Source organism: Paroedura picta, chromosome 11 (genome assembly GCF_049243985.1).
Source record: "Paroedura picta isolate Pp20150507F chromosome 11, Ppicta_v3.0, whole genome shotgun sequence".
Classification (NCBI taxonomy): Eukaryota; Metazoa; Chordata; class Lepidosauria; order Squamata; family Gekkonidae; genus Paroedura; species Paroedura picta.
The window spans coordinates 6,990,286-7,118,956 of NC_135379.1; the positions used below are offsets into that span (position 1 = coordinate 6,990,286).

Here is a 128,671-nt window from a genome sequence, read left to right on the forward strand (position 1 = left end):
GTGTGCATGTGCATAAAACACATCACCTCCAGCTTCAAGGTACTGAGCATTGCTTTTGCAAACCTATGCTCATTGAACCAGCACAAGGAGAGGGATTTTTCCTAAGGAGTCTGGAATGTGATTTTTAGTATTGTGTTATCTGTATATAATGTGTTCCCATGGCTTATCGCCGCAATATTTTTTAAAAAACTGTTTATTTATGGGTCAACACCAGCTGGCCCACAACATTAACACCAACAATGTCATCCATTAAATAAAACTAGCCTATTAAACAGAAGACCGCAGAGGAAGATGGAAAAAGGGGATGTGTCTAGCCAGTTGCTGAGGCAGCTGCCTCCAATTTCCATGTGCGCCTTCCACAGAGTAATCAACTAATCAGAGCTGATTAGTCTCTCTGATCTAGTGGGAGTCCAGCCAAGTACTTGTAGCTATCAGCGCAATCATGAAAACACATTCATTAGAAGCATAAGCCCGTTGTGTCAGCCATGCAAATGAACTCCACGCTGGCCAGTAAACTGTCATTTATCACAAAATAACCACACACAAAAACCCTTCCCACCTTAAGTAATCAATCTCATTATCTGTAAAAAGAAATAGACGAAGCAAACTGGGTACGGTTCCACGGGGCCTGGGAGATGGAACTTTTTCTCCTGGGCTTTGGTTGAGGCCAGGGATGTTCGATCTAGGCCCATCCCCGACGGGCAAGAGCAGGGGTAGTCAAACTGCGGCCCTCAAGACGTCCATGGACTACAATCCCCATGAGCCCCTGCCAGCAAATGCTGGCAGGGGCTCATGGGAATTGTAGTCCATGGAAATCTGGAGGGCCACAGTTTGACTACCCCTGGGCAAGAACATTCAGCCTAGCCCTCCATCTCTCCCCTGACGCATGGGCAATGAGGGGAGAGGTCAGTTTTTCACCACCGGGGAAGGATAAATTTGTGTAGTTTTACGGGGTTTTATTGTGGGGATCTTTTTACTAAATTACCCGCCACAAGCCAGCTTGTCTGGGAGTGGTGGGCTATACATCGGATAATAAATAAATTAATAAAATAAAAATAAAAAATATATAAGGGCAGAAGAAGAGTTGCTATTTATACCCTGCTTTTCACTACCCAAAGGAGTCTCAAAGTGGCCTACAGTCGCCCGACCTTCCTCTCCTCATAACGGACACCCTATGAGGTAGGCGGGGCCGGGAGAGCTCTGACAGGACTACTCTGTGAAAAACACTCTAACAGGACTGTGATGAGTCCGAGGTCACCCAGTGGGCTGCATGTGGAGGAGGAGTGGAGGAGGACAGTTTTACATATACCGTGGACCACCACAAAAAAAAAAGTGGATTCTAGATCAAATCTGAAGTCTCCCTAGAATTCAGATTCATAGTTACAGTTCAGCAGTCCGAAACAATTGTCACATCCAGAAAAGCACAATTGACAAGTTCTAAGACAGGCCTTCTCAACAGGGGTTTGTATGTATGTATGCATGTGTATGTGTTTGTGTATGTGTGTGTATGTGTGTGTATGTGTATGTGTATGTGTATATATGTATATGTATATGTATTTGCTTTCGAATTATGGTGTTGGAGACGAATGCTGCAGATACCATGGACAGCCAAAGTTACCAACAAGATAGTTTTAGAGAGGAGCAAACCAACTATGTCATTAGAAGGGAAGATATTACGGCTGAACCTCACTTACTTTGGACACATCCTGCGATCGAACTCGCTAGAAAAATCATTAATGCTCGGCATGGTCAGCAGCAAAAGGAAACGTGGTCGCCAAAGGATCCTCTGGCTCAACACGATCAAAGCCGATAGAGGGATGACCATGAACCAACTGAAAGAAGCGGTCAGTGACAGAAACGTATGGTGAAAACTTTCCTATAGATTCGTCGAGAGTCGGATATGACTGAACGGATATAAACCTATCAAGTGACATGATCATATATGATTATGTTGACCCACCCACCAATGGCCAGGGATGGGCCTGGAAGGGGTGGAAAGGGGAGGGGTCCTGATCATAAAAATCCTTGCTGGCCAAGGCCCATCACATGTGGTGACGACTGGAGCCTAGAGAGGTAAATGCTCTCATTTTGACTTAACTGTGTTGGGGGGGGGGCAATGGAGTGGCAGATGCCTGCCCAAGTCCTCTCCCCACCACAACACAGTTGGCCACTGGGCTCTTTTTGGCGTTGGAGGGGAGGGCACGATGGAGGGTGATGCCACATCTGGTGGGAGTGTCTGGGTGATGCCACTTTAATGTTTATTTATTTATTTTTTGGATTTACATTTTTGGATTTATATAACCGCTGCTGTCAGCCAACTTCTAATGACATGTGGCAGGGAGGGGTGACCTGCTGACATAACTTACGGCGTTTCTAGAAGCCAGAAGGATGTTTCCGGGGGTTTCTCAATGGTAAAAAGGTTAAGAAAGGCTGGTCTAAGATATCTCTCAAAGCATAGTGATTATATTGAATAAAAAGGCTTAAAATACAATATGAAAAGAGCAGGAAAGGGAAGACCAAGTATGATTTTAGGACTCAATCCCCACCCTCCCTCTCATTTGGAATAATTCATGTGGAAACGGTACACGTGGGCATAAAAGTTGGCCACCGGTCTCACTGGGCAAGGGCAGTGAGACAAGACTCACTGGAAAAGACAACAATGCAAGGAAAAGTGGGAGAGGAAGAGCCAGCATGAGATGGACAGATCCCATCAAGGAAGCCGCAGCGCTCGGTTTGCAAGACCTGAACAAGGGGGTGTTTTGGAGGCCATAAAATCATAAGGTCTCCATAAACCAAAAGCGACTAGCACACATACACAGATACGTAGTAATGGGTTTAAACTACAAATACAATGATATAGGCTAGATATCAGGAAAGAAATTTTCACAGTCAGGGTAGTTCAGCAGTGGAATAGGCTGCCTAAGGAGGTGGTGAGCTCCCCCTCACTGGCAGTCTTCAAGCAAAGGGTGGATACACACTTTTCTTGGATGCTTTAGGATGCTTAGGGCTAATTGTGCGTTGAGCAGGGGGTTGGACTAGATGGCCTGTATGGCCCCTACCTGCCCCGGGTGAAACATCTGCAACAAAATCAAATTTGGACTGTAAGCAAGATTCAATTTTCGAAAACCGTCAGCCAGGGCACCTCATTGCAGCCTGGCCCATCACCCGCTCCACCCGTGTCTCACCAGCAGACCTGAAAAGTACTTGTTAATCCCACTAACTGTGGCGTTTGAGCACCCGCTCAAGGCGTTTGAGCACCCGCACGGTTAGAGTTTTGCACCAATTTAAGAACAGCTATTTAAATGTTAAATGAACGTGAACTAATCAATAAAAACACACACTGGCTCTCGGGAGGAGCAAACAGGCTTAATCGGCAATTAACATGCAAATAAAGGCACAGCAGGAAGCAAGGCGGAAATCGGCTTCTTGGTGGTCTTTTGGGAAGGGAAGGGCTTGTCGTTCTTGTCTTTGCCTTGATGCGGGTTGGAATAAATCTGATAGTGCCAGTTTGGTGTAGTGGCTAGGAGTGTGGACTTCTAATCTGGAGAGCCGGGTTTGATTCCCCGCTCCTCCTCCACATGCAACCAGCTGGGTGACCTTGGGCTCGCCACAGCCCTGATAAAGCTGTTCTGACCGGTAGTTGTGAATTTCCTGCATTCTGCAGGGGTTTGAACTAGATGACCCTGGAGGTCCCCTTCCAACTCCACGATTCTATGATTCTAACGGTAGTGCAGAGGTCTTGCTGGGATCTGCCGGAAGCACTTCTAATTCCCATAAACCCTCTCCACATGCCCTCAACCAAACCTGCCTGGGTAGATCCTCCAGCTATGCTCCAAGTTCCACGTTCAAACAGATTTCCACAGTAACCCTAAACCCGCCTGTCTTCAGTCTCCACGCCATTTTTGTTACAGAAACGTCCAAGTTCTTTGCAAAGCTAAATCTGGGAAGCGGTATATACGGAACCAAGATGAGCTACGCTAACTTGCTCAGTTTATTCAGGTAGCAAAAACTCCTATAGCGACCCATGCTTACTCTCTACAAACCAGCACAGCTGATGCCCAAAAGGTCAGCTGCTAGAGAATCCGTCCTTGCTGGTTTATTTCTATCATATTTATTTCTTGAATTCTTATCCCGCCCTTCACTCGTGGGCTCAGGGTGGCTTGCAACACATATAACATAACACAGTCCCAATCCTGAAAACAGTACATTGCACTTGTTAAGATCATTACAATGACTATAGTTCTCAAATCCTGTGTCATAATATAAGCGAGGTTTACATTCCTTCGGAGAGATGACCTAGTCAATGAGGTTTCTATTTATAAACTCTCTCTTTTCTATTTTTTTTTTAGCCATGCTGATAAAAATCACCTGATGAATCAGATAAAAGAAACATTGGCACAAGCTCACATTCTGATCTCATCCGCAGCCAGCCAACGGCTGATAAATGAGCTCTGATATCATAGTCTGCGAGGGCGCATGCTTAATTGGCAAGAGAGTCCAAGACGGTCTGATGCTTATTTTCTAAAATGAAAGCTACAGCTTAAAAGCAAGTCTTTTGCTTTGTGTGACGTGCTATTTACAGTGCAATTCTCTGCATTTTTACTCAGGAGTAAGCCCCACTGTGTAGAGGAGGGCTTACACCCAACTATGTGTATGCTTATGTTACGTATACACATTACAGAGATTTTAATGATTATAGGGTAGTCTTATTACCACTGGAATTATACCCAAGGGGATTTGACCAACCCCTCAGAAACCGTGCCTCTGAAGACAACTAGAGTGAAATGATGTGTTCATATGGGAGAAGGCGACCCTTGTGGCATTTCGGTTACAGGCCATGTAGGACTTTAAAGGTCAATAACAGCACCTTGAATTGAGCCCAGGTGCAAACTGGAAGCGAGTGTAAATGGAACAAAACAGAACCGATTGGATATGACCCAGTCCCGTCAATACTCTGGCAGAAGCATTCTGTACCAACTACAGATTCTAGACAGTCTTCAAGGGTAGACCCACGTAGAGTTCACTGCAGTGATCCAATTTAGTTCCTACCAGGGTATGCACCACAGTGGCAAGATCAAATGGGACAAGTGGTTAATTTGACAAAGGTATTGAGAAAGAGGGTGATGGGAAAGTACAAGAGGAGGAAAAGCAGGAGTAGAAGCAGGCTCCTAATCAAAGACCCCACTGGCTTCTCCTGAGCAATCAGAATTGGTTTAAACTCTTCCACCTGGCCAGTGCCCTTCCATGGTAGCATATGGCTGAAAGCACACACCGTCAGCGATTATCTAGCTGACAGCCCTGCACAACATAAAGCCAGGATACTAGCAGAGGGAAGAAGGAAATCTTCCTCTTCCATGATTTTTGACAGGTCTCCCTGTTGTGTGTAGGTACACCACATGAGCACCATGAACTCTGCATCTCAGCTACATAGTCCAAATCTAAAGTACACAAATGGGTTGGTCGTCAAAAAACAAACCAGAAAAATCCCCGGGGTCTTGTAACTTAGTGTAAGAAAATGTGTGGTTACATGCCATTCACAAATTGATTAAACGGAACATCGCCCAGGTAAATTATGCGCACAGGCTGAAATTAGCACGCATAATGAATTTTTCTTTAAATCCAACAAGTTAGCAGATTGATTTTTACCTCCACGGTTCCAGTTTATAGCACCATTTCTCTAAGTGATGTTCTTCACCAGGGTCTAATTTAAATGATGGATCCCTTTCAATTACTGTCCATTAGAAGACAGGACAACATTAAGATCAACAGGGTATGGCGAGAATTATGAGTTAGTCTTTAAGTGAGGAGATTGTAAGTGAGAATTAATCTAACGTGTTCATTTCTGAACTGGATACTCAAAAAAAAGGGTGCAGCAGAAGGGATGAAACAACCATTGTCCTTAGATCAAGAACAAAACATGTTTTGCATGGGGGGGAGAAGATTAAGGCAACTGCAAATCGGAAATGGATGCTTGTGTCTATCCCTTCCTAGGTACATCTCTTGGTCAAAGTGAATGGGGATGTTCCTATAGGCAAGGGAATACCATTTTGGAGTCTTTGATGACAAGGAGTCATTCAATACATCGATGCTAGAGGTGAGGAAGTTATCCCTGGTTAACATCCGATCGCATTATCAATGTGTCCGTGTGAAGTGCCATCAGATCATGCTGGATCCATGGTGACCCTATTGGCTAATATCCTCCGAAACATTCTATCGTTATCAACTCATTGTGGCAGCGGCTTCCTTGATTGAGTCCATCCATCTCGTCTTGGCTCTTCCTCTTTTCCTGCTGCCTTCAAATTTCCTAGCATTATTGCCTTTTCCACTGATTCTTGCCTTCTCATGGCATGATCAAAGTATGATAGCCTCAGTTTCGTCATAGAACCATAGAGTTGGAAAGGGCCACACAGGCCATCTAGTCCAACCCCCTGCGGAATGCAGGATCAGCCTAAATCAGGGGTAGTCAAACTGCGTCCCTCCAGATGTCCATGGACTACAATTCCCAGAAGCCCCTGCCAGCATTCGCTGGCAGGGGCTCCTGGTAATTGTAGTCCATGGACATCTGGAGGGCCGCAGTTTGACTACCCCTGGCCTAAATTATCCAGATTAAGAATCCTAGAATCCCAGAGTGGGAAGGGGCCACACAGGCCATCTAGTCCAACCCCCTGCACAATGCAGGATCATTCTAGGGAGAATTCAGGCTTGGTTTGATCCAGAACACACTGATGCATCCTTTTGGCAGGCTGTGGTTTCTGTAAAACTCTTCCCCCAATGTTCCCTCTATAGCCTCGCTGCTGCCAACTTCCATGTAGGGTGCAGCAAGGTGCAGTTTTGTCCCCAACATTATTTATGCACCCTCTTGCCCAGTGGTCCAGGGGTTTGGGTAAGGATACGAATGTTGCAAATTCCTTGGCCTCTTATCTTTTTGTAATCCAGCATGAAATAAAAAGCAAAAAGCTTTTATAGTTAGGGTGGACTCAAAAGGGAGATTTTTTTAAAAAGGAAGGAAGGAAGGAAGGAAGGAAGGAAGGAAGGAAGGAAGGAAGGAAGGAAGGAAGGAAGGAAGGAAGGAAGGAAGGAAGGAAGGAAGGAAGGAAGGAAGGAAGGAAGGAAGGAAGGGCTGGTTCTTACATGCTGCTTTTTTCTACCAGAAGGGGTCTCAAAGTGGCTTACATTCCCTCTCCCCACAACAGACACCTGTGAGGGAGGTGAAGCTGAGAGAATCCTGATATTACAGCTCGGTCAGAACAGCTTTATCAGTGCTGTGGTGAGCCCAAGGTCACCCAGCTGGCTGCATGTACAGGAAGAGCAGAGAATCAAACCCAGCTAAACAATTAGAAGTCCACAGTCCTAACCATTACACCAAGGGAGGGAAACAGTTTTAACCCAGGCTCCTTAAAAAAAGGCAAAATCAGATGCCCAAAATAAGAACGCCTAGTATGGGCAGCTTTTTCTAACTATTGAAAACTGGCAATCATTTCCCACCCCCACGACTAAAATATGGCAGAGAAAAGTTTTCAGAAATGATACGGGAAGCATGGACCGCAACAAAATTTTGCTCTATAAATACATTGGGATCTATTTGCATCCCAGTGCCAGAAATGCAAAGATTCATTTTCTCTACTGACTTATCAACCAGCATGACATCCCCCTACAATTTCTTCAGCATATGTGTATCTGTCTTATATTCTAATTCCCTAAACTGAGAAACTGAAAGCAAGTTGCATTCCCCCCCCCAAAAGGGAGGGGGATATTATAATTAGCCGGATTTCATCAGTCAGAGAATTTCATGTAACTGAAGCTGAAACTATGAATGAACGGCCCACCCTCCAAAACCTTCACCACTCCCCACTCCTCGTGGAATTAATACTGCAGAGACCCATAAAAGATTAATCAAGGTAAGCAATCAATAACTTCTCAAGTGCTAATAAGCACTGCCATGTCCCGTGATATGTTGAGCATTTTATCATGTTGAACCATATGAAGATTTATGGAAAATCCATTGTTAAAACTAAACAATGAGGTAATGCACCACTTAGTAAATGAAGCGCAAATGCAATTTATGCTTGATATTACACATTCCAACGATCTGTAAAAAAAAAAAACAGTTTTCATTTCTTCCTTTTTAAAGACAAAAACGGGGGTGTTATCACACTTTCTGAGCACACAACGCTCGGCAAACAACCAAGATGTCGCTAGGGTTCTTCAAATACACACCTTTTAGGAAAAGCAAATCTAAAACACTGGGTTTTAAAAAAACAAAACAAAACACTGTTCTTTTATTCAGTTATTTACTTTAATCAAGCAACCCTGAAAAGATTGACTAGAACACCTATTAGAATTGCAAACACCCTGTTACACATCATTCTGAAAGATTTGTGGGTCAGACCAATGGAGGGCTTAATGGCTTATTAATCCTCCATAAAATAAAGGTCCTGAACCCTTTGGGTCACTGACAGGGAACCCGTTGGGGCCTACATCCTATTGTATATTACTAATTAAAATTTTCTAACAATGCATTTAGTAAAACTATGCGCCTCACAGTAGGAGCATTCTTCCAAACACACCCATGAATTTGTTAATTACTTACAATCAAGCAAGCAACAGGTGTGTTCTTTCGTGACCACAAGTCTCAAATATGTATTTATTTTGCCACTGCAGGATTTAATCGATTAATCAGCGGTCTTCATCAATTTTAATCAATCAAGCATTACGTGGCAGGAGCTGGCAATGTACTCTGGCCAGGAGCCAAATAGCCATGCTAGTTCCGTGTGAGCACTGAAGCATTGGACAAGTTTGCAAACAACCAGTCTGTCCATCTCATTGTTACCCGGCCTAAATTCTAGCAAAAGGACATGGAAGGGCACAGGAAGAGAGGTACTGATTTGCAGACTAAGGATGGTAAAGAGTCCAACTAGAAAAGATAAATGGAATGAGCTTCTCCACCAAATCATTACAGGGTGGCTCCAAGCATGGAGACACCTCTCCTGCCCCCTTTGACTACCCCATAATCAATGCTGAGGATCATGGGAGTCGTGTAAACAAAAAAAATCACACATGACAGCCGTTGCAATGAGGAGCAGAATTAGGCAAGCTCAAGTGCAAACACCAGCAGGACTCAGACCGATGTAAGGAAAAACTGTCAAAGTAGCCTCCTGACCAAAATTCTGAGCTGGCCTAGAGAAGTAAGCAGTGACTCATGAGAGGTCCTACCTTGCGACCAATTTTGTTCGTCTTTAAGGTGCTACCGGACTCCTGTTCTTTTCCACATCTACAGGCAGCTAGTCATCTCGATCTAGCAAAATAAATAATGGACAGAGAGAAAGGGAAAGAAACTGTTGTAATCATGGGTGACCAACTACCTTCACAAGGGCTGCATCAATGCATGTACTGATCATGACCAAAAAAAGAGGGGGGGGGTTTATCAAGCTACCAGGGTAGTCTATGGATATCTAGAGAGCACAGTTTGATGACCCATTTTGTGGGCCGTCCCAGAAGGTCATTGACAGGGAAGGAGCTGCTAAGTGCATAGAGATGAAATTTAAAAATGTGATCGTCATCCAGGCAGGATGTCTTTTTGCTGGCAGTTAGGTCTGTGCCATTAAATAGTCTTGCAAAAACCCACCACTGAAATTCTTGTGACAAGAAGCAGTTCTGGACTCTTTCTTTATGAGGTTCCAGCGACGCCGTTAAACCTGGCTGCACAAAACCAGCTATTCAAATGACTCAAGGTTTCAGGAAGGATCCCTGTTCAAAACAAGAAGAAATGGGAGCCAGCCCACTTCCCAACGGCAGGAAAAAGACACAAGAGATTTCTTTTTTAATTGCCATGTGCTAGACATCAGTCGTTGAAGTCCGTGATCAGGTCAATTGTTCTATTCCCTTCTGTGGTCAACTCTTGTAAATTCTCCCAAACAGATAAATTAGACTTGGCAAGCCAAATATGTGCCCTTTAGTGTGCCTCACAAAACCCACCCAAACTCATAGAAAAGTTCGGGGGCCTGTACCGATCACAAAAGGGTGTCTATAAATTTGCAGAACTTCCTGGATGTGAAGAATCAATGCCATTCTGAACGTTACCTGGGCTACAAACAAAACAGCCCTGCAGTGGTCATGAGAAATAGGCGCGTGTCACGAGGTACAGAATAGTGAGAGCAGATGAAGGTTAGATCAAATGCAAAACGGGCACTGGAGAAATCACTCTTCTCTTGCATTCCAGAGGGGCAGCTGGGTGTGGGTGTCTGTAAATTTCCAAACAACATTTGAGTCCAATGGCACCTCTAAACCCACAAAAGCGCACACCTTGAACTTCATTGGTCTTAAAGGTGTCACTGGACTCTAGTTTTGTTCTGCTACTTCAGACCAGCATGGCGACCCACCTGAATGTAAATCCAAATGTTGACATTTTCCCATCTACCTGGGGAAAAGTACGGATGAACTTCCCCCCTCCCCACATGAAGCAAGTTTCAAGAGTTGAAAGGGACATTTCAATTCTCCCCTCCCCCCATCCTGTTAATAGATGAGAGTCTTACAAAGTCATTAATTCTAAATTCTGTTCCGTCGTGGCCTGGCATTTTATCTTATCGAGATAGTAGCAATTATCCACAGCACTGTTGATACTATCTTGATATTTTTATAGGGAGCAATGTTCACTTTTTAGAAATGTCTTGTTGCTGTTAAACTACTGGTGATGCTCCAGGGGTCAGGAAGTTTGGCCCTTTTCCATTAGCTTTGGCTCCTGCGAAGCCTTGGTGCTCAATTTTAACATCTAGCCAAAGAATCCCTGTGAGGAAAGGCTAAAGTACATGAAACTTTTAAACTTAGACCCCTCCCAACAAGGGCAAGAGCGTGGTCAAGATAGATGTTGATTAAACCATTACGGGTAGAGGGACTGTTTTGTCTTTGCTCAATAGTCTAGAACCCAGACTCATCCATCTTGAACAAAAGCAAAATTTAGCTTATTCTTGTCAGCGGGAGGTTGAGGACAGATAGAAGATATTTTTTTACTCAATGCATAATTAAGATATCAAGTTAGCTGCCGGGAGAAGCAGTGGCAAATGACCTAAAGGTGCCAAGGATCTGTACAAATGTAGCCCAATCTGTAGCATAACCTAAGGGTTCAACAGAGAATTCCCTTATTAATTCCCAAAGCTTTCACTGGAATCCGGGTCTGACAAAGGTCTGTGATCATGCCAAGCTTTGTAAATGAACTTCCTCGATCCAATTTTGCCCAACCTCGTATCATTTACATGTCATCACATATTCTTACTGACCTACTGTTTTAACGTTTGAAAGAAATCTTCGGGGTGAACAAGACTCCACATTTGAACCAGTCTGTATGCACTTCTCTCGATAGGATGAAATTGCAAGGAGAGTCATGGTTTTGCTGAGAAAGTTTGCCCAAGGCCCAGATGACAGGTTCTGCCAAGAGAGCCATGCCTGGTTTCCTGGCTTCTCTTTTTAAATGAAATGGGGCTGAATCTGGGGATGCTGCGAATATCCCCAGGGAAGCAACTATGGGGCTGGGAACTGTCCCCTTTCCCACACCCAAACCTTGCTTGCTCTGTGGATGAAAATATTGCAGGGAACTGTAACATGGTTGTGCATTCCCTTCTGCAGGGAAGAAATAGGAAGAGTGGAATCTTTATACCCTGCTCTGCACTATTCCAGGTTTTCTTGACAATTTCCCAAATAGATGGTAGTTAATTGTTTGTGTATGCATGTGTGCTAAATATTTATTGGTTGATATGACCATATATGATCATGTCAACCTACCCCCCCCCAAAAAAATGGCCAATGATGGGCCTGGATGGGGAGGGGCCCTGGGTGAGCATGTCCACAGCTCTGCTTCCCAACCATATTCTGCACAATCCCAGCACTTCTGGGGTTTCTCATAACAAGAAGAATGTTTTAGGGCAGGGGTAGTCAAACTGCGGCCCTCCAGATGTCCATGGACTACAATTCCCACGAGCCCCTGCCAGCATTCGCTGGCAGGGGCTCGTGGGAATTGTAGTCCATGGACATCTGGAGGGCCGCAGTTTGACTACCCCTGTTTTAGGGGTTTCTCAATGGTCAAAAAGTTGGGAAAGGCTGTTTTAGAGAGAGATGTTCATGACGTGGAATTCCAAGAATCTTGCGTGCTTGAATTCTGACATACTGGCCATGAATAAGTCTTACGTGTTCTTTCTCTGGAACAGACATCCAGACAGACAGGGAAAAGGTGGCATGTTTTTAATACTCACCTACTTTAAACATTCCCTTCATATTTCAAGCTGGCGTGTTACAGACAAATGTCTGAGCCTTCCTTTATTCGTTTTCAATATGCGGGGGGATTTTGATACGGGAGGGGCATGCAATCAGGCAGTCACTCACCCACCATCATTCTGTAAAGTCACAGACCCTGGAAGATTATATCATATGCCCAGCCCCCCCCCCAACCCACCGAATGTTAGAATTAGCTCATTTTGTAAGAAGTCAAAAGCAGGTGTCAGAGAGAACGTATCTGATGTAATGTCATAAAAGGTTTTAGACAGGAAGGCTATTCTAATAATTTGGGACAAAATGTGAAGAACAATTCATCTAAATAATGAAACTGCAGAGCGGCAGAGCCGAATTATCCAGCTGGCTCAGAGCCAGGTGACCAAGTGTAGGCACCTTTGATCTTCAATCAGCAGCCCTTTCACAGAGAGAGGGGGCTCTTTATCATTTCGGGATCAGCAGGGCCAATGAGAAGGCAGTGGAGGGGAAAGCATAGATTCCCATCTCTCTTTCTCTTTTTTCCCCCTCCGTCGTTAGTTTACCAACACTGCATATTTTTGGAAGACGGTGGAACTTCCTAAATTCTGATTCCCCTGCAGCCTTTGCATCTTAGAAAGCGCGCTTAGATTGTCATACCGCACCCTGGCAAAGAAAATGTTTTTCTAGGCCAGCTGCTGACATAGGCGAGCAAGCAAAAAGAGGCTTTCTGTCCTGGCAAGGGGATTGCCTCGGATTCCAGCCCACAAAGATAGCCAGGCTGGGGAGTAGGGCTGAGCTCTCCCCCTATCCCAAACACTCAAGCGAGCTTGTGCTTTAAAAACAAAATCCCAGAAAAACAAAGAGGCCAAACAGCTATTGCTTAAGTTCCCACGCTTCCAGTTAGCGCGAGAACTAAACAAATGTATTTTCCAGAGAACAGGCGAATGACAAGACATCCCCAACACGGTGCCCACCCAAAGCCTTTTCTGGTGCTTGCCAGTGTTTTTAGAAGCAGAAGCAGAAGCAGAAGCAGAAGCAGAAGAAGAAGAAGAAGCAGCAGAAGCAGAAGCAGAAGCAGAAGCAGAAGCAGAAGCAGAAGAAGAAGAAGAAGAAGAAGAAGAAGAAGAAGAAGAAGCAGAAGCAGAAGCAGAAGCAGAAGAAGAAGCAGCAGAAGCAGAAGAAGAAGCAGCAGAAGCAGAAGAAGAAGAAGAAGAAGAAGAAGAAGAAGAAGAAGCAGAAGCAGAAGCAGAAGCAGAAGCAGAAGCAGAAGCAGAAGAAGAAGAAGAAGAAGAAGAAGAAGAAGAAGAAGAAGAAGAAGAAGTGTTGGGTTTTATACCCTGCTTTTCACTACCTGAAGAAGTCAAAGCGGCTTCCGATTGCCTTCCCTTCCTCTCCCCACAACACCCTGTTGATGTAGGTGGGGCTGAGAGAGCTTCTGACAGGATTGCTCTAGGAGAACAGCTCTAACTGGACTGGGACTAAAGTCACCCAGCTGGTTGCATGTGGAGGAGAGGTGTAACAATTTGTGTGAATCCCCAATTCCCACTAAAAAATATTTTTTTAAAATCCCTAGCACCATTAGGGCATCCCCTAATGGTGCTGTTTAAAAGCCATCCCCATGTAAATAACCCTGTGCGTAGAAGGCAAGGACAGCGAGAAGGCTAAATTGAAACGCTTTTCTTGTTCTGTCCGCTGGTAGGTGTCTCTGTGAGAATTTGTGGTCTCCCACCGGCAGTCTGGAGCAGGACAGTTCAAGAAAGGCTGCAACAGGCCGATCCATAGAATCACAGAATCATGAAGCTGGAAGGGGCCTCCAGGGTCATCTAGTCCAACCCCCAATACACAATGCAGGAAACTCACAACTGCCTGCTCCCCCCAGTGACCCCAATTTCCTGCCCAGATGATGCCTCCCCCACCTGACCTTCGGAAAACGGCTCTGCATCTCCATTGTGTTCCATTTATAAAACATCTCAAGTATTTAAAAGGGTGCCTTATGAAAGATGGAGCAAAATTGTTCTCTCTTGCTCCAGAGGGACAGATCAGAACCTATGGGATGAAATTAATTCAAAAGAAATTCCATTTAAACATTCGGAAGGAGTTCCTGACAGTCAGAGCGGTTTCTCAGTGGAACAGGCTTCTTTGGGAGGTGGTAGGTTCTCCATCTCTGGGAATTTTTAAACAAAGGCTGGATAGCCATGTGACAAAGAGGCTGATTCTGTGAAGGCAAAGGGGTGGCAGGTTACAATAGATGAGTGATTGGGATGTGAGTGTCCTGCATAGTGCAGGGGGTTGGACTAGATGATCTATGAGGTCCTTTCCAACTCTATGATTCTATGATTTTATTTGGGCTGACTATTTCTAGCTCTTCCAAGGCCCAATTCTGAAGCCTGAGTTTTAACTACTCAGATTGCAGAAGGGCTAACAAAGACTGCCATTATAGCAGTCTCTTTTTATGGTCCCATTAAGTTGACAATACCAGTATTTTAATGTAATTTTTATGATTACAATTACAGAGTCACTTGATTTTTATGGGATTGTATGCCGTGTGGTTTTATGGAAGCCTAATGGTAAAGTTCAGCCATTTCCCTAATGCCGTAAAGGGCGTATTGATGCTACTATGATATAAAGCGGAAAGTTGCTTCATTTGCCTGCTGTGGGCTCCCATCTATGGCAGAATCAAGTTTTCCTGGGAGGTGCCTCCCGTGAAATTGTTCCCAGTGTGATTTTTGCCTGGGAGCTCCAAGATACACAACGGGCAAGTACACCATTGATCACTGTTAGTGGACAAGGAACATCAATTAACGCTTCTTTGTCTCGGTTAACCTGTGAACATAAAGTATTTGTCCAAAAGATTTTCAGGTTTCTTTGTCATGGTGCTAATTTACTTAATCAAGGCTGAATCCACTCGCCATTAGGCTGAAACAAATATGGAGCCAGGAACACCTTAAAGACCAACTAGGGGTTTCCTGAGCCTAAGCTTTTGAGGAATTGGTTAAAGGTGAGGCACTGCATCACACAAACACAAACCAGCCCCCATGTTTTCTGCTCTGATCTTGTTTGCTGGAAGGAAAGAAAAGGTTATAGAGCTGCACCCCAACATATCGGAGACTTCACAATCAGTAATAACCTCATGCTTGGATCGTCAATAACCTGGTTTCCCTAATGCAGAACTAAGGGCATGTGTTTTGCATTTGTTGGATCAAACCCTTAAGTCTCTTGTGGCGCAGAGTGGTAAGGCAGCAGACATGCAGTCTGAAAACTCTGACCATGAGGCTGGGAGTTGAGCAGCCAGCTCAAGGTTGACTCAGCCTTCCATCCTTTCAAGGTCGGTAAAATGAGTACCCAGCTTGCTGCTGGGGGGTAAACGGTAATGACTGGGGAAGGCACTGGCAAACCACCCTGTATTGAGTCTGCCATGAAAACCCTAGAGGGCATCACCCCAAGGGTCAGACATGACTCGGTGCTTGCACAGGGGATACCTTTATCTTTACCCTTTCAATGCACTTATGCAGCTGGATTATACAACGATTCTGAGTTATTGGAAGCTGCCCCATATATTTTAGGATATAAAGATAAGGTCTAAATCTCCTAAAACTGCAATGTTTAAGGAGACATTTACATTACATTTAAATATTCAGATAGCAAAGATAGGATAGAAAGGCTATTTGTACTGTAGAAGAGAAAGAAGAGCTTCTTTTTTTGTACTCCTCTTTTTACTATCTGAAGGAATCTCAAACTGGCTTGTAATCGCCTTCCCTTTCTCTTCCCACAACACACACCCTGTGAGGCAGGCGAGGCTGAGAGAGCTCTGAGAGAACTGTGACTGGCCCAAGGTCATCCAGCTGGCTGCAGGTGGAGGAGGAGTGAGGAATCTAGCCCAGTTCTCCAGAGCTTGCTGACGGTCAACATTTAAAGGATTGAAATAAAGGCAAAAACAATATAATCATTATAAGATTTGGTCCTTAATGGACCAAACAAATGTATCTGTTCAGATAGCCAAGAAGAAAGGAAAAAAATGCCACTGGGAAAAATCTCTATAATTTGTATAATTTTTCATAATTTTGTTTTGGCACTCATTTTTAGAAACTAAAAGCATCGCCATGTTAATTCTGCTCATCTCTCCTTCCAGTTGCTTCTAGCACTGCCATCTGAAGAAGAGTTAACAGCCTTCTGAGTCCATCGAAAGACTGGAGATGGCACCATAAGTTTCCAGATGTACAGCATACCTCTTGCTGCAGCTGTAGTAGATAGAATCTTTTTTGAAAAAGAGCATACTGTTTTTCATTATGGTAGCTTCTTTGCCCAATACCACGTCCCTGTTTTTGAGGGACAATCATGGAATGTACACGTGCATATCAAACAGGACTGATGTGGGCTCTGGAGCCCGCCCCCCCGGTCATCCATCACACCTCCCAACGCAAAGATTGTGTCAATATGCAGCACAAATTATAAAAACAAGCAAACGAGGTGCTTTGCTTAAGCAGTGCAATAAACTGGCAGAACAAACTGGAGGAAAATCCGTCTGAAATTGAATTTTCGGAAGGACAAGGAGAACGGATGCGATGCACTTGTAAAACATATTGTAAAAGCAGTAGCACTCTTATCAAGTTACACAGCCCCCCACCCACCCACCCACCCACCCCCAACTCCAGCTTTTCAGCTCAGAGAGGGCCCACGTGAAATCCAAGGCGGCTTGTTAACAAGATACAGGAATGCGAAGCAGTATTTGTGCTGAATCTATTAAGCTGTTTGTCAACATCGCTTCTGTAGCTCTTAATTTAAGGAGGACAAAGGAAGTGCTTTGTTGCCTTTGGCCGGGTCTCATTTGATTCAGATGAGGCAAGCAAGCCAGGCAGTAGCACCTCTTTAAGCTAATGTGTGTGCAGATTAAATCTCGAAAGCTCGGTAAAATGAGATTGTGAAAAAAAATTGCTGAAATTCTTCTCATTTCCTTCGGCTCAAGTGCTTTCTTTCGGCTCCACGGTCTTTCTCTCCTCTGTCTTGTTTTTCTTCTCTTTTTTTCCCCCCATCCTCATCCGGCTTGGAGGGAACTTTGTGTTCAGAGCACCTTTGCATCGAGGCAAATCTTTAAAGCACACACATAAGAATTTCCCTTTGCCGCCGCCTTGTCACTCGGGATGAATAAGCCCTTGTCGGCTAAGTGGCAGGGACTCCTCATTGTGGCAGCTTCGGCGTTTCAGCAGAGAGAGAATTCGTCTTGCTATCGACGTTGCGGGAAGCTCTCTTCTAAAACGGTTCCATAAAGGGGCTTTGTGGAAGGTGGGGAGCCACCATTCAAAATGGCTGTGAGTCGTATACTTCCTGTGACTTAGTAAAAACAGCCCCCTGGCTTCTTAAATGGGCACAGAAAGAAAGCACACAACCTTTGCATTGATCCTGATGTCATCTCAGGGCATAGTCGAAGGGCAGAGAGAGGGAGGCCATGCATCCCGTTGGGATATGGGGTCTTTTCACGCCTGACATACCTGGATCAGGCCAAAAGTAAATCCAGCCCAACATCACTTCTAGAGAGCCAGGTTGGTGAAATAATTAAGAGCAGCGGGCTCTAATCTGGAGAGCAGGGTTTGATTCTCCACAGCTGGGCGAACCTTGGGCTAGTCACAGTCATGTCAAACACTGTTCTCACAGAGCAGTTCTCTCACAGCTCTCTCAGCCACCCCTACCTCACAGGGTGTCTCTTGTGGGGAGAGGAAGGGAAGGCGATTGTAAGCCACTTTGAGGGTCCTTTGGGTAGCGAAACGCAGGGTATAAAAGCCAACTCTTCTTCTGGAATACTCTAAGGCAGAAGTAGTCAACCTGTGGTCCTCCAGATGTTCATGGACTACAATTCCCATGAGCCCCCTGCTCTAAGGAACCTGAACAGTCCAATTGCTCTCTGTCTTTCTACTTCCCCTTTGGCCACTGTGTAATTTCACACTGGGACTTTGATTTGAAATCATCAGCTGTTTTATGACTATATTAGGTAATCGAAAGACGGGGGACCCATTGAAGGGGCCAGGTTGCACCCTTTGGCCCAGCTGTGGAGGTGCCCCCAGAAATCTTACCCCTTTTGATTGCCGATCTCCCTTTGTTGCTCCTCAATATTAATTTATTTGGGTCTTCTTCATCTCCAGCTGGAGAAACACGAACAGTTGCAATGAGTCATGGATGCCAGGGGAACTCCTTCGTCATTGGTTGGATGCCAGATTCTTGGTTTTCTTTTTTCTCCGCAGCTGCCAGCTCCCTTTAGTACATGGTTCTGGGGATGTGGCCAACTGCTTGACAAAAAAACTCATTTCATTTAGAAAGACTCACAGTTGTATACTCAATGAATTAAGGCTGCCGTTTACTTTCGGGGGGAAAATGATCTCTGCCTACATGGCAACCCGTACAAAAATACACATGCATAAAATCCCAAGAAAGACCTTTGGCCGAGTCACTTATGACAAACCACAACATTAAGGGAACTTCATTGTTAATGCACGACAGAAAGCAACACTGCGTATGATGACTGCAAAGATGAAGGCCTAAACTGAGCCGATGGGACACTAGATGGCATTTCCAGCGGGCACCGGAACAACCAGATATTTTACGAATGGCGACTTGTCCCTTCTGTGTTGCAGTGCTGGGTGTCACGTAAACCCACTGGAGCCTCCTGGGTCAAAATTCTTTCCAGCTGGGAAAGGTCACTCCTGCTAAGATAGAAAAGGCAAGTGGATAAATGCACGTATGTGCACACAGACCCAAGAATGGATTAAAAGGGAATGGGCCTTTAAGGGGGTGGGGGAAGGGAGCAATCCAGATTTCTAATGGGAAGATGGGGAAAGAGTGCGGGATTAGAGAAGATAAATCACACTGTCAGAAGCGGAGGGTGCCAGAACAGACTCCCAAACTGGGGACTCTCTCACAACCTTGATAGGAGGAAGTACTTGTGGTCTCAATACAGGGAGAGGACAGGGTCAGACTCATCCCGTATCTGTTGTCTCCCATTGCTGGGTCGCTCCACAGCCTAGTAGTGCAAACCCTAAGCGCCTCTTCCTGCACCCTGTGCTGATTCTCTTTTTAAAGGAGTCACTGGAATTCCACCCATCCAAGAAGTCCCAGGGAAATCCCGTGAAAGTGAGAATTCCTATAAGATTTCAGATAGCAATGCAACTTTACCGGTCACTGTGGAATCCCCCTGTCCATATTCTGGGCCTGCTAGCAACAGTGTTGTTCCTTAAGGGAGCCACATGGCTTTACTGGCATTGTTGACCTTTTGAACACTGTTGCTGTTCCACCCAGTTTCTTTTGGGGGCACACCAAGGGCAGAACCATGTCACTGGACCAGCTAACTGGCAGGCAGTCACCACCACCACCTGTCTCGGTAAATGTGAGGGTGAGGTGCCCAGATCCTGAACATACATCCTTAGATTCCAAAGCTCCCCCTTGCTAGGAATTTGACATCTGCCATGAGGTGTGCAATTCAGCCATTCCAGTTTTCATCACTCAGGACTGGGGGGGGAATCAATGTCCTGTTCTAGACAGGATGCAAGCCCACAAAAAACTGAGCAAAACTTGAATGAGACTGGAACATTCTCCAACTGCAAGAGACTGGCCAAACCCAAGCTCTGCAGGACCAGGGACAGCTCCCATGGAAGGGAGTCGTTGCTCAGGCAAAAGAACAAAGGCCACGGGAACCAGTGAATCCTGGAGTGGCACCATGGTGACCACTGATAATTCTTGATGCTCAAAGCACCAAAGCTTTCCTTCACCTCACTAGAGCAGGAGACACTTCAGAAGGGCCCAGAAGGTCAAACAAGGCTGCACTTACCTGTCACTGATGTTCGAGTGGTCTTCTGTGCAGACGCACAGAACATCTCAAGATCTTGTCATTGGCCCTGTCCCTCCCATACCAGCCATTTTATGATGGCACCCATCATCTATTCTCAGAATTTTATAAGCACTCAGAGGCTCAACAAAGTTTGAGAACCTGTATCCTAAACAGCAGTAAGGCTACTGAACAACCAAGTGAAGTAGGGCTCCTGAACACCCAGGTCATGAACCTTTAGGGTGGAGGGGTTTGTTTGTTGAAATCCCAGATTCAACCTCTGTCGGAAGATCTCAGGTAAAACAGGTGACAGATCCTAGTCCGCCTCTTCTTGCGATCCATACTCAACTAAATTAATCAGTAGTTTGGGTCAGTATAAGACAGTTTGATATATTCATACATATTCCAAATTTATTAAACATTTATCAGGAGATATGACCAAATATGGCCAATGAAGGGCCTGAAGGGGAGGGGAAGGGGAGGAGCCCCAGATGGGCGTGCCCACAGCTCTGCTTCCCAACCGTATTCTGCATGACTGTGCCCCTTCTGGGATTTCTCAAAGCCTGAAGAATGTTTCAGGGGCTTCTCAATAGTACAAAAGTTGAGAAAGGCTGCTTTAAGGTAACGTCCAGAGGAACATTATAGACAAGCAGCGGCTTCACGTTTTCAAGCTTATTTCTACAAGCACAATAGCCAGAAATTCTTTCACCTACAAACACTGGTTTTCTTTATTTCCTTGATGGCTCTCCTTGATCATGCCATCAAAACCATATTCTGCTGCTTATGCCAATAAAGGTATTCTGATTCTGACATATTCTGCAGTCTGGAGAACCAGAGGCCACCAAACAGTGAACTGAAGTCTGAAGCGGACCAAAGTTAAAATGAAAAGGGTTAAAGGGATGCATGAGAGAAAGTGAAGACCAAGGGATGGTCACTGATGCCCGGTCGGTAGCCATCATGCTCTCTCAATTCCGCATCCCCCTGCCCCTGCCTCCCCTTTCTGCTTTCCGTATTATGACAACAATAATATCCGGTAGCTTTCAGTCTAAAGACTTGATGAAAATATGTGACGGGATTCCTTTTTTTAAAAAAACTTTTCTTTTCTTTTTTTGAAATGCGAGAAGAAGCCGCTTATCTTTGGGAAGAAGCTACCTTTGATGCTGGTGTAAAAATGTACAGAATGTGTTTAAACTCAATTAAGAAGCGTCTGGAGGGAGAGGGAAAGAAATCACTTAACCTCTTCAAAACGCTTTCCTTTCTCCCGAACGACAGCTGACGTGGTCTTTGAACAAGAGAAGGAGGGCAGGCGAAAGCCGCTCTAAGGTTTGTTTCTTTGAAGTAAATTACCTACTTCAAACTAACGTCTTCTAAACAAATTCCCTAAGAGAAACCCCCCCAAAAAAAGAAAACAATCAAAACTAACAACGAATTGCAGTTTACAACAAAATAATGCTGCAAATCTTCCCACCCCTGCCCTAGAGACTGGAACTGGCCATGCACAATGGCCTGTCCAAAAACTCCTGCTGCCACTGCAGCAATTAAACCCAACGACAACCTCTTACCTTGGCTTTTGTAGGTCCCCTCAAGGTGAGAACCACTCCAGCCTAGGATCCTGACTTGCCTTTGGAGGGCCAGGATCTTCTTGGTGGGGCAGTCGCACTGAGAGTTTCTTTACCTGAAAAGACCCACCCACTGACAAATGATCACATCTCTCCTTTCACTAAATTCCTGCTCATAGCAGCTGTGTATCTGCATAAACTGGGTCCGGGCCGCAATACTTAGCATCACAGAATCATAGGACATCTAGTCCAACCCCCTGCAGAATGCAGGGAATTCATAACCCTGGCCCCAGCTTGGTGGAATGAGCTCCCGAGTGAGATCAGGGCTCTGCTGGAGCTCCAGCAGTTCTGCAGGGCCTGCAAAATGGAGCTCTTCCACCAAGCCTTAAGCTGAGACCCACACAACTACTAAGTACATTGCAGCCAAAACAGGCAAATATTTCCAGGAACCCCCAAATCTTATTGGTAGTGTCGAACAAGAAGAAGAGTTGGTTCTTATATGCCGGTTATCTCTTTCCTTTTCCTTTCCTCTCCCCACTACAGACACCCTGTGAGGGAGGTGACTCTGAGAGAGCCCTGAGATTCCTGCTCGGTCAGAACAGCTTTATCAGTGCTGTGGCGAGCCCGAGGTCACCCATCTGGCTGCATTTGGGGGAGTGGGGAATCAAACCCAGCTCACCAGATTAGAAGTCCGCACTCCTAACCACTATACCAAGCTGGCTCTTGAAGGTGATGACTGAGTTGTGTCCTGCACATTGGAACAAAGAGAATTACATTAAATTTGTAAGCCGTAAAACATGCTCTGTGATGTGCAATGGATTTTGAAAAGGTAAACAACGTAAGGTTTATTCCAAATGATGAATTTCTAAATTACATATAAATCACATTCATTCAGACAGCTTACTTTTTTAACCATATAATAATGTAATAGTTAAAACTTTGACTTTGACCATAACATTCGATTTTAGAGAGAAAGGCATGTGTTATGTCCATGCAAAACCATGTAAAATGTTAAACTATGAACACGGGGGAATCTGCAGATTGCAGGCAAAAGCAACATTCTTTCCAGGGCTGCTGGAGAGCCAGGTGAAACTAAAAAGATGCCCTCTGTCCTCTTTCCAGAGGCATGCAGCCAAGGTTCACAACCCAAGACTATCTTGCTGAAAATGGTCTCTCTCTTTGAACTCCAATCAATTAAGAAAATGGCGGGCTTTAAAAAAATTACGGCCTGCCTCCCTACACACACATTTAACTCCCACTGAAGCTAGTCGATTCTAATTCAAATTAAATTGAATGATGCATAAACAAAACAGGCCTCTTCAGAGCAAAACATACCCACAGCACCCTCTGCTGATAAAGGGAGAAGAGATTAGTGATCAGAGTCGTACAGAATGCCTAAGTTGAGAACGAGAGAGGGAAAACGTGATGTTTCACTTCGCAACAAAAAATGTGACGTTTCTCTTCACAACAAAAGCCACCTGTACAGGGCAATGGCACCTCGAAGGCTGAGTTGCCACACCTCTTTCTAGGCCGACAAAAAAATTCTGAGCACAGACTTTCAAATCAGAACATTCTGCCATAAGTCGACATTTTCACTTTGTACATCTTGAATTATTCACCTGGATCCTATTGACAGCTTGCGAGAGGGAAATCAAGAAGAGTTGAGCTTTATATCCCACTTTTTACTACCTGAAGTAGTCTGAAAGCGGCTTACAATTGCTTTCCTTTCCTCTCCTCATTACAGGCACCCTGTGTGGTGGATGGGCCTGAGAGAGCTGTCAGATGTCAGATGATGATGTTCTCCATTGTCATGTTTGACCCTCGGCGATTCTATAGGAAAGTTTGCGCCATACGTTTCTGTCAGTGACTGCTTCTTTCAGTTGGTTCATGGTCATCCCTGTATCGGCTTTGATAGTGTTGAGCCAGCGGAGTTCTGTCTGAACTGCTTTAAATTCATGGTTAACAATGATGGCTAACGTGAGCCTCCATGTTCAAAAGCAGTATACATGTCTGAAGACCAGTTGCCAAGAGGGACAACAGCAAGGAGAGACCGTTGTCCTTGTTCCCTCCTGGGAACCTTCCCAGTTGTCCGCTACATGGAAAGGATGCTGGAATAAACAGATCTCTTGCCTTTTTCTTACGTTTATATCTTTTCCTTGGCTCAAATAAGAACAGGTTCCTTGGATTACTGCTTATTTTTTTAAGCACATGAAAGATAATTTTAATTTATTTCAAATAGTGCTGTTTTTTTTTAAGAGAGTCACGCCCTAAGATCCCTTGTGATGACAATCTGAATGAAGCAGCTGCTTCTACACGCTCCCAAGCCCAGCTCAGGCCAGCTTTTAAATGGGATTGTTTGCCTAGAAATGCAAGCAAAGGCCAGTCTCTGGACTCAAAGAGGCACCTTTTGATTGCACAGACGGAGCTGAATCCCAAGCTAATAAATTTCTCCACACCTTTGTCTGAACCGAGGAAGGCAAAGGTCTGCATTTTCTCACAAGCGCACACAAGCCTCCGTCCCGAATCCTGTGGCTTTCTACCTCTACATTTTGCCCGCTGTTGACTTTAAGAGTTTTTCTGAGTGACAACGGACACCACTGGCTTGTTACTTCTGTCATCTTTGCTACCAAAGTGCGCCTTGCCTCAGATCAAAGTTGAAAGCCTCTTCTAAGAAAACATATACAAACCACAGTGACAAATAGTATGCTTTGTTTGACATGACAAAGCAAACAAGAAATTGCTTTCACTAACTGAAAGAAAGAATTCCCACCTTTCAGCCTCCTCTAAAGCCAGAGATGCTAAAAACCAAAGTTTACTTCATGCTCAAAGAATGAACCCTTCAAAAAAAAAATTAAATAACTTGTCGGCAAAACTCAAGCTCTGTCAATACTGATAACACTGTGGGTTGGGTGTTTTAAAACCATGTGTGCTCAGAAAGGGCTCTCGGGAAGAGAAAAAAATAGCCATCTAAAATTAGTTCCCTTTCAGAAGAAGAATAAATCTGCAAATATCTGTAACAATTCCATTACACGTTCTGGAGTAAACAGTATGGAGTTCAGAAGTCTTGTTCCTTGGGACGACAGTTTGCTGGAGATCAAAGACCAAAACTAATGTGATCAGAAAATTCTAATTAAGAAAGCCATACCATTTAAAAGAATACATTTCTTTGCATACTGTGTTGAAGTAACAGTCAGTCATGTAGTCAATATGCTTCTGCATTACTATACATGGCATACAAATAAAAGGTTAAATAGTTTAACCCTAGAACCAGATGGCTATCCTTATTTATAAACAGAAGGATTACATTTTATAGTATTCTGTTTATTTATAAACTGAAGGATTATATTCTATAGTATTCTGGATTGACTGGAAGTTTTTATCAATTTGGTCATGGCATTACATTCATTAAAGAGGTACAGCTTAGAATCCACACAAAATCTGATCATTCCCGAAGCACTGTATAGAATTAAGAGGCAAGACTGTATATACCGCTGTTAGGCATTTCGAAAGTAGCTACAGTATCCTTTCCCCCAATTCAGAGGCAAAAAGCTTCTGTGCGCCAATCCCAACAGGCAACAGCAGAGGAAGTCCTCAGCCTCTATGACCGGTCTGTTGTCCTTCAGAGCAGTGGTCCCCAACCTGCGGGCCGCGGCCCGGCGCCGGGCCGCAAAGGCCATGGCGCCGGGCCGCGGCTCCCCTTCCCCGCCCCCCCCCCCGCAGTAAAAAACTTCCCAGGCCGCAAGCTTGCAGCCCGGGAAGCTACTTACTGCGGGAGGGCGGAGAGAGGGAATCAGGGCCGGGCCGCGCCCGCGCGGCCCGCGGGTGCGGCCCGCGGGTGCGGCCGGGCGCGGCTCGTGGGCGCGGCCCGATCCGCGGGTGCGGACCGCGGGCGCGGCCGGGCGCGGCCCGATCCGCGGGTGCGGCCCGCGGGCGCGGCCGGGCGCGGCTCGCGGGCGCGGCCGGAAGCGTGGGCGTGGCCTGCGCGGTCCCTGCGGGCGCGGCCCAATGCCCTGCCGGTCCCCAGCCTAATAAAGGTTGGGGACCACTGCTTCAGAGCAACTGGCTGGCCTTTGTGTCATAATTGCCGTAATAATTTGGTTTCGCCTAATTAACTTGGGGGGGGGGGGTTTGCAAACCACACAAATGGCTTCCTCTCTCTAGCAACAGTCTCGGGGAGGCTAGCAGCAGTTAGAAGTTCTTAAAAAGGTAAAGGTAAAGGTACCCCCTGTGCAAGCACCGAGTCATGTCTGACCCTTAGGGTGATGCCCTCCAGCGTTTTCATGGCAGACTCAATACGGGGTGGTTTGCCAGTGCCTTCCCCAGTCATTACCGTTTACCCCCCAGCAAGCTGGGTTCGCATTTTACCGACCTCGGAAGGATGGAAGGCTGAGTCAACCTTGAGCCGGCTGCTGGGATTGAACTCCCAGCCTCATGGGCAAAGTTTTCAGACGGCTGCCTTACCACTCTGCGCCACAAGAGGCTCTTTAGAAGTTCTTACATAAGATAAAACCATAAACCTTAAAAACAACAAAGAAAAATATGCTCCGTCACTAAAACCTGGAGCCAGATGGATCAGATTTTCAACCCAAGCCGAGATGGAGAAGAGAGAGGGTGGAAACTTGATCAGATTGTTGTACTTATGCTCTGCTACTTCCAACTGCTCGGTCATCCCTGGCCCCAAAGAAGCCGGCTTGACCTCAACCAGGGCCAGAGCTTTCTCCATCCTGGCCGCTACCTGGTGGAACAATCTCCCGGAGATCAGAGCCCTATTGGAGCCGGAACAGTTCCACAGGGCCTGCAAAAGGGAGCTCCTCCACCAGGCATTTGGTTGAGGTCGACCTGAATCCAATCACCTTCCATTGGCCCCTGAGCCTCCCTCCTGCAAAAGCCCCCTCCGTATGTCATAGTTGAAGGGATGTTTCCACCAAGTTCCTCTGTTCCATTATATTGTTGTATTGTTATGCTTATATTGTGTACTGTTCAATCTACTGTGTTAGCTGCATTGTTTCTCCCTGCTTTAGGTAAACGGCCCTGAGCCTCAGGGGAGGGGGATGCATGGATGGATGGGTAGGTAGGTAGGTTGGTTGGGTGGGTGGGATGGATGGATGGAGGGGTAGGTAGGTGGGTAGGTAGGTAGGGTGGGATGGAGGGGTAGGTAGGTAGGTAGGTTGGGTGGGTGGGATGGATGAGTAGGTAGGTGGGTAGGGTGGGATGGAGGGGTAGGTAGGTAGGTAGGTTGGGTGGGTGGGATGGATGAGTAGGTAGGTGGGTAGGGTGGGATGGAGGGGTAGGTAGGTAGGTAGGTTGGGTGGGTGGGATGGATGAGTAGGTAGGTAGGTAGGTAGGTAGGATGGGTGGGTAGGATGGATGGATCTGATTAAGTTTCCACGTGAGGGGGTGGAAACTTAATCAGATTGCTGGACTGTTGCTTCTTCTGCCTTTCTTCTGCGGGGGGGGGGGGTAGAAACAATATGACTGTGTTTTCTCAGATAACATTTCTGAATGGATTAAAGCAAGGCAACCCGGGAGGACTAAAACATTATTCCTTGCTGAGGAAATACTGGATGAGGATTCACGACGAGACGCAAAAGATACTGAAAGTTAAAGCGCTGTTAGCGCCTGCGCTCTTCCTCTTCCTCCTCTCCGCGCTCGGGCTGCCACGCCCTGCTCTTTGCGTGCCGTGCGCGCGCGCCTCGCGTCCCCTCGGGCTCCGCTAGCGTCTCAACCGCCGGGGAGCCTGGTTGCTAAGCGACCGCGCTGTGCGCGCGCGCGCGCAAGGAGGCGGTCGCGCGAAGCAGGTACCCTGCGTTGGACAGCGAATGGGGGGGGGGCGGGAGTAAAGAGGGGAAGGGCTACACCTGTTGAACTTCTCGGCGTCTCTGGTTAAAGGCGGTGCAGGCAGATGGCGACCCTGAAGGGCAACGCAAGGGGGGGCAGCATAGGCTGAATGTACATTTCGCCAATAGGCAGGAAGTTGGGAAATTTCTGGGGATTTGGGGAAGGGGGTGATGCTGAGGACCAGAATGTGGTAAAAACATGTGAAGGACTTTGAAGGTTGAGAAACAGAATATTAATTTGTTTAATTGATTCTCCATCTTTCACCAAACCTGGACCCAAAGTGACTTGCATTTTTCCCTTGTTCTGCATTTTATCCACGCAACAACCCTGTGAGGTTTTTAAAAAATTGCTAGCAAGTTTTAAGGGCTTTTTAAAAATCACAAACAAAATAAAAGGTTTCAGGGAAATAAATAAATGCAAAATGTGGGACACAGTCACAGGATTAATTTGTCTGTTTGCTTGCTTATTTATTAATTATATATTTGTATGCTGCCCTCCCCAAAGCTCAGGGTGGTTCACATGAAACAGAACAGAAACAGTACAGATAACTTAGATTAATGAAATCAATTAAATGAAACAACAATTTCATTTGTTGTTTAAAATCAAGGATCTCCTTTATTTTAAAATATATTTTAAAAAGAAAACTACAGAGCATTTAGTCATGAGGTTAGAGCTGTAAGTGCAAAATGGAAGGGAAATTCTGATAGGACTTGGAAATAAAAAGGTTGTGGTTTGGTGAGAGTGTGTGGAAACGAGGGGTGGTTACTAGGAAGGCACAATCCACTATTTAATCTGAATTAAAATTGTGCATGTTATTATTTTAACTAATAATTTGGACTTGCTTTCAGAAAGCCTGGAGAGTAGTGGGTTACAAAAGTTACACCGGCCTTTCTCAACCCTTTTACCATTGAGAACCCCCGGAAACACTCTTCAGGCTTTGAGAAACCTCAGAAGTGGTGCGATGATGCAGAATATGGTTGGGAAGCATAGGTGTGTACATGCCCACACAGGGACCTTCCCCTTCCCACCCCCTCCAGGCCCATCATTGGCCATTGGGGGGTCAACATGACCATATATGGTCGTATCACCTCAAAAATGTTTAACAGATATATATGGAGGATACTGATGGTTAAATGTCTACCGTCACTGAGTGCAGTCAAGGTAGCGGCAGATGTTTAGAAGACTGCGCAGAAAAGTTTCACATTTTAGGCTTGTGGGGAATAAAGAACAGTTGCTGGCTGATCTATTCATGCTTTGGTTTTCAGGAGGGGGGGGGAAGTGTTGAGCAAACTTCTATTCTGGGAACTTCATTGACTATGTAATTCAGAGTGTCTCCAGTTGCCTACATTTTCTAAGAACGCCGAGAAGCCTGGGGCTTGATCACATGCCTCCATTTTGTGTGTGAGAACATTAGAAGCTGTACAAGACAGCCAGGAACAAAAAGGTAAAGTATTAAAGCTCTGACATTGTGCTCAGAACAAAAGTGAGGGGTGGATGGATTTTTATTTTAGAATGCATCACAAGTTCCCCTTGAGGTCTGTTCACCCAAGAACCCATCGTGGTGTCTTGATTAAGAGTAGCAGCTTCTAATCTGGCAAGCCAGGTTTGATTCCCCGCTCCTCCATAGGCCTTTATGTCAACGAGACAGGGGTAGTCAAACTGCGGCCCTCCAGATGTCCATGGACTACAATTCCCAGGAGACCCCTGCCAGCGAACGCTGGCAGGGGGCTCCTGGGAATTGTAGTCCATGGACATCTGGAGGGCCGCAGTTTGACTACCCCTGTATGTGACTGTTGTGTTGTGGCAATTGGTAGCACTGGAACCTACATACAGCTTAGGAGGCTGGTCTACCCTATCATGTCTCCATGGCAATATTGGCAATGCTGACAGTGTGTTCCATTTTTCCTACTGGCATGTCACCTAAGTCCTCTTGCATCTTTTATTTGTTGTTTTAGGACTACAAGCATTCAGCTATCAATAGTTCGAATCAGGGGAGCTTCATTGGGTTTTGAACCTCAGGAAATCAACACAACCTCCAGTTCCAATAATGCAGAAGAAATGCTACAAGGTGCATGGATCCTATGGTTGTAAAACGTGCTAAAAGATGTAGGCATTAAAATAAGGCATTGCGAATAAGCTTTCTTAATGTATATATATAAAACATTATCTACGAGCATTATTTTTTTACTGCACGATTTCTTTGGAAGGCAGAAGTAGCCTTAGGTTTTGTTTTTAATTATACAGAAACAAAATCTGTTTAGGCATGCCAAACTTTTATAGTGTTTAATGAGTTTATTGCACATAATAATTATGGGTTCAGTAATTAAAAGTTTAAAAATTGCTGCTATTTTATATTTAATATAAATGATAAATCAAAGATTTCTCGTGCCTTTATAGAAGTTAAAGTTAGGATGCGTCAAGAAACATCAATCTTAAAGTTTTCATATTATGGTAATTGTATATTAGTAGGACTTCAAGCATGGGAGTTGTATGCGCTTTATAAAGCTTCTATCATGTTAAAAAACATTGTTGGCTGAGGGCTGAATTACTTTTGTTGTTTAATATGCCATACATAGCGCACACATACAAGGAGTAATTTATAATAATTATTATGAAACTTTATTTAGGGGAGTTCCTGCAAACAAGAATCTGTAGCTCTTACTGCTGTGGCATTACAAGATCACATTTTATATAATCTTCAGCTAAAGAATCTTTCATTAGCGGATCCCTTTAAATCAAAAGCACAGCATAAAAAGAACACCTACAAACCTGTGAACAAAGAGAACGTTAGAGCGTTAATAGATACTGGACTGAGAAAAACAGGGAGTCGCCAACAAGAAAACGAAGACCCGGAAAAAGAATATGTCCTCGATCCATGTCCTCAGCCTCTTACGTTAGGTAAATATGTCATGCTCCATTATGCCATTTTTTGCTTATTGCAGAGATTAATCAGATAGATGCTGTTTCCCTTTCAGCATATTTTTTTAAATATGCTATTTCCCATGCTGCAGCTTAGCACAAGAACATTATATTATTATATTTATTATATTTGTATATCACCCTCCCCAAAGGCTCAGGGCGGTTCACATTAAACAGAACAGAAACAATAACAAACTTATTATTGTTAACTTAGATTAACAATAATGAATGAAGTGAAAGAACAAGCAACATGGAACCGTAGAAAAATTAAACATTAAGTAACTCATACGGATAGCCCAGTGGCTTGGGCGGAACTGCAGTGGGTGTCATAGGAGGGGGCTCAGGAGGAGGGCCCTTGGGAAGTGATGGTACAGGTCGACCTCAATCAAATGCCTGGTGGAGGAGCTCCCTTTTGCAGGCCCTGCAGAACTGTTCTACCCCTGCTAGATCTTCCAGTCAGTTCCCTGTAGTTTGGTCTCCAGCGTTCTCCTTCCAGCTGTTGGCTGGTCAGATGCTTCTGGGCAGATGGTAAGCAGAGTATGGCAGCAGTAGCACCTGTATTTCCTGGCCTGAGGATTTGCTATAGATCCTTTGGCTGCAGAGGTTCCAAATGCAAGAAACTTAAAAGATGTAGGCGCATTTCATCCGTGCTCCTGCCCTTTATCCACGCACACAGTGTGGTTTGGAGTAATGGAGGCTCATGCTCACATGGGCATACCTAGAGACAGTCACAGGTATGGCCAGCAGCAGTTTTCTGAAATGACCTTTTAGACTTGTATTTGTACTGTTACTGAGATAATAGTATAAGCTTGTGACAGTTGCTGCTTTTACAAAAGACAATTTACTAGTCTGGGCATAGTATTTGTCCTTAAACTTTACCTACTCCTTGCTCAAAATTGCACCAGTTAAATGCAATCCTAACAGTTGTAAGATCAACTGGATGGTGTCTGCAGAATAACGGCCCAGGTCCTAAAGGTGTGAGAGGCCTGATGGGATTTGTTGCTGGCAAGGAGATCAAGTGTTGCAGTGTCTGGAAAAGGAACAGCCATGAATGATGCCCTTTTGTTATTTACGTTCCTCAGGGCATGTTTGTGTGAACCACAACAAACGACGCTGGATGTTTCACATGAACACACAGTTGTAGAAATCCTTAGTAGGATTCTACCGCATGGTAGCTGAATTGAACTGAACAAGTGCCAAGTCCTGTCCAAATTACCAGCACATTCTTTCGCCCCAGACTGTGGATCAAGGTGTCACTATTGGACAGTATCAAAAAAGGAAAGTCCTGCTACTATATAGGATATTGTGATTTGCCAGATCCTCCGCAAATGACAGCACAAGGCCTTCAAAGAACACTCCATTGAATTGTCTAGATGACAGAGTGGCTAGTTGGAAGAATGAATTCTGTTAGGACAGATCAGTCCTGGGTTTACACAGCAGTCTCCATTTAAGAACCATCCCTACGTTTCTCATTCACCTCCCCTTCAAAAAAATGCAGGGGGCTTTCTATGCTGCAGGAGGTATAATTAAATAAAGGGATATGATTAGCAATCTACAGAACTAAATATTCTGACCCGATTGTGATTCTGGGATTTGCTTAACGCCATCCAGCTCTCAGCTTGTAATTTTACTAATGACTTTCAAAGTTACTACTTGGATGGGGGAAATGCCGCTTATCTGCTAAATTCTTCTCTTAAATGGCACATCTGTATTATCTGAACAAGGGGAAATAAAAAATGAGTGAATGCACAGTTATTATGCGGCTGATTATTAATGAGTTTTAACATAATGAATTTAAAACATGAATATCTGATTCAGAGTTTGTTTTTCATATGCTGCTAATTTGAGCGTGTTTGTGTACCTCCGCACAGGCATGCATGTTGTCAATATATTTAAGGGTTATATTGTCTATGACCAAATTTTCTTTTTGGCTTCCAGTTTGGGATGCCAGCCTGTCTTTCTCCCCATAAACTTAGTCTAGCATGAGTCATTATTTGACTGCTCAATAAGACATCTAAACCTGGAACATTTAAGCCTCTAACTTACGGACTGATTATCTATTCTGTTAATCCGGAATTTCTGGACAGATCTCTAATAGCGTATGAGCAACATTAATGATTCTCTCAAAGCTTACTTAACCAAGAATTCCAGTGCGTAGGTAATAAACAGATATGTCATAAGCTTTTAAATTATACTTAATGATGGAGATGTTTATATAGGAGAAAATAACTTTAAAAATGTGCTTCATTACTACATTTTGGACTTCACCTATAGCTCAGAAACTTGGCTTGGTGGAGCCTCCTGCACTCCCACTAACGACAGATGAATGGGAGCATGTGAAGCAGCGATCCATAAAACAAGGCGACTCTGTACACCCTTGTGCTATATGCAGAGAAGAATTTGCACTTCAGCCACAGGTATTCTTTGTTCCATAGTAGATACTTTATTTCAGGGATTCTCAACCAGGGTTTTCTTGAAGTTCAGGGGTTTCTTAACAGCCCTGGAAGGGTTTCCTGAATATTTGGGAGTTCATTGATTTCTTAAATATATTTGTAAAATGTGTTGAACATTTTATGAAGATATACGATATGAAGAAATACAATCATGTCAACCCCCACCCATTCCTCCCAAAAAACCAATGCTGGGCTTGGAGGGGGTGGGGAGGGGCCCCAGGTGGGTGTGTACACACCTATGCTTCCCAACCCTATTCTGCATAATCACGCCGCTTCTGGGGTTTCTCGAAGCCTGAAGAATGTTTCAGGGGTTTCTCAGTGGTGAAGAAGTTGAGAAAGGCTGCTTCATTTACTTACCTGTAGTCACCTTTCTTGTAAAAGTTAAATGTGTTGGACTATCGACCACAAGCAGGATTTCTCCCTATAAGAACTCTTGAAAATAACCAGTTCGTAGAGTTATTAAGAATAGGATAAAAAAATGCCCACAATATATACAAACCAGAGCTAACAAGAAAAGGGGAGAGATTTTTAAGGAAGGGTGATATTTACTGATCCTGAAGAAGTCCATTGAAGTGGTAAGTCAAAGAAAGAAATGGCTGGCATTTCCGGAAGAGAGAGAGAGAGAGGGCCCACATGCAAGTGGAAGTGTGCAGAGGATCCACGAACACACAGGCACGTGCACCAGAGTCAGCCAGATGACATATTCACAGGGAGAAATGTGTCTTGAGACAGAGAAGTCCACCTCCTGTAGGCTGGAAACTAGTCATCCCCGACCACTCCAAAGAGTTCTGCCATAATTATTTTAATTGAAGGCAATATGTTGTGCCTGACTAGAAATCACTTACAATTGTTCAGAATTGTGATAATATACGACTTCGCAACTAACAACAACAACAACAGGAAGAAATTCATGATGCTTAAAAGTGTTTTAGAGATGAGGGAAATTTTGTGGTCCACCGACAATGAATAGAAATCACTTATTCTTTTTCAGCTGCCAGCTTGGTGTAGTGGTTAGGAGTACAGACTTCAAATCTGGCAAGTAGGGTTTGATTCTGCACTCCCCCACGTGCAGCCAGCTGGGTGACCTTGGGCTCTCTCAGCCTCACCTCCCTCACAGGGTGTCTATTGTGGGGAGACGAAAGGGAAGGTGATTGTAAGCTGCTTTGAGACTCCTCCTGGTAGAGAAAAGTGGCATATAAGAACCAACTCTTCTTCTAAAACCTTTTAACTTCTCTGTCCTAAACCTCCGCATAGTCCCTTCTGTCCACAACAGTGGACTGACATTATACTTCTTAGCTGTCCAACCTAAACATTTATTTGTCAGTGGAGCAAGATTTGTTTGAGTTCTTGAACACTGTAGATGTAATGATTGTGCAACTATTTACCTCTGACTGATACAGCTTTTCGATTTACGTTTATTTAGTAACACCCAAGCTACTAAATGTCACAAGTTTCAAAAATAGTTAGGTTGCCTTTGCGAATTCTTTCTCCGATTTCCTGCTACTGTTAGCCAAATTACTCAGTTGGGAAATACTTCTGTAGACATAAAAGCCTATCCGTTGCCATTTTCTGTTTGTGTAAGGACAGGGTCTCCTCCTTTGCCATGCTTTGGGAATTAAGTAGTTGTTAATATGGAATATGTTTTCTGAACATCTGTACTTTCCTCTGAACAGGTGCTGCTCTCGTGTTCCCATGTGTTTCACAGAGTGAGTCAACCCCCTTTTAACCTATTTAAAGTAAAATGTGCGGCACATCAGTCTTTTAACTTGTACTTTGTTGTCCTGGGTGCTAGGAGACACTTACAAGCTTGAAGTTGCAATGCTAGTCATCTCTAAGGCCCCCCTACCCCACTCCACCCTTGAACTGACTCAACTACTGTTGAGATCCCATAAATTGGCAATGAGCAATCTGATTTCTGCACAGCGCCTGACCCTGTTTTGAGGGCACCCAGCTCCCAGAGAATATGGAAGCATCAGGAGCTGGTCAACAATTTTGGAATTTTGGAAAGATATCTTTCTAGACTTTTGTATCATGCACCTTCCCTTTTTCCTGTTGCAGGTTGTACTGCTCGGCACATTCTAAACCCATAAGTTTTACGAATAAAGCTGGGGGGAAAGAAACAAAAAAAACCCATTTCAAACACATTTAAAGTAAAAACCGTGTTGCTTTTCTAGGCATGCCTGAAAGCTTTTGAAAGATTCACAGGTAAAAAGACCTGTCCGATGTGTAGAAAGATCCAGTATCAAACTCGTGTAATTCATGATGGAGCACGCCTATTTAGAATCAAGTGTGCTACAAGGTAAGGATGACTGGCAAATAACAAAACTGTTTTCACTGGGAAACGTTTGTTCAAAAGCCTGCATTCATAGGAGATACTGTGCAATGACGAGTGTTGTGTTAAATCTCGAGAATTGAAGAATGGCTCTTCTGGTTATTTCTTCCACTTTATGTCTGTGTTAAGAGTTATCGAAAACCTTCTGTGCAAACGTTCATGTGGAACTAGAGATTTAGAAGTTGCTTTTGGGGGAGTGTTTGCAAAAGATGGTTACGAATTTGCCAGACTGGGGGAGGAGGTGGGATTCAAAATAATCCGATGCTGGGATTTATGGTTTCCTCCAGCAAGTTGGTGAGTGTCATGCAAAGTCTGGCTCCACATAGGACAAAGATTAGTGCTGTGACATCACTTGAGGCCACCAACATAACTCCTTCTAACCGAATAAAATCAGAGTCCAGGAGCACCTGTAAGACCAACAAAGATTTATTCAAGGCGTGAGCTTTCGAGTGCAAGCACTCGTCAGACTAAGAACAGTAGGAATATATAAGCAAAAGTGAATCTTGTTACATTAGTAAACTGTGTCACAGCATCCAAACACAGCCACATACTACTGTTATGATGGTCAGTTCTTAGTGCTACTGGACTCTGATTTTATTGTGCTACTTCAGACCAACACGGCTACTCATTGGAATCTATCCTTCTAACCCAGCCTTTCTCAGATTTTTTACCATTGAAAATCCCAAAACATTCAAGAAACCCCAGACGTTGGGGAGCATTGCTGTGGACACACCCACCCAGGGCCCCTCCCCTTCCCATCCCCTTCAGCCTCATCATCGACCATTGGCGGGGGTTGACCGATAATTAATTTTAATATATTTTAAAATGTATTAAACATTTAACTCCCACCCATTCGGGAAACCCTTCCAGGCCAACAAGAAACCCCAGGCTTTCATGAAACCCTGGCTGAGAAAGCCTGTTCTTATTGACATTCATGCACTTTTTAAATGTATAATTTTAAAAACTTTTAAAATACTGACAATTCATTTTCTGTACTGCAGCATGGGGTGAATAAAGTAGCACAGCATAAATTACCTCCACAAGAGCAAATTTGAGGCCTTCACCTGAAACCCATATTTCTAGATTTTACAAATCGGGTTAGTCTCTAAGGTGCTCCCGGCCTGGCCTCTAGCTGTTCCAGATTTTACTATAGCTGTTTGAACCCATAAACAACCTGTTAATGTTTTGCCCCTTAGAATCCAAGCTTGCTGGAGAGGGTACATTGTTAGAAAATGGTATAAGGGTCTGAGAAAAACAGTGCCTCCAAAAGATCCCAAATTACGAAAAAAATTCTTTGAAGAAAAGGTATGTGAGACATTTTTAGCTCTTGCTGATGACCCTCGTATCTACCTGTTCTTCCTTCTTCAAATGTTTATGATTTTATAAAAGTAAATCAAAGACCAACAAGGTATTCAAGATAAAGGACACCTTTCTGATTATAACAGGAACCTTTGTATCTTTATGGTGGTGCATTAGCAGTACAGTCCCCCTCTTCTGCATATGACAAAATAGAAGTCAAACCTCAGCCTGAAGTGCTGTTTTGCTTTTGTCCTCAGTAGCACCTAGAAATTCAGAATTTGAACCATTTGATTTGCGATGTGAAGAACTCTCCTTGTAGTCCACTGTACCTTAGATTCTTCTGCGGGAAGAAATTTAAAATCATCATACGGTAGCCATTCCATGTGTACGACAGTGTTCAAACGACAGCATAAGAGATACGGAATAGGCACAGAGAACCCAAATGTCCTTAATATTTATTACTGCGGAGTAATTTTATAACAACTTTAAACCTGTAAATCACTCATACGTGTAGGGGGGCAGGATCAGGCTCCATCACCTTGGCTGAATTTTTCTTCCAATCTGAACTCTTATTTTTCACCTCACATTTGATTTGTTACGTTTTTGATGCACGACTAGACTCAAGACCACTTTATTGGCATAACGTGCACCAGCATTACCATGACTCTGCTGCATCTGTTACAATTCATATGTGGTTCCATCACCAATTAGAGCAGGGGTAGTCAAACTGCGGCCCTCCAGATGTCCATTAGCTGGCAGGGGCTCATGGGAATTGTAGTCCATGGACATCTGGAGGGCCACAGTTTGACTACCCCTGAATTAGAGCATAGTTAATGGGGCCCACCAGTGCTTTGCTCAATTGCAAAAAAATACCAACTCTCACCATGTGAGGGCACATGCAAACAAGGTATTTGTCTAACAAAACTGATTGGATGTAAAACCACCTCGAGCTGACTTTATCACATCAAGAATTATAACATATTAATCAGGGATCAGCTTTTATCCTAAAAGGAAGCTTGTACTCGTTTGGCTGAGGAACTGAAGTTTTCTGGAATACAGAGAGGATGTCTAGTTAAAGCTATTATACACCTGGCCACGATCCAGGGCTCACACACAACTCCTGCACAAGCAGGCTTCGGTGTATGTTAGCATCCCTACACACCCAGAGCACAAAAGAATAGAAAAACTTTAGGAATGGGGAGAACTGTTTTCACTTTTTTCAAATAAATTAAACTTCCTTGTCTGTAACCCAGGCTAAACAACTGAAAATAAATTAGGTCATCATTGCCAAAAAAAAGAAATAATACAATTGCCCTAAAATGGATTACCTATATATATTAACAGTAGAAGGGTGTTTCAGTTTTTCCTCAATGTTTTCTTTTTGACTTAGCGCTTTTTTTGTACTGTGTCATTGGTCGTTTTTTGTATTTCTGTCTTCGCTGTGGACCATCACAGGCCTGCCCCAGTTACAGCTCCCCCCCTTTCCCATTTCCTTACCTTGTGTTTCTTTTCAGGTTAAAACAGAGTCAAGCAGTTGGATTCTTCTATTCCAGTCTGCCCAGTGGGCCATCTTGATTGGCCATCTTCTAGCACATGAACATTTGTGAACAGATGGATAAGAACAAACCTGGTCACCTATTCACTTGCCATTCTGTATCAGCACTGTTAAATGAAAAGCAGCAGGGTTCCTTTCCAAAAGAAGAGCATAACCTCTGTAGCACTGGGACAAACCCTTGTGGTTTACATAAGGGCACACTGACCTCCATGACACATATAAAGTATAGATTTTTAACATGAAGATTGTGGCAGACTCTGCCCACTTCCAGGTCTCGCAGCGTGCTGAGCCTACAGCTAATTTTGCAAGATTCAGGAGCAGCGTGGGCATTGTCACGGAACAGCTGCCGTAAGGGCTGGGCTGATTACAAAATGGCTATTCCCCTTGCCAAATCAGTAACACTGAAGCAAGCTGTATTTCCCTCTCTTTGTCATTCACCACTTTTTCCTTCTCTAGAGCCAGTTTGGTGTAGTGATTAGGAGTGCGGACTTCTAATCTGGCGAGCCAGGTTTGATTCCACGCTCCTCCACAGCTGGGTGACCTTGGGCTCGCCACAGTGCTGCTAAAGCTGTTCTGACCGAGCAGTGATATCAGGGCTCTCTCAGCCTCACTCACCTCACAGGGTGTCTGTTGTGGGGAGAGGAAAGGGAAGGCGACTATATAAGCCGCTTTGAGCCTCCTTCAGGTAGAGAAAAGCGGCATAAAAGAACCAATTCTTCTTCTTCTTCCAAAACCAGCCAATCATGCTGACTTCTGGACAAAGAGTTCAATGGCAGACCACTGTAATTTTGCATGCGTCAGGCTTAGGGAAAGATATTTACCTCTGGGCATCAGTATACCGAGGTACCCTGTGTCAGGTCTCTCCGTTCAGACGGAGCTGGGATGCTAGGGACGGGTACACTGCCCAACCTTTGACCCATCCTAAAGTGTAGGATGTTCCCGTGTAGCATAGCCATTACTGTTCCTCTGGTTAAACCTATTGAGGCCAACCTGAAAGCAAGCGGTTGCTTGGAAACGCACTGGTGGAGCTCCACAAAGCTCACAGGCTCACTAGTGGATACAGTCGCTTTATGAGTTTCCTTAAGGCACTTGGGCAGTTACAGTTAAACATTTGTTTTTAGATGCTTAAAGCAGCTTATAAAATGGAAGGGGTTTTTTTTTCATCTTCTCACTCGCCAAACTGCAAGTCACCCACAGCAGTTAAAAGAATCCACATAGCAGTGGATGAGTAAACTGTATTAAATGCCGTCTGCTTCCTTTGGCAGGAACATATAAATCCACTTTGTACCGGTTTTAAGAAAAAAATCCCACAAAAGTTCGGTCCTGTGTTTGAAATGTCACTCCTAAATAAAATACGCCACTTCTCTGACAGTGGCACAGTAGCCTTTTTTACATGAATCCACCCAAGATCTTACTAAGCTCGATCAAAGAGACTCAGAAAGGTTCCTGCAACCAAGCTATGCTAATTTTTAACATCAGCGTATACAGAAATTGAAGCACTGCCGAGAATTCACTGTCTTTGGTAGTGTGTCTCTTTGATCCTTATCTATAAACTATGCCTGTATATGTCATCCAAGAGAGGTAGGGCCTTTTATTGGTGCAATTAAAGCTTTTCAAATGCATCGCATTATTTCCCATTTAGCTAAAAATCCTGGCCATTGTTTTAGGACGCTGGGTGCATTCTTTGCAAAACGCCCCCCCCCCCCCCCGTTTGCTCTTGTACCCTTCCTTCCTCCCCACGTGACTCCTTCCCAAAGTTTTTAATTTAAATCTCGCCAAACAGCATAATGGTCCGGGGAGTTTGTTTAGCCATTTGACTTTATCGCATAGAGATGGGCAAACATTCTGCTGCTAACTCGACGTGGCTCCAGGCAGCAAAGCGGGGAGGATATTAAACCAGTAAAAGCTTATCAGCCGATTCATTGATACGTTGTAAATTCCAGCCTTTTCATTTTACTTATAAGTCAACACATTAGTAAGCAATTTGCTGACATCAAGATGGATTGCTTCAGGAGGACTACCCTCCGGCAGGCAAAGTTCACCCCGGTGCTTTTGTGTGCCTCTCTTATTTAATCGCGTTCTGAGGCCTCGCCTAAAATCTGTGACTGATGGCGCTTTACATGTTGATAAAAATATTTACAGTTCCTCTGCCTGTTCATATTATTCAACTGGAAGGTCAGGCAGGTCACCAAACTAGACACAGAATTGATGACCCAGATATAGAATATCCCGACAGCTATTTTGAAGGGGGATAAAAGGCTTCCCATTTTTGACTTGGAGAAGCATTACCTATTAACCGTCCTCTTTAAAGCAAAAAAAAACACCTATAGCATTGGTTCTCAGCCCTTTTTTTTTTGTTATGGAATCTTTATTATCAGGGTATCCTGCAGACCCTCAACAACTTTTCCTTGCCCCCTCCCACACAAAGGGCTTTCGTAACCAAACTATAAGTTTTCCCCAACATAGCACTTTAACATTCCAGAACCAATGTCAGAACCCTGCCTATGTACACCATAATCAGTCAATCCCTTTAATAGCATATAAAATATGTAAAACAGTATGGACACACCATAATAAATCAATAACTAAATCAGCACCAAGAGTTTTTGACACCCAAGGCATCCTCACACATATATTCAGAATAAAGAAAAATTAGAATTCTGGACTCAGCATCTGCCTTTAGTTATTCACTTGGGATTCAGAATGAAGGATATAAAAATAGAACAGAGTCAGAAATCAACAGCAGCACCTTTAAAACCAACTAATTTTTATTCAAGGTATACACTTTCATGCGCATGCCCACTTTTTCAGATACACTGACATTTTGGTACATTGAGATTTTGTTGTATCTGAAGAAGTCGGCATGCACATGAAAGCACATATACTTTGAATAAAACTTTATTGGTCTTAAAAGGTACCACAGGACTTGACCTCGATGGTGCTGCTTCAGACTAAATCAGCTGAATATAAAAATAAATATTTATGGGATTTTTTAAGCGTTTCATTAATTCTTCAAGAAAATAACTTTCTTCTCACTTGGTGCCCCTTCAAGCCTCATGCCCGGGGCACCTGCCTAGTTTGCCTCTAAGGCCAGGCCATCCCTGGAGTACACCCCCTTTGTGTGTGAAAAGTAGAAGTGAGCCATTGCAAAAGTCACTTGTACATGCTTGCTGAGGGAGTTTTTCTCATTTGAGACAAACAACATGCAAAAAGCTATTAAATAGCCTCATTAAACTCTTCACGCATCAAAAATCCTGCCACATTGAACCCAGGAACCGTACTCAAGTTGCAGTGCAACACACCAAGCCCCACAACAAATTAGTGTTGCTCTTTGAGACCATCCCTGCCTGGGGGGGGAGGGGCAATTGTGATCCCAGGATGGTTGGCCGGCATCGGAAGGAGCATTCAGGGTTGGGGGACAAAGAGATGGCACCAGTTAATCAACAGAAAGGCCTCACATTCCAGTGCATTACTGAAGTGGTGAATTGAGAGTGGGAAACTGCCATGCCTTCGTATCCCTAGAATGATGCAGGAAAGATCAGCACTAAGTAGTGTTACTTCAGTGCCCTGACTCGGATAGCCCCGGTTGTCCTGATCTCATCAGACGGCGGGAGCTAAGCAGGGTAGGGCCTGGTTGGTGCTCGGATGAGAGACAGCCAAGAAATAACCAGGGTTGCTACACAAAGGCCTGCAGTGGCTAACTGATTCCGAAAGTCTCTTCCTTTGAAACTTGAGTTCAAAATATAGAGGAGGGGCTTGCTGAACACGGCAGGGTGCAGTGGTTAAAGTGACGGACTCTAATCTGGAGAGCAGAGTTTGATTCCCCACTCCTCTGCTTGGAGCCAGTTGGGTAACCTTGGGTAAGTTGCTTACCTGTCACCTGTGAGGTAGATGAGGCTGATAAGAGCCCTGACAGGACAGCTCGGTCAGAACAGCAACCCCTGCCCAATGAACTAGTGTATGGATGTGTCTAAGCTGGATTTGAAGAGAGAAGGAAATGCCCCTTTGCCTCTGTCATTGTAGGGTGGGCTTGTTTATTTTAGCACTCCAGGCAAACAAGACTGACTGCTAAGCTGACAACCGGCAACCTCCTGACCTATATGGTATGAACATCAGGCAGGCAGACACTGGGTTGGTGGAACTGCGTTCAGGGGAATGTGCACTTGGGTACACATCTCCCTGAGAACAGGACACATTTGAAAGCGCATCTGAATGCCCATTCCCCAGAACGCAATGCCTCAAAGGGTAGACGTGGCCTTTATTTGCATGTTCACGCAGATCCTTGGAGAACACTTACAACCTACGGACCACCAAACACTCTATCTTCCAGGCTGAATTACTGGCATTCCAGAGGTTGACTTGAAGAACATACGCATGAACATGGCCTTTCTCAAATGATACTTCCTTCAAGATGGGCCCTTTTCTGTAGTCTTCTTTCTACCGCATCGGTGCCCTACATACCCACAGACCAGATTCTCACTTTAAACAGAGATGCTTTAATTCTCTGGACCAACCTTACATTCCTAATCCAGCCAGCACCTCTTCCGTACTTTTGAACTCCCAAGAAACTCTCGTGCAAAGCTTTGTAGGTTGGTATGGATGTAATGGATGGAAATATCTGGTTTAATCCAGTTTGCGAAAATTAAAACTAGGAGCATCACCATATATATATTAATGAATGGTATTAAAGGTGTTCCTGTTTTACCACTGTTGATGCTGCTTTTTTGAAACATTGCATGCCCACCCCAAGTGAGTGTATTAACAGGACTGCGCCCTCAAAAGTAACCCTTCAGTATGAACGCTTATAATTCTACAACATAGATCAGGGGTAGTCAAACTGCGGCCCTCCAGATGTCCATGGACTACAATGCCCAAGAGCCCCTGCCAGCATTTGCTAGCAGGGGCCCATGGGCATTGTAGTCCATGGACATCTGGAGGGCCGCAGTTTGACTACTCCTGACATAGATCATATGGCTGTCACCCTCTCTGCAAATGAAACACCAGCAACACTGAAATGACATGACGTTTACAGCTGTGTTTACCGTTCGTTTCAGCCTGGGTTAAAAAAACAATCTCTCTTAGTTTACAGAGATTTGCCGATGCTTACGGAATTCGTACGAGAACAACGTAGACGAACTCTTCTCTGAGATTGATTCGACCATCACTGCAAGTCAGACTGTATTCCATGAACTGGACCAAAAGCTGGGCCCGGTCATAACTGAAGCGGAGTGGGGGAAAATACAGATGCAGGTGGGTTTCAAAGCCGGAATTTCAACTCAGAAACTGCTCCTGTCCAAAGGCCTTCTTGTAATTTGTGCCTGGAAGCCTCCTCTTATGCATTTATTCACCCTGTTGTCCTCTTTCATGGAATCCTAGAATCATAGAGTTGGAAGGGGCCATACAGGCCATCTAGTCCAACCCCCTGCTCAACGCAGGATCAGCCCAAAGCATCCTAAAGCATCCAAGAAAAGTGTGTATCCAACCTTTGCTTGAAGACTGCCAGTGAGGGGGAGCTCACCACCTCCTTAGGCAGCCTATTCCACTGCTGAACTACTCTGTGAAATTGCTTTCGAGCAATTCAAGCCAGTGCACACAGGCTGTCCCATTATAGCCATGTAACCACTACATTAAGAGGGATGAATTCTGATAGCAACTTGTGCTTGGCCCCTTCAATGCACTTACTAGCCACATTAGACTTTAAACTTCCATTTCCCAGCCCAAAATCTGTACCACTGTATCTCACTGGCACACAGCGCTAAGACTCTGGCCCGGTCAGAGAGCAAAGGCATTTACTGTGCCATCTCTTACTACTCTGCTGAACAAAGCAAGCATGGAGTTCTCTTTAAGAGGCTTCTGGTATCACCCCACACCAAGCTCAAAATTATAGTTATCTCCTTTGCTATATGAAGTGGGAACATTCACTGCTTGCCTTCTTGCTTTTTCAGCCTAATCCACCCTCCCCCCACAAAAACATTTTGCAGATTACATTTTTAAAGGATGCAATTTTAATGCAGGGGCACTTGGGATCTCTTATTGAGAGAACATAAGCTGTTGCTAGTAACGTTGATCACTACTTTCTAAGATCACTTTCATTTTTGTCTCAGGCACTCCGGCAAGACATAGCTGACTGCCCGATTTGCATCATGCCCCTCAGTCACCCCACTGGTCTTCAGGACGGCCTTCCCCAGGACAGCCACCGGTCATGTTCACGCCAGGCAGTTCTGCTCTCCTGCTCCCACCTGTTCCACAAGGCCTGCCTTCAAGCATTTGAAGAGTTTTCCTTAGGAGAAACACCCGTTTGCCCCTTGTGCCGCTCGAGCTATAAAAAGAAAATTCTTAATGTGTTAGCATAAAGGATATAATTTACTACTTTGGCAGAAGTATTAATACATTTAGAGAGGTGTGTTGATCATGTTTCATGGAGGCTGAAGGCACATTCACGTCTGGGAGGTGTAAAGCCATGCGATCAGATCTTGCAACCCTTGGCATGAGGTTATTCATGGCAGCATCACGATTCACCACAGATATTAAGTTTTAAGCCAACCTGGCCGTTGTCCCCAGCTTCTTCTCTGGGCAGTGGCACTTCAAACAACTTCCTAAAAGCTGTCCACGAGAGGACGAGAAACAGGAAAAGGCATTCTAAATTCCAGATGGAAGAGGGAAAAGAAATTCTCCAGCTGATTTGTGACTCTGTAAATCCATGACACCTTTTAACCTGAGCCCTTATTTCCCATCACTTCTCAGTTTTTCTTCAGAGAGCTACAACTGAGAAATCCTGACATGCACATACTTCATGTGTACACCCTACATAAATTGCAAGAGTGCTGTCCGTTCCGCTGATGAAAGTCCACAGGCTTCTTGCATGGGCAAATATCAAATTGACGCAGACTGCAAATTTGGCACAAATTAATTCAGGTATTCCCGAGCCATTGGTTCAGCACGGTGATTCGAGTTCCCATGATTTGGGTTTACTCAAATCATTCTGCTCCATTGCAGCCTCCATTGGTGATGTCACACCAGATCTGTCTGCTGGAGGGAAAGACCTGATCCTGAAGATCAGCTAATGGGGGTGGGGGTGGGAGTGGCTTTAAATGTCTCTGCAGCCTCAGATGGGGTCTGCTGGGGAGACATTTTAAGACCAACCCACCCATCAGATGGTTCAGCCCATTTAAATGAATGGTATTACGAACCTGAAACAACCCAGAATCAGCAATGATTCGAGTTTTTTCAGGCTTATCCAGGCCGAATTGCACATCCTCCTGCACGTGCATAAAGGATTCTTAACATCTCGGCTATGTAACACTTACAAATTTGATCCCAAAACAGGTATACTCATGCTCCACACCAAAGATCTGCCATTATAAAACTGGATCTGAATGATACACTTTGAAACGAAGTCATACAACATCTTGTCAAATCCTTTAATGGACACTGTAAAACAGCCAACTTTGTAAAAGTTATTGGAGGAAGTGGAGAAAGAGAAACATTACATTACAATCTGTAAACAAAGTGTCCAGTGAATCCAAACTGCGGCTGCTACTCAAGTCACCCGGGTCCACTTGAGCTCGGAGTAGATACAGCCCAAGGATGGGCTCAAACTTTGTGCCGATGACCATCCAGGCCCTGCTCATTCACACACTGTGCTCCCAACAGAGGAGAAAGCCCACCAGTGGCTTACCCAAGACACTTAATTCACATAGGCTGATTTTGGTCTGACATAATACACCCAGTTTATAAAACAAAAGCATTATTTGTGCTTCAGCCTCATAATAAATGAGGCAGACGGCTGATGTCTGAAAAGCTATTTCTACCTTAAAAAGGTATAGAACCCTTGACTTCACACAAGTCAAACCACTAGGAATGCACTACCAATATCTATCAAAGAATTACTGCTTCTGCTGAATTGCCTTTAAGCCTATTAAAATAGTTTATGTACTTGAGAATCCTTTTTGAGTATCCTGTTCTATCTTTATTATATGCATATCCCGGGAGGTGGGGTGGGAGATGAGCAAAACAAGCTAGGGTTTGCCTGAAGTTTCAGAAGTTGAAGTTGTACACATTCACTGTGTTGGCTGGAAACAAATTTGCGGTATTGCGTGCTACCGGCACCAACATGCACACCAGGGGTAGTCAACCTGTGGTCCTCCAGATGTCCATGGACTACAATTCCCATGAGCCCCTGCCAGCAAATGCTGGCAAGGGCTCATGGGAATTGTAGTCCATGGACATCTGGAGGACCACAGGTTGACTACCCCTGCACTAGACAGATTCAGAGTACAGATTCACATGTCTGATTGCACACACAAAATTTCCTAGTGAGGGGCAGGTGCGTGTAGACACTTTGCTAAAAAGAACACTTTAGGAAACCCTTTTTGAGTCTGTCATAAACTCTGAATGCCAGCCAGTTCCACAGTGCCTTGAATGCAGAGTTCCCAGGGAACTGCTTCCTCTTCAGCATATCCCATTTAACTGAACGACAATGTAGGCTGCAGCAGTTTCCAAGACCCACTTAGAAGATTATTTTTTCCCCATACTTTCCCATTTGATGGTTATCTAAAATTACACATTTCTCCCAAACCAACTTTCTACCCATGGAAAAAGTGGATGTTTCACCCATATTTCCCCTTCCTGGCCCATACTAGGTTGATAAGATTTGTTATCGTATCTTCCATGGTTTTTTTAAAATGTTAATGTGTGTAAGTGGCATTGGGCGGGGGGGGGATACAGATGAGACAATGGCACAGGCTAAAGGAGGTTAACCTTCTCCCCAACTCAAACCAGATACACCCCAAGAGAAAAACCTTCAGTGCACGTTTGATACATGAAGCTCTCGCAAATAGACCCCAGCTGTAATCAGATTTCCAACACAAACCCAGTGACCACACAGCGAGATCCAAAGGAACACAAGTGCTAAAATCAAACTCTTGAATTAACACAACTAATCCACAGCAGAATTGTCACGAAGCTGCAAAATCCCTCAAGCAGCTCTATGAGGTCTGGATTTAAGCACGTAGCAAATGCAGCAATTCTAGCTTTAATCTAGTTGAGCCCATTCTTGAATCAAAGGGCTATGTGATTATACGGATACGACACAGGATTCAATTTTCTGTAGACTTGTTAACCTACAGTGGTATGTCGCCCTGCATGTGCCATGTCAGGTGTAGAGGTCAGTGGTTTGCATGGGTGTCCCCCAACAGGGAGAACTGCCCAGTTTTAAGAAGAGGAAGCTTCACCAGTACAAGCGATAGCTCAGACTACTACTTTTACACACAGGTTCGGCACACTGACCAAACGGATTAGATTGCAACTACAAGTGCATTCTTCTGCTATGACAAACAGCCCAGAGTTGCAACTGATCCAGATCTTTTAAACGCAAGATTTGCACGAAAGCGTTTGGGAAATTTAAGACATTTCTGATGTTCGAAAACTCTACAAAGCAGCCGTGTATTGGGGAAACTCAAAACTAGCAACTTTTAAATCTTTTTTTTCCCCCTGTCAGGTCATCTGAGTATTGTACAATGTGTTACAATGTAGGTGAACTGAGTGGCCCTAAATTTGCTGAGATGTACCTAATACGGATACTCTTAAATCAATGAGGTGAAACATTTAATGCTGCAGGTGTCCAGTCATCTCCTAAGCGGCAATCACACCCTCAGTCGAAGCAGCCAGTGGCACGTCACCATCTGACAGCACCGGGTCTTTTAGCAAAGATACGTGCTGATCACAGACTTGCCTATTTGCCGCCATTTACAGCATATTAACTAACACACTCCATTTCAGCTACCTTCACTTTCATGTGTGCACACAAACTTGCAAACTAATATGTGACAGTGTCAAAGAATGGCACAGTCTGCTCATGTGACCTTAACACTCCCTAAATAGGAATCTAAATTTTCACTCTTCAAAAAATTAGAATGTGATCTGCGTGGCAGATTACTCTGGGTTTCAAAATAATACACAGGTGTTCATATAGTCATGGACTTGCAGGACTGAATGGAAAAGGGGGTTTGCTTCACTGAGCTGGAATGCACTACACGCTTACTAGGCCTTAACGTGGGCTGTGAGGGGAGTGGTTGACTGCTGGTAATTTAAGTCAATACCAAAGTGCTATGCGACTACCACCACCTTGTCGATGCATGGGGGCTACACACTGCACAGAAGACAACCAACAGGGTTCCATGCATATTATTTAGTAGAGTGTATGACTGCCATGTTGCTAGCGTATCCCTTACCCACAGTGATCACAGGTCCCCCAAATTACTAGGCTCAGATTTTGCACTGCGGTGTGAAACTCAAGTCATTGCATGGCTCACTAGCTGCAAAAGAAGTCCTGTTCAGGGCTAACTGGAGGGCCACTTACAATTTGCCACCAAGAACTGCTGGTGTCTTCAACACGATGATGCAAATTGATCCAGTTAATGCAGAGATCCTGGAGCTTTCTGCCTGTTTCCATGATTAATGGCAAAGCCTAGCCTCGCTCTTCAGCGATGGATTTACGCACAGAAGATCCATTGCCTGGTCTGCTAGCAAGACAACACGGAGCTCTGTTCAAAGAGGAATGCCATTTTCTTGACAATATCCAGATGTCTCTGCACCAGCTGACTGAGTAATTAAGACAGACCCATCCTAGCCAGAAACCAGTGCAGTCGGATGCATCCAGCTCTCTTGACTGCATTTTTATCAACTTGGGCCCAATATACAAACAAAAGCAATAAAAAAAAAAAGCCAAGGGTGATGAAGCCACAGGAATGTCATGAAGTCAAAAGGGCTCAGCTGTTCACAGTGTTTTCTGGTGCCCATTGGCAGAGGACTTCGTTGCCTCAGAGTCTCTTGAATTCTGCGAGAGCTGAAGTTTGTCCAGACCTGGAAAACATTACAAGACCTGCAAGTCAACAAAAATGTATCTTCTGTTTCCAGTGAGAAGAAGTTACGAAACACATACAGCGTTGTTAACCATAGACGGTGAAAGATTTGCCTGTCATGCTTTTCTTTTATTACAAAAGACCAAAATCTGTGGGCCAGAAATATGGCAACAGAACAATGAATTCCCCACTCAGGGTCGCACAGGACTTTCCCATGGTCTGACATTACACTGCTGTGTTTCCTCCCTCCCTCCTCTCCTCTTCGTCATTGGCTGTCAACGATGCAGTCACTGTCAATGATGCAGTATTTTGCTGTCGTATATGGGCTGGCGTGAGATGCGGGGGTTGGGTAAGCTTGCATTTTGCATGCCACAGAGGCTCGGGCACTATCGCTGAGCATTCAACTTGTGCTTCAATGTGTTTCTACAAATGCAAGGATGCTACATTTCTGCAAGTTCTACACTCCTGTCTCTGAACTTGCCACCATCCGCTTCTTGTCCATGATCCAGAGCAACCCACTGCAAAAGGGCATAATTGAAAATCTTACGAAGTTACAAATCTTATGGCCATAAATTCTCTTCAGAAGGAATAAAAACAGGAGAAGTCAAGCTTCTCATGCCGTTGTGTACCTAGATAGGCATAAGTGGCCAAACTTGTTTAAATCTCCACCTAACAGGAACCTCATCAGTTACTCTCCCAAGCATAACCTGCACAGTCCTTCAATTATGAACACAAGTTTAAAGCTAAAGCACGTAACAATAGGATGCTCTCAGAAGGAAAAGAAGGTGTGTTACCCAGCGCTTTGAAGAGCTCTTCCCTAACTGCAGAGGTGAATTTTCTGATGAGACACAAGGTCGTCATAATGGCGAAAAGAAGATTGTATGATAACACAATGTAGAAGTTCCCTAACCAGTTAAACCTTCCAAAGTCTCCAAGGAGGTCAAATCTGGTAATGCCTGTGGGGAAAGGGCAAAGAAATGCAATTCACTCAGAAGACATCTGTACGAATATGAAAGCCATCTCCTTTAACTAGAAGTATTTGGTGCCTAACATTTTACGTACAATCCTTCCATGAAAATGCAATCAATTATTTCGGAAGCTGCAGGGGATAAGCAGATTACCAAACAAATGCCATATACCACTGAAGCAAGCTGGAGGACTGATTGGTTTTAGTTCTACCTGGAAAGTCTATTATCTTGAAACTATACCGTAGCCCAGGTTTTCTCAGCCAGGGTTTTGTGAAGCCCTGTGATGGCCCCAGAAGGGTTTCATGGATTGTGTGGGAGTTAATTATGCATATATTTTAAAAAAATTTAAAAGAATTATTGGGTGATACAACCACCGACTTCTGTAACATGACTTCTAATGATTTGGCTTCCAGGGGGAAACGTGTGGCCTGCGGACATCACTTCTGGAGCTTCTTGAAGAGTGAATAATGTTTCAGGGGTTTCTCAATGGTAAAAAGGTTGAGAAAGGCTGCCATGAGCTTTTAAGAAAAGGGCCAATTTGCTGCAGCATGAGGGTCCCAGGCTCATGTTATTTCACGGGGGCCAACAACACAACACCCCATATTCAGTAGGAATTTCAAGAGCTGAGCGCAGGCCCAAGAAACCTGCCCTAGAAGTGCGTTTGCCTGAGAGCCCGACTAAGTCATTTCCAAAAGCAGCATGACGTGAGCCTCTTAAGCCTCTGACACGGTGCTGCAACGCTGGTGCGGCTTTCGTCACGCCTTCAGAGAAACTGAGGCGCGTCTTTAAGGCAGGTGAGCTGGCTTGACGGTTCTCTCATTAGCTTTTCTCATCACGGCCACAGCCCTATTCCTTCCCCTGTCTGCAAACCTGCTTTTGTGATGCCGTGAAAGGCTTCTATGAATCTGTCTAACTTCTTTCTTTCTTTTCATCCATCCAGTGCCACTGGGCATATCGCGTAATGTGGGGCCATGTTGACATTTTGCAAAGCGCCACAGGACTCACTGTACCCGAACACACTCTTATTAATCCTGTTTGGACAGCTGTGTCTGTGCATTTGTTAGCAATGTTTTAACCGTTCATCTTTTCTATTTTTGTCTTCCCCTTTATCTCTATAGCAAACGATTTAGGAATTTCGTTTTGAGGGCCTCGGAGAGGGGGAACTATTGAGTCTGGCCGTTAATTTGGGGGAGAGGGGGGCTGCACGACGACTGCACACAGTGTGGACGCTTTCTAAAAAATTGTTTTCTTTCTGCCTGAAACCTTCCTAGGTTTCTCACAACAGCTGAGTGCCCCTGTGTAAGAAACAGAGTTCACAATGTTAGCAAGTCTTACAAGACGGAATATCTACATTTGCTGGGTGCCTGCATTAAAATGTATACCACAAAGGCAACTCTGCAATCCTACCCAGGGTTGCTCCAATTCCGGTCCACTGAAACCAATGAGCTTACGCTGGAGCAATTCGTTTTCCAAAGGACATCACTACAATTGTGCTAAAATAATGAGATTCTGCTGTTTATAGAAATAGTTCTTTCATTTGCTTTCATTTTCTGATCTTTACATGTCAAATGTATTAATTCTGTTCTGCGGTCACAGCTGTTTTTCTTACACTGTTACCAACCAGTCTCAAAAATTACAAATGTCAAGCAAAGCACTCCAGAGAATGGTGATGATTCAACACTAGGTGTTTTCAGATAAAATCAATCAACCAGATCTCTTCCAGTTCGGGTTCTAACTGACCAAAACCAACCGAACTCAATGGCCTTTTTAAGTCAACTGACAAGGGGCATGTTCCTGTTCTCAGTGGCTTGCACTGCCAACTGTAGCATCCTGGGCCACCTGGCCAGGCTGGGTTACCGCAACTGTATTATTTTCTACTGGACAGATCACAAGAAGGAGTGTAGGAAGGTGCCTGTTTTATCCCAATGGCCTTCGGGGCACCCCAGAATTCTCCCATCATCAGTGTAGTCTAACTTGTGCTAGAGAACCTCAGAAAGGCCATCCAAAGATACGATGTGAGCTGTCACCACTTCCTACTTGACAATTCCCACTCCCTTCCATCTAATCATGAAGAACTCCCAGAATGGTGTCAACAGGTGTAGAGGACCCCTGCAACTGGTACATCCTGTCCAGACCTAAGACTGGGGATGACTGGATAGGCAAGTAAATCCTACTAACCTGCCTGATTTTCCCAGACCCATGCCAACACCTGGTCCCTCTCACCAGTACAACAGCTTCTCTCAGTAGGGTTACAAAGAGCACAACAGTGACACAAGAAGAATGGTCAAGATCGGCACTGGCTTAAGCTCCAATACATATCCATGCACAGAGGATGGTATTCTGCTGAGATGCTCACATCATACTGTTTCCCATCCTCTCGCAATGAGACGCACCATTTTTAAAAAGATGGAACAAAAACTCACCCAGGGTTCTTGACATAACGGGCAACGCAGAACTGAGGACTAAGATGGAAACACAGTTTCCAATTATCTGTTTGGACAAAAAGGGCTGTCGTCAGTATGGTCTCGCAATTAAAAGTAACATCACCGCACCTCAAAAAAGCAATCTTGAAGCTTGGGAAGTGGAGCCAGCAAAGAAAAAAATGACTTGGTTGCATTTCATAGTCTACCCATTCCCAACTGTTATAGTAGCTTAACAGGTAGTTCATACTTTGTTCGGGGACTGGGCTCCTGCTGGGTCAAACTTCACAACTATGTTTTATCAGGAAATGACAACAGTAACTGGAATGCCTTTGGTCTCTATGAATCAATGAACAGCAGGTCAGCTTCATTGCCAGTTTTGATCCCAGAGTAATATTCCAATATAAAGGAAGAATGTCAAAAAGCAGCAAGGGTTAACCTCCCTTGGGCATTATTGAACAGCAGTCGCCCACAGTATGTGTATATTGCTGCACACTTCATGAGGGCCAGTCTAGGAAGAACTCACACACATGCTTATTCATACCCTTCCAACATGTATGCCAGTGCTTGACTTGCGCATGCATCAAGATTCCCTCTCCAGCATCACCAAGTCACAGACAAATTGCTATCCCTCCCTAGCCTTTGGGCACAGGGGTGCTCCTGGACACCTGCCACTCTCTTCACAGCTGTTTGCATAAGAGACCTCCCTCAATGCCTGGGTAAAGATTTCCCACAGCTGGAGCAAAATTCCATTAAAGGTGGCATTGGGGGGAGAATTCTGATGACTCAAAGATGTTAAGACATAAATGAGCCGCAGAACCCGTGACACTGGTTACAATTTTCTGCCTCCCCTGCCCTCCTTCCTCCCAAACATTTCCAAAATGCTGTACATGAAAGGGCTGAGCAAACATAATGGGACTGCTCAACAGTTTTAATCAAGGATCTCCTCTGCCGCTGTTTACTTTCCCACTTCCACAAACTGCTAACAAGATGAAAGCAAACCCTTTGCCCATCCTTCTTTGAGTGGGGAGAAGAAAGCCCCCTTTTTTTGTAAAAAGGAGGGATTCTCAAAAATTGGCAAGTCAGCTACTTGGTTCTATTGATTCTGCCTATGGAAACTGTCTTTTATTTTTAGGGTACATCTCAGCGCTTGCTGCTCAAAAGTCAGAGTAAAATTCGGGGGGGATCACACCAGCCATAGAGTAAAGACAACTGCCAAGAAGAACTGTCTCTTTATTACTAACTCAAACTGAATGAATTTGCCTGCATCACTTGAAGTAACCAAATCCTTCATGTTTCAAAACAAGCCTCTAAAGCACAGTTAGCACAATCAAAGTTACTCATTAGCAATAGTTTCCTGGGGTGGGGCGGGAGGGGGGGGGAGAACCTGGCTAGCTACAAGTTCTGCCATTCCAGGCTTTTGACAAGTGAATGGAGGCAGCCTAAAACAAACAGCACAGCCAGCCTCCCTCCTCCCCACTCCAGAAGTTTGAAAATCTCTTCCCTTTTGTTGACGCAGCTTACCAAATCCTAATTGCCACAAATGAGCTATTTAAAGCATTCACTATCCGTGAAAGTTGGTTTGTCTCCGGTGGCAAAATGGAACCAGGAAGAAGATGCTTTTGCTGGACCTTACCTTCGTCATAGTTGTGTCATCCTTCCTGGGAGTGAAATCGCCAAAGAAACGCAGGCTGTAGAAGCCGACGACAGAGGAGACCATGAGATAGCTGTGTGAATCAAGGAAGAAAAGTAACACACGCACCCCAAAAATAGAATCCCAGCTGCAGTCTGTTAGAGGTTTGAGGCAGGGGGGGGGGGGGGGAGAGAGGAGCACTACCACCACTTTTAAGAGCTTAGGAACACCTGACTTGTCATTTTCTCTCTCATGGGTAAGTATTTTAGTAAATTAGCAGAAGATTAGACAGAATCCCTACTTAATTTAAAATCTGCTAATCACCTTTCTTCCTTATGGCGCTCAAAGTGGTTTACAATATTATTAAGAATTGATCGTATTAATATAACACATAAAGCCAAAATGTAAAATCACTGGTTAGGACTGCCGTAAAAAGGATACAAAATCAAAATGATCTCCAGAGCTGCTCCCACAAAACCAAATGTGGACAGAGAGGCATTTCCGATGCCAGACCCCTGCAAGACATTGAACAGGCACTGTATATTTCTATTTCATTTAATAATGAGAACATTAATTCTTCCACAGAGAACACTGATTCTTCCAGGTACCAAAGCATTAACTGCTGTGGACAGAAAACCTCCAAATGATTCATCCTGATCATTCTTGCGAGAGCCAGTGTGATGTAGTGGGGTTAAGAGCGGCAAGTTCTACTCTGGAGAACTAGGTTTGATTCCCCACTCCTCCACAGGAAGTCTGTAGGTGACCCTTGGGGCAGTTCTCTCAGAACTCTCTCAGAGCTACCTACCTCGCAAGGTGACTATTGTGGGGACAGGAAGGGAATGGAATTGTAAGCTGCTTTAGCACTCATTAAGGTAGAGAAAAGCAGGGTGCAAAACCTTATATGATCAAGGTCACACATGGTTGGATGCTCCATATGAAAGCAGAATACCCTTCCATACTTTCACCCATCTGATTTAGATTAAAAGATTTATATGTAAAATATTATGGCCACATAGTAATAGCCATCAAACAGCACAAATTATTTTGGCTGCTGCCAAATCCTTTCTAACAAAAGAAGGAGCAATATTTCCCAGCCAGAACTCTGAATTATCGTGCTCTTTATGCAGTGCCCAGGGCTGAAGAGATGAGGCACCTGAAGCAAAACACCCTGCCTGTTCAGCAGCAGGGGACGCTAGAGAAACATCTAATAAAGATCCAGCTGGACATGCTGTTAACTCCTGCACATCTTGCCATCGACCCAGTGCCACATTTCCACAGGCACAAGGACTTCTGCCCACAAAGCATGACTTCCTAAATGCCTTCTCTCAGCAGCCTGAAATGCCCTCCAGAATCCTGCCCACACCCACCCACATCTTTCATAGGCTAAACGTTTCCCAAAAGACACTTTACCCTCGATCCCTTTGGCATTGCAGTTTCATCCACCAGCAGACAAAGGATATTGCAAGCAACTAAGAGGACGGAGATGGCCTGTGGGGGGAAAAAGAAGAAACATCCTAACTTCAATGAACACTTAAAACATATTGGCCAAATTTCACATGGTTGAGCATTTCGTGGATTAACAGTGGGTCAACAAAAGCCAGGGGCTAATGGTTATAAAGAAAGAGAGGGATTCCTTCGATTTCTGCTGTTCAGCTCTCACACGTACATGAAAGATCACTAACCTCAAAGGGACAGATGGGTTTTAAGCATGGAAGGAAATTGAAACTTACCGTCTCAATTAGCAGCAATATCATTACAGCTGGATACACAAGGTTCCTCTCCCATGCAGAAGCCTTTTTCCGCCGTTCTTTCAAGAGAAAAACAGGCATCCTTTAAACCTGAAGGCTGCTCAACATGGACATTGTCTTTTTTTTGGCTGAAAACGAGAAACTCTCTGACAATCTCTACGTGTAATAGTTGAGAATATTCTGTTTCACGTGCATACGGAAGTTTATGCCTTGAATAAAACTTCACTGGTCTTAAAGGGGCCCCTGGACTCAATTACAGGGCATTGAAAGCAAACAAAAGACAGTAGGAAACCTACTGCGGAAAACCTAGGGGCACGGGGCACCAACCCGGTGGAACCTGTGGAGAATGGAAGAAATGCAGGCAATGGACTCAACAAAATGGCTCCTGTGGGGGAGCTGGGTCCAATCACAACATGTTGAGAAGTCCAGAACCCTCCTATGATGGGTACCCCAGGTGGACACTGGGGTTCACTTCATAGTATGTTTGTGAAAACTTTAACTGCAAATTGGCTCATGACTGCCAATGGAGGAACTTTCCAAAGAAATTTCTGGCCTGGTGGGTCAACGTAGAACGGAGTCATTTAGCTCACTCCAGGCATGCTCAGTTGGTGCTGGCCACTGGGAGCTCACACTGAAAACATCTAGCTCTGAAATTGTTCCAAGAAGGCATCTGTACACAAGAGATAGCACTGGCACGATACACAGACACCATGAAAAGTAACATTTAATTCCAGGGAAGTAGCAGAGCTGGTCAGCTGCAGCAAAAATACAGTGGTCTACTTTTACTTTTTTGTCAGAGGCTCCCTGTTTCTGAAGCTATGAAGAAGCCTGTACAAATCTCTAACAATTTTACAAACAAGACCTCCTGCTATTGGCCCTGAAATATTCTCACTAAGAACATCTAACAACGTATGTGCGCACATGCTTCTAACAATGCCAAGAAAGGTACTCTGCAAACCAGTACCTGCAGGAGACCACACAAAAAGGAATGATGTCATTACCCAATTTTATCTTCATGCTCCTCACATTGTTAAGTTCCTGTTCCAGCTGCTTTGTATTATACTCCACAGGAGAAGATACACCTGGCCAAAAACAAAAATATAGTCATTTGCTGAAGACCGCTAATCATGATAAAGATTCAACATGATATCAATGATTGCTACAACTACAGTGCAACCTCTTAGATAAATTTCACCAGAACAATGTAACATTGATATACAGTTGCTGACTGCTAGCAGCATCTCTGAAAAGCCTACTAAAATCCCTTCTTACCTCCTCAACCGTGAATGGTCTTAGCTACAAATAGCTGTGATGAATGTGACTGGACAAAGCCTGTTAGATACCAACACAAGGAGTCTCATCTGACTTAAGCAAAGCCTGGGTTTTGCACCTTAACCAACTGTATGATACCGTCCATTATTCATCTCAAATGCACCTGCCTGAGCAAGGCAGCATGAATTAGACTAATCAGGCCTCTTCTGTACAGCTGAATTTACCATGAAGCAATTGCTCTGGGAAACTATATCTAGGAGGACTTGATACTTCCTACAACAGAGATAACATTTCCGGATCCTTTTGAAAGTATGGGAAATGTTCCTTTTTCCAGATTTTTTGAATGGTGGTTCTGTGTATGTGTGTGTGTTGTTTGAGTGGGGGAACAAAAGTTTGCCGGGAAATTAAATAATACATGCAGTACTTTCTAATCAAATTTAAGCTTCTTGTGCTACTTTTTAAACAGATTTATAGCTCAGAAACACTTTAAAGACTAACAAAATTTGTGGTAGGGTATAAGCTTTCATGTATTACTGCTCACATCTTCAGAACATTTATAGTTCAGTTAGCAAATCAAATTGTACTATTTATGAAACTTCGTTTTCTATAAGCAAAGCCAGAATGAATGAATGAATGGATGAATGAATGAATGAATGAATGAATGAATGAATGAATGAATGAATGTCTGGATATCACTTTAAACTTTATTAACTACAGACCCTTCAACAGTACACTGCCATACATATATACATAACATTTTTTGGGGGGGGGACAGCTAATATACACAAGCAGAATAATATATAAGTAAAATAAAATATTCACTTATGTTTGTATTTACTCTATAGCTATCATTTGAAAACAAAATGGATCTTACTGATAATACCCAGCTTCAAAAAATATAACTTGATGTGCTTTGTTAAGAAAAAAGCTACAGAAACATAACCATCGCCTGCACAACGGTTCATGAATCCCAAGGTAGCATATATGGTTCCATGCAACCCATCAGGACATTAAAATACTACCCCATTTTAAAACTTCACCGCCAGCATAGGCATCAATTCGTCAAGACACAGCTGGAACAATGGGTTCAGATTCCTTTTCAGTTTTCAGAACAGTAGCCTAATGCAGGGGTAGCCAACCTGTGGTCCTCCAGATGTCCATGGACTACAATTCCCATGAGCCCCTGCCAGCATTTGCTGGCAGGGGCTCATGGGAATTGTAGTCCATAGACATCTGGAAGATCTCAGGTTGACTACCCCTGGCCTACTGCCATGCCATTCCATTCATTAACGCTCAGACCAATTTGTCCCAAGCAAACAGAGGAAGACACAAAATACACAGTTGCCAATTAAGGTTGCTTGCTTTCAAAAGGAAGCTCTCCAACTCTATTATGGGATAGTATCATTTGCCCCTGTAGTCCACCGGATGGCGTTGATGAGCCTTACTAACCATCGGGATAGCTAAAAGGTGAAAAAACTGCTTGTAAGAAGAAGCATTTGCATGTCTGGTTTTAAAATTCACCTAAGATTAATTTGGCCTATTCTCCAGCTGCAGAACGACGTCCCTGAGGCTGATCACAGGACACAATCGCCTTATGAGCAACAATTTTCTTTGGGTGACATGCAGGACTGTAAATATCAGAGGCCTCTTTAAACTCTTGATTCAGCATCACTAACAGACAGTTCTAGATGCCTTCGTCACGTGAAAAACAACAAAAAGCACCTCCCCACACACACAAACACAAAACAATTAATCATCCACTTTTTAAGTCAAATTGTATGGCAAAATCACAAAAGAGCAGGCTGAGCAGGTGTTTGCTTTTATCTCTTCTTTTTTCTTTATGTATCAAGAGAAAGGTCAACAACCTAGAAGATTAAAGAAATATGAATATGCAGCCTAATGGTATAATCGCATTGCGTAGATAGCTTTTAAAGAACTCTAATACACAAATATAGACTCATTTAATGCAAAGTTAAAAACAATTTCAGGTCTAAATAATAGCCTCACATACAAAGTCAAAGGATAAAATGTCAAGCAAGGACCAAATGACCCCCACCAAATGTGTTCTGATATGGTGGCCTTTTCCAGTAGTCGGACATACAGAAATTGTCAAGTGCAATAGCTCCAGACACATAATAACTGTACTCAGAATAAAAAAGGCCTAGCAACTATTGTCATCTTATTAACTATGATGATGATGCAGGGTTAAGCTAAAATGGGAGAGGCCTCTTACTCAATAACTGCAGGCCCTGGTTCAATACAGTTGTGATAAGGTAGCCACTCTACCTGTACCTTCCTTCCAGGGTCCAGGTCACTATATTATCAAATATAGTCTGGAGCCAACAGCATATACTATACAAAAAGATCACAACCTCTTCCGAGATTTGACTATGTGCGTGAGACCTGAAATTGTTTTCAACCTCCTGTGTATTAAATAGTTCCATTTTCATAGATTTGAGGGTTTTTAAAGTATCTACACATTGCAATTACACCATTAGGCCGCATATTCATATTTTTTTTAAATCTTCTCCTGAGACAAAAAAAAGAAAAGATAAAAGCAAACAGCTGCTCATCCTGCTATCTTGAGATACTGGCATACAATTTGAATTAAAAAGAGGGCGATTAAAAGCTGGGGGGTGGATGCTTCCTGCAGTTTTTTACATGACAAAAACATATTCCATAGTTCTTTAACCTTCTCAGTTCTTGATTCAATATAGGGAGGGGCTATGTTTTTTCTCCTTTTTTTCCAAGAGGAAGGTCACCAATGAGATGGACCCACAGATTCAGACAATGAGGGTTCCTGGTTCCGTCCATGTCATCTTCCATACTGGATCTGAGGTAGTAAGACCGCAGAGCTTAGAGACAAGGTTAGCCAAATCAATGGTCTAATAATTCACAGACGTTTTATGCGCCAATAATGTAGGGGTGGGAATTTCAACCATCTACACCAGGGGTAGTCAAACTGCGGCCCTCCAGATGTCCATGGACTACAATTCCCAGGAGCCCCTGCCAGCATTCGCTGGCAGGGGCTCCTGGGAATTGTAGTCCATGGACATCTGGAGGGCCGCGGTTTGACTACCCCTGATCTACACTGAAACTGAAATGGACTCCGGGGAATGGTAGAGGACAGGAAGGCCTGGAGGATCATTGTCCATGGGGTCGCGATGGGTCGGATACGACTTCGCACCTAACAACAACGACACCCTGAAGCTCAGGATTTTCATATAAGTCTATCAACCCTTAATGTTTATACTGACAGACACATGACAGTCCTTACGACTTCCTCCAAAATGATAACAAAGCAGCACTGATCCCAACCGTTTGCCAAAGAGCGATGCAGTATTTTAAACAATCAAGCCAGATACCTGAAAACACGGCACAAGCTTATTCAAAGCACGACACTCTCTTAATTTCATTTCAAACGAGCACAAAAAAGTTTAATGTCTGCATCGTCTAGCCAATAAATCAAACTGGTAGACAGAACCTGTTCGGGCTAGCCATGAAAAATTAGAAGGGATTCTCCAAGAAAACCACAAGGCAGCTCATTTAAGGTCAATTTAACAGTATTATTTGGTTTTTTCTTCCAGCCCCAACATAATATTTCAGTACCTCAAAGGAAATTGTAGGAGTATCTATTTGCGTTCCCTGTAGGTGATTGGCAGTTCGGCACCAATTAGTTCAAAATTACACTGTTACTAGTGTGCAATAAAAACAACACCTTTCATCTTTCTTACATAGGCTAGAATATCTTCAGAGCCAATAACTTTGATCAAATGGGTATTTTTTGATCCTGCCCCACCCGTCTCCTTGGATTCAGGAAAAGCAACAGCTAAAGGCAACTTTTCCCTTTTAATATAAAGAATGTCCCAGCTTTATTCTTTTGGAGAAGGGATGATGCGGGTGTTGAAATACAATATGATAAAAACACTTCGTCCATCCCAGCCACTCCTCCACAAGGCTGTTAAAACAGATTAACAACTGCTACCGTGACTTCCCTCCCACCCCCCAGTACCTTCCAGTGCAAATAAAGTTGCAACTGTCATGCTAAAGACACAAGGTCGACATTATCTGAAAACATAGGCCTCTCGAAAAGCCCAGGAAAAATAGCAACTCACATCTGTGCTTTTTCAATTATTGCTGCAAATCTTTTCCCCTTCAGCTCTCGGGCATTTGATGAGTTCCTGGTTCAATACTATGGGGGAAAGAATACAGGCCTATCCTGGTCTGATCCAGAATAACTACTCTTATTTTCACTTGTCTGTTGGTGGGGGGGGGGGGGAGACCTGATTGAGATGTAACACAAAATTCAGGAGAAGAGGGCTGCACAGAAGACAGAGCAGCAAACATAAAAAAGCAATGTTACAGTGGGAGGAAGAATTACTTTCTTTAGTTTTACTTCCCCTAGGCATTTCACATGCCCTTTTTTCAAGGGGATCTATAAGAATGTAAATAAAAGCCAGAAAAAAAATAAATTGCCACTAAAAATAAAATTAAGAGACTTTGCAAAACGACAGTAACTACTGAGCATGTGAAAAGCGCACAGATGTACCCAGAACCATACAGAGTATGTTTCAAATATTCTACAGGTGCAACACATGGACAGCAACAAACCTTAAAGCCAAGATGAAAACAGATAATTCAACAACATTCACAAGTCAGAAAAGTAAGCAGCTAGCCCTTAAAAGTGTACAGCCCAAACAATTCCCCAAAGCAACACAACTTCAGAGAGAGGTGTGATACTCTGCAATTTTGGTCTGAATGATCATAAAATAAAGATTGATTGTGATATTCTGCTTTTAATCTCATATAAGAGAACATTTTGAGGCTTTTGTTTAACCCATTAAGGACCAGAGCTCTTTTTAAGTCTGAGTAAAGGTCAGATGGCCAGTGGCCCTGGAATAAGCACACTGTAACACTGGATGTGGATATCCTCTAGTTACCAAATTCATATAATCTGCCTACCATTTAGCCTCCGCATGATGGCTGCTTCTTCTAAGGAAATGATGTATATCTGTTCGTCCAGATCTTCAAGGATCTATGTCCAGAAAAGGAGACATCAGATTAACACACTTCCTTGGCAATGATGTATGTATGTATGTATGTATGTATGTATGTATGTATGTATGTATGTATGTATGATTCATGTGGCCCACAGTGCACAGAACCTGTAGTGAGAACTAGGATTGAATCTCATGTGTGCACTAAGTGTTGCCTAGTCACTTGTGAGTTAGGCGACCCTATGACCTAACAACCTCCAAAATATCCTGTCATTAACAGCCTTTCTCAGGTCTTACAAACTGAGGGCTGTGGCTTCCTCAACGGCGTCACTCCATCTCATGGTGGGTCCTTCTCTTTTTCCACTTCCTTCCACTTTTCCTAGCATTATTGTCTTTTCCAATGAGGCTTCTCATAATGTGACCAAAGTACAATAGTTTGGTCATTTTGGTTTGGTCATTTTAGCTTCTAGGGAGAGTTCAGCCAGCTTGGTGTCGTGGTTAAGAGCGGTGGCCTCAAGTCGGGAGAACCAGGTTCGATTCCCCATTCCTCCCCCACATGCAGCCAGCTAAGTGACCCTGCACCAGTCACAGTTCTCTCAAAGGTCTCCCATCCTCACCTACCTTAAAGGGTGTGTGTTGTGGGGAGAAGGGCAAGCGATTGCAACCTGCTTGGAGACTCCTCTGGGTAGTAGCAAAGTGGGGGAGAAAAAAACAACCCTTCCTCTGCATTTAATCTAGAACCCACATCTTTGTGTTTTTTGGCAGGCCATAGTAACCATAAAGATCTCCATTTCAACTTTCGTCTTGTCTTCTTTCTACCTAATCCTCCTGGGAGATATGTGACCCAGCCCTTAGTTTGTCTGAAATCATGAACCTTCCTTTTTATACAAGATTTGGTCCTTGTATTTTGCTTACAGTAGAAAGTTTGTGGAACCATTTGGGTCCTCACACTGTAGTTACATACACTGCTAAACACAGATGAGTGGCAGTTTTATCAGCCGTGGTTTCAAAATGCAATAGATCCGCTATGATTGCCCATCAGTTCATGCTTCGGCAAAAGTGGTTCAAGGCGACAACTAACAGTTAACCATCAGGCCATGTGCACACAAGTGCTCTCAACACAGCAAAGTTAACCAAGTCGACTTTCAGGGCTTCTGGCATGTTCTCTGGCCTTATAAATATTCAAGATTCACAAGAGGTGGCTTGACCTTTTCCTTGGTCTCCTGCCAGGTTTTTATCTCCGTCTCCAAACTACTCAACTGGCAATTTGAAATTTGCATAAACAGAAACGAGCTTATGCATATTGAACAGTACTCTTCAAATAGGGGGGGGACGTTACAACAAAATGATAAACTGATGACAGAGGTCAGGACCACAATTCTGCAAATATACAAGCATATATTTAATTGTATATAAAGTCAAAATAGGAATAGTTGTTTGCAGGGCTAACCAGCCTCCTCCCAGAAATGCATGAAATAAAATATAATTACGTCGAGAGAACAAAGGCTGGCAAAGCTTTGTTTGAATGGCAAAATTACAAAGTGGTCCATAAAAAAAAAAAAATCAGAGAACCTACTTCGATAAAGCCAAGTTCTAGCTTTGGATAAGCTGGAAAGTTAAGCGTGCCTCATGCTTACCGTTGGCTTCACAAGCAACTGGCCCATCACTGTAAACATTCGTGACAGTCCCACTGGCGTGCATACTGGGGAGGAAAACAGATGTCAACCAATAATTCAATCTTCTGCCAAATTAAGAGCATAAAACCAGGTATTTCCATGTGGACATGGCAAGTGCAGCAATATTTAGAGGTAATGCAGACTATTTACAAACTGGACCTGGCTTTCAACTTCTTAAGAGATCACTCAAGGTTTCGGGCATTCTAACCAATGACAAAAGGAAGATCCAAGAGGACTCGCAGGGGAAGAGAAATGCCATTTTCTCCTCTTGTCACTAGCTCCAACTACTCCCATTTCTTGCTGCCTGATATGGACTCACACATACTCTTTACAGCCGGCCGCAATTTTGGGTGCCATTTTTGGTTACTGTAACAACTCAAAACGCCACCCAAACTCCCACACCTACAGCACGTGTTGTTGTTTTTTTCTGAGACACATGCATGAGCAACAATTTGGGGGACATTTTAAACACAAAATTAGTAGAAACTAGCAAAGGAAAAGGACTATTACATATGTCTCGATAAGGCTTATTCCAGAGTTTCTCACAATTAATGGCCCCTCATAATTATAATATATATTCTTTACACGCCAACATCACTGTTTTCAGGCCTAACTTAATGAGTAACAATAGTGAAAAGGCAAAGATAACCGGATAAAAGGCCAAAAAAAGCACTGAACTGCAGCAAGCTCTTCTTTACTATTTACACACTGCAAAACTTACTTAGAAGTAATAAACATCCCATCAGTGATATACAGGAATACAAATAAGGGAGGTAGAATTCCCAAAGATCTGAAAAGAGAAATTTAACACAGATTCAGGTGGTGCCCTATTATTTAGGCCTATATGCTATCCATAGTAATATTAGAAAAACGGGAGCCACGTGCCACACCGAAGCTAAAAAGAGTATGCAACTTTCTGCTACTACACTTACAGTATTTGCTGGCGTATAAGACTACTTTCCCCCCCTGAAAAACATGCCTCCAAGTGGGGGGGGGGGTCGTCCTATACGACGGGTGACTTCAGTTGGGATAGACATAGCTGCCCATAGTGGCCCAAAGTACTGTAATGTAATGTAACAAACTCTATATTTTGAGTGGAAATGTTGGGGGGTCGTCTTATACGCCAGCAAATATGGTAATTAATACTGAACGCCACTCGAACAGATTTATGCAATATACTTGGGCACTTTAGCAGTAAATGAAATTAGCTGAATGTTATCGCAAGTAGTTTTCTTATTTTTATGCAAAGAATCCTGGTATTTTTTAAGTTAAGCAAACAAATGCAACTTCTCTTGCTTCCTCTCTCTGCACTAGGATTGCCTAAAGGTGCTACTGTAAACCTCCAAACAGGAGAGGTGGGATATAAGTGAAGTAAATACATTTGATGAAAGCAAAGCCACGGTTATTTGCCTCCTTACTGCACATTCATCCACACAAATGGATTTACATACCATACAGAGACTCCATACTTGCTGCATCGTTGTCTATGAGAGCTGAAGCCACCCACACGATTCCAAGGATAAGCAGTGCAAGAAGAATGAGCATCACAAGAGTTTCCAGAATGCGTGCTTTGATCCCCTAGAACAAACGTAATTTCATTTTTGAAACACGGAGGGCTAGAACCCAGGGACCCACTCCTGCAATAGAGAAGGCTCTCCTCTGGTGGAAAGAGCCTGCCCCTTGTCACAAAATGCTCTTCCAACTCAGCTCTGTTGCAAACTCAGTTTTGATCCTTCTTTACTTCTGTGCGTTGCTGGGTTATATTAACATTGTTCTATTTTTATTAGTCTTTTAGATATTTTTTTAAAACTCTGCTGTAACTCTCGTTTGCGTTTGTGATCCTTTTATCCAAGCCGCCCTGAAACCCCTAACATTGTTACCAAAAGCATTGTTTTTTACTTGACACTTATCTTTAGAGCAGGGATTTCCAACCAGGGTTCCATAGTTGTGAGTTCCTGCATTGTACAGAGGGTTGGACTAGATGACCCTGGAGGTCCCTTCCAACTCTATGATTCTATGACTCCTGGGGGTCTGCAGGAGGTCTGTAGAAGGTCTGTGGCCTTTCCCCTCCCGCCTTGAGGGACTCAGCCACAAGTTAGGGAACAGGTCACTTCCACTGCTCCCCATCTCCCTTCCCAAGTGTGAGTGAGTTCTCTCATGGCTTCTGTGCCTGTATGGCCTACTCCTGCCTTAAACCACCTCCTGTCTCCCCCCCCCCGCCCAAGTCCTTCTCAAGTCTGCCTGTTAATATGGGTGGTGATCTCATTTCCAGTGACACGTCACTTCTGGAGGCCGCGGCAGGGAGGTGTGGCCAGCTGACATCACTTCCGAGGCTCCTTGAAGCCTGAAAAAAATTTTCAAGGGCTCCTAGAGAGCCAGTTTGGTGTAGTGGTTAGGAGTGCGGACTTCTAATCTGGCGAGCCGGGTTCGATTCTGCGCTCCCCCACATGCAACCATCTGGGTGACCTTGGGCTCGCCACGGCACTGATAAAATTGTTCTGACCGAGCAGTGATATCAGGGCTCTCTCAGCCTCACCCACCCCACAGGGTGTCTGTTGTGGGGAGAGGAATGTGAAGGCGACTGTAAGCCGCTTTGAGCCTCCTTCGGGTAGGGAAAAGCGGCATATAAGAACCAACTCTTCTTCTTCTTCCTCCATGGTCAAAAAGGTTGAAAAAGGCTTTAGACTCACATACCCCAAACAGTTCCCATCTTTCAAACACACCACTGGACACTTTTCCTGATGTTAGTCACTGCCAATTCAGTCATGAAGGAAGTTTCCAGGTTAAAACCTGAGCTGTGTTCTCACAGAAACAGTTTTAGAAAACCGTGTGTGTTTCAGACCCACATTTTTTGTGCACCGGCTGTGTTTTTCAAGATTACAGCCATTCGACTGCAAAGACCCAGGAACAAGGACGGCACAATTAATCCTTCTATAAACAGAAGATGCCTGTAAAATGGGGCTCCAGCTGGAAACCTTGCTCATGTATGAATGGCAGCTGACTTTACAATCCTGCAGCAATGAGAGATGAGGAAGCCACAAAGCATAATTACAAAGAGAGAAGCCCTCTCTTCTCCGCCAATAAACCCGTATTAAAGAGGATTACTATTATGTCAATTGAAACACATTAAGACATGCCTCGTAGTAAATGTGTTTATAGGCAATACCTAGAGGGCAGTTTCCCTGTGCGTGGTGTGCATGATTTCCAATGACAGCTCTCCTTGCTGACTTGGGATCAATTTTTACTTCAAACGTTCAGACTTTGAACTAGCGGAAAAGTCCAAGACAGCACCCAAGTTTACTGCACTAAGTGAGGGCCTCTCTTATGGATAAACCCCCTTCAGTAATATCAGGGCTCTCTAGCCTCACCCACCTCACAGGGCGTCTATTGTGGGGAAAGGGAAGGCGACTGTAAGCTGCTTTGAGCCTCCTTCAGGTAGAGAAAAGCGGCATATAAGAACCAACTCTTCCTCTACTTCTTCCCCTGTTCTCAAAGGTCCCTTCAGAGGCTTCATCAAAAACATTTTATATTGTATAACAACAGTAAAAAGAGCAAGAGTCCAGTAGCACCATAGACTCACAAAACCTGTGGCAGGGGATGAGCTTTTGAGAGTCACTGCTCCCTTCTTCAGATACCAAGTGAAGGAGGGACCAGCGACTCAAGAAGCTTCATATCCTGACACAGGTTTTACTAATTCTTTTAAGATGCGACTGCTGGACTCTTGCCTCTTTTCTGTTGCTACAGGCAGACTAACGGCTACCACCTTGGTCTACTGTACAGTAAGTAACTCCTTTGAGCAGCTGAGGCCCACAGCACACAGGATACAAACACTTTCCTGGTGCTTACAATCTTTACTCCTACTACAATACAGGCGAATTTAGCTAAGTATTGCTTTCCATGACAAGAGTCTTTGTCAGTTTTTATAATTTGGAAAGGGAAAATTTATGTAAAACATGATTAAAATTGGGAAACTAAACTATCAAGAACTTGTCCCTCCCAACAGCTAACAAGAATCCTCCCCCCTTTTGGGCGGGAAGCTGTGAGTCTGCTTTAACTGGTCTCTGGACTTTGAAGTGATAATTTGACCACCTCTGTTTGCCTGATGTATGTCTGCAACCAGGACATCCAGGCTTATAGATTTATACATTTAGTTTATTGGGTTTTTAGACTGCCCTCCCAGCAAGCTGGCTCAGGGCGGTATACGAAAAATATAAAACACGCCATTACAACCGATTAAATAAACAGTAGCAGGTTGAAACAAGTTAAAACAGCAACGGTACTGCCGTCAAATGCCGGCTGATAACAAAACATACCATGTTGCTGAGAGTTATCGTGGATAACCCAAAATGACTCTCTTGCCGAATTCAGATTATAAAACTGAATTAAAATGACCATAGTGCTGCCATTATGACCTTGTTAGCTCAAAAACGTTAAGCAGCAGAGTCCAAATGCAACAAATCGATGATGCTCACACAGTATTCTCTGTGCACACTCACACGCTATACTGAGCAATAAGCTGACATGTTTCTACAGAGCTGAAGATTTAAGCCCGGGACTCCTGAAAAACGTCTCGACCTCTCTCGCGGTATGCCAGCTTTACTTTATAGCAGGGGTAGTCAAACTGCGGCCCTCCAGATGTCCATGAACTACAATTCCCAGAAGCCCCTGCCAGCATTCGCTGGCAGGGGCTTCTGGGAATTGTAGTCCATGGACATCTGGAGGGCCGCAGTTTGACTACCCCTGCTTTATAGGCACTGCCTTTTACAAAACCTGGGAAACGTTTTGACATTCATGGCACATTTCAAGTAACTCTCAAGCCCATTGTCTTCGTTTGGCAAAAGGCATTGCATGCCGGTAACCAAGGTGAGATCTGTTCGATAAGACGTGCAAATAAGCATGAACAGCGACATGCTGCAGTCGAAATAGCAGGCAGCCGTGCAGCCAACCAGGAGTTTTTGCACCAGGCAAATGCTTTTTCTATTACCTAAGCAAGGACAAGGAAGAACCGAGATAGCCTATGATAATTCAATACCATTCCAAGGCCGACATTTTAAATCAAGCTTTGAGCCCTCCTAAAATGAACAAGTCCATATTCTCACTGTTCCCTACCTCTTTCTGTCCTTCACACCCATCAAGTAGTCCATAGACAGATTGTAAGTGGATGGCCAGAAGGGATTGTGTTGGTGCTTGGCTCTTGTGGCCCTTTCTTGCACGCCAGGGGTTGAGATAATGCAGATTATCCTTCGTAGCTAGGCATTCAGAGGTGAAGAATTCTGCCTGGAAGTTTGACTAGTGCTTGGCAAAAACGACTTTAACGTATGGGACTGCCCTAAAGGGGGCCATTTAAACACTAAAGAGATTTTCTGAATGTGTTTGTTACCCGCGCCCTGCGATGCAGACCCCTGCCTCACTGCTGACTGTTCACATTCAGGTCTCCACAGCTTCTGGAAGTGTGTGTATATACATATATATATGTATATAATCTTATTAAAACATGGAGAAGGAAGAGACTGAAAGAGGTGATGGGGATTTCGCATCGACTTGTAATGTCTGGTGAAATATTGCTCCTTTTTTTTGTAGCCAACACCAAGATCAAAACATGATGCAAGTTAAATTTCCTTGAAAGGTTCCCAGCGGGAGTCTTCCTCTTTGTTACCACAGACCCTGATTTCCTTTCACCCCTCCCCTGCCCCCCCCCCAAAAAAACCCTTCACCAAGACATCCATGTGCTTCTAACACTAAGCAGCACTTCCTTAAACACTTATTTCCAACAATTTATGGATGATCAGTGGCAAAAACAAGTAGAAATAATGAAAGATGCAATGAAGCCTCCTTGAGACGTTCTGGCTTATGCTTCCTACTCGTTTCTCCTTTTAACGTTGGGGTCCTGATACAAATTAGCCGCGGAGGGGGGGGGGAAAGTCATCTGGTCATAAAATACAGTACAGGGTCACTTTTATGTAAGTTTGCCAAAAGGGACATAAACCAGGACCATCTCAAACTGTGACACAGGATAGAAGTATATTAAAAGCAATCTCTGTTCCTCCTCTACGGTGCTGTCATGTAGCTCGGCTTTATAGATATTCCGAGCACCGGCCCTGGCCTCTTCACTGCCACCTGGCTGACCTAATTAATTAAGCGAGGAAGTCACCTCAGATTTTTCTACCATTTGCTTTTATTATCAGGCACTCCTCTTTTGATGTTCTCGGAGTGAACCTCTTAATCCATAGACCTCGCGTTATGTGTTCCAAACATTGAGATGTCTGGACAGTTTGCGTAATTGGTCAGGATGTGGCTGTCGCTCATGGTAAATTTTATGCCACGGCTTCAAGGACAAGAGTCCGGTGTTGGGGGGGAGGGGGGGGGAGTATGGAACAAAGACGTTTGAAAAGTTGGAAGTGATACCGCAGTCTGTGAATATGATAAAATATTCAAGCTCTGCCTCTTTGGGAAGGCTTTTTGACTCCCAAATTTTAGAATGCAACCATGCTGTTAGTCCCCCAAGAAATATTACCCAAACTTTTTAATAGATACAACAAACATCCACCTTACAACTGATGCTACGACTGTTTTTCGAGGTAGAGGAGGAAAACAGATGCTTAAACTAATTTAGAAAGCTCATGCTGGATCTGTAGGTTCCCCCTCCCCCCCTTTTGCCAACCATCAGCCACAACCATTTTTAAACTGCTCCCAAGTTTGGCATTTGAGGACGAGTCTAAAACTCCGTTGGAGTCAAGGAACTCCCACTTCTTCCGCTTATGGGCGAAGAAGGCCCTGGTGCCAAGAAGCAGCCTTTTGACATTGCAGGCCGACACTTCCAAACAAAACCAGATACAAAATTAAAAGGCCTTGCAATGAAAGAATGAAGGGTCCTCCGCTTAAAAAAAGATTAAAATATCATTCCATTACCTTGCCCCGCTTTGCAGCCTTATAAAACCTGCTGTGCTTTTATGCTAGAAGGATCATCCTAGGTATTTAGGTAGGGGCAACGCACAGCTTCTAAAAACAAGTCCAAATAACATAATTTGGGATCACTAAAACCACCAAGAATGTCGTTAACTGCAAGGGCTTCAACAGACTCCATGGCTGTTAGCAGGAGGCACCATTACTGGAAAACCAACAAGCAGAGCATCCAGCTTTACAGTTTAAGAACATGGCAAAAAATGGCAGGCCCAATTAAAAAAAAAATGAAGCAGTGGACTAAGGAAAGGGGCACTTGAGTTAAGCCCCTTAGGGCTAAAATATCCTGCCTGAATTAACAGAGTGCTTTAATTAAAAACCTAGACAGACAATCATGTTTAACTTGATTTTTAGAACAAGCACTGAGCCCATCCGTCGCGAATGCCCAATTTCCGCGTCTGTATCTGTGTGACGTGGAAGTGCTCTTTAAAAAAGGAAAATTGTTTTGCCCAAGGGACTCCATGGGAGCCTACCATATGCCACTGAGAACGGACACCATCAATTAGAACACAAAAACCCACAATAAGTTTGCAAATGGCTTAGTGGTGGGGGAGGGAAAGATCCATCATGTAAAAACCAAACCAGAAAGCGTGAGTTCAGACAACAGAATGTACAATAATAAGCTATTTCACCATTTAGTAAATAATGTACCCTTTTAAAAATACATTCGTAGTAAAAACGAGTAGCAGGGAAGACACCAGAACGTAACTAATTGTAGAAATAATACATTACTAGAACTCAATAGTCCTTCAACAATAATGCACTCTCTTTTACTGGATCACAATCCTCAAGTAACCGAAGGCATTGCAAAAATTCCTCCATGGGGTTTTCTGCAAGTGATCTGGGATATGAATTGCTCTGTCTTTTATATACACGTTCTGTTGTTATTATGCCAATAAAGGTGTCTGACTTTGACTTTGACATTATTAGAACTCATCTGAAGTAGCACCCCTTTAAAACAAATGCAAATTTAATACTGTCTCTTAACTCTGGAAGAAGGGATTAGAAAAAGACGTCAGGACCACCTATTCCCTTCCTTCCACCATGTGACTACTTCCTCTCACTTCCATCGGCCGTAATCAAGTCGAATCACTGGGTCTTCAGCAAACATGCTAACTGAAGTTCAGCCCTAACCACTGTGCTGAGAAAAACAATGCTTAAGTTGGAAGGAAGGAATTCACACACAGGAGAGGCAGACACATCCGACTAGGGTTGGGCACTTCTGCACACCTCGGCCACTTCCGCCTTTGCGGAACCCTGAGGCGGCCAGCACCTCGGGCTTCCATGATGGTGGAAGCGGCCAAAGCACCCAACCTTACATTCAACTCTGCAAAATTGTCATCACTGCCATGGATCACACCCAGCACATCCGCTATGGCCCTCTGTTCTTTAACAATGACTGAAGCAGTGTCAATATAAAGAACGGGAAACCTTCTATTTGGAGCAGGCAGAGCTAAGAGAATTAGTGGTAACTTACACGGAAAGAGCCTCTTGTGGCACAGAGTGGTAAGGCAGCAGACATGCAGTCTGAAAGCTCTGCCCGCGAGGCTGGGAGTTCAATCCCAGCAGCCGGCTCAAGGTTGACTCAGCCTTCCATCCTTCCGAGGTCGGTAAAATGAGTACCCAGCTTGCTGGGGGGTAAACGGTAATGACTGGGGAAGGCACTGGCAAACCACCCCGTATTGAGTCTGCCATGAAAACGCTAGAGGGCGTCACCCCAAGGGTCAGACATGACTCGGTGCTTGCACAGGGGATACCTTTACCTTTTACACGGAAAGAGTAACGTTTCCTTACTCTGAGTTGTCTTGTAGAATACACGGAACACTTCGGCAACGCTTTTCTTTATGCACCTGACATTCAACCCCCAAATCTGACTTTGGACCTATTCAGCTCACGTGTGGAAGAATTAAGTCCTGAGCCAAGCTCCATCATTGCACCTTCTCGGTCTTGCATCCTATAAAGAGTTTCCTTTAAAACCACGGTATGTGCCTTGCCAAGGGTAACCTGCAGTCAGCAAGGATGGCTACACGCTTCGTTTAGTCATTTCCCGCTCATAGGATTGGAATCATTTTTGAGCACTACACTAATTTGAGATGAATGGCGAGTAAATAGTGAGCCAGAAAATGCTCACACGAGAACAGCGTACCTGTGTGCAAAACCTGGAATTCCAAACTACCAGTAATGATGTGGAGGGAGGAATGAATAAACAAGCTTTTGAAATACTGGCTGTCCACTGTCAGAAAAGGAAACCAAAGGCATCCGTGCACGTGTTCTGAGCAGGATATTTCAAAATGGAATTATTTAATCATCTAAGTCAGGGTTGTTCAACCCCATAACAGCCAGGATGCAAGTAAAACTGAAGGCTGAGATCAGATTTTCTGCAAGCTGCCATTTTAAAAGAAAACGTCCAAAAGAACATCACAACTTAAAGAAAAAATACACACGTTTTCAAAGAGTAGATGCTGGAGAGATGGATTTCCAAATTTCATTTCTGGTTACTTGGTAGTTTTAATATTTACACAGGCAACAACAAAATATGTGTATCATGCTCATCCATACAATACGCGCGTCTTGTCATGTGAAGATCCCTGTGCTATTTGCTCTCACCCAGCACCATCTGCTCCTCAGCCGTTCACTTGTGACAAGAGATCCCTTCACAGAATCACTGGAAAGCAAAGGGCTCATCTGAGGCATTTTTACGTATGCTCTCACACATGTTCCGACATGACTACTGCTAAACTGGCCGTCTTCAGGTGCTGTGACAATCGGCCTCAAGACACAGCTCTGCATCTACCCAGGTATTCTGAAAAAACTCACTGGGAGGGGTGGGGTATAAATCGAAAAATAAATAAATAAAATAAGAAGTTATCTGCCAGGGGCTCCCGCTGCAGTCAGAGGAGCTACTTCTGGCACGATAGAGCTAACATCCAGGAAGGGGTCTTCCCCTGTCGAGGAATGTCAACCTCTAGCTCCTCTTTATTGCCAGTAATGCCTAAATACACCTCAGTCCTAGTCCGCTGGCTCCAGGCTGGCATGTGAACCTCTGCTGATGGGTCATAAACAGTGTTTAAATATATTGGCTTAAGGAATGGCCAATTCCTACTGTAAGTACCAGTCTGCCAGATGTGCTCCTCCCAACACCATGGACGTTACTACCCTTGGTTTACAGTACCAACATGCCCCCCCCCCACGTTGTCCTATCAACAAAGTAGTTTCAATAGGCCAACCCCATTTTCTTTCTCCTGCATTTTTTCATTGGCTGTTCCTTTCAGAACTTAGATTATTCAACTGCTCCTCAATACAGGTGAGGATTTATGCTTCCAAAATTAAACTTTACTCCTTCCCAGGTGGAGCAAGGCCGAATGCAAAGGTTCCCATACACTTGACAAACTCTGCAGCTGTGCTTCTGGACAGAAAGAAACTTTGGACCGCTGCTTACTGTAATAGGCTGTACCTTTGGCAGAATTTCTGTTTACGACTCTTTTCTGTAGAGTCAGGAGGGTCGCCATGTTGGTCTGAAGCAGCAGAAACAAGTAGTCCAGTAGCACCTTTAAGACTGACAAGGTTTCCTTTAGGATAAAAGCTTTTTGTGTGCATGCACGTGAAAGCTGATACCTTGACTAAAACTTGGTTGGTCTTAAAGGTGCCAGTGAATTCAAGCTTTCTTCTGCATGTTGCTGTGATAGCGAGGAGTTGCTAACATCAGATAAGCTTTAGAAGCTCTTGGCAGGCATGGATCTACGCTGGCATTAGTCAACATTTTTACTAAGGCAATTAAATCTAAAGGACCTCAAATGTGGTAAATTGGCTGGTTTATTTAAATTACTTATTTTGTGTTGTACTTTGCATGACATTGCTCAAGGCCTGTGGGCTAAGTGAGGAGTATCATTAAAGTAAAGTCAGAGCAAATTGGCTATTGCATGAACTTACTTACAGAGTTTATCAGAGCCGACTGTCACCACTCAATATATAAGCAGCAGCTTTGGAATCAAATCTATTTTAAAAGCAGGCCAACAGTTCTGTCAGGTGAATACAGGATCTTGGCATCACACACTTAATACCAACCTACCTTTTTTAAGCCAGCGAAGCCTTCAGACTCCAGAAAGAAGAAAGCAAAGGGCATCAATACAAACAAGCAAAGATTGGAAAAGAGGGAGGCAAGGTTCCATAAACCTAGATGCAACGAGAAAGACGCGGGTTATTTGTGAGTTGTGCAAACATAATCTTTAAAGCATCACATAATCAGAATCTTATCATTAATCGATAGATACCGTTGGAAGCTTCTGAAAACAGCAGTGATCTACAACACAACCCAGTGAAACTTGCTAAGTGGTGATCTTAATCTCATTCACAATTATCCTTAACAGACCTCAGCATCCCCTCTAACTACAGACTTCCTCAGCATTGCTGCTAGATGAGCCGTGACTAACGTAAAGTCCTTAACCTTCATGCAAATTCAGGGTACCAGAAACCCTGCATTGCTTAGCTTGAAACCTAAAGGTGATTGGCATCCAAGTATCCCTACCACATGCCATGTGCCGTCTACTCCACTAAAAAGCACTGCAGATGGCTGTGCTGCCTTCACATTGAATATGGTCTGCTCAAGACTCCGTGTTCTTGTTTACTGAACGAGCTTGTACGGCAAGGCTAACTTGCTCACAGTAACTACTGTGTGCAAACAGGAACTGTTATGAACGGAAGCTCAGAACACTCACACTTTAGGTGAACAAGAAATTGGCTACGGCCAGCGAGATGCACAACCACGATTCAAGCTGAGACATCACTTTTAAACTGTAATGCAGACCGTGATCTAAAGCAGGGGTAGTCAACCTGTGGTCCTCCAGATGTCCATGGACTACAATCCCCATGAGCATTTGCTGGCAGGGGCTCATGGGAATTGTAGTCCATGGACATCTGGAGGGCCGCAGGTTGACTACCCCTGATCTAAAGAACCTGCCCCACATGAGGAAAAGAGACGTCGGTGGGCGAGCCACTTCAAACCACCATTTTCTCTTTGGTCTTGCCAAGTAACACCCATAAGACTTGTCCTGTGTATATTAGCGGTTCTGCGTGTTAATTTTCCTTCTTGCACAAAACGTTGTCCAAGATCTTGCATGTCTGTACGTGGAAGGGAGGAAGCAGTTCTGTTTCCAACTTGCAGCCTTTTCACACCAGAATAAAGGAGGTCATGGGCAGAGAACAGAAAGATGGGGTGAGAGAGAAGCACCTTGGCACACCAGACAAGGAGTGGGTGAACACACCCCAAGGATTTTATATGGCCGATGACAAAAGAGTCAATGTATGAATGATTTTATGAGCAACCAACCCAAAGTGCTCTTGCCAGCCCAACTCCGATATGATCTCGGCACTGAAGCACTTGAAAGTAAAAAATGAAAGCTGCAATTAAGCAAGCGTTTCACTTGGTCCGATAAAACCTCGCCCTTGCCTAAGGGAGCCCAGCATAGGGGACGTACATGGCTTTCACTGTGTTCTATCTCCATCTGCTGGTCACAACTGAAACAGCAAAACCCTCTCCCTTTAAGAATATTGAAGTCCTTATTTTCTAGATTTAACTTTGAAACTGAACCTAACTATCTTGGATCTGCTTTGAACTAATGTCCCTTCTTTCCAACAGACCTGCCTACATACCACAACCTGATGCAATCAGAAGAACAATCTTTTACAGCCGTGCCCACACATCGCTCATATAACATTTCTATCAAAGCGCCGTTTCTCTGTTTTTCAACCTCAGTCCCTCTCTGAACGTCCTTCACCTTGCACTCCTCCCAACCGCAGCTTGTTCTACAGGTGACCATGTGCACACTTGCACAGAGGTTCAGGTACCTTCCTGCTACATGTGAACATCTGCAAGACTGGGTAATTAACTCGGCACTGGCACTGGGCATTTGCAGACCTCCTCTGAAAGCCACATATCATGCAAACAATGAAGCAGTTCCTCATGCATGTCCTTCTTCCCAAATCAAGCTGGGATGCTGGAGATGCCAATAATACAGTCATCTCCACAAATTCAATGGAAGTCAGTAAGAATCCTGGCAGGGGAGTTCAACATGCATGCATGGACACACAGTATTAGAGGGGAAACCTATCCCACCCTACCTCCTCCCCTATCTTTGCAGGTCTCTCTCATACACACATACCGCCCAAATGGAGGGGGTACCCACAGGATGGAACAGTCTCCACCTGAATGGCAGAGATTGTAGCTGGACTGAGTGGCATGGCATACAGATATCCTCAACAATGCCCATTGCTACTTCATAGGCTCTGGGAAAGAGAGGAGTATTTACGTTATATTTTTCAGATTGATACAGATTGCCATCTAAAACCAGTTAAGCCCACACGTGCACAGGAAGTGCCACTTGGCTGCTTGGACTCCTATTCCATTCCAAGAGTTTGAGGCAGTTAACCCTCTGCCAAAGTATTCTTCCAGTATGAACAAGGACATTTTATATAATAAATTTGGGCTTTGGTGGCTCGGTGGGGAAAGAGAATCTCAAAATCACGGACAGTTGCCTCTTGGGTTTACTCTTTACAAAGGGCCCTCTTTCTGTGGGCCTTGCTGTTCCCAGTTCAGCATATATATATGATAAACTCGAGAGCTGTGAGATAACTGAACGCATTCGAGCATATCCGGTTACATAATGGAGTACTAACCGTGAATTAGGGAGCCATTTAACCACTGAATATAGTAGCTCTGCGGAAAAGAAAGCAGGATCTCGTTACTGATTATTGAGAAAGGTAGGAGGAGGACGGCACCAGCTGAAACGGCAAGAGTAAAGGTACTCAAGAACAGCCTGAAAGTCAAAGAGAGGCGTTGTTGTTAATAACAAGGTTAACGCAATCGGAGCAAAAATCCCGAAACACGAATAATTGCATTAATAATTTACATTCACATGGGTTTATATTCATTAGTTGGGTTTTTGTAAAATAAGGGAAGAGCGGAAGGCACATCACTGTCAGCTCTAAGGATGCAGCATGCCGTTCGTTCTCTCAAGTAATCCCATATCATTTTTCCTTATTCCCATAAGAAGGGAAGCGGCATAGAGCAGGAAAGAGAACCCCGCTGCTTAAGGACAGCAGCTCTTTAACACATTAGCTAAGCATCTAAAAGGTCTTGTTTGTGTGTCAGGATGCATTCAAGGATGCATTGTGTTAAAGGAGGGAAGGGCAGTATAAATGTTTTAGTCATTATGTGAGCCTGCTTTATAAGCAAGGTGGCTAAAGCTCTGTTAAATACATTTTGCACAGGTTTAAAAGGCCAGAAAGTCGTCATACACACACACACACACACCCATTTAGAGCAAAATAATACTGTGTTGGCCTCCAGCAAAAACAAATCCTTCCTAGAAAACCAACACGAGGCCTTTGTTATACTAATATGCAAATTTAATATAGGTTAAGCTTTGCAAAAATTCTATTGGTGGAAGTGTTAACTTATCCGCATTTTTATCCGTATTTTTAACCCTTCTAAAATGTCCAATCACTCTCAGAGGATTCTAAAAAATTTCCCATGCGATAGAGATCAACTGACCTTTTTTTTTAAGATTTAAAACGTGTGATATGTCTAACCTTCTAGAAAACCCCAAACACTTCAAACAGTGTTTCCATTCATGTGCAACTGTACTTAAAGAGAAGCACTAGTTCGACTGAATATACATACAAATACGTGTAAATAAAATCCAGACACCATGGATCTAGCAAGGCTAATAAACACACTCCCTCTGCTGGTGAAGACTTATACTGCTGCCATGCCAAAAACCTAGCTTGACCTAGGAGTCAATTCAGCCTAGTTGCCCTCTAAAGATGGACGCCCTCACCGCAGAGGCGGAGATTCCCAAATCAGGGCATCTGTTTTGTTCAGTTTTTGGGGTTACACTCTTCAAACATGACTCAACGTGTGACAAACCATTTCTGAAGCAGATGCGGCTTAGAAGCTGCATACAAGATATAGGGAGAAAACCTCAGCATACCCAAGTGCTCCCAAGTAGTCCTTTTAAAAACCTGTCAGACTAAAAACTCATGTGGGTTCGAGGAGAGAATCCCTTCCTCCTCCTAATTAAGGCTTTCCCATGAAAAATCCTTGCATATTCCAATATCCCACCAGAAAACACATGAGCTTCATGTCGCATATGCAGTGACGAGAACCAGTGGCTGAAACCGCACCCCCCCCCACTTGCCCACACCTTTCCGCCACCAGCCCTTGAGCCAGTCGGTCACTATTTATTAATACGGTACAAAACAAAGGTTGTTGTAGTTAGTTGCGAAGTCGTGTCTGACCCATCGCAACCCCATGGACAATGATCCTCCAGGCCTTCCTGTCCTCTACCAGTCCCCGGAGTCCCTTTAAGTTCGCACTTAAAACAAAGCTAGACACGGGCAATCAGCAGTTATAAGAGTAATACGTTATACCAGTGGTCCCCAACCTTTTTATCACTGGGGACCGGTCAACGCTTGGCAATTTTACTGAGGCCCGGGGGGGGGGTAGTCTTTTGCTGAGGAACGCACCCTGAGCCCCTGCTCCGCTTGCTTTCCCGCTGGTGCCCCTAACTTCCTGATGCCCGCTGGGGGGCGCTGCCAGCAGCAGCTGTGCAGTGCCACGCCGAGGAAGAGCCCCAGCCATGGCGGCCGCTGGAGAGCACTAAAGGTGAGCCAGTGGCATAGTGGCAGGGCATCCACGAAGGCAGCAGCCGGAGAGGAGGACGAGGAGGAGCTGCAGCCCGGTACCAACTGATCCACGGACCGGGACCGGTCCCCGGACCGGGGGTTGGGGACCACTGCGTTATACTATATAAGTTCTTGCTGCTCTGCTTTGTAATAAAATGTTCAGTCACCCACCAGGGACGTATTTTACAAGTGACAGCACAGAGTCTCACAGTTAAAAGCGCACGCTGAGGTGCTTCATCAGAGACTAGCAGCCTGACTCGTTCCAAATCTGGACATCCTGGGAAATTGTTACTAACAGACGAAATAGTCCCAAATGATGCTGAAGTAAACTTCAAAGCAAATAGGAATACAATGGAGATTCTGTGCTCCAAAGTTGCCCGTATCGAAGTATCCCAGCCACAGGTACTGCTGCCCTTCTCAGACTAGAAGGTTACAACCTGTCCCAGCAAAAGGTTAGAACCTGTTCACCACCGTTGTAGAATCACTGAGTTGGATGGGACCTCCAGGGTCATCTAGTCCAACCCAATCTTTACGGCTATCTGTTGCACCCTAAAGCAGGGGTAGTCAACCTGTGGACTTCCAGATGTCCATGGACTACAATTCCCATGAGCAAATGCTGGCAGGGGCTCATGAAAATTGTAGTCCATGGACATCTGGAGGACCACAAGTTGACTACCCCTGCCCTAATGGATGCTCTCAAGGCACAGCATTATTCCTTTTTCCCCCCCTGAAAACTATAAAGCGGCAATACAGCTGGCATAATACTGAAAGACTAGCAGACCAAAGCCTTAAGGTGTACGTACGAAATTCTGTTGACAATTGCATCCTCGTCTTCTTGCTCATCTGGGGAAAAAAAGCACATTTGTAACTGAGTGATCGCAACCTGTTTTTATTTCTTGCCTAACCCTGCCTCTGGGAATAAAAATGGTGATAAATACAGAGATGATACAAGGTTGTTAACCTTTACACAGACGACTGCTCAACGTGGCCCAAAACCCAAGAAAAACACTCTGATCTTTGTGCTCTTGATTTGTTTCGGTTTGTGACTGAAACTACAGTACAAGGACCCCGTTCTTTTCTTCATTAAATCTGAGGCACTGAATCTGTCATCCTTCTTGATCATTCTTCTGTCCTACTGACAACAAAAGAGGAAACACAAACACTTCTGCTTCCTTCGCAGCTGCTTCCAAGACTGCAGAGGGAAGGAGAATGTGCATATGTCTGATTTCAGAGACATTCTAATAGCCTTCAAAGATGCAATTTAACATTCTCCTTTCACAGAAATCTGCAGGAACCTTGAAGCCTTGAAACATATGTTCCCAGACTTCTTTCACTTAAAGACAAGTTCTGCAAAACTCTGAAAGATTCCCATCCTAATATTCCTTTTGGAACTAACTATTAAATAAAAATATTAGCCATGACCTGCCAGGACAAGGCAGCACTGAACAAGATGAAACAGTGTGATTTGGTACAAGGCAGCTTCAAGGCCTCCAAATTAATAAAACAATTCCAAATACACAATGTATTAGAGGTGGTGCTGAAACCTGTTAGCCTAACTGCACAATCCCACGCAGAGTTGCTCTAAAACTACTGAAATCAGTAAACTATTTCAGTCGTTTTAGAGGATGCAGGACACTCACAACCCTCTCACTCATCCACTGTAAGCTGCCAACCCCTTGAGCCTTCAGAGAATCAGCCTCTCCGTCAGATGGCTATCTAGCCTCTGTTTAAAAATTTCCAAAGATGGAGAACCCACCACCTCCTGAGGAAGCCTGTTTCACTGAGAACCCACTCTAACTGTCAGGAACTTCTTCCGGATGTTTACATGGAATTTCTTTTGAATTAATTTCATCCCAATTGTTCTGGTCCGTCCATATCATTAGGGTCAAGTACCCAACCATGGGAGAAGACACGCAGTTTTCTAACTGCAATGCTATAAGCCATTTGTGCCACCAGGAAGATGATCCTACATACAGCCTGTGCACAAGGTTGCTACCATGAAATATGTAGGCATCTGGTCACTAGGTGGCAGCATCACACAAGAGAACCAGTTTTCTTCTGGGCAATTACAGCCTACAAATGGATCAGCCAATCACTGCACTTACCTCCCATTCACTCATCAAAGGACAAATATCAGCCAAACATTCAGTATTCAGCTGTCCTGCATGACACTGATAGTGTACTATAATTTGACCACTGGACAACCCTTCAAATATGCCTCTCCCTACCCCACAGGAAACAAAGCACTGGGAGAATGGAAAGAGCTGGGAATATGCTATGCCGCATTTCACTTAAAATGTTCATATACTGCCTTTCTCTGACGGAGCAAGGTCCCAAGGCAGGTAATCATAAAATTAAAAATCATACCAACATTATATATTACAAAAAAATCATGTAATTAAAACCAACAGAGCATAAATCAAATACAAAAACTTTTTTCAAAATATCACTCCTCCCCTCCCTCCCATGCACATAATCACTTTGGCCAAACTCAACTGCTCCTAACACTCTTGTGTAGGTTCATATAGGAGGGAAAGTTGGTCTTTAAGGGGCCAGGAAAGCAGAGATCTAAACTAGCCAAGGGCAGACAAAGCTTAAAACATTCACTGGCAAGAGCTATACAGTCATCTCTTCATCTGCCACATCCCATCGTTGGAAATACAATCTGGCAATCCGACAGGGTGCACCGATATGCCACTACTGCCAGCAAGGACTTCCCTCCGGTTACCCCTTTCATTATTATCAAAATTTCAACATTAAAAAGTTACCTGCTTTCCTCTTGTACCTTCTGATAATGAAGTAGGAAACAATGTACAGGATAGCAAACAGAAGGAAACAGATCTGAAAGAGAAAGATTGAGAGAGTTGAGACGCATCCTCTCACACAAGAAACGAGCTACGTTTTAAAAATATATTAAATCATGACCAAGTGGGAGATATAATATCCTGCCTACTGTAACCACCTAATGTGCAATATGTTCCACTTTGCTTATTTCCATAAGTACTAAGTGTGCAGTTGCAAGGGACACAGAGAGGAGGTTAGGTTGCGGATATAGAGAGATATAAAACTAGACCAATTTCAGCTGGTATCCAACATCCCCCCTGTACAGAAGACCCCCCCCCCGGGGAAGGCAATATATAAAAACAATAAAAGAAATAAATAAAAATAAATAGGCTCGTTCCCCTAACCTGTCACTCTATCGTCTTCCAATATATTTGCCTGTAATCAAATCAGTCGTGTTTAGGTACTTCAAAATGCCCTCCCAACTTGATATTTATTATTTTAAGGCTTTACGAACGAACCTTTTTCAGAAGTCAGCAAGGGAGGGGGAAGCAGTTCAGCCCCAAGACAGAGGGCCTCGACCATCCAAAACACATATTCAGAAGTCATGCTGTGAACTTACAGATAGCATGACACTCTAGTCTATACATTCTCATCTCACTCTTCCTCCAAGCAATCCAGGGAGGACTAATCGCTGTCCTCTGCAATCACATTTTGCCCTCACCAAAACACAGTGGGTTAAATGAGAAGTCTGCATACATGTGCCCATAATCAACCCTACTTCTGTTCTACAAAGAACACTCCATTTCGGGGATCATAGTGTTACACTGACCTGGATTAAATACATCTTAACCGAGATCGGTTTACCACAAGTGCCTCAATGGTAAGGTTGCTTGTCCAAGCTTTGTAGGGTTAGAGCAGGGGTAGTCAAACTGCGGCCCTCCAGATGTCCATGGACTACAATTCCCAGGAGCCCCTGCCAGCGTTCGCTGGCAGGGGCTCCTGGGAGTTGTAGTCCATGAACATCTGGAGGGCCACAGTTTGACTACCCCTGGGTTAGAGCATATTAACCCTAAGAGTATATTAATAGAGCATATTACCCTAAGAGCATATTAAATTTGCAGCTTTCTCCTGCCTCCTGGTTTTATTACCTGCGCCTTCACTCGGATTAGCCAACCCTAAATGCCGATGATCAGCTAGATCAAATAACTGGTCACGTCAGGGCTTTGCAAGCCAGCCCTCGTCAGCAGATGGACCAGCTCATCTTACTCAGCTCTAGTAATTAACACACCACAAAGCACTTCCAAGGACATACCCCTTACTCTAGGTGGGTGGGTGGGAAGATAATGAATACTCAGCTTCAGGCCTATTCGTAGAGATACCATTTTAAAATACATTACCTGTAACTAATTGACTAACATTTATTACAACCTCACGCAAAAACACTTCCTAATTAAAAATGGCTTTGCCAAGTTCGGTCTGACTGGAAACAGGGTTATATGTAATTCGGATAGTAATTCCAACCCAGTTAGACGTAGTGCTTTAATGTAAATCAGTGTGATTTAAGATGGAATCAACCTTACATCACTTTCCTGCAGGAAAGACTTCCTCCTTGCAGGAACATGAAGAAGCTTATTCTAGCTTCTAACTGGAGTTGCTCATAGCTTCATCACTACAACTCTACAGCTACGCTTTAAAAAGGAACAGATCAGAGATGCTGCTACATGGAGTTATAAAATGAGCAGATCTGGGTAAGCAAAGTAGGCCTAGACCAGGGGTAGTCAAACTGCGGCCCTCCAGATGTCAGTGGACTACAGTTCCCATAAGCTCCTGCCAGCAAACGCTGGCAGGGGCTCATGGGAATTGTAGTCCATGGACATCTGGAGGGCCGCAGTTTGAATACCCCTGGCCTAGACTCTACTTGTCAGCCTTGGACATCACCATGGAGGCACGTGATGGAGAAATGTGTGGAAGGGAAAGATGGTGGGCCACTGAACAAAATCAGAGCCAGTGGGGTATAGAGTTTAAAGACAGTGGTCTCTAATAGGGAGAAGGGGGGTGGATTCCCAGTCTTCCATATGAAGCCTGCAGGGTGACCTTGTGCCGGTCACAGTTCTCTCAGAACTCTCTCAGCCCCACCTCCCTCACAAGGTACCTACTGTAGGGAGAGGAAAGGAATGCAATTGTAAGCCACTTTGAAACTCCTTAAGGTAGAAAAAAAGAAAGGTATTCTCTTCTCAATATGCAGTGGCCAAACTATACTCCCTACTCAAAAGCTCATGCCTTGAATAAATCTTTGTTGGTTTTAAAGGTGCTACTGGACTGTTTTTATTATGTTCCCTGTTGTTGTTATGTTGTTAGGTGCAAAGTCGTGTCTGACCCATCGCGACCCCATGGACAATGATCCTCCAGGCCTTCCTGTCCTCTACCATTCGCCAGAGTCCATTTAAGTTTGCACCGACTGCTTCAGTGACTCCATCCAGCCACCTCATTCTCTGTCGTCCTTCTTCTTTTGCCCTCGATCGCTCCCAGCATTAGGCTCTTCTCCAGGGAGTCCTTCCTTCTCGTGAGGTGGCCAAAGTATTTGAGTTTCATCTTCAGGATCTGGCCTTCTAAGGAGCAGTCCAGGCTGATCTCCTCTAGGACTGACCGGTTTGTTCTCCTTACAGTCCAAGGGACTCGCAAGAGTCTTCTCCTCTTTTCAACACTACCAAGGATAACTTCATGTTTAAGACAATGTGAAATGACCTGCAAGGCCACACAAAGACACATTCGGCCTCTAGCAGTAATCAAGCAGATGCTGGCAGGAAACACACAAGGAGCTTTGCACAGGGACAGCTGTTTAGAACAGCTCATTCTGGAATGTTTCATTGTAAATGGCTTATCTCACCTTCCTCCAAGCACAGCACAAAACATGCAGTATGTATTCCGTAGCAGTAGGGAGACATGTTGCCACTAGCAATGCTGTGATCTCATTCCAAACAGACTATCCAAGGGAGAGAAATTCCCCTGATCAGGTTGGCAAAATAAACCACCGGAACTATCTGAGGACCCGTTTTTTTACATTTAAATTCCCTTTATGTGAACTAGAGCAGGGGTAGTCAGCCTGTGGTCCTCCAGATGTTCATGGACTACAATTCCCATGAGCCCCTGCCAGTGTTTGATGGCAGGGGCTCATGGGAATTGTAGTCCATGGATATCTGGAGGACCACAGGTTGACTATCCCTGAATTAGAGGATAAGAGCATTATTACTGAAACTGCTGGCTTTTCTTGCAGGTCCTTAATAATAATCTGTTATAATCTGTGTACTAAAATACTGTCATAAAGAAACAGCATTTTCCCTTTCTTGACAGGAGGAAAATATATCAAACAGCAAATACCAAAAAAGGAGCCATGACAACCTGCAGTCAATTAAAAGCTCTGGCAGAAAGCTAACTCACTACTTCATGTTATTTTAGTTGGCATTCCCAGTGAAAGATTCTGCATAGCTTTTGTTTTGGGATTCCCCCCCACCCCACCCCTTTGGTCCAACAAGGCTACCTATACGTAAGGACATAAAAGCGTTTCGAAGGTGGGGCAAAATCTGAGACAGTCACAGCCATGATCTTTGGTTGTGAAAGCCCAGTAACAACTGCAACAAGGGCTTGTAGGCCCTGCATACACACTTAGGGTTCAAAACATTTCTACAGTTTTCATGGTTTTGCAACAGTGAAAAACAACATTTTAAGGACTAGCTGAAAGTCAGTTGCAAACAGAATAATGCTACAGGCAAGATCTTAACAAAGATGTATACTGTGAAGGTTTTAATGTCAGACAATCTATTGCATGATTCTTTTGTTTACTGTACGCATACAGACCACGCATTGGAGAATATACTGTTAATTTTAAAAAAATTAAAATGATAGCTGCCTTTCTACCTTACAGAACTCTGTGCTACTTACAATACATACAAATAGAATATCAACCATGAAAATACATAGCATGCATAAAAGGTTACAACTTAAAATCACAATCTAAAAGTGCCAATAGGCAGAAAAACTGAACTAACCGATCGCCATCTGAAATACAATCATCTACATCTGCCTCCAAAAGACTAAGGGGGGGGGGGCGCGAGCGTACATCCCTGGGGAGATTGTTCCACAATCATGGGGCTGCCACCAAAAAGACCCTCTCTTGTGTACCTATCAGGTATGCTTCTTTGGCACCAGATGAATGAGAGTGTTTTGTCCATAAATGTGTAGTGAGTAATTCATTAGTATTTGAAAAGTTCAAAATTTTCACTGTAATAAAGTTTAATTCTATTTCCATATATACTGCTAACCTTATAATTTTATATGGTACTGTTCTTCCCCATATCAAGCTATGGATGAGAAAGCTGGACACTAAAGAAAGAAGACAGGATGAAAATAGATGCTTTCGAAATATGGCGTTGGAGATGAATGCTGCAAATACCATGGACAGCCAAAGTTACCAACAAGACAGTTTTAGAGAGGAGCAAACCAACTTTGTCATTAGAAGGCAAGATATTACGGCTAAAGCTCACTTACTTTGGACACATCATGTGATCAAACTCGTTAGAAAAATCATTAATGCTCGGCATGGTCAACAACAAAAGGATCCACTGGCTCGACATGATCAAATTCGATCCAGGGATGAACCAACTAAAAGAAGCAGTCATTGACAGAAACATATGGCAAAAACTTTCCTATAGAACCACTTTCTTATAGAAATTTGCTTGTAAAAAACAAAGATCTTCATGCTTATAAACTTCAGCGCTACATTTCAGGGCTTGGAATCGATTACATACCACCTAGCTTAAACAGTCACTCCCGCTCCACACAGTTTTGCAGTTAGGTCAGCACGGCATTGCAACACACATTAAAAGGTCTGCAACCATTTTTCTCATTTTCCCAAATTGAAAGCAATAAATATAATTTCAATTAGCCATCTTTCTTTGACGCAGCAGATGGCAACAGGCTTATTCTAGTGCAGAAGTGTTCTCAGAAGGAGATGCTTGTGTCCTTCAGAACCATTTGGCAACTAAACAAAGCGCTAATAGCTACGGGCAGACAGATTTCAAACATCATAAATAAAGATGTGCCGCTCAAATCCTTCAGCAAAGAACAAGCACCAAATCAAAAATCCATTTTAATTTGCATTCATTGGTGCATCGACCACTAGAAAAAAGAACTAGGGGCCATCTTCGTTTTGGAATGGCTTTAATGACAATTAAAGAGGTACAGAAGAAGACTCAACAATTTATTCTGTGTGACAATAGTCACCTTTCTCAAGGCCACAACAGGACTTTTAAAAACCCAAGAATTTTGATGCAGGCATGCATCCAACAATCTGAAAAATGTTTAGCCCAGTTCACAGACTGCTGTAGACTGCAGAACTGGCATCAGAGCGAGCTGGAAAGCCACAGTGAAAAAATACTTTGCCAGAAACGCATCAGCTACCCTAAGACAAATCCCAGGATCGGCCCCATCTAAAAAATGTGAATAACGGCCTACTTTACAGGGGTGTCAGAATTGAGATGATGTAAGAGAAGTATATTTTAACACTAAAAATGTTCTCAAAATTATCTCTGAGCCGGAGTCAAAGGAAGGAGGGAAGGACACAACACAAGGCCACCTCCTCCCTACCCTGAACATATTTTCTGGCTTGAAGAAGAAGAGTTGGTTCTTATATGCCGCTTTTCTCTACCCGAAGGAGGCTCAAAGCAGCTTACAGTCGCCTTCCCATTCCTCTCCCCACAAAAGACACTCTGTGAGGTGGGTGAGACTGAGAGAGCCCTGATATTCCTGCTCGGTCAGAATAGCTTTATCAGTGCTGTGGTGAGCCCAAGGTCACCCAGCTAGATGCATGTGGGGGAGTGCAGAATCGAACCCGGCTCGCCAGATTAGAAGTCCACACTCCTAACCACTACACAAAACTGCAGGAGAGGGAAAGCATCCCTTGCCTTTTTCTCAGGGCCTGAACATAGAGAAGGCCAGATTTGGAAAAGCAAACCAGGTCCTCTAACTTGTGCCCCTCCAATGGCCTCAGTCACAAACTATGGATAAAATGTGGAGGGGAGAGGGACTCATCCCTCACCTCTAACATTCAACACTGAGGTTTTGCAAAGAATCCAATAAGTCTGATTTCTTAGGAAATCTAATTAGCGAAAGGTCTAGAAAATGCAATCCCTCTCTCCTCCCAAACCTCAACTGCCTTTACATTGGCCCAGCCCATGGCTTGACTAATCCCAGGTGCTAAGTAGTAATGGCACCTACCAATATCATTGTGGCACCTAGGAAGTTATTGCAGCATCTCACAGCAATCTCAGTGAAAGTACAAAAGTTAATAATAATAATGTTAATAAATAGCTTATCACGTAAAAATGCAGTTGCACACAGCTCTTCTTGCTGCTTATGTTTCCTTTAAATCATTCAGGGGGGCAGATTATTTCTTAACCAATTGCTTTCTACAACATTCAAACTTTTAAAATCAATAAGGAAGTCATGAGAACTTGGGGAGCAGTTAGGTTAGGATCTTCCTGTAGTGACCACCAGGATTATCCAGAGACAGACAGAAAGACGGACAGACAGACAGACAGGTGCTACAATACTTTTGTCATAGCTTGGATGAAATCACAAGCAACTATCACAAGATAAGGTTTTGTGGTTATCGATACAGTAATATGGTTATGAAAATCCAAAACCTGAAGGCTGAAAAAATGAGTTGTGCACCTACATTTTGAGTGGAATAACTAGAAACAAACAACATTGATCAAAGGCCTGGATGAGGAAGCCAAACTTTAAGGAACTTCTATTTGGATTAAAGTTTATTCACTTCCCAGCTGGGACCAAAAGCAGCTGACAGAGTTGTCTTCTCCATTTTATTCCCACAACAACCCTGTCGTGTAGGTTAGCTGAGAATGTAGGACCGGACCTACAGTCAACCCAGTAAACTTCTATGGCAGAATGGAGATCTGAGCCTTGGTTACCCGAGACCCTTGTGCGACACTCCTCTATTTAAAAACATATTAAAATGCTCTCTTGCAAATCAAACTATCAAATATCATACTTGGAAAACCATCGAGCATTCCAGCAGTTGAGTTCTATTATTTATTTCCCACGCTAGAGCATGGCAGTATGTGCAAATTCAACTCTACTGTATCACAGCACGGCTTCCCGAGAACACCACCTGTGTTCTCTGTACTGAACAGAGAGGGGGTGTACCAAAGTCACAGTTCATCTGGAACACTAAAACCCCTGGGGTTGTCTCTCCCTTTACATAACGCTCATGGTTCTTTGTTTTAAAAGCTGCAGGTTCAGAACTAGATCACAGGCATCCTGTTTTCCACACTGCGCGCACTGACAGCTTCCTGAACAAAGCTCTGCCACCCCCACCTTCCAGAGTCACTCTTAATTTTTAAAGACCGCTATCAAGCTGTTATTGAAAAAGATGCTTAAATAAAATGCTCAATGTAAATGTTTCCTTCGCATCCATAAATCCTTCTACCTCCTTCTTGCATTTCTCTTTCTTGTAACTTCAAAGGCAGATTTTTTTTTCTCCACGCATCACTAGGCAGAAGCATCTCCTCCTAAAAACTGTTTTCCCCATCAAATAGACACATGCATTATAAATTATTATACTTTCTGCACATGTAAATCCACAGCAAGAAGCTGTAACCTACAACTGTAATGTCATTACCATGCATTTCCTATAATTACAAGAACTGAGCAGACCGCTCTAGAAAAGGACATATGTGGAACCTCAACATGTTCAATAAAGGTGCTTTTCTCCATATTTGTTCCTGGAAGACCAGGGAAGACATCTTAGGGAAGATACCACCTCAACGACAGAACAGCAGCCTTCACAAGATATTTATGCATAACTCTTCATGCTCCTATTAAAATGCAATAGCACAATAGGTACGGGAAGGAGCAACACTAGGGTTGCTTCCCAAACGCCATTTTGAAAAGGAAACTGCAAGGACTAGGGACGCAATACTTGCTTCTGCTTTGAACATGTTTACCTCCGTGCTCTAGGAAGAACAGGCCCATATTCTTTACCTAGGTTTATAAATCTAAACATTAAAGTGCCACCTCTGAATGAAGGTTAACATCAAACAGATTAAACCCTTCAAAGAGTAAACTATTCATAAGGCTTTCCTCAAGTCCACAACTGCACCCATATATCTCTCTCGGCTGACATCAAGCTCAAGAAGTGTAACTCATCAAAATTTATCCCAATGCATTGATTTTTTGTACTTCTGGTGTGACATTTTTATTAGATGCTACAAACATGCTGGAGCCAGCACTGGCATCGTTTCTTATTAGCGGCTGAAAGAAAAAAATTAACAAAATGGCGGGGGAGGGGGGAGTAAACAAAAAAAATTATCTGCAAAACATAACTTCACGCAAGCTAGATCTACTCCAAAGCAGGCTTTACCAGTAAAATACATTTATCCGTTCTTCTGACTCTTATTATCCAAGACAATCACACAGTAACATTATCGCGCTGGAGTTGAACCTGAGTTTCCAACTACAAATGTCCACTCAGGTATAAATCCTGCAGATGACTTTGGAACAATCTCCCATACTGCACACAGTGGAGGTAGGGAATAACCAAAATTATGCCATGCTAGGCTCCTGGTCATATCCCCTGGTAAATGTTTAACAAATTTAAAGAATATATTAAAAATTAATCAACTCCCACCCATTCGTGAAACTCTCCCAGGGCCCTCAAGAAACCCCAGGGTTTCACAAAACCCTGGCTGAGAAAGCCTGCTCTAATCACAAGTTGTCTTGGTAGCAACCCCCTTGCTCCCCTCTCCTCCGGTACAAGAGAGATTAATGATTCTGACAACCTTGAAGCTCATGGGGAAATCTAAAAAGAGCTTTCTGATTAAATAGAACCGCAGCCCGCATCTCTCCCACATTCTGCTATCACCAAAAACACAATGTACTCTATTTGTTTTACTGCTGTTATCCAAGACAATGAACCAGTGTGCACTTCCTCCAGTCCTAATTCATTTCAGCTCTTCTTGCCAAGGCCATTAAGGTGCAAAGAAGAAAGAGCGGCCGATCGGCATTGTGGAATGGGCCTTAGGATGCAGGGCATGAAGCACGCATTCCTCAACTCCAGTCCCCTGCCTTCCCCAAGTATCCCGTGCTAATCAAGGAAGGAAAAGTAAAGTTGCTTCACTTCTGTACCGTTGCATAGTTCAAATTCAAGGCTGAAGGGGCAGCATCTGCTCATCCAGTCTGTGCGACTGTGCTAGAATGCCAAATTTCAGAGTTTGGTGAGCAGGAAGCCACTCATCTTGCCCCCAAAGCTCCACAGCATCATAGTACTGTACAGCAGGGGTAGTCAACTTGTGGTTCTCCAGATGTTCATGGCCTACAATTCCCATGAGTCCCTGCCAGTGGCAGGGACTCATGGGAATTGTAGTTCATGAACATCTGGAGGACCACAGGTTGACTACCCCTGCTGTACAGTGAAGGAGAATTTCCCAATCATTTATTGTCTTTCCCTTTCTGCCCCCCTCCATGGCCCCCAAAGCTGTAATTACCAATTAAGACGCATCAAGATCATAGTTCAGCAGGCATCTGAGTTCTGGGAATCAAGCATCCAGATGCCTGCCAAACCATTCACTCACTTGGGTTTCCTCTGATTTTACATGCAATGTTCCAGCACTGGAGCACACAGTCTTTTTCACTGAAGAGAATCGACTGTTATTATAAAGACCATGTTTTACCTTCAGTAAAAATTATCCCAGCCGGGTTCACCATGGCACTTGTCAGAACTGTGTGCTGGTCGTTCCACCCGAAAAGCAAGCAGAGGGAGAATAGTCGTCTCATGTAAGAAGCAGGGGGAAATACCCTTGATCAAAAGCCTAATCAGCAAAAATAAATCTATTTTCCATGGCACCTTTGAATGTTCTGTATGCTCTATTCAGCTTATTCTGCATGTTATTGAGGGAACCTGAGGGAACTTCTACCTTGGCTTTGGTATAGAAAACTACCATACTCAACTAGAAATGATACAAACCAAGATCGGGCAACCAGTATGCCAAAGCTTCTCTCCCACTATGCACAGCCATCTCATAGCATTTCATATATGTAAGGAAGCTTTGGCAAAGGAACATACCTTAGATCAGGGGTAGTCAACCTGTGGTCATCCAGATGTTCATGGACTACAATTCCCATGAGAATTGTAGTCCATGAAGATCTGTAGGACCACAGGTTGACTACCCCTGCCTTAGATAGCTGAACGCATTCCATGCGTCATACCCTAGTATGACGCATACCCTAGTAGTAGTCAGCATCAAACCATGTACTAATGGTTTTTAATTTGTCATATGTTGCCACACAATACAGAGGCTAAACATTTTTGACCTAAATGATGTGTGCTACCTTTGTATAATTTCCTTCTTTAAACAGTTCAGGGCAGCATAAGCAGGACCATTTTAAGAGCCTGGCTCATGGTCATACAACAAGCTTTGTAGATTATCTTGGGTGGATCCCCTTGTCCAACTCTAATGCCTTGTGCACATCACCACACCCACTCTTATAGCAAAAGTCCAACAAGTGGGATATAAAGGGAATGAGATACTACTCTCCCACTCTAGAGGCAAGGCCAGCCCTGCTGTTAGGGGCACACTGATCGTTAATGGTCATTGGCAGTTTTTTGTGTCATTGTCACATCGAATTTAGGGCGATCCCATAGGGTTTCATGGCAAAAGAAAAACAGAGGAGGGTTGCCGGGTCCAGCTTAAGGGCCTGTAGCACCAGAACCAGTTTAAGGATTCACAGTCCTTTAAAGGTAAAAGGTAAAGGTATCCCCTGTGCAAGCACCGAGTCATGTCTGACCCTTGGGGTAACGCCCTCTAGCGTTTTCATGGCAGACTCAATACGGGGTGGTTTGCCAGTGCCTTCCCCAGTCATTACCGTTTACCCCCCAGCAAGCTGGGTACTCATTTTACCGACCTCGGAAGGATGGAAGGCTGAGTCAACCTTGAGCCGGCTGCTGGGATTGAACTCCCAACCTCATGGGCAAAGCTTTCAGGCGGCTGCCTTACCACTCTGCGCCACAAGAGGCTCTTCTCACAGTCCTTTAGCAGAGCACAATGGATGCTGTTACTTATTCTGCAGGTAACTATGGGAGACCCCCTCCCCAAGATAGCTGGAACTTAGGAAGTAACTGACAGCTTCACTGTGCTGAAAACAGGTCTCGAACTCTGGTGGGACATGCAAGCACAATGCCCCAATATCTAGGGGTCTTCTGTACTTATGCAGCTTATAGTTGACACGCATGTTCAACTAGCAATGCACATGCTCAGTTATTACCAGAGCATGTTTACTGCCCCTTTTTTCCATTCTTACTGTTCCTAAGTATGAAGACCCCCTAACAATCAGTGTGAAGTCACCCTAACTATACAGCACAAGACCTCAAGCATGTCCTACATGTGCAACTAGGATAAATCATTTCTGGCCACTGCCAGCCTCTGTATGTTGATCTTGGATTTCCTTGAAAAAAAAAAAAAACTCAAGTGACTTGGGTCTACTCTTATTTACAATCCCATGCACGTCTATTCAGAAGTGCTCCACAGCTCTCCCTCCTCACAGGTACACGTGCATCAAACTACACACCCTTATGAGAAGACAACTTGACCACTGATTCCTGCAGTAGCCAGCACATATTTTTACAAAAATGGTTATCACTTCATCCTGCTTTTTTTTTTTAAGAGCCTTTTTTGCCAGTACACCAAGACCCAGCTTGGTGCAGCGGTTAAGACTGGCGGCCTCTGATCTGGAGAGCCGGGTTCGATTCCCCACTCCTTCTCCACAAGACAGGTGACTTTGGGCTAGTCACTGTCCTGTTAGAGCTGCTCTCCCAGGGCAGGTCTACCTGAACTCTCCCAGCCCCACCTACTGCGTGGAGAGGAAGGGAAGTCGACGGGCAAGCTGCTTTCACACTCCTCCGGGTAGCAAAAAGCAGGGTACAAAGCCCCAACTCTTCTTCTAGGCAGCCCTGCCTATGCACAGGTGGAGCCAAACTGCAGCTCTCCAAGAGACCCTGGACTACAATGACCATGAGGCCCTGCTGTGCCACCAGGCAGGCAGGGGCTCGTGGTCACGGCAGTCCAGAGGCCCCTGGCGCGCCTCAGCGCGGCCCCCTGCCCCCAAGGCCTCCTGGCGAGTCAGCGCGCAGACGGGGCGTCCTGAGGAGGAGGCGGCGCTTCGACGAGCAGACCCCGCGGGGGCGAAGGGGCCGGGGCAGGAGAGGCGGGAGGCGGCTACGCACCGTGTACTCCCGCACTTGGCTGTGGAAGTTCTGCTCGCGGATGGAAACCTCGTCAGCGTCCATCCTCCCGCCGCCGCCTCCGCCGCCGCCTCCTCCTCGCAGCGCCCTCAGGCAATGGCGGCCGCCCCGCTTCCTCCTGCCTCCCAGGCGGGCGGGGGACCATGGCCGGCCGCCCCTTCACGCCCACCTCCCCCGGCGGCCGCGGGGGGAAGGCGGGCGGGCCGGGCTGAGGGGAGCAGCAGCAGCAGCAGCGCCGCGGATCACAACAACAGGCGCCTCGCCTCTGCGGTTGAAGGGGGCGGGCCGGCCAGGCGCGGCCTCTGGGTAGGGAGGCCCTGCGCCCGGAGCATGCGCGGTTCCGGCAAGAGGCGCGCGCGGCGGGTCTCCATGAGCACGGCGCTCGAGGAGGCGGGGTGGTGGGCAGGGGCGTGGCCGCTCTTCGCGACCCGAGCCAATCCTGCGCTTGCGCTTGAAGGAGGGGGCGGGGTTACAAGGCTGAGAAACCAGGTCGCTGAGGGGAGGGCGCGGGGGGTTGCCAGTCCCCCGGTGGGGCCTGGTCTCTCCCGGTTCCCCTTGGGTGCATGCAGGCCGTCCCAGGTTCAATCCCTGGCAACTCTGGTTTCAAAACAACTGACCAGATAAAAGACCTTGGCCTGAGACCCTGAAGGAAGACTGGACAATTCTGATTCTAAGGCAACAACAGTCTATGGGAGCTGCATCTGTTCCCAGTTTGTGTGGGGCAGTTAAAGTCCTGGGTTCAAATTCTACTTTGCTATGAAGCTTGACGGGAAGTAACCTACCTCCCAGGGTTGTTATGAGAATAAACAGAAGAAGGAATTATGAACATTGTTCTAAACCAGCTTGATATAGTCTTTAAGAGTGGTGGACTAGAGAACTGGATTCGAGTCCCTATAATTCAAAATTATTACCCTGATGTTCTTTATAACTCAGAAAACATTATAAGTTATAGATAAAAAGACTCCTCCACCTACCACTTCCCATCAGTAGTAGGTAAATTTGTACTGACCAAATGCTGGCAGGGGCTCATGGGAATTGTAGTCCATGGACATCTGGAGGGCCGCCGTTTGACTACCCCTGCCCTATAGGATCACCTCAGGGCACTTTACCATTTTTAGTTTCCCTTTGACAAATTCACAAAAATACAGATAGAAAATATTGAGTTGGTTCCAAACAGTTTTTCTGTTGGTGAACAAGGAAGGAGGGTCCTCTTGGACCTTTAAAAGGTGTATTCTGAGGATCATGGGACTTGAATGTACAAAAGTTATTTGGGACAGGAGCTTTACTAGGGTGGAGAATTAGGCAAGATTGAAGCCGTCAGGATCCAACTCACTGAAATCAAGCTGGTGATTCTAATCTAATTGAAAACCAAAGCTCTGTTCGTATTTTTTAACATTGTTTTTGATTTATCTTATGGAGATTTACATTGAAGGATTTACGAGTGCTTGGCTTGAGGAAGGGAGGGGCTGGCAAAGCCCTTTTGTATAGCAGCCCTCAAAAACTTGTATAGCAGCCCTCAGAAACTTAGAGGTAGCCCACTCAAACACTGCTTTTCCTGGAAGATCTGCCGCAGCTCTTTGAGTCATTTACTCCAATGCTTGCTGGGTAAAAAAAAATACTTAAAACTGGAAATCAGGAAGTCACACATTAAGCTACAATGAGAAGAATAGGATTTTAAAGGGACATTACTCTTTTATTATTGCTGTTGGAAAATTTGCTGCTATTCATAGGTCTTACCAATTGCCTTCATCCAGTCTTGGGTATATTTATTGCTCAGTTACTTACACATCTTGACTCTAATTAGCCCTTCCTAGCAATACCCCTCTACCTCAGCCTTTCTCAACTTTTTTACCTTTGAGAAACCCCGGAAACATTCTCCAGGCTTTGAGAATCTCCAGAAGTGGTGTCATCCTGCAGAATATGGTTGGGAAACAGAGCTGTGGACAAGCCCACCCAGGCCCCACCATGGGCCCCACCCCCTCCAGGTCCATCACTGGCAGTTTTGGGTGGGTGAGTCAATATGACCATATATAGTTATATCAGCTGATAAATGTTTAACACATTTTAAAAGTATATTAAAAAATTAACTCCAACCCATTCAATAAATTTTTCTAGGGCCTTCGGGAAACCCCGGTTGAGAAAGTTTGCTCTACCTATATGTAAGGGTTGGTAACTTCTGTTTCAATGTATCTCAAGAAATGTATGTGCACAGGAAAGTTTATACCCAGAATAATACTTTGTTGGTCTTAAAAGTGCCACAGGACTCACACTTTGTTCTGGTGCTTCAGGCCAACACGGCTACCCACCTGAATCTCTTTCGGCTGGCATCATTATTTATATATTTATTATCTGCAAGATGTCTTACAAGGACCATCCAGGTGATAATAGCAATCTTTTCTCCAGCTGCTCTCTGGAGTCAAACCCTGCTTTCAGTTCCCATTCCTCATGGGCACCCGGGTGGGTGAAACATGCACCAGCAAACATCTAGATTTGTAACAAGTTTTCCAAAGTGGTGTGGTGGGTTTCAGGGGTGTTCTGGATTTCTTCTTCACAGCCTTTCACCTGTTCTCCATCAATAACATTATCCACAGAAATCTATTATATAAATCTGCCATGACATCCTTTGGAAAGTGCAAAGGAGAATGATCTTAGGAAGCACAGCCACTGTGAATTACCAGGCAGATCCATGGAAAACATTTGAATTTATGAGCTTAGGGTATTTCTTGACGTGTTTTTAATGTAGGAATATAGATTTTTCCGCTCGAGCAATTCTGGGAAGTGTTCGTTTTGATTCACTTTACTTCCCCGGTTATTGAATCGAACACTTCACAGTTCGTGGAGGGCTGAATTTGTGTACTGGTTTTATTTCAAGTTAATTGATGAGCTTTAATCTCAGTCTGCGCATTCTTTCTATTTTTCCCCTTTCTTGTTATAGCTCAGTATATTATCATATTCTCTGGGTACCACGCTTCCTATGATGTACAGATAATCCTCAATTAGGTGTTTAGTGTACTTCCCCTCCTCTTGTTTCAAATATTTTTAGCGGTGTGCTACACGCTGTGAAGACAGTGAAATAATACACTCTGTGTAAAATTTCCAGTTCTTCAATTGGCCCTTCTAGCTATACCTGTAAATGAAGCTTGAACTGCAGAAATGTTACGGCCCAGAGATAAACATCAGGATAAACATCAGGCCGTTGGCCTACCCAGATTTGTCTAGAAGAGTAGAGTTTTTTCTGGGTATCCATAAAATGAACAGCACAGTGGCATACAAACTATGACACACAGTGCAATCCCATACTGAGTTGCTCCAAGCTAAAGTCTCTGAAATCACTGAATTAACTCTTCATAGTAACGGAAAGGAGTCGCTTCAGGTTGGGTGCATAGAAATCCATGGGTTGGAATAGATACCTCCAGGAGTCAGCATGTTTTATAAACATGGAGAATTGCCTTCAAATCACAACTGACTCATGGTGACCCCTTCTGTGAGGTGCTCAGCGCAAGAGAGGAGCAAGATGGTTTGTGATTGCTACCTTCTGCATAGCAACCACAGTCTTGGTTGTCTTCCATCTAAGTACTGGCCATGTATGCCCCCCAAAGGACATTAAGATAGAGCCAACAAAACCTCTTTAAGGTCCCCAGACTCCTGGAGATCAAACTGGCCTCAAGCAGAGCCAGGGTCTTTTTGGCAGTGGCTATGGCCTGGTGGAACTATTACATCTGTAGGTCCAGTAAGGACGCTGACACTTCAGCTCCATGCAGAGAGAACTTTTATTAACAAGGAGGAAAACTGAACAACAACAGGGAGAACACTCCGGCTTTATACACATCTCCAGCTACTTCAAGCCACGCCCCCTTAGACACACTATTGGTTGTGAACGCACTCTTACGATTGGCTACTAAACACACTTTGCCAATTGGCTGCTTGCAAGATTCTAGCGAATCACAATTGGGGACCGAAGAGTCACGTCCTGGCACAAGCTCGGATGCATGAACTCTTGCATGGACAAATATCTACATGCATAACAGGAATGCTCTTCCAAAGGACATCAGAGCCCTGCAGGACTTCCATGGGGCTTCTAAAACAGAGTGGTTCCACCAGGCCTGTGGTTGAGGCCTAAAACCACTGCTGAACTGGGCTGGCCTCCCTCTCAAAGCCCCTATTCAACATCATCCGAGGCCAGTAAAACTATGTTTCATTATGATGTACCTCGCTCTGAGTCCGAAGAGAAAGGGTGGGTAACTAATACAGTAAATAATTATAACAGATAATAATATCAAGGGCTGACCCAGCTTAGCATCCCAACTCTGGTGATACAGCGAGCACCACCAGAAGACAATCAATTTGGCACAAGCCACAGCTACAAATGTGGGACTTCTCATGCACCCCACAAAATCAGGCGAGTGCCATGTGCTGTATACAGTCCTGACGTCATACACCGATCACCAACAAACACATTAATTTTTAAGCACATGAAACTATTCACTGCCTCAGTCCTCCAAGGAAGAATTATCTCCCGATGATACATAAAGACGACCAAATAGGAAACATCTTAAATTTATATCAAATTATAATTGAGTTATTCACGGCTCGCCTAATTATGTGCATTAAATGTTATTTATAGGGTGATAATTTCAAAGTCTCATATTTTGCAGGCAGCCGCTGTAGAGGTAATTGCGTTTTAAGTTGAGAAAGACAGATTAATCAATCTTGGGTCTCTTTTCAAGAAGAATGACTGCCACCATCAGTAAAGCGCCTGTCATTCATGCTTCGGCGGTGTACTCATGTGCCAAAATGGCAGAGTTGGCATGGATAACACCTATAACACATGCCTGAGTGTCTGTGCAGGAGGGTGGCCAGCTGCCTGTGGGAAAGGGTCCTGCCACTTTAAGAGAGGGCAGTTTCACCAGGTGATGACATTCTCCTGCAGGCCATGAAAAGCTTCATCTGTTCATTCCCGCAAACTACACCTCTATTAATAGAGTTTCTAGAGAGGAAGGAGCTCAGCGGGGTACAATACCATAGAGCAGGGGTGGCCAGATTGTGGCTCTCCAGATATCCAAATACTACAATTCCCATGAGCCCTGCTGATTCATAGTGCATCAATAGAATACCCATCGGAGCAGCTGGATTTAGAGCCAGAACCAGTAAAAGAACTCTCAGGGGATGAAGGTTGCTCATTCTGGCAGGGGGCAAAGGGACAGAAATAAGTTTGTCTCCATGATCTCCTGAGCCAGCAGAGCATCGAAGTTTAAAGGAGAAATTGGCAATTAAAAAGAGATGAAGGAGTGTTCGGTTGTCAGCACAGCATTATTCAGCCATGGCTTCTGATACAGAGTGGATGCAGGACCAAGGACTTGGTGAGACAAAACAGCTGGGTTTCAGCCATGTCAGCTAATTAGACTGATAAAAGGGAGACACAGAGGAGAGAGCTAATTTGTGGGAGCCTGGGGAAGGCAGTGCCTAGAAGTACAGCAGCAAGGAATCTCTTGGATGGTGACAATCCCAGTTAATAGATAGAATTAGTTAAAAAAAATCAGTTTAAAATTCCAAAATATACTCCACATAGGAGAAGCTGTGGAAGGTCATCACTAGTATCTTTTACTTTCTGTGGCTTTTAGCTCATTCCATGAAGCAAAAGCTGTTTTCATCTATCAGACCACTGCTCCCATCCAAAAACTGCTGCACATGTGAGCAATCTACTCTAGCAGAAGAGCAGCTGATTCACCTGAAATCCCTCCTTCCCTTCTGGTCTCCCTGTCTCATAACAGATATTGCAGATCTAGGGAAAGTGGAGAGGAGGGCAATCAAAATGATTGATGAAGGAACTGCAGAAACCTTCTATGAAGAAAGTTGAATGAGACTAGGGCTTTTCCATTTAGAAATAAGGAAACCTGAGGGAGACATGATAGAAGTTTGAGCCATTATGCAGAGGGTAGAGTAACACCCAATTAAGCTGGTGGGAAACAGATTTAGGATGGACAAAACGAACTATTTGTACACCCAGCATGTAAATGAATTGCAGAATTACCGTAGTTGTTGGGGGGAAATATAGCCATAGCCGTGAGCATTATAAGGAGATTCAGCAGATCCACAGAAGATACGTCCATCAGTGGTTCTCAGCCATGATGACTGAAGGGAACATCCATATGCAGAATAAGCAAGCTACTGAATACCAGCCTTAAAGGACTGCATCAGGCCTTCTATATTGATCCTCCAGGAGCAACTAGTCGGCTTCTGTGTGAAACAGGATGATGGACTAGATCAGGGGTAGTCAAACTGTTGCCCTCCAGATGTCCATGGACTATAATTCCCAGGAGCCCCTGCCAGTGAATGCTGGCAGGGGCTTCTGGAAATTGTAGTCCATGGACATCTGGAGGGCCGCAGTTTGACTACCCCTGGACTAGATGGACCACTGGTCTAACAGGTCTTCTCTTCTGTCCTGGGCAACCTTCAGGAAAGGGAAGAAAAAAATTCATAATGACTTTGCCGCTCTAAGAGTCAAAAGAGCTGTGACAAGGAGCACAGGTATGCCACCGTCCCATGCAGTTATTCCATGCATAGTGCGCATCATGTTTTAATGCACTTACCCCGTGCACAGGCATATCTGCATATAGAACTAAGATATCCTATAGCATTAATAGTCCAGCAAAGCACCTGTCAGGATCCCCAGTTGCTGATGTGGCAGTGGTACATGAAAATGGGCCAACCTGCAGCGTGGGGAGAGTATTTCAGCACGGTAGAATGATGGGCTTTACCTGTGGTCAATATAGAGTCGGTTTCAGGCCCAAAGTTAGACTGGGCTTTTAAGTGGGTCGTTCAGTACTGACAATATGATGCTGAGCAAAGAATCCCACAATTTAACTAAAACATTTTTTCCCCCACGGGTTTTAACATAATCACTTTTTGCCATTTTCTCTTTGACAATAAGCCAGGCAGTTTTTATTAAAGACATTTTCCCCAAAATGCTAGAAATCCTTAAGGGTTGTAAATCACCTTAATTCTTACAATTAATAGAGGCGAGATTTATTCTTAAATCATGAAATGTTCTTTTCTAATTAAATTCAAATGAGTTTAATACCTCTCCAAAGTGTTCAGATAATCAGTAATCCCTTTTTTTGGACTTTAACATCCTTGATCCCTGTCAATAATTAGATTGGGTGGCTTATAAAGCACAATGCTTGGCATTTTTTAAAATCTTTATCTTCCTCTTCTGTCTCATTAACAAAAATGAATAGGTTCGCACTTCTGGCAGAGCAAAGCTTGGGAATACAATGTTGCTCAAGGACAGGACAAATAAATTTCAGTGATATTGGATTCATCTTCCTGTCCTCTGTGGAATAATCACAGAGGTGGGTAGGCTACAGACTTCTGAAATATATATATGTATTCCTTAGCCAGAAAACCTAAATTCTATTCATCAGGATAAATGATGCAAAAGTTACAATGGAAGTCATTTTCAGAATGTATTCCAAAATGTTCAACTTCTTGAGACCCAGTTTGGTGTCATGGTTAAGTGGTGGCCTCTAGTCTGGAGAAACAAGTTTGATTTCCCTGCTCCTCCACATACAGCCAGCTGGGTGACCTTGGGCCAATCACAGCTCTCTCAGAGCTCTCTCAGCCCCACCTACCTCACAGGGTACCTGCTATGCGGAGAGGAAAAGGAGGCGATTGTAATCCTCCAGGTAGTAAGAAGAGGGATCCAATCCAATACTTCCCAATCTGTGGATCAGGACCTTGATGGAATATGCAAGATCTGTATTGTGAATGATTCAAAACCATATGAGGAATATCCAGCAGGTGGGATTAGAGGAGATCTGTGAGTTTCCTAAAATCTTAGGCAGGATCAGAGGAAGAGTTAGTTTTTATACCCAGCTTTTCACTACCCAAAGGCATCTCAAAGCAGCTCTCAATCACCTTCCTCTCCCCACAACGGACACCCTATGAGGAAGGTGAGGCTGAGAGAAGCCGCTTTGTAAGAACAGCTTCTATCAGAGCTGTGACTAGCCCAAGGTCACCCAGCTGGCTAAAAGTAGAGGAACGAGGAATCAAACCTGGCTCGCCAGATTAGAAGCCACCACAGTTAACCACTACACTAAGCTAGAGGAGGAGAGGGTGGTCAGAGGTTGGAATCTAACCTCCATATATAAAGGCTGTGATATGAGAATACCACTTGCTTGGAGTTCACAGTGAAAGCAGCTGGGACCTTTGTGGGATGTTTACTGGTTTCACAAGACCATCTGGTTAGCCGCTCTAGAAAATGGAACGCGGAACCAGATGGCTACCAAGGTTTTCCTGGGGTGCCAAAAAACCTTGGGCCATTCTTGGATGGGTCACCATACAAGGCAATTTGGACTTGCAGGACATCGTCTCAAAAACGGGGAATGGCTGGTCCAGTGCCCTGTTGAAGCCTGCTTGTCCCGCAGCGATCACTACATCTCCCGACCGTGAATTCCAGATTTTCAGATGTATTGATTCGGTTTTTCCGTGCCTAGTCCTCGACGGCTGCACAAAACGTTAGCGCATTTGCATTCTCTGCACAGGCATTACAGCGTCTTCTGGAAGGTACAACTTTCCGTCAGCACGCTCATGTGACTTTGCCAAAGGCAAAGGACAGGCGTGTGTGCCTCTCATTGGATCCCTCCGAAAGTAGGTCTGAATGGGAGTGTGACTCATTCCAAAGCGCTCAAAGGGAGATTGAAGGAGAAAGAGTCATCATTTAATTGTAGGCTTGCTAGGAACAGCTCAGTGGGCAGACAGGAAATCTTTAGTAGCACCCCAGAGGAAAAAAAATAGGTGTAAGATTTTGTGTAGATTATATTTTACCATTTCTGTGGTGTGCAAAGTATTTGACAATTCTTATTTTGATTCTGTTTAATTATTAGGTGCATACAGCGTGGCTTAGATTGCCCACTCAAAGAAACCTAGTTTACCCGTGCTGAAAATATCCTAAGCCTATGGATTTGACCAATGAGTCGTACTTCTGCGGGGGATTAACTGTCAAACATGCATGAGCCTTAGACTGCAGACATGATCTGCTTGATCACATCCTGATACAAACTGGTTGAATCACACATAGCAGGATAACTCAACATATTGAACGAAAAGTCAAAGAGTTGCTGTTTATTCCCTGCCTTTCACTGCCCAAGGGAGTCTCAAAGCGGCTTGTAATCCCCTTCCTCTCCCCATAATCAATATCCTGCGAGGTAGGTGAGGCTGAGAGAGGCTGACTGGCCCAAGGTCACCCAGCTGCCTGCATTTGGAGGAGCGGGGAATCCAACCAGATTAGAAGCCGCTTCTCTTAACCACTACCCCACACCATGTTTATATTTTAATCACCCCCACCAAGAATGTCCAACGGCTTCCTCTATCTTCTAAGTCAGGGGAAGTCAACCTGTGGTCGTCCAGATGTTCATGGACTACAGTTCCCATGAGCCCCTGCCAGCAAACGCTGGCAGGGGCTCATGGGAATTGTAGTCCATGAACATCTGGAGGACCACAGGTTAACTACTCCTGTTCTGACTGGACCGTTCGTACTAAAGGGTGACACCGTACAATGTCTCATGCTTTAAATATAGTTTAACACAATAGAGTAAACAAATTGATTTTAAAAGAATGATGTCTTTTCCGGGATTAATCCCTAGCAATAATGCCTAGCACTGAGAGACAGCTTGGTACCATGGCTGACGGTGGTGGCCTCTAATCTGGCGAGCCGAGTTTGATTCCCCGCTCCTCCACATGCAGCCAGCTGGGTGACCTTGGGCTAGTCACGCTCTTGATAGTGCTATTCTCACAGAGCAGTCCTGTCAGGGCTCTCTCAGCCTCACCTACCTCACTGGGGAGGTGGAGAGAGGAAGAGAAAGGTGATTGCAAGCTGCTTTGAGACTCTTTTGAGCCGTGTAAAGCAGAGTATAAAACCAACATTTCTTCTTTTTCACTCCATATACACCAGCTGGCCTCTGAACATCACATCCTTCTAAAACTTCCGGTTGCAGGTCACATCCATCACGGAGGCAACAGCGATTTTGCATGATCTCAGTTTAATCTACATATGTTTACTGAGAGATGCAATTTAATTGGGAGGGTCTAACCCTGCTGCCTATTAAGTGATTGCTGCTTCCATATTTCTCTTGAGAAAGATGCTTGAAGGGTATTGGGCATCTCCCCAGAAAAGAGAAGTCTCCTCTTAACTCACAGGAAACATTTATACTGCTGCCTGGAGAGAGTTATGAGCACAGGTAAGGTCATTAAAACTGAGAAACTGCATTTATATGTAAATATGTGAGCCACATTAACAGAAGCATTATGCTAATTATTTCTCTGCGACAGTACTAACCTACTTTGCCGGAAATATGTATCGGCACCGAAATGTTCTATGTAATCTGCCGTTCCAATTAAAACGCTTGTTCAGATGTATCTCTGGCTGGATCTGTCGGGCTAGACTACTAATCTAGTTATAGCCCCCAAAGGCCTAAAGAGAAAAGGCAGGCCAGGGAGGGAACATGAACCAGCCACTGCTTTTCTCTACTGCTATGTAAAGGATGAGTGTGCTCAACTCACTGTTTTCTCAGCTGGTGGAGGGAGGAAGCCTTCACTCACCCGGGATCTGATCCATTCCTGGAACATGGTCACCCATCTTACATGAATCAGACCAATGGTCCATCTAGTCCACCACCCAGTCCCACACCATGGCCTACCAGTTACTCCAGACAACAACAGGCCAACAACAGGACATAGAGGCCTTTTCGTGATAAGAAAATAAAGAGACCTCCTAGATCAGACCAATAGTCCATCTGGTCTAGCATCTTGCCTCACACAGTGGCCAATTGGTTCCTCTGGAGGGCCACCAGCAGGGCATAGAGGCTGAGGCCTTCTCCTGATAAGAACATCAGAAGAGCCCTGCTGGATCAGACCAGTGGTCCTAGTCCAGCATCCGGCTCCACACTACGGCCTACCAGTTAACTCCAGCAGGCCAACAACAGGGCATAGAGGTTAAGGCCATCCCCTGATGTTACCTCCTGGCACTGGGATTCAAAAGTTGATTGCTTGTTTATTGAGGTTCCCATCAGTCACCATGGCTAGTAGCCACAGACAGATCTACCCTCCATGAATCTGTCTAACCCCCTTTTAAAGCCATCTGTGGTGAAGGTGCCTTGACCTGGATAGGCCAGTCTTCTCAGATCTCAGCTGCTAAGCAGGTCAATCCTGGTTTGTATTTGGATGGGAGATCAGGAAGGAAGTTAAGGTTTGCTATGCAGTACAAGGTGCCAGCAAACCACCTCTGTTAGTCTCTTGCTTTGAAAACGCAACAGTGAAGCACTTGACAGTGCTTCATGCACACACATACACACACTTCATGCACACTATCATCTGGCAATGAATTCCACATTTTAATCACTCATGTACAGAAATATTTCCATTTGTTCATCCTGAATCTACTGCCCGGGTATCTTACATCTCCCCCAGTTAGAGAACAATTACCTTACGCCAGCCCTTTTAGACAATACATGGAACTCAGCTCAATACCTCTTTGAACTGAGCAGTGCTGTTGTCTCCTTGCTGGACCAACCTGGAAGGGAGTTCATCCTCCATGTCTGTTAGAGCAACAAGAACAAAAAAATGGCAGTACCTTCAGGTAACTGTCCGTCTTGTGTCGATCTCTGAATCCCTGCTAAGTAGTCACAGCTTTACGGTGCTGTTATGGGTTATACTGTTCTAAGCCCATTGACTTGCCAAGCTCACCAGGTTCCCCACCTGGTTTTTACTGTATGATTTTTAGTATTGAGGTCAGAGAAATTCACATGATGTCACTTCTGGGCACCTGATTCCTCCCCAGTATCTCCCATTCATTGCTATAGAAGGGATGGCGATCCTGATTTAGGATGCAACTCTCCTTAGGGTCATACTACTTGGGGTCATGGTACTTGGTAATAATTTCCTGTGTATTTTGAATAATTCCCTGTCTGTTGACATAAGCTATCAAATCGACATCTGTGATTGTATTTTGAATTAAAAACCTGGGAATGATAAGAGGCTGCTGTTGCAGCTTTTCGTGTTTTCTTCTGTCCCTTCCACTGACTTTTTCTCTTTTCCCCTTGCAATTACACCAAATCATTACTACATCCAAATTATAGGCATTCCTGGGACGTAATGGAAATGAGCAGTGACACCAAAGGCTAAATCTGGAAAGGGATGGCATTTTTTGCATGGAAAATGAAGCCATTAAGTTAACAAATATGGAGAAGGGACCGAAGGAAATAGGAAATGTCCCTTGTTAAATATTTACTACTGGAGCTCTGATGAAAACCACCCTATAAATGACAATATAATACAACTAAGTGTTCCCAAGGTTAGGTCAACTTTCAGGTTGAAGTTAAGTCTCCCTTCGTGGGAAGAATTACATTTCTTGGCATGGGCGCATTAATTATATAAATTTCATAAAGGAAATGCAAAGTCCTATAATGTGTGGCATTGATTAATGATTCCCTTCTGATTTATAGTTGTGTGTTTTTGAACTCTGATATTTAACAAGCAGCTAATTTAAAAGCTAGGCTTATGTCACATTTTTTATAATGCTTCCCATGGGCAACGTGAAAATTATTCCACGAACACTTCTACAGCCAGTCTCATGTTCACTTCTGATATTTTTTTACCTATCTTTTCTCCCCATCATCAAGATCATAATAATTGCATGGGATTAGCAAATTGTGTCTGATTCTTTCACCATTTCCTAACATATTTATTTAGTCACATTTCTATTCCACCCTGCCTTGCGGCTCAGGGCAGTTTACAATAAAAGTTTGTGGCTTACAGTTCATTGTGATGCTGGTATATTTACAGAGAACATAGTTTTAAACATAACGTTTAAATATAACTACACATGGAATCTATCAATAATTTTTAGCTTAACATTTTGAACACAATAACATTTTACAGTCGTAAACTGTGTAACGCTTAATCATTAGCTACTCAGTTGTAAGTGCTGCTTTGTTTAATGGGTGGCCAGATCAGGAGTCGCCCTCTGTATCTGTTGGGCGTTGCTGGTAGTTTGTAGTTGGGAGGTGGTTTCTGGTATATTTTTGATGGCCAAGGCTTCCCTGCACCAAACTATCTATTTAATTCCCACCCCCACCCAGCAGCCAAGGAACCCAGGAAACAAGCTTGAGGCTCCCCTCCTCCATCGCTGTCATGCTAAATGTTTTAATGTTCATCACCTTGTGGACCCTGATTAGGTGAAAAGACAGCACAGGAAGGTTTTTTAATGAACAAATATAAACAAACTCATGATTGCTGCCAAAAACAGAAGCTGAATAACTACACTGTATTCTCCTACCTGCCCTTTCCAGTTCCTATCAAGGGATATGAAATGTAGAATGTTAAGACTATGGATACATTCTACTAGTTATGGGTAGGTGAGGGGATGCTATCATTTTCAAGGGCAGTTTCGGTTTTAGCGTAGCATCTAATTTGGTCCTCTATGTTTGTAAAATAAGGTTATTAATTGCTTTGGGTTGTAGCCTACCACTCCCATTTAGCGAAGCATGGATTTTCCTGTAGCACAAGGACTTTGCTGAATTGAACAGCTGAAACCTTCTATGACTATTGCCAGGATCACTTGATTCAGTCTGATCAACTAAAAACGTCTGCAGACCTGATCTTTCAGAAAAGCAAACCAGCACAAACCTACCCGTCCTTGATGCTAACGAAACATCCTCATTAAAAATGCTAATAATAAAATTTATAGGTATTTGCCTGTGTGTCAGTAAAACACATTACGACCTTGGAATCTTTTAGAAAAATACCGTTTGGAATAGAACCTCTCCTCCTGAACATTTTGACAGACCAGCAGGACCTCTTATGCCAAAGAAGGAAGGAGAAATATTCATTATGTATAACACAGGCCTTTTTTTTTCTTTTGGAACTGGAAGGCTGTAGTTCTGATGCTAGCGGCACCTCCAATACATGATGTAATGGCTGAAAAAGGGAGCAATGCATAGAAGGTAACAAAACCATCTTCTGAAAATTAATGAGTTATTAAAGTTTTCCAGCCAGAACTGGATACAAATGTTCAGTACTCAGGAGGACAAGGAATGACAGCCACGGGACAAGAGCCCAGGGACAAGGAGTCCAGGCAGGGCCCTGCAGCGGATGTAAATAAGGGGAAGCTGGCAGCCAGGTTTCCTGTTGGCAGTCTCAGCCAAACGGCTGGAGGTTGGTTAGACACCGATGTGCAGTAACATTTTCAATTTTACTTCCTTACCTTTGCCTGTGAGAATGCCGAAATAACGCAAAAGCTAAAGGAATATGTCACTCCTGACTCCATCAGCCATTCTGGTAGCTCTGCAAGGGGCATAAGGCAACAGGCAGTCCCTCAAATATGTGGGTCCAAGACCACACAAGGCCTGAAAGGTCAAAACCAAAGCCGTGAACCTGATCCGGGCCACAACTGGCAACCAATGCAGCTGCCTCAGCACAGGCTTTCAAGTGGGAGATAAATAAATCTTTATTCTTATAACCCGCTCTTCCTGTGAGATTCAGGGCAGGTAACACTGCTCTCCTCCCAACTACATTTCTGAAATAAGAGCCCCCATCCATAGGGTTGCCAACCTCCAGACAGGATCTGGCAATCCCCCCAGAATGACACCTGATCTTCCGGGTACTTTTGAGGGCGGACTCTATGGCTAAGGTCCCTCCCATCTGCAAATCTCCAGGAATCCCCAACCCGAAGCTGGCAACCCTACATGTCCACTAAGTACCATGGAGTTCAACAGAGCTTGTTCTGCAATAACAGCACAAGAGATTCCAGCTCAGGCAGGAAAAGCGAGTCTTGAAAAAATCCTGGAAATCGGGGCGGGGGGAGGGAGGACGCGCCCTACTGACTCCATCGGCCGGCCTCTGCTCATTCACGAACTACATTTCCCAGCATCCTTTGAGGAGCCGCGCCACCTCGGTGCATTCCGACCTGTACATGTTTAACCCCCGCCCCCTCCCACCTTGGCTGCGACGTGCCCAGTCGCCGGGTAGGTGGCGCTGCTCCCGCCTCGTCTCACTACTAGGCCGCCACGGACGCTCGGAGGCCTCCCCAAGATGGCGGCGGCCGTTAACGGCCGCGCGTGAGGCGAGCGGCCTGGTCCGCGCGGCAGCCATGAGGCGGGCGGCCTCCGTCTCCGCCGCGCCTGCCCGGGCGAAGAGACGAGGGAAGAAGCGGCAGGAGGCCGGGCAGCTGCAGAAACTGGGGCTGGCGGTGCGGGAATTCGTGGCGGCGGCGGGGCCCGGGGTGGCTGCCGGTGCGGAGCCCCCCGCGGCCCCGCAATGGAGCGGCCGAAAGAACCGGCGGGCGCTGAAGCGGGAGAAGCGCAGGCTGAAGCGAGGCCGTCGCCGCCACCGCCTCCTCCTCGAGGGCGGCCCGGAGGCAGCTGAGGGGCTCGGTGCTCCGCCGCCGGAGAAGCCGAAGCAGAAGGCGGCGGTGCAGCCGCCGAGGCCGGAGCCGGGGAAGCGTCCCCCCGCGGAGAACGCGCGGCCCAAGCCGGGCCCTTCGGCCGCCTCCCTGGCGCGCAAGCGGGCCCTGCTGGCGGCCAACGAGGCGGAGGAGCGGGAGATCCGCCGGCTGGAGAGGCAGCTGGGCCTCCGCAAGCGTCGCAAGCAGCAGGCCGGGCCGGGGGAGGCGGGCTTGCCGCCGGGCTTCAACCGCGACGGGCTGGGCTACGTGCTGGCGGCGCTGGGCTCGGCGGAAGCCTTCCCCGGCCTCTACGAGAGCAGCGACGAAGGAGGAGACGGGGTGGAGGCAGAGCCCGAGGAGATGGAGGGAGACGACGACGACGAGGAGGAGGAGGAGGAAGAAGAGATGTCGTCTGCGGAGGAAGATTTGGGGAGCTCAGAAGGACCCATCTTGGGAGGAGAAGGCGAAAACGAGACCCCTGGCTCCAGGAGCCCTGAAACAGGAGCCTCGGGGCCCGGGGAGGAAGAGGAGGTCTGTAGAAAGGGGGACAAAGACAGCTGCCAAACACAACCCCTGTGCACTCTGCATTTCTGCCCAGGCTCAACTTCATGGCCTGTGTCTTGCCCTTGCATTGGGTTTCCGACCTCAAGGTGGGGCCTGGAGTGCTCCCAGAATTAGGAATGATCTCATTCAGGAGGTGAATTCTGCAATAGAAAGTGGCCGTTGTGGAGTGTGGACTCTTTCCTGTAGTAGTGTATTGTAGTGCAGCCTTTCTCAACCTTTTGACCCTTGAGAAATCCCGGCAACATTCTTCAGGCTTTGAGAAATCCTGGACGTGATGTCAGCAGGCCACACCTCCCTGCCATGCCCCCTGGAATCGCATGTTGCCAGAAGTGACATCACCTAGACACTCTCACTGGATGTGATGTCATGTCCCATCACACACACACACACACACACACATCAAAGCCAGAAATGGCTCAGCAATCTACTCGGCTGGGCCACCCCACCTCCCAACACAGTTCAGTTAAATTGAGAGTACTTATCTCCCTGGGCTGCAGTTGCTTCCATGATGAACCTTGTCCAGTAGAGTTTTTAACCCCTGGCCATTTCCCCCGACATAATCATATATGGTCATATCACCTAATAATTTTTTTTTTAATTTTAAATATATATTTAAAATGAATTAACTCCCACCCTATCAGCCAAACCCTTCCAGGCCATCAAAAAACCCCAGGGTTTCTGCTGTAGCACCTAGAAGAAACTTAAATCACTCTATAGTACCCCAAAACACACTTGACATTTTGTAACATTTTGCATTTCCATTTGTAAAAGAATATGCAGTGATTTCCATTGATTGGTCCTTCCTATTGCTGACTTTTTGCCCTGTGGTGATCCTGAGAGCTTGTAGACACCTCCCGTATTAGGAACAACATTTGGGGCTTATAGGCTGAAGCGGTACGAGAATGTGGCAGAGTCCTGCTTCATCAACGGGTGGATGCACACCAGTGGGTTTTATTCCGAGCTCTCAATAATTAAGGGGTTTAGGAGACTATCAGATTAGAACATGTGCAGGTTTAATCCCTGGCATTTCCAGTTTATTAGGCAGCATGGCTAGGGGAACAAGTGCCTTGGAGAGCTGTTATCCCTCAGAGCAGATAGTAGGGTTCAGGGGTCTGGTTTCATATGTTCCTTTTGCAACAGCAAAGAGTGGGTTGCCTCTAGGGCAACTAATCCTTACTAGTTTTTTCCAGATATTCTTTCAGCTGGCTATAAATCAGGCTGAATTTCAGACATCTGAAATGACCAGGCCCAAATTGGAAAGTTAAAGTTAAAAGGTGTTTAAAGGGAGTGCAGTCCCTTTAAATGCCCTCCAGGTGAACTCTCAACTTGGAGAAGGCATTTAGAAGAAGAGTTGGTTCTTCTATGCCGCTTTTCACTCCCCGAAGGAATCTCAAAGTGGCTTACGGTCACCTTCCCTTTCCTCTCCCCACAACAGACACCCTGTGAGGTGGATGAGGCTGAGAGAGCCCTGATATCACTGCTCAGTCAGAACAGTTTTATCAGTGCCTTGGTGAGCCCAAGGTCACCCAGCTGGCTGCATGTGGGGGAGTGCAGAATCGAACCTGCCTTGCCAGATTAGAAGTCCACAATCCTAACTACTACACCAAACTGTCTCTCAAACTGACTGATCTCTTTAAACACCTTTTTTTCTCATCCACTGGAAATAATGGAGGCAGGGTCCCATAGAATTGGACTCCCTGATCCAATCTTTTTGAAACTTTGAGGGTTTTTTGAAGAAAGGCACTAGCAGCTATGCTACAAATTTGGTGTTTCTACCTCAAAACACAGATGTTTACCAAATCTGAATACCACTCTGATGCTGGGATTTGGAAAAGAGCAATATTTTGAGGGTTCAATATACCTGAACCTAAAACATACCATGGGGGAGAGGGCTTATATACATGTTTAGAAAAAAGCATTAGTTCCACTTATTTTATGCGTTTTTGAGTGTGCTTAAAAGAGTGAATATATGAAGGATCCCTTTACGTTTAACTTAGTTTTAAAATGGGTAATTTCTAAAACTGTTTATAAGGGCTTAGGGCTTTTTAATGAAGAAGAAGAAGAAGAAGAAGAGTTGGTTCTTATATGCCGCTTTTCCCTACCCGAAGGAGGCTCAAAGCGGCTTACAGTCGCCTTCCCATTCCTCTCCCCACAACAGACACCCTGTGGGGTAGGTGAGGCTGAGAGAGCCCTGATATCACTGCCCAGTCAGAACAGTTTTATCAGTGCCGTGGCGAGCCCAAGGTCACCCAGCTGGTTGCATGTGGGGGAGCGCAGAATCGAACCCAGCATGCCAGATTAGAAGTCCGCACTCCTAACCACTACACCAAACTGGCTCTAATGGCCAACTAATGTTTGTTGCCCACAGATTAGCTGTTTGGAATGGACATTTGTGGGCCTACATCACGTGTTCATCACTGTAAAATGTGAATGAAAATGCAGGCTGTGCAGAATAATCTTTGAATACTTAACATTTTAAAATGGAACAGTATTTATAAATTTCCCTCTTCTCATTCCTTTTTTTTCTGTTTAGAGGATTTGCCCTCCTGCTGCGAAATATGTTCCTCCTCAGATGCGAAGGTCTGGAGAGACAGTGGATGCAAAAAAGAGAGAAGAACTAGAAAGACTGAGGAAAATGTTGAAAGGGCTCATTAACAGGTAGTTTGGAGATGTGCCTAGAAATTTGTCCTTCCAGAAAGCTCACTCTTCTGCCAATGAAACAAGAGCTGGACTTCTGAATTCCACTGCTGTGTTTTTTTTTTGTGGCTCCTGAAGTTTTTTTGTTTTGTTCTTTGTTGCTAGGGGTTGTGGGTTGTGACCCCACACTAAACCTGGTATGAAATATGGTTCATAAAAGCCAGGTTCAGTGATAATGATGAACTGGAAGATTGAAACAGCTGCTAGGCTTTGTTTCTACTAAACTAAATATTTTGCTAACTTTCTGGGGCTGAAATCTTGAGAGTGCACTTTTAACTTCCTCTGGAAACTATCCTGTTGAAATTGATGGAACCATCTTAAGTTTGGAGTTTTAAAATCTTGGTATTCATTGTGAATTTTATAGGCACCTGTCACTTGCCCTAAGGAGACCAGAGTAAAATGCTTGTTTATTTTTAAATTAAAATGGAAGGGCTAAATGTGTTCCCAAACATGCTTTCTACAAATATTCTTTAAACATCTGTGACCATTTCACATGCAGTTTTTCCTAGAACTGGTGTTTTGACATGATTTAATAATGGGAATGATGAATCGGAAGAATGCAATAAATATTAAGCCTTGTTTGGTCTATGTCTTGTTTCCTATAAGGTTGAGTGAGCCTAACTTGACTTCCATAAGTGGGCAGCTGGAGGAACTGTACATGGCAAACAGTAGAAAAGACATGAATGAGACCCTGACCGACATTCTTATTAGTGCTTGTGTTACGACCTCTGTGATGCCTCCGAGACTGATGATGGAGCATGTCCTTTTAGTCAGCATCCTTCATAACACAGTAGGAATTGAGGTAATGCTGCTTTCCTGGATCTCAGCTTTGTATTTCAGTAGGAAAGTGTTACCATTGATTAACTAATAATTTATGGGTAATGTGTTTTTTCCTTAGTTTCATAAGCATTTCTACCATTGTTGCTCCATTTAAAAGTACCTGTGATTGTCAGTGGCAACGTAATTTGTTTTAACAAATAACACTTAAGTGGGTTGTTACAATTCATAGGCATAAATGCATGTAGAATACTTTTTAGAAGCTACATTTGTTTTATTAAAAAAGGACTAGTTGCTTATGAGGGTTTGGAAGTGAGGCCTTTAGAGCCAAGGGCAAATAGGCTCAGTTGACTGAAGGAGTGTCTGCTCTGGCAGTGAAAAGCTTAGTTATATAATGAAGTTTCATCAGCCCATCTGCTTTGTTCTGTACTCTTAAATTGCTAGACAGCTGGCTTTAGGACATTAGTCATAAATTAGTGGGTTTATTTTTTAGCAGGTGAAATGATCAGCCGCTCACCAATCACATGTGTGTACGTTTAACCATTCCAGGTTGGCGCTCACTTTTTGGAAACCGTAGTGAGGAAATTCGATGACGTCTACCGAAGCCAGCTTGAAGGGAAAGAATGTGAAAACCTGCTTACCTTAATTGCTCATTTATATAATTTTTACGTCGTGCACTCAGCGGTGATCTTTGACATCTTAAAGAAGCTTGTTGGCACTTTTTCTGAACAGGATATTGAGCTAATTCTGCTGCTGTTGAAAAATGTGGGCTTTTCCTTGAGGAAAGATGATGCTCTGGCGTTGAAAGAGCTTATTACCGAGACCCAGAAAAAAGCAAATGCTGTAGGGAAGCAATTCCAGGACCAGTCAAGGGTAGGAGTGCAACTCTTCTTCTCCAAAGACACATTTAGCAGGAGCTTGTCCAGATCTGTGTGTATTCACGTTAATGTACGATGTTTGCATTTGCAGCCTGACTAGCCCCGACTAACTCGATCTTATCAGAATGGGAAACTAAGCAGGGTCGGACATGGCTAGTATTAGGATGGGAGACTGGCCAGGAACTCCAGGATTGCTAGGCAGAGGGCAGGCAGTGGTAGACTACCTCTGCTCATCTCTTGCCTTGAAAGCCCCATGGTGCTAAGGTTGCCTTGATAACATGCAGTTATGAGGATGAGGAGGATTGCCAATTCCTGCTGTTAGGAATGGTTTCTATCCTTTCCTGGGTCACATTTTATTTTTACATCTTACCCTTTAGTTCTTGCATTTCATGACCCTTTGACTCTGCCACACTTTTTTCTTTTAACTTCACATGTATATGTCTGGCTAGTGAGGACTTGCTACATGCATCTGTCATGGTAATGCAACATGGTGCTCCTGTTTAAACTAATACAGTGTGATGACATGGGGACCTCACATGGCTTCAGCTTCTGGCTTTTTCCACAGTACAAACAAGCATAAAGCACCATGCATGACTCTCTGAATGACCCAGTGGATGGAGGTGTGCAGCTCAGTACAGATCAAAATAATACTGCTGGATACTGATTCTTACATTCTTATATTATTTATAAGGAATCCTAGAAAACCAGTGTTCTTATATTACAGAAGGGGAGTCTGTAATAGGAAGTGGTTTGCCTAAGGCTTCCTAGAAAGTTCGTTTCATAGGCAGTCTTTGAGCTCAGGATTTCTTGTTCATAGAACTTTAAGCCACAGTTTACACTCTATCTTGGTTTGGCACAGAGGCATATTGTACGTGAACAAGTATGTGAATTGAGGTTTACCTTGAAGCAAGAAAAGCATCTGGTTTTCTCATGTATATTCATGAAATGAAAGAGGAGGAAAATATTCCTTGATGGTCGTTTCCACCTGAAAAGCATTCCCTGGGAATGTTGTAGAATAGAGCAGGGTTTTTAATATGTTTGAAAAAAGAACAAGATGCTTTATAAATCAATCAGAGGCTGATTTTGTTTGACAGATCTTAATATCAGAGCAAATAACACTTTGGCTCTGGTTCAGGTTTCACTTTCACACTGGAGATCCTTGCCATTGTAGGTTACTAGAGCAATAATATAGATTTATTTGTCTTGCAAGGTTTGCTTCATGCTGGAAACCATGCTGGCACTGAAAAATAACGACATGAGGAAAATCCCTGGTTATGATCCTGAGCCTGTTGAGAAACTACGGAAGTTGCAGAGAACATTGGTAAGCTGGGAAGGGGGGGGATGTATCATCTTGCTGCCCCTCATCCTGAATTAATTCAATAAATACATTTTTATAACCTGCCCTATCTAAACACTCAGAGCAGGTAACAATGTAGATTCACAACCGATAAGATTATAAAATCATTGATAAGATTATAAAAGCATGTGTACATATCATAAAACATTCTGTTTCTGTAGCCCCAGACCAGAGCCTGAGCTTTCATTTAACATTATGATTAAAATAGCTGGTAGCCTCCTGGACCTTAAGAACTGCTCATGAGGAATGATGAAAAGAGGGTTTGGTTTGGGGACTGGAAGCTTGGCACCCAGGCTTGCCCTGTTGGCTCAAAAAATGTTCCCAAGAACCTCCTTGAGAATCAAATAAAGGAGAATGCAGGCTTTTTCTCCAGTTACATTTAGCAGGGGTTCTATTTGCATTAATCAGTATCAAGCTTTCTGAAATTCTTTTACCTGAAAACACTTTCCCCCTCCCATAAGATCCATAACAGTGTTTCTGGGAAAGAGGCTCAGCTTCGTGTGTCCTTGGAATCTCTCCTCAGTGCTGACCAAGTTGGGCGTTGGTGGATTGTTGGGTCCTCTTGGAGTGGAGCTCCAATGATTGATAGCTCCAGCAGCCATGTACTACCTACTGGAAAGGTAAACACGATCACTGTAATTCATTCTTGTTTTCTAGCATTGTGGCTAAAACAATCCTTCCCCCAAACCTCCTTGTTTGGGAGATCTTTCATTTTCAGTATGAATGAGGATAGTTGTGGGAGGTATTTAATTATTTTTAAAACACAGTAATGTGCATGGGAAAATATTCTTCAAGGAGGTCAAGAGTTTGAATCCAGGGGCACCTTTAAGACCAACAAAGTTCTGTTCAAGGTAGTAGCTTTCATGTTCACGTGCCAATGGTGTTTGGTTTAACCTGCTCCCCCCCCCTTTTAATTTTTTGTAAATTGGGCAGTGTCTACTCCAGCCTTTTTCAACCTTTTGACCATGGAGGTACCCCTGAATTGTTTAACAGGCTTCAAGGAACCCCAGAAGTGGTGACTTGCCCCTTCAGAGAAATGGGTGCAGAAGTAAGATATGGGAGCCCAGCCAATCAATCGATCAATCATGTCCTGTTTTTTCCATTGTGGAGAAAGAGGCATGGCCTGTAGAACAGGAGGGGAAGTGGGCTCCAGTGACACCTAGTGATGTCAGTGGACATCTGAACTTCTGGGAAAGACCACGTCAACTCTGGGAAGTTCTTGGCAAGCTTGAGAATCCTTGGACTATAATGATTTGAGGTTACTTTTATCTTGCATTGAATTGAAAAGGAAAATGAACACATAGAATGAAACTGGTGTCTGCTTTTGTTCTGCTCCTTTCCTGCCAAAGGGCCACATGGTGTCCTTGGCAAGTGGTGTCATACTCAGTGCAGTTCTGAAGGCTTATAATTTCTCTGACAGGGCTCTCTTAGACCCACACACTGGATTAGTGAAGGACACTAATCTGTTCAGGAACAGTTAAAACAAATAGAGCAGCTACTCACAAACATGCATTCTGTCCACTGAAATGAAGTTGTGCATTCTCTCTGCCTTCCCTTCCCTCCAAATTAAAGTGCTCCATCTGTTAATAGCTGCTGGTCTTCTAATTTTGACACAAGTTGTCAGTAAAGCTGCTATCTGGATACATGCTTAATAACTGTACTTGGGAACTACCATTTTGTATGCAGGTATCCTAACTTCTATTTGGGCCTTTCTGAGCAGTTAGGAAACTGTTCCTTGAAAGCCAAGACTTGACTGATAGAGAAATGGGATGTAAGCATCTTACATGTAAGCTTTTGTCATTGCCTGTGTTCTCAACAGAAAGGTTACTCGGCCATGTGACTGTAGGCTCATCAAATTCAAGGATCCTCATCGCTTCGTAAGAGCTATAAAATGTCCTGCTCTAACTATTTCTCTCCCTTCAGGTGAGTTCGAAGATTCTCGAGCTTGCCCGTAAGCAGAGAATGAACACAGACATCAGGAGGAGTATATTTTGCATCTTAATGACTAGTGAAGATTTTTTGGATGCCTTCGAAAAGCTTCTAAAGTAAGTACTCAAGGGAGGCTGTAACTGGCACATTTCGTTTGATGCAACTGAAATCTAAACAACAAAGAGCCTAAGGTCTAACCCTGTTTTAAGAGCAGTCATATCTGACTAGCCTGAATATAGACATTCTCCCCATTTCATCTGCAACGTGGCCATTCCCTAAAGCTTGAGCTTGCTGTAAGATTAAAATCCCGTTGCTAGTCTAGCTGTCTGATGATGGTGAATGGATTTGTCCCTGAGGGTTTGCCTAAAGTGTTGCCTGATGGAAGTCAGGGCTTTAACAAATGTGCCTTTAATGGCTGTGGATGTCCTGAATGCAGGCAATCTACCCGCAGGGGGTGGCATCAGAGACAAGTGCATGGTGGGGGTGAGTGGAGGGGAGGATGTGAGAAAGGACGGTAGCAGTTTTGCCCTGCGGTTCTCTGAAAATATACATCGTTGAGAATTGAAGCTGGAGGGAGTGACACTGGGGTGCAGTCTGTCGGGTGCATAACTTGCTTTCTGGCAATCTAATGTATCGGTGGATTTGCTGCCGGCTGAAGGAGGGCCTGTTTGCTTCTGATATTTGCAACTGCACTATGCCGTGGCCCAGGGTCGCCTAATCTCGTCAGAGTTTGGAAGCTAAGCAGGGTCGGCCCTGGCTGGATGGGAGACCACCAAGGAATACCGGAGGTCACTAGGTAGAGGCAGGCAGTGACAAGCTGAATGTCTTTCGCCTTGAAAACATGGGCTTGCCCTAACTTAGCTGCAACTTGATAGCAAAAAAACACAAAATGGAATCAGACTTTCAAAAGACACGATTGCCAGTACTGTCATACGAAGAAAACTTGTGGGATGTTGTTTCCTTTGAGAGAAATTGGAAGCTGCTGCCAAGTGAGATGGGAAGGAGCAGCTCTTCAAGTTGAAAGTAATATAACCTTGAAGGAGAGTGTGGAAGCTGCACAGCAAGAAATGATAGCCTCGTTTGAGCAGCCTGGGAGCCAGGCTGTAGAGCACTCAGTGAAGGGGTTCCTTGGATGGGTGAACAGTTGACATACTTGGGCTATGGAGGATTAGTCAGTAGCTGAAATTCAGCAGGAGTTATGCATTGAAGGCTTGCCAGCAGTTATGGGAATGAAAAGCTGTAGACAAGACCCAGGAATGGGAAAGATTCTGGGGCAAGAGTCAGAAGCCGTTGGAGAGTTCAAACTGTGCTCTCTGGCTTGCTCAAAACTAGTTGAACCCTCTATGAAGAATAACTGCCTGAGCTACTTTGCTGACCTGTAGGCTGGTGACAAGATGGTGCATTCAGGCACCTGAAGCTCTGGTCTTCGCCCCAGGCTGCAGGTTACACAAGAATAATCCAGTTCTGGAAACTGGTGGAGAGGTATGTCAGCTCTCCTGGTAGCCATAGAATATATATCCAAGTAAAGCCCTGTTTCGGACCCAACAACCTGGACGAGGGTAAAAGTGGGAGCAGAATCTGAGCAGGACTTGTGAGGCATGGAAGAAAAATGGCCCTTTAAAGGAGGTGGCAACCAATTTCAGAGGCTAGGCTGAATGCAGCTAGTCTTAAATAGCAAAAGTGAACTTTTATGTCACATCCCACTCACATTAGTGAAGCTCTACCCCCGTTAGAAAATGGGCTGCATAACTGAGGTCTGGGAAAGAACTTGCTGCAGCTATGGTTAAAGAAATTCTGTTGTGTTTTCAGAGCAATAAGAAAAGAAACCTGGGAATCAGAAGAAGACAAGAACTGCTTTTATATAAAAGCCCATGAGGATTGCAGCTTGTCTCTTTGTTCCCCTTTAGATCACCAGTACCAGGAAAACAAACTGCTTATTGATGAAGGCCAAATGGCCGTCCGCGAATCACCTTATTTATTTGCGGTTTCTTGTTAATATATCCAGTTGTCATTTCCCGATGAGACTTGCAGCAGTGAGCCACTTACGCAATCACCACATAGATTGAGTGGAGAATGGGATTGTGAATTTCGGCATTTGATTACTGCAATAGACCCAATCACTGTGGTTTTGCCGAAAGCATCACCTGGTGGGGTTTGACAAAAGCACTTTAATGTTTCGTTAATGACTGAGGGTGTTCTCCTGAATGGCCAATCTACCTGCAGGGGGTGGGAACCAAGGACAAGACTCTGCGGGGGTAGGGGGGGAGTAAAAAGGCAGGAGAGAGGAATGGGGAGAATTTGTAGAGGACACTTGAGCTCTGTGTCTCCAAGAGCATGGCGATCTGTAGAGGAAGAGTATTTGCCAGGAACATTAATATGAATCACCTTGGTTGTTTGAACTTGGCACGTGCATAGGATGTCTGAAAGGATGCTCCGGGTCAGTTGTCTCCGTTCTGCTCTGAGAGGCCGGCAAGCAGCCTACTGCTAGTTGTCATGGCACATTATGGAAGAGGCTTTCTCATATTCATGGTCTGCTAGACCAGTCTTCCCCAACCCCCGGGCTGCGGACCAGCCCTTGGCCGTGGAGCCCTCGGTACCAGACTGCAGTGGGGGGGGGAGTACTCCAAGTGAGGCCGAACCAGAGCAGAGTAAAGCGGCACCATCATCTCCTGCGATCTGGACACGATACCCTGTTTGATTAAGTGTCTTATTTTGTACAGCCTGTGTGATGTCTCAGGTGACATCGTCAGGTTGTTGGTCACGTGCCTACAGGTGGAGACCGAGAGGCCATTGCTCCTGCACTGAACGCTGCTAAGGCGCGACGTGAGGAACGAGTGTGTCGATCCCTCCATTTGTTCCCAGAAGCGAGTTGCGTTCCTTTGGCCCAAGTCATATTTTGCGGAACTGTTATTGGCATAGATCATTTCAAATTACATGTCAACGTTTTGTCTCTGCAAAAAGTTAAGCATGAGCCTACCTTTGAGCGGGATTGGAACATTGTATTCGGGATGTTCGTCTCAGATTTAGGACCTTCAGAAATGAAGGCTTCGTCGTGAAATGATGCAGATACGCTTGACCCGCTCTGCATTATCGTATTGAGCATTTTTCATTTTAATCGGCATTAGTGCTGCCAACCGTTTGACAGCTCTGGAAGCCCAGTCAGACTTATTTGACAGAACAGGTACAGCAGAAGTTAAGGCCTTTGTGTGCCAAAAGTGTCTGCATTGTCTCCCCTTTGGGCCAGCTGTGTGAGCAAGAAGACAATTTAATCCTGCCAGACTTTTCTGCTGAGACAGCCAGTGAGAACTCATTAACACTGATTATATTTTTGTAATTAGGTTGGTTGAAATTCCTAGTACGCTAGAAGGAAAAGGACATTGGGGGCTAGTTTCTCTTTGACCACGATGCACTCTCAGTGGCTTACTGATTTAATACTGACAACACAACACGGCTTGGGAATGGGGCTTCTGAACGACCATCTTCTTCCTGCCCAGGAATTGAGGCTCTCTACTGTCCCATCAGCTGATAAAAATCATCTGATGGATACTCAGAAAGAGGCCTTTTTGGAGGCGGCCCCATGTCTATGGAGCAGTCTCCACAAGAAGGGGCACATGGTAATCTGTAGGAGGCCGCTGAAGATGTTTTCATTCAGGATGGTATTCAAATAGATTTGGTTTTGTTTTGCCTAACAGCAGGTTTAAATTGTGCTTTTAATTTAGGGCCTTTTATTATTTACGTTCTTTGAATGCTGCAAGCCCCCTTGAGTTCCATAAGATAAAAAGGGAGCTCATAAATGTTTTAAATAAACAAACTGTTAATTTAGAAATTTAGATGAAGGGACGTTTCCCCTCTCTTCCCTTTAGTGCCGTCAAACTCAAAGATGAGCAATAACTGAACTGTGATGCAATTCTTTCCTCCAACCCCTCCACTCTCAGTATTTCCACAGTTCTGCATTAGGCAAGGCATTCATTTCAGAGAGCTTTCTTTTCCAGAAAGAAACGCTGTCTCCCTCACCCAGGCATTTTTATTGGTATTACCCAGTAATGTGCTGCAATGAAGACATCATCTTGGCCGAGACGTTTTGGCTCTCGTTGCTTGAAGCTTTATGGGTTGAGCTCAAGTCAGGAGGAAATTACCTCTTGGTGGTTTCAGGCTGGCAGTGACTCTTTTTTAAACAGTTTAATAGTTCAGTTTAAACGTTCAGGAAATGGTTTTTACATAATGGCCATTGATGTTTTAGGCTTGGTCTTAAAGATCAGCAGGAGAGAGAAATTGTCCACGTCCTTATAGACTGTTGCCTGCAGGAGAAGACTTACAACCCTTTCTATGCGTTTTTGTCTGCCAAGCTATGTGAATATGATAGGAGATTCCAGGTAAGCGAAGAGCTGGTCCTTCTTTTTACTGGCTATACTATTTCAATAGAGAGGGAATAAAAGAAATATTGTCAATTGCTAAGGTAATTCAAGGTATTGGTTTTGACCATTAAAACCCTATGGGCTATCTGAAGCACCGTCTTCTCCCATATGTCCCTGCTTGGGAATTGTGATCACAGGGGAAGGATCTCCTGAACATCTCATGAGAGAAGCTCTTTTGATAGGTTCAGAAGATCAGGCTTTTTCAGTGGCAGCCCCAACATCCTTAGGTGCTTTATTTTTATTATGTTTTATTTTATAAGTAATCTCTAGCAAGTTCTCCTGGAATGTTAACAATAAACATTTTTCTGAAGATATATAATAGGTACTCTTTCATAAACATCTTTTTTATTATGTTGGTGCTTAGATGACGTTCCAGTTCAGTCTGTGGGACAAAATCAGAGATCTGGGAAACCTGTCCAGTACTGCTTTCTCCAATTTAGTTAATCTCTTGGTTCACCTGTTAAAGACTAGATCGGTCTCCCTTGCTGTTTTCAAGGTTAGTAGCACTCTGTAGACAAAAAAAAATGTATTTGTTTATTTCTTGTTAAAGGTAAAGGTATCCCCTGTGCAAGCACCCTTGACCTTGGGGTCTGGCCCTTGGGGTGACGCCCTCTAGCGTTTTCATGGCAGACTCAATACGGGGTGGTTTGCCAGTGCCTTCCCCAGTCATTACCATTTACCCCCCAGCAAGCTGGGTACTCATTTTACTGACCTCGGAAGGATGGAAGGCTGAGTCAACCTTGAGCCGGCTGCTGGGAGCTAACTTCCAGCCTCATGGGCAGAGATTCAGACTGCATTTCTGCTGCCTTACCACTCTGCGCCACAAGAGGCTCTTTTATTTCTTGTTAGTTACGTGTATAATATATTTGTACTTTGATGTGATCTTTTCATAGCAAGGCAAAGTAATGACCAATTCTTATCCCCAGGAAAAATACAGGTTTGTCCCCCTTCATTTATTGTCTTTTTAAATCAGGCTTTATGAGAACATAATGGCTTTAAGGATTGGGTAAGCAATCATTCCTGTCACTCCACTGAGGGTGATTTGGCAAGACATGAGCTGGACATTCTCAAAGTTCGTTTGAGAGAGAGCTCTGCTGAAGCTGTGCCTAACTGATCAAGTAATGCTGTAAAGAAATATCATGTAGCCTGCCTTGGGTAGTTTTTCAGTTGGTTCTCAGTATTCTGATATGGTGTGTGTTAGAGAAACACCTCATCTTTAAGAAAGTGCCCAGTGATGGATTGGCAGTGCTGGTGGGTGCATAACTCCCATAGTGTTAGTGAAGCAATGTCTGGGAAAAAAATAGCGTTTTGCTACTTGATGAGTCCATATTTTGAGAATCCTTTCCCTCCTCCTTTATCAATTGGTAAGTTGGTAAAAATGACAGGTGTTGTGTCATCAGCACCCTGATAAATCCTAAACCCTCACTGAACTTGTAGACAGTAGAAATTTCAGAGCACTAATTTCACCTGTGGTTGGGGTAGGATAGAAGAAAAATCAGTAATGTGTATGAAAGGCAGCCAGCATTTGAGACATGCCTCCACAGCGTCATAAAAGTTTTCATTTTTAACATTTACGTTCTGTTGCTTTTCAACCAGGTCATTGAGTTCAGTGAATTGGACAAGCCAAAGGTGCACTTTTTGCGGCAAGCTTTATCTACACTGTTCCTAAAAACAGACCCGGAGGAACTGTGCTACATCTTTGGAAAGTAAGTCCTCCCAGGATGTTCCGGGCAGCATTTATAGAGCTGGGATTTGGTGGTCATTTTATTAACGAAAATTAAAAATATCCTTGGATGAATCAGGTCCAGCCAAGGGGTCCTTCTAATATAAGGTGCTCATTGATTTTCTTAAAACCCCATCCTGTTTGTCAGGTCTTGTGTCTAAGGGGTGTTATAACACTCTGGAAATTTGTTGTAAAAATGTAGAATTCTGTGTCTATCATTCCAGACTGGCTGAGAACCCCAAGCTCGGAATGCTGCATGAAGGCCTGAAGCTTTTCCTCCCGCACTTCTTGCTGAAGAATATTCAAGCCAACAAAAGTTCTTCAGACGCCTCTCTGCTGAAGGAGCGAATTGAACTAGTAAACAGGACTTTGAAAGCAAAAGAATCAAGAGTCAAGTTATAGCAACACAAACTTATAAGACTATTGTGTGGGAAATGGGGGCTTAATTGAAAGCCCCAATAATTGAATCTGACCATTTTTATCAAACAGAAGTCAACCCATGCCATCCTAAAGGAGTGGCACCTTTTTTAAAGCCCCATTTACTTCAGTGCCTTTAGAATGGAGTAATTCTCCTTGTGGCTGACGTTCTGAACCTTCACGCATGGAGCTGGATTCAGTTAGATATTCAAGCGCATTTGTATTTATTTTAAAAATCTACCTATATTTGAATAGTGGTGGTGATGACTGAATACAGGGATGGGCGTAGGGGACCAATAATTATTTGACCTTCCTGTTTATATGGGGAAACTCTAAGATTGAATCTCTGATGAAAACTAAATAAGTTCTAAAATATGTCTTTTTTTTTAATAAACTGGTTTAGCTTCTGGTCCAACCTTCAATGCATTATCTTTCAAAGGTATTAATGACTATTTCCACAAATAACAGCACACCTTGTTGCTTTAGATTTCTTATTCCTCACCCCATTCAGTTTCTTTTCTCATATTTTATTTTCACCACTTCATTGTAATAAAATTGTAATAGTGACACAAAGATTACTTCTCCCCGGATTGTACTTTTCTCTGAGTTTATTATTCACTGTTAGTCTAGGACTACTGTGCATTAATAAAATCCAATAGAAATTACTGCCAGAGTTTTCTTGGCAGAGCACCATTTAATGCGTTCAATCACCTTTTGTGCATCCAAAAATACTACTGTCCTTCTGTCTTTATTACATTTCACAGAAATAATGTGTTTTTGCTTGAGAATTGGTTCTGGAATACTTAGGTGCTCTTCTACCTAAATCCCCTGGAGGCAGGGAGTAGGCCAAACTTAGCATCTCCAGTTGGGGAAAAAGTACCCGGCCCTTTTTTATTTTCTTCTCCCTCTATGTGCTTGCAAAGAAAAGAACTCTGAAGGATCTTTCCACAGCTCATAGGCAGTCTTCTCTGTGTGCCTTTCCTTAATGTCTTTAAACCTTGTTCCTTCATGTGCTTGCTTTTTTTATTTCCTCCTCACAATCTGTCTTCTGGGCAGAATAGGCCTGCCCAAAATGTTGCTAAAAAGATACGACATAATTACACTCATTGCTCTTTTTGACAGTGCATTAGATACAATACATCCAATAGCTATACTGCAGCTGGTATCTAATTGTTTTATTAAGGATAAAAATAATAAAAATATTTAAAAACATTAAAAACCCCAATGCGATTAGGGGCAGTACATATATAACATCTTGTGTCTCGTAGTCTAATTGCAAATCTCACGCTTCCAAGGCAACAGAATATTGTGCCTGCAGTCAACCTCTGCCAAAGAAAATGAGCAAGTTTAATCCCACCTGAAAAGAAGAGGTTTGATAGTCTAAATAAGTACTTTTAACACAGGCCCTTCTGGTCTCCACTAAAAATCCCTAGATACGGTTTCTCCATACCGATTCCTAGTAGATGAGGAACCACAGCAACTTAATTTATTCTTTCCAAGTGGGCATCTTCCATTAATACTGCAGTTTGGCTTTAATGGTAGGGATCAGGGGTAGTCACCCTGTGGTTCTCTAGATCAGGGGTAGTCAAACTTGGCCCTCCAGATGTCCATGGACTACAATTCCCATGAGCCCCAGCCAGTGTTTGCTGGCAGGGGCTCGTGGGAATTGTAGTCCATGAACATCTGGAGGACCACAGGTTGACTACCCCTGGTAGGGATGATACCAGAGAGCTCCACCGGAGTGAGGCAGACCTTTATTAATGACAGGCAGGGAAGTGTTAAACTCCCATAAGCTACCGGGGAAATGTGGTAAATGCTTCCTGTGGCAGAGAGCCATGTGATCATGCCAAAAGGGCACGTTCTCCAGGTCAGACTAGGAGGATATCTTTCCCACCTGCCTAAGAGGTGACTGGCATGGTCCAAAGTGTGTACACGGGGAACCGGTTTCATCTGCAACAGTTGTACAACTCTTGCATGAAACTAGGAACTTGGCTCATCCAACAGTATAAAGAAAATGTCCTTAATTCAGCTCTCAGCTGGTCAAGGATCTCTGGACCAGCTTGTAAATGCGATGATTAAAGTTATATTGCAGTGCATCTTTTAGATCGGCTGTACAATCTGTGTCAAGCTGTTAGGATTTTAGCGAATCTGAAAAGTTGGGCGGCGGAGCTTTTAAACCCCCTATTCTGGTTTTTGGATCACTGTTAAGAGGGCTACACAAAGAAGTCTGTTTTTCAGCTTTGGAGGAAGTGTGACCAGGATAAATCACACACAATCCCCTTTGGCAGAGCTATAACACTGCGGCACCTTGGAGCTCTGGATTTCTGCAGACCTTTTCAGCATTATAGGGTTTTTTTCCCCCTGTTGTGCGGCTCCAAAGGGGGAGGATGAGTACGCTATCAGCCCTGCTCCTTACAGCACAAAAGCATGAGTGTGGCTCTCCGGCTTCGCTTTGGCACCTTCATATTGTCCTAAAAACATCTGGACTCGCTCAATTTGTATTGTTCGTGAGAATTTGATATGCTAGGCTTGGGGGGGGGGGGCTTGGAGCTGTGCCAGATATATTTCTTCTGAGACAATAAGGAGGGCAAGTTGAATGGTAAAATCAGAGTCGTCAAATCCCATCCTGCATTCTAGCTGCTCTCTCTACCGAATCTTTCCGTTTTGATGCAGAATCTCAGCTGACTTCTCTCCAAACTGCTTTGCATCTAGGAATAAAAGCAGAAAAGCTGCTTTGTTCTCTGCAAATGAAGAAATCGCTCGTTAAGATGCCATTTGGGTGCTGTCTCTTCCCTCCATCTGGAAAACTCAAGAGACTGAACCAGTTATCTACCTAGGGGCAGCTGCTTGGTGCCCTGTACTTTGGAGGGGGGGGCAAACACCAATGACCCATGGTCTAGAAGGAGAGGGAGGAAGAAGAGACAGCCCCTGCCTGACTGGGGCTGGGCAGCAGCTGTGGCTCTTGCCCTCCCTCACCTGGTCCTGGTGGCACGACCCCATCCTGGACTTTTGCCAAAGGCCCCGGAACCACTGAGACTGCCCCAGAGCTACCTATCAGAAGTACACTCAGAATAATTTTGGAGTCTGGCTAACTTATTGCTTCTTGGATTGACAGCTGAAGCTTGTCAGATCTCCAGTGTCCCAAACTTTGAGATTCAGAAGGGAGAGCTTGATGAGAGAATACTGAATAACAGTACTGACGATTGCTAGGCATCGTGTGGGATCTGTGAATGCATCTCAGGCATGTGGCTCTGCAGAGGCGGTCTTAAAGAAGCCAGCAAGTACCCACCGATCTGAGGACCCTGGAGCAGGTGATGTGAAAGACCTTCACCTGAGACCCTGGAGAGCCCCTACCAGTCTGAGTAGTTTACACTCACCTTGATGGACCAATGGTCTGATTTAGCACGAGGCAGTTTCATGTGCTGTTGTGGGGATCTTTTGATGACCTTCTGCAGCTGTGCGTTGTGGTACACCACACTGCAGGGGTGGCCAAACTGTGGCTCTTCAGATGTCCATGGTTTACAATTACCATGAGCCCCTGCCAACACACTCATGGTAACTGTAGTCCACTCACAACAGGAGTACAACGGCTGGGTCACCCCTGCCCTAATGTAATTCTACTTGCCCTGGGCCTGTTGAACAATCAATCAAACGGTACAGATCCCTGAACAGCACCCTGCTGGATTCAAGAGACATTGGGTCAGATCTTACTGCCAAAGGAAGACCCAAAGGAGTCAGACCACTGGTCATTCAAGGACAGTGTCAACTACTTTGACAAGCGGCCGTTCTCCAAAGCCTTGTACATAGCTCTTTCGCATCACCGACAATTTGTCTAGAATTGCTGAGAATCAAGAATCATGCCTCCAACATGTGTAGGGGACAGGGTTCAGTGGAAGCCTCTCCTTGGCATGCAGAGAGTTCCAGGTTCAATCCCTGGCACCTCCAGTTAAAAGTAAGTGATGTGAAAATGACAGCAGGTGATGGGGAAATCCTCTGCTTGAGACCCTGGAGAGCTGCTGCTGATCTGAGCAGGCAATGCTGACTTTAACTCCGTATACGGCAGCCGACATGCTGTCTGAAGCTCTGACCATGAGGCTGGGAGTTAGATCCCAGCAGCCGGCTCAAGGTTGACTCAGCCTTCCATCCTTCCGAGGTTGG

At 44.3% G+C, this 128,671-nt stretch overlaps 3 protein-coding genes across 6 annotated transcripts; 2 read left to right on the forward strand and 1 right to left on the reverse strand.

The window, feature by feature from the left end:
- The first annotated feature begins 27,291 nt into the window (after nucleotides 1-27,291).
- RNF32 (ring finger protein 32) lies at nucleotides 27,292-44,367 on the forward strand. Of its 2 annotated transcripts, XM_077304401.1 has the most exons (10): nucleotides 27,390-27,404; nucleotides 28,710-28,888; nucleotides 29,400-29,512; nucleotides 30,072-30,342; nucleotides 32,638-32,780; nucleotides 34,490-34,522; nucleotides 34,991-35,115; nucleotides 36,345-36,453; nucleotides 43,085-43,252; nucleotides 44,107-44,367. In XM_077304401.1, the coding sequence occupies exons 3-10, from the start codon at nucleotides 29,492-29,494 to the stop codon at nucleotides 44,353-44,355; spliced, it is 1,119 nt and encodes a 372-aa protein (XP_077160516.1). In that variant the 5' UTR covers nucleotides 27,390-27,404; nucleotides 28,710-28,888; nucleotides 29,400-29,491; the 3' UTR covers nucleotides 44,356-44,367. The 2 variants fall into 2 exon arrangements, with proteins under 2 accessions (XP_077160515.1, XP_077160516.1); XM_077304400.1 differs by lacking the exon at nucleotides 28,710-28,888 and having other exon boundaries at nucleotides 27,292-27,404.
- Nucleotides 44,368-45,399: 1,032 nt separating this feature from the next.
- LMBR1 (limb development membrane protein 1) lies at nucleotides 45,400-94,667 on the reverse strand. 3 transcript variants are annotated; one of them, XM_077304398.1, is made up of 17 exons: nucleotides 94,300-94,667; nucleotides 81,989-82,061; nucleotides 80,024-80,063; nucleotides 77,211-77,315; nucleotides 74,608-74,711; nucleotides 65,030-65,156; nucleotides 64,300-64,368; nucleotides 63,540-63,604; nucleotides 61,868-61,940; nucleotides 56,635-56,715; nucleotides 55,616-55,692; nucleotides 55,296-55,373; nucleotides 54,327-54,400; nucleotides 53,889-53,979; nucleotides 52,256-52,322; nucleotides 49,659-49,820; nucleotides 45,400-48,865 (listed from the first exon to the last, which is right to left on the reverse strand). In XM_077304398.1, exons 3-17 carry the CDS (start codon nucleotides 80,061-80,063, stop codon nucleotides 48,780-48,782), a joined length of 1,299 nt encoding a protein of 432 aa, XP_077160513.1. In that variant the 5' UTR covers nucleotides 81,989-82,061; nucleotides 94,300-94,667; the 3' UTR covers nucleotides 45,400-48,779. The 3 variants fall into 3 exon arrangements, with proteins under 3 accessions (XP_077160513.1, XP_077160512.1, XP_077160514.1); XM_077304397.1 differs by having other exon boundaries at nucleotides 77,211-77,350; nucleotides 94,300-94,666; XM_077304399.1 differs by lacking the exon at nucleotides 77,211-77,315.
- A 14,657-nt stretch (nucleotides 94,668-109,324) lies between these two features.
- Nucleotides 109,325-125,764, forward strand: NOM1 (nucleolar protein with MIF4G domain 1). Its single transcript, XM_077302804.1, has 11 exons — nucleotides 109,325-110,287; nucleotides 112,854-112,978; nucleotides 113,624-113,819; nucleotides 114,344-114,667; nucleotides 115,883-115,993; nucleotides 116,491-116,649; nucleotides 117,953-118,074; nucleotides 122,199-122,331; nucleotides 122,738-122,869; nucleotides 123,970-124,079; nucleotides 124,321-125,764. The coding sequence occupies exons 1-11, from the start codon at nucleotides 109,463-109,465 to the stop codon at nucleotides 124,496-124,498; spliced, it is 2,415 nt and encodes an 804-aa protein (XP_077158919.1). The 5' UTR covers nucleotides 109,325-109,462; the 3' UTR covers nucleotides 124,499-125,764.
- Nucleotides 125,765-128,671: the final 2,907 nt, after the last annotated feature.

What these genes read in the sequence shown, in the direction of transcription:
- RNF32 (XM_077304400.1), top strand. Translation starts at nt 29,492, where the DNA reads ATGCAGAAGAAATGCTACAAG. An exon ending in GTTCCCATGTGTTTCACAGA is followed by an intron (nt 34,523 to 34,990) that starts GTGAGTCAACCC and finishes TTGCTTTTCTAG; the next exon opens with GCATGCCTGAAAGCTTTTGA. An exon ending in AGAATCAAGTGTGCTACAAG is followed by an intron (nt 35,116 to 36,344) that starts GTAAGGATGACT and finishes TTTGCCCCTTAG; the next exon opens with AATCCAAGCTTGCTGGAGAG.
- LMBR1 (XM_077304397.1), bottom strand. Translation starts at nt 94,362, where the DNA reads ATGGACGCTGACGAGGTTTCCATCCGCGAGCAGAACTTCCACAGCCAA. An exon ending in GCAATTGTCAACAGAATTTC is followed by an intron (nt 77,351 to 80,023) that starts GTACGTACACCT and finishes TTTGACTTTCAG; the next exon opens with GCTGTTCTTGAGTACCTTTA. An exon ending in CAATGCCAAAGGGATCGAGG is followed by an intron (nt 54,401 to 55,295) that starts GTAAAGTGTCTT and finishes AATGTCTTGCAG; the next exon opens with GGGTCTGGCATCGGAAATGC.
- NOM1 (XM_077302804.1), top strand. Translation starts at nt 109,463, where the DNA reads ATGAGGCGGGCGGCCTCCGTCTCCGCCGCGCCTGCCCGGGCGAAGAGA. An exon ending in GGCCCGGGGAGGAAGAGGAG is followed by an intron (nt 110,288 to 112,853) that starts GTCTGTAGAAAG and finishes TTTTCTGTTTAG; the next exon opens with AGGATTTGCCCTCCTGCTGC. An exon ending in GCCTTCGAAAAGCTTCTAAA is followed by an intron (nt 118,075 to 122,198) that starts GTAAGTACTCAA and finishes TTGATGTTTTAG; the next exon opens with GCTTGGTCTTAAAGATCAGC.